General features: G+C 41.2%; 2 protein-coding genes across 6 annotated transcripts in view; both read right to left on the bottom strand.

Moving 5' to 3' along the window:
- Window positions 1–491: 491 nt before the first annotated feature.
- On the bottom strand, window positions 492–120,271 carry LOC110002721 (PDZ domain-containing RING finger protein 4-like). 2 transcript variants are annotated; one of them, XM_065957030.1, is made up of 9 exons: window positions 119,757–120,271; window positions 119,569–119,655; window positions 22,478–22,731; window positions 19,463–19,565; window positions 10,316–10,414; window positions 7,991–8,053; window positions 5,635–5,736; window positions 4,698–4,829; window positions 492–3,764 (listed from the first exon to the last, which is right to left on the bottom strand). In XM_065957030.1, the coding sequence occupies exons 1-9, from the start codon at window positions 120,141–120,143 to the stop codon at window positions 2,283–2,285; spliced, it is 2,709 nt and encodes a 902-aa protein (XP_065813102.1). In that variant the 5' UTR covers window positions 120,144–120,271; the 3' UTR covers window positions 492–2,282. The 2 variants fall into 2 exon arrangements, with proteins under 2 accessions (XP_065813102.1, XP_020514042.2); XM_020658386.2 differs by lacking the exons at window positions 119,569–119,655; window positions 119,757–120,271 and adding an exon at window positions 51,564–52,000.
- A 2,875-nt stretch (window positions 120,272–123,146) lies between these two features.
- Window positions 123,147–144,179, bottom strand: part of cntn1a (contactin 1a) — a 62,706-nt gene continuing 41,673 nt past the window's right edge. For all 4 annotated transcript variants that reach the window (XM_020658803.3, XM_065957032.1, XM_065957031.1 and 1 more), the window contains exons 4-24: window positions 143,242–143,368; window positions 142,148–142,326; window positions 141,694–141,789; window positions 140,585–140,791; window positions 139,147–139,246; window positions 138,562–138,743; window positions 138,157–138,281; window positions 137,529–137,646; window positions 137,073–137,220; window positions 136,125–136,252; window positions 135,273–135,445; window positions 134,380–134,503; window positions 131,433–131,591; window positions 130,948–131,097; window positions 130,304–130,374; window positions 128,831–129,065; window positions 127,719–127,822; window positions 127,312–127,501; window positions 127,109–127,221; window positions 126,843–127,017; window positions 123,147–125,468 (exon numbers count right to left, since the gene is read on the bottom strand). In XM_020658803.3, coding sequence (XP_020514459.1) covers window positions 125,392–125,468; window positions 126,843–127,017; window positions 127,109–127,221; window positions 127,312–127,501; window positions 127,719–127,822; window positions 128,831–129,065; window positions 130,304–130,374; window positions 130,948–131,097; window positions 131,433–131,591; window positions 134,380–134,503; window positions 135,273–135,445; window positions 136,125–136,252; window positions 137,073–137,220; window positions 137,529–137,646; window positions 138,157–138,281; window positions 138,562–138,743; window positions 139,147–139,246; window positions 140,585–140,791; window positions 141,694–141,789; window positions 142,148–142,326; window positions 143,242–143,368 — 2,981 coding nt within the window. In that variant the 3' untranslated portion in view covers window positions 123,147–125,391. The remainder of the gene's footprint in view (window positions 125,469–126,842; window positions 127,018–127,108; window positions 127,222–127,311; window positions 127,502–127,718; window positions 127,823–128,830; window positions 129,066–130,303; window positions 130,375–130,947; window positions 131,098–131,432; window positions 131,592–134,379; window positions 134,504–135,272; window positions 135,446–136,124; window positions 136,253–137,072; window positions 137,221–137,528; window positions 137,647–138,156; window positions 138,282–138,561; window positions 138,744–139,146; window positions 139,247–140,584; window positions 140,792–141,693; window positions 141,790–142,147; window positions 142,327–143,241; window positions 143,369–144,179) is intronic.

A 144,179-nucleotide genomic window follows, 5' to 3' on the forward strand; every position in this document is an offset into this window, starting at 1 on the left:
GCTAACTGACAAGTTACGATAACACAGAGTCCAAAGTATCCCACTCGCTCTCCTCTGCATATGACAAGGCCATAGCAATGAGTAAGTGGTTGGTACATTTTAATGAACAAGAAGCCATCCAAGTAGAAGGTGATTTTAATTGAAATCTTCCTCTGTTTGATCAATTAACATATCCACAGAAGGGGGTGGGGGGAGATTTCTGAGGAGAGTCCTTGTTCAACACATTTTTTTGTATAACTGACTAAACTAGTCATTGCCACAGAATGTCTTCCTATAGCTTTTGTTAATGTTCACTCCGCATTAACACAGATGACCAAATTAGTGACAATGATGACAATGACCAAATTTGCAATATGAACTATTTTGTAAAGCAACTAAGGATTTTTTTTTTTTACTCATGTAAGTCCTAGCTTGCAAAAACTGCAAGTAGCAGCAGATGTGGTCTCTTCCAGAAAAGTGAATGAAAAAAATACCAACCCATTGCAATGATGTACCAAAAAACAATAATTTATTATCATTTCTTTCACCGTTATCACACATTTCACCTGGCTACAAATGTGCCCAACTACGCATTACTCAAAAATTAGACCATGGACATCGACTCAAAAAAAATACAGGGATCAGTTTAAAATTTCGAATGTACAATATTTCACTTTAAAATGACGCATTTTGGGATGAGTGTACTGTACATATAGCTGAACTATAAATTCATTTGATGGATGGTAACCTCTCATGTCAGCAGTTTAGGTTTTCAATGATCCCATTTGCTGTGTTCTGAGTCCTGCTCAGTGGCAATCACCCAAACACAAGTTGAATGTGACTGCAAACATAATTCGGTAACAACTGTACAAGTTTTGTTGATTCTTCCTGATACTTAGAGTCATTTTTAGGTTATGTATGAATAAGGCTGACAGTACCTGCCTCTTGCACAGAGATATGCAGAAACACTTTGTGTATGGAAAAGCTGCAACACAAACACATCATTGATTGAGTTTTTGCTGTTAAGGCTATGCTGAGTAAAGGTGTATGGAAAGTCAAAAATATGTAAAAAATACCGGTATGCAAAAGATATGAGAAGGTCCATCTGTTGTCGAATATGTAGAAAAAAATTGGATTTTTAAGCAAAAATAAAACTGGATACAAAATATTTCTTTATCCAAAGCTGAAAACGATACAAAAAAGCTGCAACCCTGGCAACGAGCAATTTTATTCTGGATTCTTGAGATGTTTGTTTTCCTTTACCAAAAAATCTAGGAAAACTGTTTGGAAGAATAATTAAGTCCGTTTTTCTGTGTCTGCTGAGTCATTTTTTTTCCATGAACTTGTCAGAGTAGCAGCTTCTGAAGTGTTGTTTCGAAGTTTTTGTTGTAGCTTTGTAAAAAGAATCAGATCAGGTTAACCAATTATGGAAACGTAATATCAAGAGTTTGAATGCATCATGAGGTATTGACCTGTTCAAAGTTTTTATAAAATTGCTAATAATAAAAAATTATATTATGAAAGGTAATTTGTTGACTCATTTTTAAAATGTACAATGTTTAAGTACACAGAAACCACACTAATCCTTTGCCCTGATTAATAGATATGGCATTATCATGTGAAACATATTTTTCAATCTGTTTCAAATTAGTTTGAGGAATTGAAAACTCGTAATTCTGTTAGTATTTTAGTAGGATCAAGTTTTACAGTACTCTTGGATTAAGAGCCCCATTTTTGTAAACATACTTAGAAGCTCTTGTGATGTGTTCTTCATCGTTTTAACTGAACTTTTTTGGAAATCAATGCACAGATAATTTTAACTCCTTCTCAACAACATAGAGAAAGTAATAAATTTCAGCTTTGAAAGATAAGTACATCTGACAATGAAGGAACATTTAGAAAACAAGAGAAAGGCTGCAGACCCAACTGTTTCACTTTGTACCTGGAACGTGTTCATGACACAAGAAAAATACTACACTTTTCTTAGGATGTTCATACAACTATTTTGAGTTATATAATGGTATGGTCTTAACATAAATATGAAAATAGAATTGAAAAGATAAACATGTTTTGACTGAGTAATAAAATAATTATCATCATTTCATAGAAAAATGCTTTTCCCACAGAGTGATGTGAAAAAATGATGTTGAAAATCATGGAGAAAATGCTGTGATAAAATCTTTACAAAATGCTTTTTGGGTTACAAAGTGTGAAAAATATTCATAATGTCCTCATAAAAACGCCACATTGAACGAGGCAAGTATCACATACCGCATGGGGTAGAATGTGTGTGTTATCTTTCTTTATACAGTTGTGACTGAAAGGAAGGCGTTGTGCACCTTGGCTCCCTCGGGGGCCTTAGTACCATGAGTCATCAGTTCCTGGATGGTCATCCAGTTATCCAGAATCTTCTTGTTGCGTTTCTTCATCATCTTCTTGTGGCTGAGTTCTATGATGCTGACTTCCTTGCGACCCTCGCTGCTGCTCTGAGGGTTCTCTTTCAAGCTTTCCAGGCGACTACGCTGCATAAACTCTCGTCTTTTCCTCTGTTCTTTTGCTCTGACCAGGTGCTGCTTCCTTTCCTCTTTACTCCAGTACCTCCCCATCTTCATTTCACTCATTGCATCATCATCCGTGGTCATTCCCCCGCTACGCTCCTCTTTAATCTTGAGGGCTCGCTCCCTCAGGATCTTATCTCTTACAGGCCTCTTGGTGATGTAGCGTGTGCCGTCGCTGCGGATCTTGACCTTCCACTCCATCTTGGGCTCATTAATTGGCCTCTGAGGCTCTTTGCAGACACTGAGCAGGCTGAGCTGGCTCTGAGCGTACTCCACAGCCGAGCGCTGCTGGATCAGTTGCATATAGCTCTGGTAGTGGCGGGCGTGAGCTGGGATGTTGACCTGCCTCTGCTGGGAGCTGTGGGACGGAGAGAAGTAAGGGATCTGGGAAGCACTTGGCTTTAAAACGCCCTTGCTCTCCTCCTCAGCCTGAGGTGTGTGCTTTGCAGGGTTGCTGTGGTCCGGGCTGGTGCTCTTACCTGGGACTGGAGCATGACATGCTGGGACTGGAGCATGACATGCTGGGACTGGACTTGGGCTAAGTGAAGGGCCAGTGGCAAGGCTGCTGCAGAGGTTCCTCTGGTTGGTGAGACTCACCATCCTCTGGAGTGAGTGCTCCGGGGAGCGGTCCATTGCTAGAGGGGTGCTCCGTGAACTCTCAGCTGTGTTATAGGCACTGGAGCTGTCTTTGTCAGATTTCTCCAGCCTTTCATTAATGTCCGCCAGCTTACCCCTGGTGGGGTCACTTCGATTGAGGCTTTGGTTTTTGGTTGAGGGTGCACAGGGGCCCGTGGAAGGAGATTGCTGTCCCTTTCGAAGGTTATGGGCCTGCATGATGTTTTGACATTCAAGTTCAATGCTGCGCAGCTCTTCATTGAGCATCCGTAACTCGTGCTGCATGCCGCCCTGCTCGCCCACGCTGCACTCAATAGTGCTGCGGCGGCTGTAGAACAGGTCGTACTCCCCACTGTTGCGTATCTGACACTTCAGCTCCAAGAGCTGCTGGAAACGATCACCCTCCATCTCTTCATCTTCCTCTTCCTCTTTGTCCTCCAGTTTTGAGGAGCCGGTACGGTGTGTGTCCCCATTGTCTCTCAGGCACTTGGACAGACGTCTCTGGATGTGTGCCAGGACATTATGCTCTGAGCTCTCCATTCTGTCCTTTATTCTCTGTACATTATCCTTATGAGGCAGTGTGGAGCAGGTAGGCTCATCGTCTTCTTCTCTCTGAGAAATAACATAAACAAGACATTCCTGAAATACTCTGATATTGAACACATGCAAAACTGCTACACTTATTTTTGTTATTTATCCACTTCTATTCGATCAATGCTACTTAAAGGAAAACTGTAGTTTAAAACTGTTTTGATTTTAAGGATGTGTAGTAAGTCTGCAAATGTCTTTTAAGTTATTTTATGTAGTTGACTCATCTGTTGGGATGAACTTTAAAGGTACTCCGGTGTTTTCTGTTATACCTGCCTTTCTATGGAATGAGGACAGAGAAGAACTAAAATACATCCGAACTGCTGTATTAAGAGTTCAAAAAGTGAAACCCACTTCTTTAGTATCCTGGAGGATTACATATGCTGTTGTGCATAACTGTGTTCTACAGCTCTGCTACTTCAGGGATTGTTTCCTCTCCATCATGCCTTTGAAGTTCCGTTTATATGGATTTTTGTAGCATGCTATTCTCTCAACAAAACAGAATTTTAAATCATGATTTTTCTATGTTTGGAATTGAAATGGTTCATTGGTCCCATCCCATACATATTCATACTCATTATTTCATACTCATTTTTCAAAGGGCAAAGCTGTTTTCACTGTTTTCCCCCGGAAAGTCAATGAAAAGTTTGATTTCCTGACTGCTGCCGGCTAGAGCTGTTTAATATTGACTGTGACTAATGACCCGAAACAGTCAAAGCAATTTTTGGTCAGTCAGAACGGTATGACATTCATAACACACTGGGCTCTACACTCTGTCAGTCAGGGGGGAGGTTAACTTTGATCTATTCTTCACAAAATATCTGTTTTTAGGACCATGTTGTCATTGAACAGAGAAAAGACACGAGCTTCTACAGTTTCTTCTACCCAGATACCAAAGCTCTGCCATTGACTCATTAATCCAGTTATAGTAAAGCATGTGTTTTGCTGCTGTCTGACCTGCTCATTCTCCTGATCCTCTTCTTGTAAGGCAGCCAATTCCATCTCCTCTCTCTGCTGCTCCTCCAACATTTCCATCTTCAGCTGCTCCAGGAACTCACTGTGCTCATCGTCCAACCAGTCCTCCTCCAGCTAAGGGTGAATGAAGAGGGAAAGAAAAGGGGCAAATGTTATTTGTCAAGGCCTAAAGCTTGTGGTAACAGTGTCCCAAAACAAAGTGTTGGATGCCCAAATCGGATTTGGTGAAAAAAAAAAAAGAAAGAAAAGGTTTTGAAATAAGAAACTGAAAGAACCAGTAGGGTGTATTGTTTGACTGATATGCACCAGACTTCTTGCCCTACAAAACAACAACCCTCCTTTTTAAAACATGCGTTCTTATCTTAAAATCAAGCCAATACACTTCAATGGCTTTTCCACTGCGACCTCTGACCTATCTGCTCCACACCATCTATCATCTATTTGTCTACTTGATGCGAACCAAATGGAATCCATATCTGTAGACTTCAGATTTACTACCGAGAGACACATTTAATTACAAAGAGTCTACTATTGCTACTGGCTCATCTGCACTGCGGCAGAGTTCTTCCGCTTAGTCGCCATCGGCCTTGGGCCTGAACTCACTTCACATTAGCATGCCATTAGCTTTTATGGCTTAGCGTTGGAAGTCAATTACAGTGGCGCTACATAAAAATAAAACATGATGAGGTGTCTCAGTGGTGGCTTCCACTTGGAGAGGTTGTGGTGTAGAGGGGGAGGGCTGGCTACCCCAGACTGCTGAGGTTTACCCTACTATATACAGTATATATATATATGTACTGTAATGATAAAAGTTCAGGGCTTTACTTTGTTAGCAGTGGGCCCCATGTTATACGTTATATGTTTGCTTCAATGGTTAAACAGAGAAAAGTGTTATTTCAAGTGTGTTGTATTTCCACACCTGCAATTCAGGTCTGGCAACCAGCAGCAGGATGTTCCTGCACTCGTCGTTGGAGAGCGCAGCCATGGCTTCCTCTCTGTCTTGTACGTCTTGGCCATTAATCTGAAGATGACACGCAAACAGGATTACTACACTCCCTATTAATTCAGAAGCAAGCAAGCAAGCAAACATGTATTAGCTTCAAAGCAGCAAACATTTACTCAAATGTACATAAATACACAGAGAATAGTTTTATTCTCCCAATAAAAGCCCTTAAGAAAAACAAAGTACAACAATAAAAGTGGCACTGCACATTAATGCTGTTTTTTCCTCAGGAAATTGTAAACACTATGTGCTGCTCCCTAATACATATCTGGACCCAACGGTGATTAGGAATGGGACAGTGGCCGTGGGCCGACGGAGCTGTTGTGTACCGGGCGGCGTACATGCATCTAGCCGTACAATTAACTGGCCACTGACAGGGGGCGTCCATCTTTTTGCAGGCAGAGTAATGGCCCTGTCACTGGTGGATAATAGTGCCAGAGTACTGGTCTGCCTCACAAACACACACATACACCCTCCTCTGGTTTAAACCAGGCACAGAGCACATGATAGACTCCAGAAGACAATTAGACCAACACTGCTTATTTATCCTCCCCCTGCTTCTTACAATTGCCTTCGCAGACTAGTTACTCCTCCTTAGACTACAATTCTGTTTACCCCACTAAAAATACTGTATACAGTTGTACTGATTTATGCTCATTTTATACAAAGAATATTAATGTGTGCTTTTCAATTTATAGACCTTTAATTTAATTTTTTATTCTACATTTGACTCACAATCTTGTCAGTGTTAAAACTGTTAACATTACCCTTTTTTAGCATCAGAGATTACCCCTAAATGTGCACCGTTTAAACCTTAAAGCTGCTGATACATTCTGTAAAAAAAAAAATTGAAAAATGATTATTAGTGATCTCCTAATGATGCTAGAATACACAGGGTACTAACGCTTAACTTTTCTGATTAACACATCTCTATTGAGCTTTCGATTCTCTTTGAACCCGTTGTTTCTTGGCCTGCAGACTGGGCAGCAGTTAGTGAACATACTGAGCATACTGTCAGTGAACTATTGGCAGTACTACCACTGCAGACTGACAAAGGAAAACTTGGGTCCCAGAGAAACAAGCAGATTTTTGTTCGAGCAAAATAAATGACTCGATGGATTGCTACTGGCCCTCTTTTTAATACTGCCCTGCATTTTAGGCTATATTAAAGGAATGACAGATACTGGTATCGTTATTGGAACAACTCTAGAATAATCCCTGATACTCCCACTGTAAACTACATTTTAAACCACACCATAATTAACTCTGTAGGCAACTCGAGATCTTCAACCAAGTCCTGCTGCCTTTAGATCACACTTTAAGACACTATACACACTAAAAGATGGCAATAAGTGACAAAGTGATGAACATAGTTAACATAAATCAAACTTTAGGGCCTGATATTTCCTATAGGAGACACTAGTGATGAAAAAAATAACAACTTTAAGGAAGTCTTCAATGATATAAAATAAATATAAAGCAAATGTTACACTTAAATTAATCAGGAAGCTGCAATGCTGAAATAAATGCTACTGATGAATTCCTGAAAATGAACCTACATTTTCCAGGAGAGACGCATGTGTGAACACAACCTGGCAAAAACTGTCAAAGTATCAACATTTGTTTGCTATTTCCACCTTGTCTTTTATTCATAATGAGGGAGTCTGCTGAATGTGAAAAATGGCAACTGTTTCCCATAATGAATAAATCAAGTTATAATATGTCAGATATTGTTTTCAGCATGTTTCACTGCCCCCAAGTGGCAAAAAGAAATGTGCTAATGCTGCTTTGACTTCACAATTAGAAGCACAGTTAAACAAAGATAATAATTACCAGCCTTACCCAGAGAGGCAACACTATCCAGCCCTCAGCCCTACAACTACCTCTTCTCACAGTTGCAGAATGTCTCTGAATCTCAGGCCTGTAGATGAAGCTGGGGGGCTAATAAGAGACAATCAGAGCCTTTCAGCTACCCCACAAGAGATGTGAGCTGCAGCACAGTGCCACCCTCAACCAGAACTCTAAAGAAAACCCTGTTGGTGCTGAGTCTGTAACTAAAACAGCCAGGGGGGCACTTCTCCCCCTTTAACAGTCACAGCGGGGGGGTGTTCTGCCTTTTTAATGTGCTGCCATTAAAAATGAATGGGCTCTCGTGCTGGGAGACAGTGGTTGGGTGTGACAAAATAAAAGCAGGTTTTAATGTTGAATGAAATTAGATCTTTAGCAGAGCAGGAAACAGAGTGTGTGTGTGTGTGTGTGTGTTCTACTGTACCTGTAAGATGCGATCCCCCTCTCGGATCCGCCCGTCTCTGGCTGCGATGCTGTTTGGACTGATCTGTGTGGAGGTAGAAAAAAAACAATGTATGCCTCCATTACACTTACAGTTTTTATTTAGTGGAATCACAAATTGTCTGAACAGTTTCAACTTTTTGTGGAGACATAACCCAGAGATAGACACGTCTAGACTGTTTTAGCAATGTAAGCAACATTGGTTTGCTGTAAAGGAAAGACCTTAGAATTCAAAATGTTCTCCTGTAGCTACACGTTCACTTAATGAACTCTTTTTAGCCTGTAACAAAAGCCATAAGAAGTTAAATTACCACTCTCATCGTTTAAGTTTTATTGTGTATCCATCTTGGTTGTTATATCCAGGCTAGATTTATATATCACAAGCCTCTGCTTATAGCATCTACAGCCCATAACTCAACCTCAGTACATGATGCACCTGCCCCTTCTGTAACTAATGCCAGTGAACAAGGGGGCAGGACACTCTTTCATCGGCCAATCAATCGGTGTCTGGGGCCATTCGTTTCACTCTCTCATACAAGGCGGGACCTCTGGAGATGGTGAAGTGCTGTGGCACTCCATCTTCATGATAGTCTACTCCTACACAGAGGAGCACTCATTAAACTGGGAGGAAGGTCACTAGACAGGACTAGGGGTAGGACAGAAGGGAAGGGAGCATATTAAAGGCAATATTTGTGCCGTTATGAGCGAGCAACCCAAACCCTGAATTGAAAGCAACTGAAATTTGAAATAGCAAGCAACACAGGAAGATTCAGGGGCAGACTGCTTGAAGTTCTCAGGAGTGCATATGTGAAGACAGCCTTGTGCATTTTGCTCTCCAAATAGGTTTGAGCATTGAAATAAAATGGATGTAGAGGAAACATATAAAAGAGGAGGAAGGTGAACTACAAACTCTAAATATCCCATTAATACAGTGAAGGAGTATTTCTGTTGACTCTGTAATAGACTAGCTACAGTACCAGTCCAGACAGGACTTTGGCTTTTTGCCCTGTGGATGCTGGGACGCGCTCCAGCTCCACCTGTCCCTGAATAGAATTTAAAAAGTCTAGAAAATGGATGGGCCAGTGGATTAGAGACAATAACTTTTTCCTGCTTTTTGTTCTCCTGAATTATTTAGCCTTTATGCTGTTTGACACATTGGAAACAAAGAAAAATACACTTAATAACAACACAGAGAGAAAACAAAGTGGTCATTCATCAAGAGCGACAAACTAGTGCAATTTCTGTTTGTTTTAAAATGACCTTGGATTGTTCCTGACTCCTTACTTATGCGCGATCAGAGCACATAACACCTTTTTTTCGACCGCATCGTCTATACAGTGACATTCAGCAACCTCATCTAAATGCAGCACACAACTCTAAGCTCTACTTTTGCACAGAGCAAACACTTAAAGATGCTGCCAGAAGCCACAGACCGCACTGATTTATATTCCACTCAGCTCTCAAAGCGAACACCTTGCATGGTCCGAGTCCACTTCAAACAAATCAAAGAGAAAGTTGAGCAGTATTATTTCTCGTCTCGCAACAAGTTGGGAGAAAAATTGAAAAGTTTTGCTGCTAAAAGGTATTTCAGAGCGTGCTTGTTTATGCTGTATTAAGACGACTGGATGAACAATGAGACAAGACCTGAAAGCTTTCTTTGATTCATGTCTTGGCAGGCACTTCACGTTTGAAAACCAGCAGTGTAATCACAAAGCGAAAGCTATGCCAAACTGTTCAATAATATCATTTATGTTTGATAAGAGTTCAATTTTGAATAACTACACCCAATAGAAAAGCGGCCTTTCTCACATGAATACTTAATTAGAATTGTGAGATGAATATGAAATGTCATAATTGATTTAGCCTTGAAATTCCAGCTCTCTCAGTTTTTCACACATTTTACTGAGATATGGTTAAATAGCCATGATGATTGTCTCTTTCTATTAACAGTGCATGTGTAAATGTAGGACTTCAAAGAGCAGCATAGAAGGAAACTGTATATAGAATATGCATACCTCTTGTCCCAAGAGTATTGTTTTTTTAATCAGCTGTGTTAGCTATGGTGGAGGAAGAGCTAACTGGAGGTGGATACATGTGGCATATTTTTTAAAGTATCTCCAGGAGCAAAGCAGAGTGGGGAGAGATCAAAGAGATATGATACTCCGTTCAGAGAGTTCTGCAGTGAAAAGTATGAAGTAGCACTTCCTCAAGGTGGAGGATGCAACACTCAGTGTTACATAAAGGAAATGAATCCTTTCAACCCAAGACATTTCAAGTCTTTAATCATAAGGGTAAGATATTTACTCACCTCACTGACATAGATGGCCACATCCTCCTCTTCATCTGTCCTGTAGCACAGAGTTAGACCCAGTTTCTCTTGGCTGCTGAGTCGACACAATTCCACTTCCTGTGTTCAAAAGAGGATACATTGTAATGTCAAAACAAGACCAAAGGTCAACAGGAAATCAGTCGTAGCATTTTCTTGAGCAATTTGCGATCATCTGCATTCTAGTAATGAAAGCGCTACCATGCTGGAGTTCAGCTGGAATAAAGTTTCAACATCCACAGTTTAGCTTAGCTAGTTCACATGCTAATATTAACCAGCAGTTTAAGAAGTGTCAGGGCAGTCCATCAGACTGTCATCTGGATCACAAATGTAACCTCAGGGGTTTGGATCAGTCAAGTTACTGAGATTCATCTTGTTCTGACATGATAACAGTCAGTACTAATGAGGTGCCCTAACTAACCACTAGACATCGCCTCTCATGGAGCAAAGATTAATCAGATATTGAAGGGGTGAAGAGAAAAATTGAACATTCAGTTTTAACATTGTAAACAATAGTTGACATAACAGTGTCATCACAAGCTGCATTCAGTATGTTCTCTGAAGATTTTGGTAAATTCAGAGAAATTTGTTTGGATATGCTTTTCAAATACATTTTTTTATTTTTGTATAGCGTCAATTCATAACAAGTGTTATCTCAAGACACTTTACAAAAAGCAGGTAAAATACCTTACTCTTTGTCTGTTAACATTACGAAAGAGCAGGTAAAAAGACCTTAAAAAACTGCCTTATTAAAAGGCAGAAATCTTTGGCCGGATCCCCGGCTCATGACGAAACAGCCTTCACAGGCCTAGACTGCGCCGGGCTTGGAAAGGGATAGGGGGAGAGATGGGATAAGATGCAGGAAGAGGGATAGGGAGCAAGGGGGTAAGGGGAGGCAAATCGTCCATCGACAATCCGGTGGGGGGGGGTTGTTCTGGCAGATCATACACAGTCAGATTTACATTGATCAACACTTCAAGACAATTCCTTGGAGTTCTTAGAAGAGAAATACACTACACTATTTTCAAACACTGCTCAAACTCCCACTCCTTCAATGGTCCAAGTAATAGGAGGGAGAGCTCCAGAGCAGCCACAAAGCGAACCTTTGCTGTGATGTTGTTTTGCAGACCGAGGACCTCTGTAACCTCAAATGAGGACACAGAAAGTGATCTGAGACTGCACATAAATTACCATCAAACTCAAATCTTGATGCAGAACAATGGCAACACAAACACTGAGTTTCTGTTCCACTCAAGATCAAATACAACTCTCCAACTTTTAAGCAAAAACATCTTACTTGTTTTGAGTTGCCAACTCTCTTCTGAGGTTTCTGAGTGTGAAAGTGTTTGATCATGAAAGACATTTTCAGCCTGCACAGTTTGATCGGTGGGGCTTTGAAAAATGTCAGAGGACCTGAAGTGTTTTTTTTTTTTTTTTTTACTCTCAAGCTGTTGCCAAGTTTTAGAATATTAGACTATAAATAAACTATAATTATGCTAATGTTAGCAGATATACATATTTGCTGCGCGCTAGAGTATTCCGCATCTTCCCGGGGGGAGAGATCAACAAACTATTGACTTACAAATCAGTGGACGTCAAATTTCCCAGGAGCCTCTTGGAACATAGCAAAGTACCCTGGCGTCAACATGAATTCTGTATTTAAGTTCATAAATACAAACACACAGACAGTGAGATCTGATTAACCACAGCTGGAGCTTGTGTGAGAGGCACACTTCTCCTTCCTCTAATATTCAAAGTCTGTTCTGAATATGGAACCAACCAACACTTTCACTTTTCACTCTCAGTTTCCCACAACAGAGGTGCAGCCAAAGCCTTTGCTCCATCTCCTAATGCTGAGACGTATCAAGGGTGTTGGAGGGAATCAAGTGTGAAATGGCCTCTCCTCCCAAAGTCTTCATTAGAGCAGAAACACAGCAACTCTCAGCAGCAGAAGCGAGCTGGCTGAGTGGCGAGGAGGGGAGGGGAGGGGAGGGGGGGCAGAGGGAAATGAGGCGGGGAGGGTCTGGCGGGACTCGGAGGGGTCTCGCACGGAAACAGAGAGATTCATTTCCTCTGTGACAAGTGTGGGTTGGCTGGTTACACGTGTCAGATGTGGCAGAGCTTCTGGAAGTGGACAAGGAGGGGGGCATGAAGTCTGACCATGGTGGGATGAGATGAGGGGGGGAAAAGGCCATTAACACTGCCAGAGAGCAACCACCTGGTGCCTCTTTCCACCCCGCCTAAGCCGTTTATGACCCCTCACTTCCTCTTACACACACACACATAAACACACAAACACATCTTTAGGACCAATTCCCATCTTCCTCCCTGTCCCCTGTCACTCATTTCCCCCTACGTTTCTCTACCTCTGCCTCCTCTCACTCATTGACAGATTTGTTCAGGTGTTTTTGGATCAGGGGGTCTTCTGCTTCTAGGCTACATCCACCTCCACAGAAACAAGAAGAAGAAGAAGATCCTTCATCCCTGTGTGATCCATTTGATTTCACGCTCCAGTTCACTTCCACATTCCAGCGGGAATGCAGACATTCGTACAGACGCCGAGTAAAAGGAGCTGAAGAAAACAGACATCATCCAAGCTGTTTGGTTTTATGTTCCCCGACAGCCTCCACCTGACGGGGAGCTCAGATCTTTAATTGACTGTCTCAGAAGCGACGACAACCTGAAATCCCTGCTGATATGTTAGCAACACACGGTGAAAGAGGGGAGAAGCTTTGGTGCGGACTACCTGAACAAAAAGAGCTGCAGAAATATCCGTCATTAGCTGTATTAAAAAATGTTGCTAATGAGCTACCGCCATTATTGTTTCTGGAGACGTTATTAAAGCGGCACATCTCATGATGCAACGGAGCAGTCATGGAGGTAATGGGAGCTGCGGAGACAGTGCACACTTGCATGCTAATATGATGTGTGAAGTTGTGGGGAAAAAAAAAAAATGAAATCGCTGGCAATGTCTTGGAGACATCTGCCCTAAAAATAAATCACAAATTAATTGCTAAGGCAAAGCAGAGGTGTGAGCAGGTACTACATCAACACTTGTAGTCCCTTCAAGTGAATATCTGTCAAATTAATGGGCTGGATAAAAGGCTAGAGACCTGTGGCAAAATGATCATAGAAAAGCATATTGCATGAAAAATTGCAAGTGTGTTAACTAACTGCAGCACAAATGTAGCCCTTCTTTTTTTTTACCAGATGTTCTTGCTTTATTGTTCGAAGACAAAATTTGTGTTGAAAAACCACCCACTCAGCTCAGACGCTGCAGTGAAAGCACGTTGTCTCCTGATCCATCAAACTCGCATTCACCAATCTCTGTCTCTCGTCTTTTTCTCGCCTCTTGAATTTCTTTTTTTTTTTTTCGATTCCATTTTCCAGGCGAGCTCTCTGCCTCTCAGGCAGGAGATTGCGGCGTGGCACAGGGAAGAGGGCTGACAGTAAATTAATGACTGCAATGGCGTGATTAGGGGGAAGATTGCCGCCCACCATCGAAGCACATTGGATGCTGTCATAATAATCGCGCCTTTGATTACCAGTAATTGAAAAAGCAGTCGCAAATGCAAGGACGGTTTCTACTAGCAGGAAGAGAGTGAAGAATATCTCTTAGATTGGAGTACTTCCTCTTTTTCTAAACTTACTGAAGGTAAGAAAGTAAGTTTCTGTGTGAAACTCTGGCACGTGTACAAGCCAAACATTAAAAAGAAAAAGGACATTATAGCTTTCTATAATGTCCCAAGTTTATTCAGTTTTGACTGTAGGGCTGGCAGAGAAATTCTTCCTCTCCTCCATAAAGAAATAGTCAATTGGCTGAGCAGTAAATTCAGGAGTAAATTTTTTGCAGTGTATCTTTACAGAAAGAGGTGTCTCTCCTAGCTTGTTAAATGAAGTGTGACTTATTCTGAGCCAAACAAATTTTGAAATAGCAGATAAAGTGTGAGAGAGACACAGGTAGGGAAGTGGAGTGGGATATTAGCCTACTAAATATAAACTGTGTACACTAAAGGAATGTAGGGAAACTTGTAAAACATATGGTTAGAGAAGTAGTTCATGTATCCTGTGGTAGTTTGATCACTTCAAAACTGGTCAGTAGTTTTTCCTTATCCCATACTCCTGAACATGGTTTGAATCAAGGCTTGGCTATTTCAGCTGTGCAAGACAGTTCTTAAACTTTGCTTTCACAATGGTGTAATATTGGTGTCTTGTTGTGTGATATCACATTGTTTTATGGAGATGAGGAAGTATCTGTGGAAAAACATATCAACAAACAGCAGGAGCTCTACACACACACACACACACACACACACAGCGCTGTTACGCCTAGCAGGCTCCAACGTGCTTTGGACTTTGCCACACCATTATACTTCCGTGCAGATTAGTTATAAATACTCTGTTTTGAATTGACAATGCGTGAGGGGACTATTATTTTACAGCATTTTTTTTATTTAGTTATGCTTCAATTATGATTAAGTTACCTTCAATCAAAGTCCAGTGTTTCTTGTAATTCCTCTACGTTGAAGCCTGTGTGCAGTCTTAATTGAACATGGGCTCATGTAAAAATCCAGTTAATCCATATTGGTACAGGTGAACACACAATTCAGGGTTTCTTTACTTGATATCTAACTGCATAACATTAACTGGCTTTCTTTAAACTGTCTGCTGTCAAATGTTTGACAGGTAGGATCAAGTTGAATGAAAACTGTTTCACTGATACTGCCTGCTCTGGCTGATAGTTTGAATAAGGTGACCAAGAATAAAGCTACATTTTTTTGGTAAACAGTGTCAAATTGGTTTGTGGCTAACATTAGCAGTACCAACACTGGCAGATCTGGGTCCACCTTGCAGGTTAACACCCACAAGCCTTTGCTGAACTGGATTAAACCTGGGCAGTAGAGCTGGGAGTGAAGGCCCAGTAAGCGGGGCTACAGCTAAACTATGGCTACAGTTAGCTGTTCATTTGGCTCGTTGCGTAAATCCCTTATAGTTTTGCAACACACCCAGTGAGACCAATCATTTCTCTATTTCCATGTTACTACTTTCTGTGATCTGCATTTCCTGTTTTCCCTGTGAATGCCTCAATAAAAAAAAGTCAAGTTGTGATAACTTTTTAGAGTTAAAAAACCTTATCACAGAGTATAAAGTGTTTCTGTGTATTATCACTCAACTGGCCCTCGCAGGGCTGGATAGTGTCAGAAGGCGTTAATGGAAAAGCTAAACTAGGCTAAAATTTGCCCTTGAGCTAAGTAAGTGGGATGCTGAACTCAAAAACATCACTGTGCTCAATACTGCAAGAAGCTCCTTTCACATTATGTTTAGAATTTAGATTCAATGTCTATGTCCAAATATTGATTAAGGTAGCTTTAACTGCAAATAAACACAATATGTAACACTGTAGGTTGTAGCATTTAGGTCATACTGTATTTAGGTGTTTCTGTATATTTATGAACTCTGTAGCCATTTGTGAAAGAGTTTATTGATCTCTCCTTTTTTATGTCTCACTGAAAAACATCTTCAGAACTGATGGCTTCCATCAATATGTAGTGAATTCTGAATTCTATTAGATACTTAGTCAGGAAAATAAAATTAAAACGTAGTTGTATGTGTTTTTTTTGTTTTTTTTACATCCACCCTTACAGCTTAAAACTATACAATACACTATAAATGTGTAATTCCACTGCAGCTGGCTTCTCTCCACCTCATCACCCACTGTACTCCAGGACTCACATGTTGATTACCCTAACAGAAACATCAATGTCCTGGTGTATTTGGAAGGTGAATTAGATTCCAAATGGTTTCCCTGTGATGTGATGGCAAACTGCTCTCCCCCACTGTGCTTTTTCATCTAATCTAAAGAAATGTGTTTCCCCCATTCTCTTTCCTCTCCTTCAACGGGGAGTGAGGGATCAGGCCAACTCTGGAGGTGGCTTTTTAGCTTTCGCTTACATCCCCCTCACAGTGTTGTCAGTTGACATACAGTAAGTGGGGATGCATTAGCATGGTATCAAACTTCCCAAGCATGAAATAAAAACAGTGCAAGGCTGCAAAGCATACCAAGTATAATAGGATTTGTTAATAGCAATGAGGCATAAAGAGAGGCTTTAATATAATATATTTGCTCCGATTTGACACTGGGGCGTCTGCGATCCAACTGGGTGCACAGATCTCTTTTAGGATGTGAAGAAACAGCTCAAGCTCAGTGGGTGGAAACGTTCAGAACAAATTCAAATGAAACAAATAAGAGGAGGGAGGGGTGAGTACTCATCATACATCAGACCAGCCGGAGCCCTCGATGGCAATATGTTCGCACCTCAATGACTCGGAAATAAAGAATATTGGACCAAAGCAGGGAACGGCGACAGAAGCTGTTATCTCTTCCTGTCACAGTTGATTCATTGCGTCTATGTATATCTGTATGTGTCAGAGATCAACAGTCTTAATAGCGGCGCCTTTTCCGACTGCTCCTGTTACTTTCACCCCATCGAAGTTGAAGAAGGATAGAAATGTGTTTCCACTTTTGTGGTTTCTTTTTTTTTTTTTTTTATTGCACCTGACAAACTCACATTGCTTTAATTGGATTTTATCAAGCACAGAGTCAACGAGCGACCTCACTCTTTGTTCTAGAGCTGTGAAAACAATTAGCAGATCGCAGGAAAGTGCTTCACTGTTTGAGGATTTTCAAGCCCAAACACTGAGGCACGTCATAGTTGCCAATGGAAAAAAAGCAAATTTTTCAAGCTGTCAGCAATGTGGCTGATCATCTGTCACTACTGTCCCACTGGGATCTGCCTGTAGAGTCAATTAGTGTTTGGGCCCTTTCACCAATTGTTAAGCATCATTAAATACGGAGTGTAGGGGGAATGTTTGTTCATATGTTGGAAAGGTCAGGTGAGGATTTGTCCGTATGGTTGCAACTCTGCACAAAATGTTGTCAGCAGTTTCAGCAGTTTAGTGCTCAACTTGTTTGTTAGCAGTAAAGCTGATACTAGAACTTTGAGACCAGTCCATTAATGAATGTATACAAAAACCTTAACCATATATTGGCCAGTTTAATTTTCTTGTATAATGTAAGACTGATGAGGATTTAAGAGGATCCCTTAAAGCCTTTGCATACCCATAACGTTATCCACAAATGTGTTTTCATTTATATTGTCTGATTAGACATCTTCTTTGGCCTGTGCAGATGTTAACCAGCCATAGTTTATTTTCATGTCCCTGACGTTGCTGTTAGTTTTGATGCACCTGTAAATATGCACTGTTTCCCACAGAACTTTACAGTTAAGTCGGCTACCTTAAAAACACTCTGCGCTCCTCTTTAACTGTAGTTGTAGAAAAGAAAATTGATGTGAGATCCAACAGCATCTCTGAATGCTACAATTCACTTAGCAGATGCTTAACCAAAGCGACTTACATCAGAGAGTAAATACTACACAAGCAAGGATCTGAGGATGCTGTCTGATGCTCTGTTTGGATCAGTACCAGATGATTCGGGCTGACCCTGAAACGTGACTTTTCTCTGCTTCATCTCACCGTGTCTGTCATACAGGTATCAGCTGGTGGTTATGGGTGACAACAATCAGAAATGTATCCCAAGTAACGTAATGGCCTGCTTTAGTCTGAAGCTGCAAACTTAAACAAACAGAACTAATATCTAGTTCTATGAGTGGGCTACATACATAGCCCTCTAATGGGCTTAGCTATTGTTTTGTTAACAAATTATTGTTATTGAAATGATGCAGCTTTTCATATTACAATCAGGTGTACTCAGATTAAACAGTAATGGAAAAATCTAAAGGCTTTCTGTCATTTTGACAGTTTAGAATACTGAGGGTGATTCAGTGTACCATCTAGTAATTCTTACACAGCAATTCCCTCAAGCCTGACACTTATTATGCGGGAAAATCCTGCACAAATTTACAATGAAGTTTACAATGTCACCGTATGATACACAGTAAATATTTGCATAGTTTTGTACAAGACAGACCAGCCCGAGAAGCTGCATCTGTCTAGATCACTTGCATACCAGTTCACTCTCTCCCTCTCCCCAGCACATGTACTTGGGCAGGTGTGCAGAGAATATGGGAAGCGACTGTCTGAAAATAGATTACTGTGCCAAACTTTCTTCTCCTTCTTGTCTTTTCTTTATCCCCACAACCTTGAACATCAGTTACATTCAGTCAAACAACAGCAAGGCAGCGTGTTTGTGCGCAGCACAGATGTGTTGTCTTTTAGTCAGAGTTAAAGAAAATACTGCTATTCTTATTTAACTTCTAAGCTACATTTAACTTCATCTCAGCTGCTCAGTGACCATATGGAGTTGATGAACACACAAGCTTAAGCTAACATAGTGTTAAAGCAGCATTCCAGAGGAGTTCTGTTTGGGACACATTGGCGCCCAACGAAGGTCTCTGAGTGCAACTGCACTGTCCTCAAAACCCACATAGTGTATTGACATCGCCAGTTTGACATCAAAATTGCAACCTACTGTTTTGTCAAACTCTCACCAACGTGTAAAAGCTCGTCCAATATTAACGCTCTTACGGCTTCTTGTCCGGTAACTTCTTTTTAGCTTCATCTGTCACCATCCTCTTCTGTCTCTTAGCCTCAGACATCGTACCCAACTGTATCAAGGCGGGATAACTGGCTCCTTTTTAGCTAAAGGCTTTTGTGTGAACCATGGCTGTATCGCCATAAACACTTCTCGTTAGAGACCTGCTATCGAAGTTACATAGTGCTGAAAACAGGTGACCAGGTCGCTCTGTGGTTATGGATGCTATGCTCCCTGTTGAAAGTAATTTGGTGGAAAAAGTTACATAGAAGTTTCCACGGACTGGGGGTTAACAATAGATTTGATTTCATTGTTTGTTGAGTGACTGATCCAGTGACAGCCATCGACTGTATCTCGTTACCATTAAAAAAACTAATATTAAAATAACATATCACTTTGACAGCATTTTTAAGACCCTGCCCATCAAAATGACAGACCAGACCAGGAGAAAGTCTTACATAACCTCTTTCGCCAGAACGTACCCACAGGGATAAGCTTGAGCTAGCTGACACTGTAAGCCATGTCAGTGAATTTGTCAGGTGCTTGAAAGCAGTGATGTCAAATGTGATTCTTACCTCATACTCAAACTCCTCTGCCCTCTCTCCATCAGCTGGAACAGGCGAGAGGTAGCCTGTGCCATCATAGTATTCCTGCTCCATTGTATGAAGAGAGTGACAGCTGTCAGGGGAGACAGACAGAGAGTGGGGGAGAGAGAGGGAGGATGAGAGACAGAAGAGGTGAAGAATTAGACACAAGTATGAAAACTGCGCCACATTTTCTTTCACGTGTTGAATACCTCTAAGTGACAGGGTTTCCTCGTCTTTGTCTTTGCTGGAATCTGAAGAATAAAGGATTTGTCAAGGGCTTTCACTGCCGCTAAAGTGTGTGCGATAGATGTGCAGCCCCTTGTTAATAACAGCATAACCACATGACTTGCTTGCTGCTCCTGACAGACAAAACCCCCCACATTGTGCAGTTTAGTTCTATTCTTCTTCCCTCAGTTACTGAACAAAAAAAACACATTGTGAGGGCCTAACAAGATGAGCAGCTTCGGTGCCACACGAGATAATCGCGGTAGACAAAAACTAAACAAATAAATTGAAGATGTTGACTGATGTGTTCAGGGGCTGTCTGACTCTTCGAATTACCCAGCATTGTAATACTGTCTCAAAACAACCTTCCAGACTGGTATACATCAGAATGCTTTATGCTTTGATGCCTCAGTGCTGCACATGTAACAATTACTAATTTACCAACCTGAAAAGAAATGAGCTAAAAACATTTGTTGCATCTATAAAATCTGCTGTATATTGGATCGTGCACCTGATCTCAGATTGAGAGTAGGAAATGTGAGTTTTATGGGACACATTGATTACATTTGGGCCCGGCCAAGGGCTGTAAGTAGCCTGTGAGCACACGTTGCACAGTGTTGCCTAGTTTTTATTAGGCCATTTGCCTTAATCACCTTGTAAACCTTCTCTGAGTCAAAATGGATACTCCAATTATAGCAGGAAGGCCCCCTGGGGATTCCTACCGTGATATCGTATTGGAGACATAGATGTGGTAATGATTTTGATTGGATCATGAATAGTATTTTATACCTTGAGCGTAATACTGACAATAACGCACGTTTGCTAACGATGTTTTTTACAGTGAGCAAACAGATGGGGCAGCCGACTGAAATTCCATCTGTAAATGTCTAAACAAGTCTCTAATGGATTCAATCTAGTTATGACTTTTGGAATTGATCCTCTACTTTGACTCACTCACACAGTGCACAAAGAGTGTCCTGACTTCTGCAGCTCTGTGCCGCATTGTGGCTGCTTTATTGTTTCATTCCCGAGAGGTGAAGCCCAGATATTCCTCTCTATGTTAAACTTTTCTTGTTCACAGTTTACATGTCCTTTGAGATGAACAGAATATAAACTCAAATGCCAGGAGTGGAATTAATGAAGCCTGTTTCTTTTGTTCTTTCCAAAGAAAATCTCATGTTGATACTTCAAACTCTCAAGATCTTTCCTTGTACACATTTTTATGTGTTCCTCTTGCATGGACAATAAAACAAGTCTTTGAGGTATTGTACTACCCAGTATCCATGTGCGATGTGATTAGACTTCTTGTAGTTTTACAACACTTGTTGTTTTGGGAAGTAGCCCAATTACCCAATCATCTCTTCCCAATTTATGGAAATGTAAGCCAGAGACAGAGATATTAAATATGTTTAATCTGTTTTCACACAAAACTCTTGAAAAGTTCCTGACTTTTTTTTTGTGGTGAGCTGAATGTGTGAACTCAAACGTCCACCACGTTTTCACCATGACATTTCCTGCAAGCCCCCCAGTGAAATTCCACCATGAACCCTGTGAACACGGGTAAGATTCAAGAAAGCAAGTGAGCAGACCGGGGGGGGGGGGAGATGTTCATATCTCGCGACCGTTATTATCTTTGTGGACATACTTTGTGCTGCTTCATGCTCTTTTCCGCTCGGCAGTACGTTTCTTTTCCACTTGTTTGTTGATACTGTGAATACGTCCAATTCAGCATTTATATAAAGGCAAAAAAAAAATCACTATGTCACTATGATGTCACACTATTTCATAGTTGACACGGCTACCTCCATCTGGCTTACACTCCGCTTACCAAATAAGAGTACTGTTGGCTGTGGAAACGCAAGCAAGATTAAGGTTTACCGTACCGCGCTGAACCAAACCGGACTGCTTGGTGGAAACAGAGCTTAACAAACTGCATGTCTCGTTTATAAAAGTGACTAAATTAAATTAATTTTCTTCTGCGCCTGCATCTCCTCCACAACTATCCACCATGTGACTTTGTCTACGCTGTGTTCAAGTGATGTAGGACAATTTCTACAACTTGACAGATCCAGATGCTCGTGTATTCAAAATCACTTGCCGCTGTCACACACGGCTAAATGTTTAATGGATTTAAATTGCTTACAAAATTCAATCTTGTTGTTTTCCATATACTTACTGATTAAAAAAGCTTAACATTGAAATGCCAAGCACAATCCACACACACATTCCTTATTAATGCCAATTAGGACCACTTAGCTTGGTCTGTTTTTTTCATCTTTTTTTTTTATTTGATGTGTTCTGTTTGTAAAAAGGAGACTTGAAGGATGTTGAGAAGCTCATTCATCATCGAAATCTATATTTGTCAGAAACCACTTCGCAGCTGGTTAGCCATTTCATTTTTTATTTCACAGGCAGCTTTGCATACTTCTAATGCTAATCCTGCAAACACTGATATTTCTGCTTCATAGCTCAATAACATTTCTCACTTCTTTTTTTTCCTCTCCCGTCTTAATTACCATGAGTCCTTGCCAAAGTCAGAACAAGGACACGACGACAACAACACTTTGTGGCACTGAACTGCAACATTGTTCTATAGCGTTACAAATTGAATAAAATTATTTTCTTATCATTGACCTTCTTCAAACTGTATCCCTGTTATGAATCACTCTCTAACATGATTCACATGTATTTGGCCTAAAGAAGTGAGACTAGTGGACTGAGTGAGGGGTACAGGGGTATGAGAAGAACCTCAACATTTTGCTGTTTTATGTACAGTACCTGTCAGAGAGCAGGAAGGGACACACGTCAGGCACAGGAGGGGTTGAAGGCCGGAGCTTTGCCAGCGCCATGATGTGTTCAAAGGTGATGTCTGTCTGAGTGCACACATCCACCACACGGATTTCCTGAGGGGAGCCATGGGGCCGGCCGCTTGGGGTCCGCCTGATGACCTGCACCACGACGGGGTCCTTGGCAGCGCGAAAGGCCTCCACGGTCTCCTCATGGCTCGACTTGGACAACTCCTTACCATTCACCTAAGGGAGACAAGGAAAGATAGACTTGTGAATATATTGAGATCCACAATGCTTTATACATTTTGCCTTATTCTGTTGACTGTTGCTATGGAGACAGTCTATGGTGGCAGAGCCATTGTTGACATGGACCTAACCCTAGTGCTTCAGCTAAATCTCTGTATACGGAGCGAAAGAAGAACCTTCTGGCCATTCAACACTGAGCCAGAAGGCAAGATACAGTGAATACTGCTTTAACTATGTTTGTTACACTTTGATATAAAGGAGGAACAGGAATACAGAATCTTGTCTCGCAGGTCCATGACCTCTGTCTCCCTCTCAAAGGAAGTCCATATAAACACATAGCACTCTCTGGGTCTGAATACAACTAATCCAACCTCTTCATTCTCACTGCTACACTGTTGACTGAATATTTTTGACATTCAACCAAAATGTGAATCTTTCTTACCGCCTTCTACATAATTTAAACTGTTTTTAAGGTTTACAGCATCAAGTTTCCAACAAAACACACCCCATTTTTTTGAACATGCAACAGTCAGTATTGTGCCCAAAGGGCAATTTTCTCAGGGTTAATGTATTCACAAAGAAATTCATTTTTTCTTCCTGCATCTTTTCTTGACACATGATCAAAAAGAAACCTTCATGAACATAACACTGAAAAAACTTACACACACACATAAAAAAAAAAAAACAGTTTGATGCATCATTATGGAAATGTTAGATCAAAGCCCAAATGGCCTCTCTGTTCACTCAGTCCGTCTTCAGACTCATCTTCAGAAAATGAACTGGATTTTTCAGGCGGATTGAAAACCATTTGCACTACAGCTGGCACATATAAAGAAAATCATTGCTTCATTTAACATCAGTAATTTCTTTGGAAGAGCAACCATGGCTGTGAAATACCTCAGAGAACGTGCTTTGGTATAGACGCTGAAACCAGAGATTATAATTTAGATAACCGCTGGGAGAAATTAAAGTAGACACTCCATAATTACACTTGCAGTTGTATTTAAATATGGTTTTGGAGGGGAGCATTTCGCCCGCACAGCGGACTGAAATTAGCTTAAATGATAACTAGAAAAGTAAAAGTCGACATATAAATTCATAAGTGTCAGTGGAGGAGGAACATCGAAACACGTGGGAAAATCAGCAGCAGTGTTTCAGAATCTAAGTCCTAAAAACAACCCAGTGGTAGAAATAACAAACATCAACCAGTTCAGACTCTAACGAAATTGACCTCAATTAATGAGAGGACAGTTTTAAGTAGCTGTGTTTGTCTGTATGAGGCGCCTCTAAATGAGCATTACAGATGCAGAAGCCAAGAGGGAACTCCTTCAGAGGGAGCTTATATTTTCAACCACAAACTGGTTAACTCTATACTTTGCTTAATCACTCTTTAAAATGTCTTACTGAATTTGACAGCATACATTTTGATACATTCTGTCTGTGTGTTCTGCAGTAGCATAAAATCAATTGACACCTGGCAGCATTAATTCTCTGTGAAGTCAGGCTCAGCATGGATATTTTTATCCCACTAAATATATCTGCATCTATGTTACATTTCTTGATAAGTCCCAGTCTCAGATTTATACCAGACCAGGGTGTCAGTTTGTGTCTCGCTTCAGCAGAAAACCTAACTCATCCTTTTCGATTACAAGTATTGACGCAGTTTAACATCCATTTGTTATCTTCATGTAAAAGGAAACTGTGAAAAAAATACCAATCAAAACTTCTCAAACAACAGAGTGAGATCTTCAAATGTCTCATTTTCAGACACTCTCATTTTGTTTATTGTAGACAGAATCAGCTGCTACATTTTAGTAGCTACAGTTTCTTTTTCCTGATTGAAAAATAATACTAAATGAGTTACTTATTATTTTATTAACATAGTCTTTTAGCTCTCCCTTTTCCTGTCTACACAAGCCAACTGAAACACCTTGTAATGGATTATATATTCCTGTGCATTTGTAATTGCTATTTTACACTCAGACTGTTTTTTTTTTTTGGAAACTGTGAAGACCAAGAAGGAAACACTTTCCAGCTTTTATTTTCCAAATAGTCCCCAAAATATGTAGCTGAAATGAATACATTTATGACCCCACCGTTTGATCTTTCAAATCCTTAAGGGGGGCTAATGCATTATTTAACCATATAAAAACAAAACACTTTAATTGAAGACTGTTTTCCATTCCTATTTTGGGTCACACTCTCACAAACATGCTCTGGGTTTTTGTTATCTGGGTGTTTGTGTTGCACATTACAGTTCTAACTATCTCTACTCAAGCTACCGTAAATCTTCAAATAAAGGACCATCCCCATTTAAAGCCCAGTCCCTTATACTGGCCTGGTGTTGACATACAGTATGTTTTGACAACTAAAGACAGGTCTCAGTTAGAGGCCCTTTGCATTTAGTGTTGAAATAGTCTGTGGATCAAACACGATGAGGAAAAGCAGCAAGACACAAGAACTTCAACATCTCTCAGAGAAAGAAAGAATAATGTTGGAATGCTCTTAAAAAACTAGGTAACAATTCTGATTTTGTAATTAGGGCCCGAAGCACTGATGAGTGCGTAGGAGCCTCTTGCGATGCAAATGATTATTTCATTAGTTTTATCAATATCTTAATTTTGAATTGGTACACAGTTAAGTACATTTTCTGTTGTACATTTACAATTTTAAAGTCTTTACCATCTTTGCTGTGCACATGTTTTGTTTGAAAGTAATTAAAAGCCAATCTCAAATTGACGCCTGTCCCTAATAAAGGAAGGATAATTTCACAGACTCAAGCAAAAAAAAGCTCAGGCTATTCATTTAAGCTTTATGGTATTTCGTAATACACCTCGGTTGTTTTGGTGGACTCTAGAAGGCGTGTTTAGGACAAAAAAAGTCAAAGGGAAGGATTCCACACAGGATATAGCAGTATATGCCACACCTGTTATAATGCATTTTAAATACCTCTTGGTCACCCTCTTATGACATCATCAGGGTCAGTTTCTCCAACTTTAAAGGCTCCCTCCAGACAAATGATGCCATCAGCGGCGCACCCCTTTTATTAATTTATTTCAATTACAAAAACCCAAATGTGGAAACAGTTTAATAACAAGAATACTGAGGATCCCGGTTCATTCCCAAGTGACTTTGTGTTTGTGTCTGGTTTATTGTTTCTTCTTTCACTTCTCATTGTGTGTCTCTCTGGAGACTGAGTGATGCCCTACAAACCCCCCCCCCCCCCCCCCAAAAAAACACATTATTTTCTCAGCCTTAAATGTAGCCATTTAAAACTCCCCTAGCTCTTGTTGTGCCCTGGCCTGCTCTCCTGCCTCTAGATGTGACCTTTGTTTGTAGCGATGTTACATTAATCACCTGAGTGGGAGATAAACTGGGTCAACACCACTCCTGTGGAACCGCGGGGCAATTTAGAGGGAAAATAAACGTGCGGTCGTGCAGCTTTCCCTCATCCCTCCTTTCCCCCCCTCACAAACCTGCTTTCATTCTGGTTTTTGTCCATTCAGCAGATATTAAATACAGCAGCACTTACATTAGAGTTAAGTACTGTATTAAAAAGACATGGAGCACTATAATAATTAGCTTTGATGCATCCTGTGACTGTCTCGCTCGCTCTCTCTCTCGCTCTCTTTTCTGTCGTATTTTCCTGCTTGTGTCTCGCTCTGCGGGCTAATCCAGGAACATGGTGCTTGGTGGAAACAAAGGAGTTGGAGCAGACAAATGAGGCAGCCTATGGCGTATGACAGTCCCAGAGAAAAATGATCAAATTTCCCAGCTCTCCCTCTGGTACAGCCTGTCCAGTCAAAGCTCCTCCTCCTTCCAGCCTCGCTGCTTGCGAGCCATACTCCAGGATTGTAATGAAACAAGTAGAGAGACTTAAGGAAAAGAGCAGGGTTTTCATAAGAGCCAGATGGAACAATTAATCTCCAAATCAACACAGGAATATTAAGTAGCCTTAACTCCTGCATGCGAGGCTTAACCATCCTTGGCTGATGTACATACAGCTAAACACACTGCCTAGTTGTGTTAGTTGCTTGGGTCTGCAGTCCTATCTGACAGATGGGAAGGGTTTCTCTAAGCCTGGCTGCAGCTTCCCAGATATTCCAAGAAAAAGAGAAGATACCCCTCAGCAGAGTGCTCCAGATGTCTTTACTCTGTGCAAAGTGCAGCCCCAGCTCGCATTCCTAAACATGCTGAAGGTGACTCTAGTGCGAAACTTAAAAAAAAAAAAAAAAAGAATCTCATCAATTGGCTTTATCTGCAAACAGCTTTAAAGCTGTCAAATTAAACACATTTTCTGTCCCATATTGAATATATTCAGTGCCTACGCTCAGTAAACTGTAGCCTCTAGAAGTTTCATTGCAAATATTTTGATGTTGTTACACTCAAAGCATGCAAAGTATACAGATAAGTATTCATTCATAAACACATGCTGGTAAACAAAATGTGTTTGCAACAAATTATTTAGCAGCTGGAGTGTTTACCAAGTCTAATGCAGCTCTGAGAGTGCTCCATACGCACAAAGTCAACATGAATTATCTTACTGGTCTGAAACAAACCAATAGGGATTATTTATGAGGGATCGTTTGCTGTATAACTGGGCCAGGAAATGATCAGGTAGATGCAAAGTTGGAACAATATGAGCGCTGGGATGGAGTAACTGGACCAAGACGCATCTGCTGGCTGTTTGCAGGTGGATCTGCAGCAGCTGTAGCCAGAAGAGAAATTTGTTTTTTATTCAAAGCCTCCTGAGACGCCCAACAGCCTTTCCACAACAAAACCAGCTCAGTCGAGTGTAGCGAAAGGATGAAGCCTCTCGCTTTCTATTCTTGCATTTTCTCTGTGCCACAGTCCCATATTGACAAAGACACTGAAGAATGTTGTATTTGTGACGCAGCTGAGTGAATTAAGTCTTGGCTTCAGTAAATATCACACAACACTTTGAGCTGTTTGGAGCTGTTATGAGCAAACGGACTAAAAAAAAACCCCAAAAAAACTCCACCAAAAGTATTTCATGTGTTCTATGAAGTTCTAGTCCCCCACAGCAAAGCACAAAACTGAAGCTTCTCTCATCCGTGTCCCTTCCTGCCGCCGCTCCTTCAGGTATGATGACAAGCAACACAGAACAAACAGGTAGCAGCTCAGCTCGACTCCTCAGGCGTCTCCTCTGTCAGCGCTTTTGTCTCATCGACTGCTGCCTCACATCAATATCTCCAAAGACCAAGGGGCAGAAGGTAGTGACAGTGGTAGTAAAGAGGGGGGCCGGCGTTATCTGTTAAGATGTCAACTTCAGCCACATCTTGTGCTGCTCGGGCTGAGGGACCGTTTTCTGCGGCAGGAGGTGCAGACACTGCCGGCAGCTTGCAGGGGATTACTGATAGGAGTGATGGATGTGCTTCTTCTGCGAGGAGAAAAGACAGCTCCAGGCAGTAGACTCTAATAGTCTATTAGCTGTTTTATGCTTTCAAATTAACCGCATACATTGCTTTATGGCCTAAACGTAGCGCTTTGAATCTTAATGAAATGTTTGTGTTTTTGATTTTATAGTTTATGTCGTGAACAAGGACAGTGTTTGTACTGGTTTCTATCCTGGTTGAACTACAAGTGAGCTGAAATGAATGAGGCAAGGTCATCCTTTCTTCTTCAGCTACATTGACGGGTATATATACGAGGCTTTCAGGTGCAGTGGCAAGAGCATCAGAGACTCGTGTTTAACCAGAGCGTGTAACCTTGCATGTTGTGCTTGACATCTGTAGAGGCAGCAAGCCTCCGCAACACATGGTCTCCAACTCCTCAGTGATGTCACCTACCAGTTTGAGTGGCAGCCTGTGGGGTGTTAAGTGTATGCAGGCAGATGGAGGAGGTGTAACATGTAGGTCATACAAGCCTCAGGAGTGTAGCGTTTACAGCCGTCGATTACAGACCTGTTCTGCCTCCTCATCTTTTGGGAAAAGGCAACATGACCCCTCGAGCTTTACGGCCTCGTCAGCTGCGTTGAGCCTTCAGATAAAAAGAGTTGGAGGAGGCTGAGGAGGTGAAGATACAGTAGAGGAGTGGGGACGCACAACAGCTGTGCCTTAAGAGACAGAAGACGGGTCGCTAGTACTGCTCAACAACCACAACAGAGCACTGATAGAATTGAAAGCACAATTCTGATGTCATATAATACAAATAAGTCAACCCACGGTGCATGAAACATGACAAAAGATCATGTGGGAAGCCTTCTCACGTCGCTTTGGCAAATTCAATAAGTACATAAGGGGTTAGTAGTATTTTTTCCACATAGTAAACTCTTATTTTAAGTTGCTCTCTTCGTTAAATTGGCAATGTTTCTCAGTTTAGACTAACAGAAGTCTCCTGGGGAACAAAAAAAAACAGGCCTTGTTTTTTTTTTTTTCTTTCTCTGTTTTCGTGAAGATTAACAAAGATATGTTCATATGATAACGTGGACTTGTTTGAATTTGAACATAATCAGGCTGGTCTCCAGTCTAACTCAAGCCTCTTGACTTTTGGCTGTGGTTTCACCATTAGAGTGATAGCCATAATCTCATCGAAGCCCTTGCCACGGATTAAACACTTCTCAAAATGTTGAACTACTCCTTTCACAGGTTCCTCTTGAAGTGTCTGCAGCTTGACAGAATTTTGCATTTCATTTGGGGTTGAATTTTGTGCAGTTGTAGTAGAGAGGAGACAAAACACAGGGGGGAAAAGATACTGGAAAGAATATGCAACTGAGATTCCTGCCTGGACTTGAATAGGGGATGTTGCTCTTCATGGTCAAATGTCAAACGCCTTGGAGTGGCCCTTGGAAGTTGTATCTTGATCAAATTACTTAATCCTACAGTATTTCATCAAAAAAAAACAAAAAAAACAGATAACTTCAGATACATATTTTGTCCTAATAAATTTTGCCCATGTCCATACAACCCTCAGAAACACTCAGATACTGAATTGGACTTTTACTTCTGAAATTCAGAATGGCAAAAACAAGACCTAGCACTACTTCTGCTGTTTGTTTCCCAGCTAAACCTATGCAATAATAGAGCTGAAGACAGTGACACAGGAGTGCTTCATACTGAATGCTGCACCCCCCCCTTCTTTTGTTGCTCCAAGCACCTGAACGACTTGCTGCTCCAACAACAACATCAATGTGTTGCAATTCCATCTTTCAACATATAAAGCTCAATTTGCATTTTCATAAATAAAAACCCATATGTACATGTGAGAATGGTAGCGTTCAGAAGAGAAATGGAATTAAATAGTCCCCGAGGTGGTTCCGTATGCTGGAAGGCTGAGTTTTGATGTGAGCATGACTGTCACCTCATCGTCTCTCGGTGAGGAGACAGCTCGGTTCCCTCCTCACACCCAAATGTCTCATTTCAATAATAAGTGTCAGGATAAAATACGGGCCAGGGTCCGCTACGGTACAGGCCTTATGACTGCATAAATCACTCTGAGACAGTCAGCGCTACTGTCTCACCGACACATGCAACGCTCCAATGACATGAAACTGAGAGAAAGAGAGAGAGCATGCCACGAGGGAAATCTGACAACCCTCTCAACATCTCTACATGAACCAATGTACAGGCCTCCTTTAACCCCTCTAACCACATAAAACACACTCCACAAGGCCCCTGGGTTATTTTTCACATTAAAGGCCCTACACACGGCTGTGCAGGTTTTATGCCCGCAGAACATTTGATGAATTCTGCCAATACTCTTCTCTGAGCACCAATCTTGTGTTGACTACTCCCTTTATTGTGCAACTCGTTCAGAGTGCATCAGCTCTCTCGATCTGCTCTTAAATTCATGGTCCTCCCTTTTTTTACATAATGTTTATCATCCAATCTTGTGCCATAATCACTCAGTGCTCGGATAACTATTACACGAGGATATGAAAAGAGATCTGAGCATGAATTCTCCTGACACTCAGTGTCAAAATCTTGGAGGAGCTAGAATACTGTACCTGTTAGGGCTGTGCGGTAAACGGGTGTCACTGGTATTTGCGTTCTGCCGCTGCATTGATTTTTGCCATACGATAATCATCGGTGTAAATACAGTTTGGTTTTACAGCAGAGCACACAAGAGGCAACACCGATTGCTCAACCTAGCAGCCACAGGGACAGGTAAATAAAAGGAGCGTTAAATAGTGATTTGTGATTGACATTTGCTCAGATAGAGTCCCCCAGTCATCTGCATGATCTGACGCTCAGAGCAAAGCCAAACATGCACAAGACATGAACACTAGCAGAACACAAAACTAGAGAAGAATCGGTCGAGATGGAGGGGAGAGAGCCACGGTCCATGGCCACCACATGCAAAACCATTCCGTTTTGGAGATTATCTCACTTTTGCCTCTCCAATGCTGTCACTTCCATGTGAACCAACAGGTGAAACTCATTCACAATCACGTGTTTCCTAAACAAACAGACTGATATCCCTGAGGTTTAACTGACTTGGTGTTAGATTAAGCGATATGATGATTCATTTTATTTTTAATTAAAACCTGCAGGAAAGCATAGAAGAAACAGCAATTGTAGTCTTTGTAAGTGTTAAAGGTGGAGGTTGAGACCTCCGCAGGTAATTAAACTCACTGTGAAATACTCATTAAAGATAAACACCGAAGGAAAAAAAGGCACACACCTGACATAAAGCAGTTCTCACAATGTTGCACTTAAAAGGCTCTATGTAATACGATCCAAGCTATCCTCCTGTTCTTTTCGTGATCACTTTCCCATGAAATTAGATCAATGCAGCTTTCCATCTCCACCACTAACAGATTATTGCTGAATGCGTGATAATTCTACTATCCTATTTTGGCTGGATTATGAAATTCTGCGGCGGACTCTAGATATGATTTGGTGCTCATGTGGGAAACGGAGTGCGAGCTTAATCAGCTTGTTCAAGGTTAATGGTGCATGCAGGTTATATTTGTTAAAAAGATTTAGAGGAGCTCAGTTAATCTCTGTGCTTAACTTTTAAGATCTTGCCAGCTCGGAGTGAGTTTTAATGTAAAATCGAGTGAGAAAATCGAATTAGAGTAAAAGCCGCACTTGGGTGGATGAATAACTAATGGATGAACAGCCTTCTTCTTGGTGATAACTGGTAATTGGTTTGGAGGTAGCTGGAAGATGGGGGGTAGCTGGGTGGTGCTTTGTGCTGTGCAGATCAGCAAAACAGCCTTGCTGGCGTGAAAAGATGTTAGGAGTAATGGTGCCATCCATATGCTGACTGAAGGAAATCCAGAGGGTACTGTCATGTAACTCCTCCAAATGTGCATAGTCTGAAGGTGCACGGTAGGAGTATTTTCAACACTTAAAAGGCAAGAGGATGCACAACAGTACATCTATGACTACTCCTTATTTCTGTCTGTGGTTAACTATGGCTCAGTAGGTCAAAGTTGAACCAGTAAAACCACTAAAAAGGGTTTATTTTACACGTTTTATGTACAGTGCAATAAAACGCACAAGTTATCTTTGAGATGAAACAATAGAAGAAAAAAAAACTCCCAAGTTGTAACAAACCAGATTTTTCCTTTACTATCTTCTATTTCCATTGAAGTGCAAGGCTGCATTTGAGAAGCCAGGAAGCAGATTGTTCATGCAATGCGTTCAAATCTTCGTCGTCTTCATGGTGGTCTGGGGAGACTTTGGAAGCGGGAAAAGTGTTTCCTTCATGTTTAATATGCTTGTCCTGGCAGCAGAGGCAATTAACACCGGATAAGCACTATTTACATAATGCAGACGCACTCGTGATCACAACAAAGGCGTCTCATCTGACGTCCTTGTCTCCTCTCATCTCCAACTGGCTCTTTGTCTGTGAGGCTGTAGTACGGTCGCTGGTTTTGGGAATGAGAGTGGAGGAGGTCAGACAGTGGCACGAGGAGCTTTGACAGTGCAAATAATAAACTAGGAGGGTTTGAAAGGTCAGTCAGGACCCCTGCTGCTGGCTACTGATCTGCCTGTTAGCCATTAACCGAGAGCCAGTGCAGGTGGGATGTCTCAGAAAGGAAAGATAGAAAGAACAAAGAAAAAAAGGAACAGCACTACATTATGAATACAGAGGAAAGATTTGAAGAAGAAAGAGCAAACCCAACCCAAAACAATGTGTCCAATTCAAGTCTATCTACAGGAAAAAAAAAGGGTTGGCACTGCACAAAACAAATCATTTTTGAACATTACGTGTGTGATTGTGGGTATCCTTTGCCTCAGGCTGCTGTTTTTACAATTTACCCCTGAGTGAAAAAGAGTAATTAGTGTCCCATCACAAATGTCAACCACCACAAAGGACTTGACAAGAGAGCTGACCGCTAAAATCAAGAGTGCTTCATGGACCGACGGCAAGCAGGTTTGCTCAATTCTACCAATGTCAAAGAGAACAAAAGGACAGGAATACTGATGATAGCCTGAGGCTGCGATGGCTTCAATCTCATTCAAGCTTTTTGTGCGCCAAACTCATCTTCAAATCTTAATTCAAACACTGGAATTGGTTTCGGAGAAATTAAAGCTGGGGGGTGGCTGGCAGGTAAATGGCTGGTGTTTTCTGATGAAATGTCAGGTTTGTGGTGTCACAGGATTATCAGGCCTCCCTGGGGTCCAATGAGTAAATATGAGGTTATTGACTTCAGAGCGCTTAGCAGAGCTCAGCACCTTAGGGATCAAGCCAACATGTGCAAATACTTCTAACCCTTTGATTTTACACAAAGCAGTTTCAGAAGTACAGAGAGTTTTGTAGAGTCATTAGTCATTCATAGAAGCTAATACTTTACGCTACAGGGGTAAAGATCCTAAAAAGGAGTTCTTAAAAAGTGAACATGTTTGATTCGCCCGTGTGAAGGATTAGACCGCAGACAGACAAAAAGCAGACAGACAAAAAAAAAAGGATTTTCAAAGACATCCCATGTCAGTCGAAGGACACAGCAGTAAATAAGATCAAAACTTCCAATTAAAAACAGAGCTGTCCAATTAGGACGGCATTTACAATGAGACAGTGATGAAGTCACAGATGAAAATCTTATCCTTGTAAGGGGCAGCGGCACAATGCATGATTAAAAGGAAGGACATTATCTTAGAAAAGTGATCACAAGTGTAATCAATCTACTTCAACGCTCCCTGTCGAGAGAGAAAGTGTCAGTGAGAGGCTTGAAAAGTCAATGTCTGTGGTTTTCTCTCAGCCCGCTCGAGTCTCACTCCTCGTCAGGTCCCTGAGTCAATAAACAAAGGGAAGTGAGAGGAAATGGCATGTAATTCAGTGCTTCCAACTTTAACTCTTTAACTTATGTATCACTGATTGCACAGCTCTGGACTGCTCCTTAGATCAATACTGTCCAACTCTGTTTTTGCACATTTACATTTATCTACAGCAAAGTATGTTGTATTTAATATTTTCATATTTAAGACTAGTAATGCTAAGTTAAATCCTGGTTGTATATATTCATAATCTTAGTTTTGACATTTTTAGTGCTTATCTACTTTGTATTTAATATTATATCATGTTTAGATTTGCTAATATTGTGTGTTTGGACAACCTGCTGCTGTAACGCAACAATTTCTCAGTTTGGGATCAATAAAGTAATTCTACTCTATTCTATTAATACACAGTATGAGGAGTGGAGACAGAAATAATGCACAGAAAAACTACAGACTACTAGATCAAAACTCACTGCACTGTCATCAGATCAGAGATCGGCAGAAGGCTAAAAAAATAAGCCAGATCTTGCACATGGACACAGTACGTATTTTTCTCACAGATGATACATTTTGGTCACAAACAACTAACAATAACAATAAAAGAAAAAACAAGGTCGTTTTTTTTTTTTTTAAACAACTAAAATGTCATTATGTTCATGTCATGGTCATGTAGACCTTAAAACAATCTTCAAGCATTTTGGCATAAAACCTTCATTGCAGAGCTCTCAACTCTGTTTAAAAACAAAGTGCCTTCACGCCTTGGAGTATTTTTTCTTCGTCTTGTTTTCCTTAACATGTTCCAATCCAAAGAACCGCCCAAACCAACACTTTGATTCCATGAAGTTCTTTTATGTATTTTTTCAACTGACCATTAGTTTGTTTCCAATACCAATAGTGGCTAAATCAGCCTCCTAGTGGTGAATACAGGAACAGCAGGGTAAGGACATTATTATTAGGTTTTGATGCTACCATACGGACATATAGATTGCAGGAATTCTATCTGTTTTATTTAACAAGAATAAATCAGTTCAGTTTGACCCTCTTTGGTGCATTCCAAACCAAATTAGAATTAGAAAGAGACCTTTCCTTTTTTTAAATAACAATATACTTTCTCTTTGAAAAATAAAATATGAAAAGATATAAAGATGCATTTTATAATAATCACACAATAACCATTTGACAACCGCTCAATGTTCCCCATCCTGCTACAAACACCCACACACTATTTGGGCCTGACCTGTAATGACCTCACAAAATATAAAAATTCTTAGAGAAATTAAAAAAAAGTGAAATAAAAAGCATTTCGCCTTTTGGCAAATGCCCAAGAATTGCTTTTAATCCTCGTGCTGTATTATCATATCAACCTCATATCAAGAAAAGATCAGAGTCAGTATGATGTCATTGATACATTTTTTTACTTGTGTAGTCTTATATGCTTGGCTTACTGAAAAGCTACATTAATGCCAAGGTTGAGGATTTACAGCCTGTCCTCGTAGAGCTTTGTCAGAAGTAACTATGATCCATTAAAAGGCAAACGACCACTTCATGCCAATGGTTACTTAATATTACTGTACACTGACACAGCCGAATGCCCCATATGAAACACAATCCCTACATCACTGCCTGAACAACAGGAACAAGTCACCTCTAATACGAACTGCAACAAACAATGTCAGCTGATCTATTCTGTCTAATGTAATGAAACCCCTGTCAAAACATGTTTATATGACCTGAAGCTCTGCACACTAAATGAGCTGTAACACTACCCTGCTCTTGATGAAGAATACATGAATGAAAAAAATAGTCCACCTGGCACTTTTAATGTATGCAAAAAAAAACAAGCAAACAAAACCAATCTTGATTAAGAACACCTGGCGCTGTTGCTGTTTCAAGAGTGCATCCAGGAGCGAGTGGAATGATTTACAGGCAACACGCAGCAAACTTCCTGATTAATGATTCTGCCATCTCTTGAAGTTTCTCCAAAAAAAAAAAAAAAAAAAAGAAAACAAAAATGTGTTGATGAACATATTGAGCTCATGGAGGCTCTCCAGAGCTACACTTATTAGCCGTCGCTTCAGAAATATTTTGACGTTACAAGGAGCAGCACAGACGACTGCTCTCTGTATCCAGTGAATGTGCAAACGGATGTGAGATTGGAGAGTGGGCAATGTGGTAATAGTATGCATGTGTGGTGGTGGCAGTGATGGGGGTAGAGTGGTGGGGGGGGGGGGGCCTTCACACTGTCATGGGAACCATAAGTAGGCCACGTATGTGACGACAGGGCTGTGTGTTGGGTGTCCCCTGTTACATAGGCTGTGGATCCTTTGGTTAATGGGTGTAATAAAGGATTGTTCATGCCGGCGTCCGCTCGTTTATTCTCATTCCTGAGAGTGCGAGGGGACCGCTACAGCAATCAGCCTCCACTCACTGGTTAATTCCAAAGCAGATTTATAGTCTGACTGTGTAATGGATGCTCCGTGTGCACACGCATGTGATTACTCTTCAAACTAATCCTACCTGCGCATATTCAGTATTGTTTTATAAGGCTTTTATACCACAGAACTGCGAGGCCCATGATTAAATTTTAATCAGCTATTAAGTGCAATCATAACTTTGGTTCCGGAGCCCAATGAAGCTTATACCCAAAGCCCACACCTGGAGCATGCAGGCTGCAGCGGGCTGTCGTCTGGCCGGGCTGGCAGACAGGAACAGGTCACTTGTGGCCGCGGTGGGGAGAAGAGAGAAACTCCTGCCAGACAGAGATGACAGCTGCTCTGCCTCCCCAGCACAGAGTGTGCATATGAGGGGTAATGAAGCCAGGAGGAAGATGTGAAAACAGGAGGAGGAGAAGAGGAAAGGACAGCATGGTGTCCACATTGAAGTCTCAAACTTCAAACCCAACTTTCCACCTGCAGGGACTTTCTGCAACGTAATGAAGCTTGTTGCAATCTTAGCAGGCTCTGATCATTTTACATTGTTGTAATCCTACTTTGGGGTGAAGTTTACAGAGCTTAAACCTGGACATACTACCCTGATGACCATATTTGTTTTTGTTATTTTTTTATATCAAAACAGTCAACTGCATAATGGACAAATAATGGCAACTGATGCATTTTTGGACAAGAAAGAAGCTGGAATCAGATCTAAAACATCCTTACATACAAACAAGAGGATATTTGACTTTAATGGAGAACAGGGAGAAAAACAAAGCAGGGAAAAGATTTACCAGAATTAAACAGGATAATATAAGATGTAGACAAGATGTGCAGCACAGTTAAATTAAAGACAACAAAGCCGTTTTCTGCTACAAACAGGTACGCTTTGAAAGGCATCCAGATTGCTACATAAACTGGTAAACCGGTGTATCTCTTCTCTTCAACGACCCATCCTCCCCTCTCTCTCTATTTACCTTATTTTTCATCCACCACTAACAGATGCCTAATTGTTTCATGGCCGTGCCAAATGAAAGGCGCAAGGACACTGAAGCTATTAGTCATTGGAAGATTTTGCAGCCTCCTCTGACACCATCCCACTCATGCCTCCTCTCTGCAGACACAAGACTCCTAAACTAGACACCACAAGCTGAGGGAAGCCGAGGAGTCGGGCACCTCAGCAGGGAGTAACGGACCACTTTAGCTGAAGAGGAAGTTTTTCTTTTGTTCTTATCTGCTGGACGTTTTGTGTAAAGTTGGCGAGTGATTGGGTTCATTTATACTACGGCAGCCACTTGGCAAGGATCCACACTCCATGTGGAGCCAATGTAACACTAGAATCGGACCAAATGGCTCTCTCTATTGGAAGGCAGGGAGGAGGAGGGTGGGGGTAGTGGTGGAGGGCATCTGCTCAACATTTACCTAGTGTTTTATAATTAGATGTGCGCAACTGCTTGGGAGCAAAGCGTCTGTTGCGCTGAGATTTTCTGATAACAATTTGAATACTTTGAAGCAGGCGGAGGAGGGCCGTAGATGGGCATAATTAGTGAAGATAATAAAATATGAATCATACTCCAAGTGAAAAGAAATCTGTGCTCCAAACATACAGAGCAATGGGAGCATGGAAGTTGGTCATGACAAATGCTTAATGGTGCCAAGCAGCAGTAGGGCAACCTGTTAAAGCCTCCTCACATCTGGCACTTGTAGTCGTCTCCCTCGATCTGTTTCGCGCATTTAACTCTCTGCCAAACACCAACATTTAGCACAGGAGGATAATAGCTCAGTGGGTGCAGAAATAGAGTCCATGTGGAGACAGAGTGATACTCAACAAAGACTCTCCCCGCTGTTTAAAGGAGAAGTCACAATACATTGTTTAGATTATACACAGACCTTTCAGGCATAGTTGGATGTGGTTTCAGGAATAGCATCTGTAAACCTCATAGCATTAATGAACAATGGCTCTGTTGGGTATATTATCATAGAGCCTGCATAATACAAGGTCTGTAGAACGAGATCATTTTTCTGTGATTAATTACATCTATGGAAAACATGAAAATATCCATTTTAAATAAGGTCAGTTGCTGCAACTAGCACACATACTGTGTTAACATAGTGTCGTAAAACATTCCACAAATAAACCCAAATGGGTTCATCATGTCTCTGTAGTTAATAATATGGCTGGCTATTAATTACCTAAGAAAGGGGATGGCTCTGTCTGTAGGAAAAGCTTACTGTTGGTCAAAAGCTTGGATGTGAACTAATGATTAATCCAAATATTGTGTATATATGTCCAATCGCCTCACCAACCTTAGTGACGATTAAATGTTTAAGTGCAAAAGGCGTACATACTATAAGAGCCAAACTTTGTTACGGTGCTCTTGCTGAATCATTTTGTATGAAGGGCTTTTAAGGTGTCTAAGGGAAGTTCAACAATTTGGGATATATTCGTATTTGCTTGGAGGTTGTCAAAGGATTATTATTTGCTGCCTAGTCATTATAAGATAGGCTATAAGTTACTGACGGATAATAGTATGAAGCTAGAGCTAGCGAATGGTTAGCTTAGCTTTAAGCTAGTCCGGCTCTGTTCCAAGTTACATTAGTAACTGTTGTTCTCCTAGTTCAACTTATTGCCTACTCACCAAGGATCCTATCAAATTAGCCCCATAAACTTTTGTTTCACTTTTTTATAGACTGAACAATCAACATATGTGTTGTTAGGCAGATTTGATGAATAACTTTGGACAAATCAAATTAGGGGATTCCTTCTGCTACTATTCTGTATGCTAAGCTATTTTCTATGGCGCTCCATGAAACTGACCTGTTGCTAGAATTAAATCTAGTGTATTGTTTAAAGTTGAACTGTTACTTTAATATGTAAACAGTGAAGCTGATTCACTGGACAGGGTAATTCAATTCAATATACAACTCTTATCTCTTATGCCCTGTCTTCTGGCGAGCCTAATGTTCCTGAGAGCACGGGAGATAAAACAGGAGAGCTGTTTGAAATTGACTTTCAAATGAACCCACCTGGTTCAGCTGGCAGACACAGCATTCATTTGAAATTTGGATAACACGAGGATCATGCAGGATTATTCACTCCGGCGATGATCAGTCCTCTACTCTCACCCTCCCTCTGTCTTAATTTGTAGTCACCTAAAGTTTTACACATGCAGGGGACAGTTCACGCATTATCAGTTATCATACAGATGGATTTGATTGAACTTTACAAATAATATATCTTTTTCCCTCCCGAGTGGGGTTTTATTTATTATCAATGGGGGCATAAATCCCAGCTTTATCCTCGCTGCCATTGTGTATAAATAAAGCCTGCTTGTGTGATTTTTCCTTTTTGATCAGTTTTAGTACTTCATGGCTAAAAAGTGACACCTGTATTTATTAATGCTACATATTTTAGACGAATGCCTTCTCCAGGCTTCCAACCTAGAGTGGCCGTATTCTGGCTTAAGAAAGCCTATATATCTTTGATCCACCTGGGGCCATCTATGAGGTGTTGGCTGCAGTGTGGACTTGTCAGACAAAGACAGAGTGGGAAGCGGAACTCCCTCAGTTATGAGACTGCCAAATTCATTCCTGTACCAAGAACAGGCAAGAGTGATAGATTTTCCCCCAAGCAACAGGGATATTTCCAGACTCCCTAGTTCCTGAAATACAACTTTCTCCCTGGAGCAGAGGAGAATCTAGTGGAGAACTGAAAAAGCATGATGTGATGTTTTGGTGTGCACATTGACACACTTGCATAAACCCACCTTTTAGACTAAACAGACGCGGGAGTGTCAAGTTGGAGATATCTGCCTGCTCCTTGTCCTTTTTTTTGTTATTTCACAGCATTCTGTCAGTTCCCTGATGAATAGCAGCCCTGAGGTGGAGGAAGAAGCCCATCCTCATCCCACCCCCTGTCTCTCTATCCCCAAACATATTCTGCTATTGATTCATTTACAAGAAGTCAAAATGCACTCAGTGTCTAAAAACAGACATTCCTGTATTGATTACCTCGGCGTTATTCCCTCAGGCGAACCTCTGAGGAAAACACTGTTTCCAAATCAGATTCACTTTAAATGCTATTATTATAAACCGTCTGCAATTTCAAGTCAATATCAGACCTTTTGTGCAACTATATCTGATGTATGTAGAACTTGCATGAATCACAGACCTTGTTACGGTCACATAAAGTCTGTTTTTGTTCTTCTTGCATCCGTCAGTCACTGTCTGATGTTTTTTTTTTTTTTGTTGGGAAGCTCTCAGCGTGTCTGTGCGATGACAACAGCCACTCCTACTCAGCGTTTGACAAGCGGAGGAGAGAAACTGACATGGACCGATGACACTCACAGTTACTGACATGCCGATGACACTAATGGACTACCACTCAGCGCTCCCCTGACATTATCCAGTCACTTCTTTCTTGATCTGTTTACCTCTGACTTGCACAATCCGCCCCACAATTCAAATGGGCATGTCCTCTGAGACTGCGGTAAACACTTTGTTTACAGTTGATCTACTTCTTAACACAGTAACGGATCTAATCCGTCGAATATGTCTTGAAGTTCAAGTCGCCTACTTGTAAGTCTGGTTGTTCTCTGCAGCCCCATTCACTTCCCAACAATATGCAGGCAACGATAAAGTTGACATAAAATGAAGTAAGGTTTAGATGTAATAATAAAAAAGTATATTATGTGTTCTACAATTCTAAAATTAACTTAGCAGACGCTTTTATCCAAAGCGACGTACATCAGAGAGTATACTGCACTTATACAGTATAGCTTCCATAACCAGCAATCTAAATTTCTGTTAAAATAATTTACTTGAGAGTCTATATATGTAATTAAAGATTATGCTGGTGCATTAAAAGGCTGATAGAATAACATTCCTATATTTTTTTTTAAGTTTTTACAACTCAATCCTTGAATACAACTTCACTTTGCAACAGAATAAGGCAGGAGGTCCCCCCTCCTCCTCCTCCTCCTCCTCAGTGTGCCAGTCTGCCTGCAAGTGTTGTAGCTGTGAGAGAAGTGAGGAAGAAGGCCTGACTGTGAGAGGATCTGCATTGTGTAGGAGGTGCTGGGCTGACTGCAGTGCTGCGGGGGAGAAAACACGGTCGCCACTCCAACCCTCGTAAGATACAATCCACTTTCTGCTGTGAACTTCTGCTAGCTGCTGTTTCAACAACAATGTGCTGTGTTGTAAAAAATAATCTTCTATCTCACTCACGTACATAGAAAATGAAGTGCGCCTCGGTTTCACTGCCGCGTTCAAACGGCACGTTCTTTTCTCCTTTCTTCTGCAACAAACTATCATAATGAGGAGGTTTGATTAACGCTTCCTAATGAAACATTTCTTCCAAATCAATTCACCTGCAGACCCTGCTTACTTCACATTCTAATGGTATTGGACTTTAAAATGGATTTTGCGATCCAGTTGAATTTCATTTACACTGAGGTGTCCACTCAAACTCTGCCCACATTGATGAGGCATTGATTTTATTCGAGCAAGGTTGGAGTTTAAAAAAGCTATTGTGACGCTCTCATTGCTAAGGCAGCTCATTAAACGGGGAGGCCTCTGGAACTGTGTCAGCGTGTCACTGACAGCAGCAGCAGCAGCAACAAAGACGCCACATCTCTGCTCGCCACTGTGGACTTAAAAGGGACAGTTGTTTATTTGTGCGTATGACGTACTTAGTCATTATTAGTCATATTACTTACTTACTTAAGAGTATATTTGTTTTTGGAGAGGCAGGCAAATGTACCAACAATGGACTGCTGTGGATGAGGTCTGCAGAAAAGTTTGAGCCTTAAAAAGACAACAAAGACAATCCAAAATCTGTTCATGTTGACCCTACAGTTTTTTAAGATTTTCACTACTTCACCTTGGTTTAAAAAAAAATCCTTTCCTATAGTTCATTTATTCATTTGTATTTTCTTGAATTGGCTGTCTCTTCAAGAAACCCCTGACCTGTACAGCTGATCTGGGGGGGAATACATTGTCTCGCAAGTGTAGGAATAACATACTTCTGTGGTCCAGAAAAGGAAAGCCAAGTAGGGCTGTCTGGGCCCTGAGGACAAATATAAGCGATCCACATTTCAAAAGATAGCACAAATGTATACAAATATTGATCTATTTGTTGGGACTCTGGCAAGCTTCTCTAAAAAAGTGCCGTACTAACTGAAGATAATACACCCTTTATTAAGAAGTAATCCATACAACCACACTTCAAAACATCCAGAGCATCCTTTTAAACACCCCACATTGCTATCTGAAAACAGGCACCCTGAAGACACATTTGAAAAACAAGGCTAAGGGCTTGTTGCTTTGCTTTTGTGCTCTGGCTAATAATTCCTGATAAACTGGCTCCTCATGTGAGATAGCTAATGTCACTGCAGCGCCACATTCATGGAGCATCTTATCGCCTTTCTCCCCGAAGGCCTGGCCATGCAAGGAGAAGGCAGGGGGGTGTGAGTCTGTGCCGCCCTTCTCATCAAACGGCTGACAGGCCGGGCTTATCGCGGGCGCTGCAGGGGGTGCCCGCTGACCTGTGGAGTGACACCCAGCACGACTGCCTAACCCAGGGGGCTTTTTGTCACCCAGGCGCCCCCCCCCCCCCACCGCCCCAAATGTCTCCCCTCCTCCTCCTTCAACCCCAGCACACACAGCCTGATCTCCTGACCTACTGCAGCATCAGTCATCCTCTCACGCAGACGGCAGTGAGTGTGTGCACGGACACACACCTGTCACAGACGTGCCGCTCCTCCCGAGGCACCGCACTCATGCAGAGGTGAAAGTATGAAAGTCAGAAAAGCAGAAAAGGTGGAGTGAAAACAGACAAAGAGGGAAATAAAGGTCCACCGCGAAAAAACTGGAAGCTTTGTCACCTCTTCTAACCGACTATAGATCACACTTGCAGCCTCGGCCCTGACACCATCCTATTTCTCCAAATGTCAGCGGAGATGTTGGAGCTGATATCTTGCGGCTGGGGGGGGGGGGGAGACTGGACGCTGAACACATTGTATCACACTGATAAGAGAAGCTTCTGTGTTCTGCCAGGTCCTCTTTTCATTTCACCAGCAGAGAAAATGTATTACTTAGTTTTGGCAACAGACAGCACCCACAAGTTGCTGCTTGTCTTAAGCATTCAAGCTAATTTAAAAAGAATGCAGAGGCTTTTTAAATCGGGTAGAATGATTTATATCTGAACCAATTCACTTGCCCACTTTGATTGCTGCAGCACCTGCTGGTTTGGTTTGTCGTCCGCCTGGCAAACCAAGAGGCATCCAAATCAGCCGTGAGGGGTGCTTTAAAACCGCCTACCTTCTTTTGGTAAAAAACGAAAACAAAACCATTCCGCACCAGAATCAAAACTTACAAGGAGGACATACTGGCTGCTTCACTGTTGACACAGAAGTCAGCACTTCAACATGCTTTCCTAAATGTCCGTTCATTATGGTGAATTCGTTTATCAAGTGAATAGGCCAGTGGATAGAGAAGGAATTGGGGAGAGGGAGTGGGGGATAATTCCGGGGCCACTTGAGGACGACAGCCTCTGTTCATGGGGCGCAGGACCTAACTGCTAGGACAACCGGCGCTCTATGGTCAACAGAAACTTTGATAAGTTGGACTTATCAGCATTAAGGCATCACCTCATTCTCTGCTGTGTTGAATGGCAACAAAAGCGCACTGAGGACAGTTTATTGCATTACTCTGATTGGTGCCAAAAAAGAAAAAGCACACATTTTTCACTTTCCTAAGAGGAGCCTGCTGAGAGAACAATGAGTAGAGCACAGATACATAAACATCTCATGGAAAGTAACCCGACAGATTGGTCGAAAACAAAGAAAGTGCTCTCAGTTTCAGGAGATTAACGTTTCTTATTCATTATGGTTGTCGTATTGCATTTCTTGCAGAAAAGTCCTTCTTTCCCGGCACAGAATCCGCTCTAATTGGAAGGAGAAGGGATGATGTGTTATTGTGAATGGCGATAAATTAATGAGGGCCCTTCTGTCTGCTTAAACTCCGATAATCAGCTAAGAGGCACCCTGGATGCAGATGCACAGCCCCCTGTGTGCGTCCCATAGCTCTTTGTTTTCAATGTTTGTAGTGAAAAAGCACAAGCTGTCAGGTCTGCTCTCACTCTGCACATGATAAACACACACATTCACGCAAACAAATGAACAGAAGTCGAGAGCAGAATTCAACCGTCTGAAGACTTCCCGGGTATAAAAGCGACCACATACACACAGACACACACACATGCGAACGAACTTGCAGCAATCAAGCATGGACGCAAAGCAGTGTTGACACAGACGCACATTATTCTGACTCTACACTTGCATTTTCTATGCACAAATGCACGCTCATATTACCATAAACAGTCATGCTCATGGTAAAAAAAAAAAAGCTGCATAATGTTGAGTTATTCTGAGGGCAACAAGTCATGGCTAATAATAACGGGGGTAGAAAAAGATGCATCCTTTGTGCTTTATAGATATGTAAAGATATTTTAACAAACAAAAAGACCAGGACAGAATGTCTTTTATATCCTCCACGTCACAATAGAGTGCTGTCAACCATCTCTTTACACACACACACACACACACACACACACACACACACACACACATAACATCTGAGTCATCTGACGCCCGGTTCATTTCATTAAACAGACGCTCTGGTTCACTGGGGATTGGCCCTGAGATACTTAAGGCATGTAGTTCATTTTCTCCGTCTCTCCTCCAGTCTGATTGAAGCTGACGCCCTTTGATCCTGAGAATGTGAAAGTGCAACATCCACTAAGACGAGGCTGGATGTGACTCACAGATGACGCCACGCTGATGTCATCCGCTGAATGCCGTACACACCGTAAGTGAAATTACTTCCGTCCCTATGAATTAATGAGACGATTGAAGTATAAAAAAAAACAAGGAGAGCGAATGAGTATAATGACCTCCACGACTTTGTTTGCTTCTATAATTGGTTTCCTTGTTGTTTCCGGGCACGTCCACGAGACAATAACCTCCTACCACAGCCCCTCTCTGAACAGCAAACAGCCAAAACAAGTACTTTCCACTTTCACCTCGGCATTGATATGGAGAGAAATGCGTTCTCTTGCTAAACAGCCTCGGCTCCCTAAGGGAAATGGCATGTCGTCGTTTGTTTTGTGCAGCTTTTCCTCGGCAGTGGCTGTGATTGAGATGAGATCAGGGCAGATAGACCGAGGCACATACAGGAGATAAAACTCATTTTGGAGAGCTATGTTCACGTTGGGTTGGAGAGGCACGTGGAGACGAGTGGGACCACAGACTTGACGTGTGGCTGGAAAGGTCAGCGGGGTTCTTATTGAGATAAGAAACAGATGAAAAGGTCAATTCATCAGCTCTCTCTTAAATCCCTCCTCCTCCTGCACTTTGAGATTTAGCGGACTGACTGATAAAAAAAAAACGTTGACTTCAAGCCTTGTGGCAAATGTGGCATCATCTGTTTCCGAGGTCTCTTACATAGAACAACATTGTGTTTGAAAAGAGCTGTCCATTCTTCCTAAACAAGCGATCCATGTGAGGTAATACGTCTGTTAGATGATGAGGCTGTGGTTCTGCAATTATCTGCAGCATCTTCAAGCTGATAAGTATGAGAACAGCATCAGAGGCTGAGAATGGAGCTAAGCAGGTGAATACTGCTCCTGCGTAAACATCCTAAGTGGAAAAAGATCACATCGGTAGATTTAGATCTCAATTCCAGCTGCGGGGAAACCCGGAGACAGACAGTGTCGAGGCTCACAGACATCCATTTATGTTGTAATCAAACAGTGATGACTGACAGATCAGTACTTCATTGTAAGAGGCCGTCGAATGAAGCACAGAAAGAGCGCAATAGACGTAATGGGAATCGTTCTTTTAATGTATAATAAGGGCTTTAAAACATGGACATTTGTATTATTGTGTATTTGGAGTTCTATATTTTAAAGCCCAGCATATATTTCAGGCTAATCTATTCTGTGCGGACACAAGATCAATCAAGCAGCATGTTTCTATCTCTCCTCCCCCTCTATCTTCACTTCTATCAATTTTAATGGTTGAGGGACATCCTCAAAAAAAAAAGAAAAAAAAAGAAAAGGAAAACAAAGATAATGGGACAAGAAGATGGATGAGAACATTTGTAGCTAACTGTCTGGAGATAGCGCTGAAGATGTGGTGGGGGTTGAGAGCAAGGTCCGAAAGCCTTAATGTACCGTCAAAGCCATTACAGGCACATGCATACTCAGGGAAGTGATGTGGAATGGAATGCTTGGTTCAGATTTCCCCCCCCTCCCCCCTCCAAGGTGGATACCCATTTGTTATTGGACCCGGTTTAATCAATTCAGTGATCGTTTCCTCAATCAGTTGAGTCATTCATTTTTTATATAATGTCAGACAAATCTAGAAATTCTGAGCGTGATTTGGTTCATCATTGGATGAATTCTGACATATCCTGTTTGCAATCATTTGAAACAAAGAAAAAAAAAAGGGCTACGTGACAATTAAGAAGATTTTTTTTTTTTTGGTAGTAACACATCAAGCAGTAGTTTCTGAATTTGTCTCAAATTGATGTAAAATGTCAAATAAATGGATTTTGACTGTGACGTTTATGAGTTTTCTCCTCACATCATCAGTTGTAATTCCAAGCCAATAAAATTGTATTTTTGAACCAATTTCAATCATCCTCAGCTGTCATTTTTATGCACACAAACCTGCACCTTTTAACCTTGATAGTAATGTATCTCTTCTGGACTGTTATGAGTGACACCAGTCAGACATTACAATTATCAATTTTTCCCAGGGAAAGTCTCTTTGAGTAATCAGTTTTGCAAGTGCTAAAGCTACATGTCAACTATCATTTAAATAGACTTTTACTTTCAGAGCCAGAGAAACTTTAAGATTGCCCCCTCCCAATTTGCAACACTAAATACAAAAAGCCAAACTAACGTCCCTGCTTACTTAGAATCTGCTGCAGGCTTTCATTGTAGTGATCCATGCAGCTCAGCGCAGCTTGCCAAACCCTTTTTCTCAGGAAGCCTGGCTGCTGTGATAGTTGCTCAACCTTTTATGAATTCATATCCATTACACACATGGCCAGTGTTGTTGCACAGGCAGCAACAAGTCAGCTGTGTCCTCCTCAGACCTTTCTCGAGCCACAGGTTTGACATCTGGGGCTACAAAGCAGAACTTAACATCAACCTCGCTGCAGGACCATGCTCATGGGGATCTGCCTTAGCCCCAGTAACAAATGAATTCCGGATCTGCTTCATTTCACGTCTGCCTGTCCGTCCTGTCCTGACAACCTGGTGTCAGTGCTCAACAGGACATCGCTAAACTCTGAGATTCCGTTACAGTCGTCTCCTGAGCGCTTGTCACACTCGAAAATTCATGAGCATGGCTTTCTGTTTTTTTTAGTTAGAATATTCTCTAAGACTGTTTTTGTTTCCCGTAGACAGTTATCTGTGTGTGTGTGTGTGCTTGTGAGTGTCTTCAGTGTGTGTGTGTATGCGTGTGTGTGTGTGTATACAAGTGTGTGCGTGTGTGTGTGCCTCATTCTCATTCATATGCACCAGCAAGTTATCAGGGACTGCTGTGCCTCATTGAGCTGAGAAGCTGCTTTCCATTTATTTCTGAAATGCAGCAAGAGTTATTCTGCACTCGTCTAATAAAACTTATAGAACTGGATCTTCTACTTTAAAAACATTTGACGCAAAAAGAAATCCAGGCTCATTGGCAAATTACAAAAAAAAAGGAAATGGATAAGGAGGAGGTTTTTATAGTGTGTCCTGCTCAAGTTGAAATGAATTAGAGAGATTTATGAGCATTAGCAGTCTGCTACTGTAGCCTAGCTGTGGCCTAACAGTTGAGTTAAGAACCCTAAAAAGTACTTGTTGGTCCTTTCATTTTGTTTGTTCACAAAAGGCTTTTTGTTGTAAGAAAAATAAAATCATTAATGCATCGACACTCTTGCAGTCTGCAAAAATCTAATTCTACCCACATAACTCTGGGCTACGCTGTGTTGCTCTTCCCATCAACATCTGCTATTCTGCTAATTAGCCCCAAAAAAAGCCACACATCGCTGGGCTTCAGCGGTGCACAGACAATATGTGACACTCACGAGGGGAGCTTATGGACACAATGGGACTCACATAGCTCTGCCAGATCACAGAGCGAATACAACTACAGTATGTTATTGTTTGCAAAAATTGCCTGAGCAACAGCTTTGTGGAGAATGCAGGCGGTAAGACTCTGGATGACCGTAGCATGGGAGCTGATGATCCTCAAATCAATAGGTTCAACAAGGATCCATCCAATTTAAGAATGGACTTCCTACTCCCTCTCCTCTGCACAGGGGACAATCATTGGGAGGTTAACAGAAGTGGAATCCAGCAGAGAGCAGGCTAGAGCAAAGGTTGAAACAAATGTGACCAAGGTAGATGAGAGATCAGAGGAAGAGAAGAGAAGAGAGTGAAAGACAGAAAAAAAAAGAACAATGCATGAGGGACGATCAGCAGGCGTCATAAATATAAAACAAAGTTGGAGCATGGAGAGCCAGGAAAAGAGTAAGGCCATGTGTCTTTTTGTGCAGGCAAGAAAGCTGATACAATAAATAAAGAATGTCAGCACTGTGAGATAGCTTTGCAGGCCAGCTGCGAAAGGTGAGCACATTTCCATGCAGAACACCCGCAGCCGTGAGAACAGGGAGAAGGTGGGGGGGGGGGGGGAATGGAGAGAGTGAGGGAGCTGGCTAGTCATAAATCTCCCACAGCTACTGGGGTCAGGCAGACAGAGAGGGTGTCAAAATTGTTTCTAGGTGCGAAGGGAAGGGGAGGAAGGTGGCTAACCAACCGCTGTGACTGACTCCTGCTCCCGAATCAACCCGCTGCAAGGCCGGTCAGTCACGCTGTGACACCAGGAAACCACTTCTATCTCATTTGCATACACATATGACAAACTCTGAGTAAAGAAGCCTGTGTGTGTGTGTGTGTGTGTGTGTGTGTGTGTGTGTGTCCGTGCGTGCACGCGTGGTATGAATGTATATGTCTGGGTGTGTGGGTGTGTGGGTGTTTCTGAACAGCAGACAGACAGCATAAAAAGGAAGAATAAAGAACTGAGCGAGGAGTAGTGAGAATGGAAAACATGGGGCGAAGGGTGAGAGCTGTGCCAGCTACAGCTAGACAGATGAGACAATAAGTAAGAAACAGGATTAGGTATCTGGATGTGCAAGCAGCATGCGAAGCTTCCCCGCTGTCACAACACAACTCCTGACCACAAAGACACAGTGACACACTTCTGTAGCTGCAGGGAGAGCTCTGCTACATGAAGCAGACTCCACTCTCTGTCTGAACCTTTATTTCTGTCATTGTGCTGCTGCTTTTTATGTTTATGTGGAGGATGTACTGCTTGTTTCGTAGTCCCTGAGGACATGTGTGAGCACGTGAGAAAATGTCTTTGAGAGGGAGGATATGAGATGTATCCCTGTAATAACTTGTCCTTCTCATCTTTTTTTGACCTCTTAAGTCTTTTACCCGCATTAGCAAGGTGTCAGCTAATTCCTTCTTTTCCTTTTTGTATCCTTTCCCCCCCCCCTCCCTTACTTTGTCTCTAGCAACGGCATCTTTAACGGCTTACTCTCTATTCCCATCCCAGTCTTTATCCTCCATGCACTACATCCTTCCCGCCTCTCCTCCCACAGTGGTGATCAGAAAGTAGCTGCTGATGTAGCAGCTCCCGCCTGAGCCGGCTCCGTATATCAGTGGGTGGACAGACATGCCACAGAGCCCCTGTCAACAGTGAGTGTGCCCTGGAGACTGGCCCACTTGGTGGATACTGATCCCCTCTGCTAAACCACAAGAAAAGGAGTTGACGCAATTTTTTTTAAGAGAGGCACAAAAAGCCAAGATAAGCACAGAGACAGCACTATTTTTATGTTCCTCCCGAGGAGAGGAGAGGCAGGCACTGTGCTGGCTACCTACTCATCCTTCATGCTCCCTGGACTATTCTTTCTGTTTGCTCATATTAAGCAGACCATTAGCGGATGCATCCTTCTTTATTGCTGGTCTAGAGGCTTGCTGCACAGCTTTCACCTGTCATTCATGCAGCTCTAAATTTTGACGGACAATTTCCACCACCAGACTTCTGGAGCGTCTTAGGTTCGAACACAAACTGATTGCTACAGGCAGTGGTTGAGTCAAGATAGTTTACCTTTCTTGCTCCCTCTCACCCTGTCTCTTCACAAAGATAAGAAGACATTTCACGTCTAATTAATGTATAAAACGGCTAATGAGGCTGTGATCACAGTGGCGTGAAGGCAGACAATACTGGAGAGGGAGGGGGAACACTCCACTTCCAGAAACATGGAGCTTCACAGTTAGTATCCTGTCGAAGGATGCTGATGAGGAGAGCGGAGGTGGTTTGGTGCATGCTTGTTTATCTGTTAAGCTTAACGACATTTTGAGACATTGTCCTCTGCCTATAAGTCTTTGAAACACCCAGAAATAAAAAAAAAGCTCTGGTGTCATTTCTTTTAAGCAATTATTCTGCTGTTTCATCAGAAGTCTAACAAAAAAAAACTAAGCTGAAACTGTAATAATTGTACGTGCATGTACTGAGATGAAGACCATTCGTAGAAAGTATTCTCAAACAAGTAAAAAAAAAAAAAACTGAACTGTCTAAGGGCAGCACCAAAAATGCCAAACGAAAACTTTAAATGCAGAGTGAGAATTCAGTCTTTGACACATTCTGAGTCACTTTCAAGGACTCTGGAATTGGCCCAATATTTTCTCTATGTACTCAGCTGCTACTATTTTAATAAAAATAGCCCATTCATGCTGCAAAATGAATGGGCTCCACACTGTCTGCTCTCTAAACAACTGCTCATTACTCAAAACACATCTGCTGGTACGTAAGAAGCGCTCTCTCTCTCTCTCTCTCTCTCTCTCTCTCTCTCTCTCTCTCTCTCTCTCTCTCTACATTATACTGCCTCACTTTCATTTTGTGTAGCAATCCCTCATTCATGCCTATTCAATCTTCCCCCTAAAACACTCCCAACAAGGCTCACGTCTCTGCTTTTTGAACCAGTAGCCTGGAACTGCTCTCTGCAAGGCACGCATAATTAATCATATACAACGACACACACACACACACACGCACAAATCGATGCTGGAGTCAGCCGTGCCTCTGCTCACCTGGGCAATCTCATACAGCAGCTTGTAGTGTTCCTCTCGCTTCTGTAAAGTGCACAGATTGCAGCCCATTATAGTCGTCGTGAAAACGCCAGGCGTCCAATTCTCCCCGAGTAGTGGTGCTACGGACACAGGGGGTCACCCTCCACACTGGAGCGCTGGTTCTCATCAGTCACTCCTTGGCTGGCATCTCTCTCAGGCGTCCCATTCACACACAGACGTCACAAACAAGCACCGCTCAGAAGAGGAACTGCAAAGCTCCTGCTGAGTCTTACAGATGAGGGTTCAGATGTGATCAGCAGCTTCAGCTTCAGTGGTACAAGTAGCAGCAGCCGTGTCAGCATCAGCCCGTGTGTCTCCTCTCTCCTCTCTCCCGCTCCCTCTATTTCACACACATGAACACACTCGCATGCCTGAGTTGTGACTCTAGCTCACTCAGACACTCCCCCCCCCTTTTTTTTTTTTTGTCCTCCGTGGTGTCAGCGCACATGACTACGCTGATACCAGCTCATGAATAATGAGGGAGGATGCTGTGATATACATGAGGAAGGTGGGGTCAGGGGAGGGGACTGACGGAGAGGGAGGAGCGAGCGCAGGAGAGCAGGAGAGCAGGAGAGTGGGTTCATTAAAACTGAGGCACAACTACACAATGAGCTCCTTTGTGTGAACAGCTCTTGTGAGGAGGCTGAGCAGGGCTGACTGTGGGAAGACGACACACACGGTGGAGAATAGGAGGTGTACTAAAGCTTGATGGTAACCAGTTTGTGTTTGAGGCTATTCGTTAACTGTTTGTTTGCATCATAATTGGAGGAGGTTGTATGTGTTGTTGATACCTGGAGGAATCAATTAATTACTGTGGTAAACGAAAACTAAGGCAGTAAATATAACTACATCATTAAATGGTATAATGTCAAGAGCAAAATTCTTTGATGAATCAAATTAAATGAATAAGTTTAAAGCTAAGTTGTGCTTCTTTTGTTTGCTCTGTAACAGTTTTTTAGGGTGTATTGTTTTGATTTGGACATTTAGTATTCACTTTTTGGTATTGTTGTGTTTTACTAGTCCAAAATTAATTTGAAAGAAATTGTCAAAATTTGTCAAGTCATGAGGAAGACTTTCAATGTGTAGCCATATAAAGTGTCTACTCATTTCTTATTCAGCTCCTACAGTTGGAGCTTGAAAGTATTCTCTATTTATTCAATATATTAATTTCTCTATCCACAGAAACACAATATAAAATTATTTTTAATCTTTATTGTCCAATAAATCATATATTTCATCGTCTTATGAAAGATTTCTTGTGATGGAAGCATTTTTGTTTTTACAACCAGCAGAAGTTATTAATCAATTAATTGAAAAAAATGACTCCATATTTTTACTGCAAAAAAAAATCTAAGTTGCAGTCATTCTTCTAATGAGCAGACAAGAGACTCTACAGTGTCTACTTACATTATCTCATTCTGAGAACAGAATTTAACATACATCGGTGCTGAACTGTCTTCAAAGTGTAATCTGGATTGACACAGGCTGCTGGGGATGAAAAATGGCACAGGAGGAAAAAAGGAATGATTGCATACTTATAACTCAGTAGGCACAACAGGTGTCATTGATAACAGGGGTCTTCATAGCAAATTGGCAATCAGGAAAGCAAGCGACTTCAGACACTCTCTATCAGCCGCAGCCTTCTCTCAAACTGCGATAATTACGAGACAATAGACCTTGGCTATTGTCTCCACCATGGAATCCCCCTTTGCTAGCAGGAAGCTACACTAACGAGCAATAATTGTTAACAAATTGGCCTCCCAGCAAACAGCAGGGCTCGCTGTGCAGGAGACAGCTAAGAGTAGAAGAGCGCTCATCAGCCGGCTACTGGGCATCCCACCCCCAGGGGCCCTTCATAATCCGATTTTCTGGGCTTTAATTTTGCTGCACTGCCTGGAGGCCAGCCAAACAGAAACCTACATCATACAGCACCATTATGGCTAATACAATCCACCATCCTTCCTCTCCATCTCCACCACCTAAACCATCCATCCTACCATCCACTCCTCATCCTGAAGATGCCATGAGGGTTGTTGTTGTTTTTTTTTTTTTTTACTGTTGCCAGGCAATATCAAAACCATGAAGAGCTGTTCACTAAAGAGTCAATTTGACATCAAAGGGTCTTGTTGAGAGCGGGGATATAATATTGCTTTTGATGAACAGGGGGGCTATTTGCTTTGGGTACAATGGACTGTGGAAAAAAAAAATCTGAGTTGGAGGCAGACTGAAATAGAGGACCAAAGCTTTGGATTGCTTTTGAGTCAGAAGAACTTCCTGTCTGGATACCAGTATCTGTACCAGTTGACCAGTATCGGTATCAAGTCTCTGGAGCTGTGTAAAACGCAACAATGGGTATCAGCTGCTTCAAACACCAGCAGGCTCTTACAGTACATTACTAACAATGAGTTTCTGTGATGCTGTGCAGCCACCACCTGATACCTGCATGATAAATACAGACATGATGAGATTAAACGGAGAAAAGTGAAGCAGCGTTTGATACAGTCACCATACATATTAAAGTATCAACACTACACTTCCTGTTTGTACAGCAGATCGATTTGCGGATCACATTCAGCCCAAACTATTGGGGATGATTCCAACGGACCCGGTATCAGCTGTGATCCGTTTAACCACTGGATATTAGACTGAAGAAGAGCTGACGGCATCCAACATAATTCCAAAAGAAGAAATTTAGTCAGGGTTTAAATCTGGATGACCATCACTCTCTGATGTTGCACTCACTGACCCCTAAAGGTTAAGAAGCTCATCGGTCACGCAAATGCTCTTTCTCATCATCTGTGCAGCGAGGCTGATACTGTAGCCTCTGCCTGCGGTCAAGCAGCACCACTGGATGGGACACGCAGAGTGAAGGATGCTCTTTGAAGAGTGCATTAAGACTGATAAAAGCACTCCTGAGGTGCTTTATGGCTGCGGGTTTTACTACGTGACGGCTTGAATTTACCTGAGACTGCATTTCCGATGTGACCTGAGGGTGAGATTGGCACATTAAAGATACATTTAGTAAAAGCATTCACTCTCTGACAGGGTGAAGCTTTACTGGATGTATAATCTGTCTCTTAGCCTGTCCCTGGTCGGGCTTTAATGTGGACGTAATGATCGATGTTAACAAAATGTAAGTAACTTGGTTAATCAATTTCACTGTTTAACATTTGTAAGGGAAATGAAAGTAGCTATCTTATGTCTTACACATTCTGTATTTCATCTTGATGGCCACAGAGTCCGTCTCCTTCTCATGTCCTTTCCTACTGTCCAGCGGTCGTTTATCATCCGTCCTGCCCTTTGCCAGCTCGAGTAGAAACAGGCCCTCAATCGTGTTCATTCTCTCAGTTAATGGGCCTCACATCGCTGGACATGGAGAAGCGATTTGTCCTCGCTGTGATGGGTGTATTTCGAGGTTTCTTCAATTGCATTTTTGACAAACTGATATTTGAGCTCACCTCAAACCTGGAGGTATAACCTTCAGCCAAGTGTGTAATGTAGGTATATGGCCAAGTTGTAAACCCTGGTGGCCTCAGACATGCCTGCCAAGCACTCATTCTGCAACAGTCTCTTTCCTTGGTTGGTCTGTTGGTCTACTCTTACTATACACATTCAACAACTAAATTAGCAACAACATCACAAATGATCAGCATGCTTCCAGGTTGGAGTACATACCATAAAGAAGGCAACAAACTGTATTTGTATAGACTTCTTGTACTCGGATAAATACCTCAAACTGCGATCAATTCAATATTAAACTACAGTATGTCTTGTTCAAACAGCCTTAGGCACTTCTAACCTGAATGTCTTTTAAAGTAGGTAAAACATGGAGTGTATTTTCATTTCCATTTTGGCAGAAACTTTTCATGACAGTTGCGTCTGCCAGATACCGTTGCTGTTAGGGAAGCTTCTGGCAGCTGCTTAAGGTGAAATGAGATGGTTGTCAACTGGAACTGAAGTGTCACCAATTGGGAATATAAGTTGCTTATTCTGTAACTGTGAATAAACTAAGTGAAGGAAATTCAGTCTTTCCCTCTTTCTTCTTCTTGCTTTGTTCCTCACATACCTTCAGAATAGTTCACCTAAAATACTTTACAATGGAGTTTGTTTTGCTGATTAATTTGGTGCAAACATTTGAACTTTAACTTTCAATACTATTTTCTTTCTTTTCTGGATTTGCATTGTAACCACCTGCCAGTAGCCAGTGCTGTAGCCATTAACTGGCTGTAGCTCCAGTTAATGGGCCTTTTGTCCACCGCTCTTTAACCCAGATGTAAACAAGCTCAGAGAATGGATACCATCTTGTAGGAGCAGTGTGGCTTGGCAGTATTTTCATCTAGCCAATTTAGAAATGCATGTAGGCTGTGTCAGGTTAAACTGGCATATCTACTAGAGCAATGCATTACCACATTTTAGCACACACATGTGGATTCTAACTAGCAGCGAGGACAGAAGGCTGGCGATGCTTGCAGTGTTAGCGTAAGCCACACTCTGCAAACCAAATTGAATCGTTTACATGCATACAGTTTTTAATGAATTGTGCTTAATTTTAACAGTTTTCTTGGGGATGTCTTACCTTTAGACTAGTCAGTTAGTCTGGACTGTATTTCAGTTTAACCAACAAGCAAATTAGCCGCCTAGGAACATCCCTAGTAAGCACACTAAAAAAGTTATTGAATTCTATAATTCTTTGTGTCTGACCTTTGCATGTCTCTGTGAACTTTTCATATGATTAACCTCAGACTTAGTGACTGTGTTGGTAATGACTCGAGGGTGTGCCAGTTGTATGACTTTGTAAAGCGTCTCGAGATAACACTTATTATGAATTGGCGCTTTGCTAAAGAATGATTGATTGATTGGTAACTGATCAGATGATTGTTCTTGAGCGCGCTGATAGAAACCACCCAACCCATCCAACAATACAAGCAGCAGGTCTGTGGCCCAACGCTGTACTAGTTAGGTCTAATAAACACAAAGCTAAGCTTTGGGACGTTATGATGAGGATGACCCACGGCTAATTTAAAAGATGTCTGTATTCCAACACTTGCTTAGGCTTAATGTTACCTTGACAACAAACAAAAAGTGCATATTAAAAAGAGCTTGGAAAAAAGAGGCGGTTATTGCTGTGATTACTTGTCTATGGCAATGTCTGTCAGGAATATCAAGCATCCCCACAGTGTTCAATACATAAACAGGTTTATTAGAGCGGCTCTGAAACTCCAGGTGGGTAGAAATCTCTTCTGTGTGACTACTGAAGATTGAAATCCTGTTCATGTGAGCGGAGAGCCCTGGGGATCTGAGAGCCGGTTTGTGACGGGATGGGCGACACAGATCTGATCGCCCACTGCTGCTGTACAGCAGCCGCTCCTCCTGGGTATCCATGTGACCTGATCTGGGAGTAATTAAATGAGGCCCCTTTTATGAATGAATCATCGTGGCAGCCATCTCCACTGATGACAGCTTTGATGATGGCTGACGGGAGTTGGTCCAGCGTACACACACGAAAAGCACAGGTGGGAGTTTCAAAGCGACGCTGTGGGAAGCCAACCAAAACATCTTTCTCAATGACAATAAATTATTAAAAAGGCTTGAATCTTTAATTCATGTGGGAACATGACCATGGATAAAAATAGCACACAGGAGGCTTCCTGTGGCTTCCTGGCATGTTAACATTTTCAAAGTAATCAACACTATGACTATCTAATTCATAGGCTGAAAAGCAATTTAAATATCTCTGCCATATCTCAGTGTCTATGGCTTAATTTTCACACAAATTTTACCAATTAATTATGAATTACAGTATTATCAGACTTATGATTAGCATGTTTGTTAACAATATGACAGTATTTAGTATCTACCCTAATATTTATATATAATTATTACGAGTTACCGTGACATTTTTATAGGCAAAGCACAAAATCCTGTTGCTGTTTATTGTAAATTTAATGTGTAGATAAATACAAAAACATTGCTTGCTTGTCATTTTTATGAAATTCTCATTTATTTTGCTGCTAATGAGCATCTTCACAGAGGCATCTCTCTCTCTGAGGAGTTTCCTCCACTTGAACACAAAGAAGCATATGACAGGCTGTTCATGCTCCAGACAACACAGACATGAAATAGACATAAAATTAGGATTAACCTTGATACGCCCCACACACCCACTCTTGTCTGCATGAAGATGAAACAAAGTGCGCATCAAACAGGAAGCTTCGTCTTTTCACTCTCCAACTGTGAAACTGCTGAGAAAGTGACACATGTCAAACATACCGTGTAGTCAGGTGAAAAAAGCAAATCACCAAAGTGAAAAAGTCAGTGAGATCAAGTTTCTGAGTGGTGCCGCTGTGATCGCTGCCTTCACCTGCAGTGTGAACTGAGTTAGGTTTGAGCCCCATGACAGTACTTTATACAGAACGTTGTAAACAGTGAAGGGTTTCCCAATTCAGTTTATTTCTCCATCATGGCTTGTTTAACTTATCTGATGGTTTGACACCACTTTAGGTAATGCCACAAATCCATGAGGAAGACTTATAATGACAACACACAATCTGATCTGTGCACCTTATACATCCACAAAAAGAGAATTTCAGTTTTTTATTTCTACATTTCTATAAAGTTCTATAAAGTTCAAAACTGATCGGATAAAAGAATGTCCAAAAAAAATTATTAAAGGCAAAAACACTAACTTCTGGGTCCAAATGATCTTTAAGCACTTCCATATCAAAAAACATCAATAGAAATACGATCTGCTGTGAATCACCTGAATACACTAATGCAGTTACTTAAATGTAATTCATAAAGAATGCTATAAATGAACTGTAAGACGTTTTTCATGGATCTTTTTACAACAAAACGCATCATCTCTCTCCATTGGCAATTAACAACTAAAACATTGGTACACCTGGGTTTTTCCTCAAGCTGTAACCTCCAGTTATGGTAACTTCAGGCTCCAATAGCGCAGATTCATATCAATACCACCCCATCCCCCCCTTACATTTCAGCTGTGCAATGATCTTGGCAGCCATACTGTGACTTTCCCTCAGCGTGTCAGAAAGTCTGTAAATGAGCAGTAAACACTACACTAGTTGTTAGTACGTATTTTCATGGATTCATTCATCTTAATAATTTTGTGGACATATCTTTAAATTGTGTCAACCATCTCACAGTAATTCTACTTTTGGGTCTGTGAAGCTGTAACCTTATATGGGTGAAGCACCTAAGTAGTAGCAGATCTATAAATGGATAGGAGCCAACTATATGTTGTCAGCAACCGTTTGCTAGACAGAGAGTCTACATCTGATACGTATACAAATCAGTGTCATGTCATTATTATTGTTCTATAGTGATGTACCCAAATGGAAAGGAATTTGTGGGCTGTACCTTCTAGCAGAATATAAGCAACACTGTGTGATGAAGACTTTGCCATTGATTGTCAATGATTGTGTGATCTTGGTCAGCATGGGTCAGCGATGGTCTGCACTTTGTCAGCCATGTGTGTTGTGTTTCTGTGTTGTCTGACCACGGCTGAATAAATCTAAGATGGTCCACAGTCTGTTTCACGATTTCATAATTGCCCATCTCATACAGAAATAACCCCCACCTAACACTAGTGCAACACATGTAAGAGTAGTGACCTTTTCAGAGATGACACATTCAGTTTGATGCTTTAAGCTGCAGGAGGAGAGGGGGATCACAGTAGTGGTGAGTGAAAGACAAGACGTTTCCCGCTCTGCTCTCTGCTGGACGTCTCTGTCTGCTACCATATTCATTCATCTCCGGGCTGTGGAGTGTTTGGCCTGAACAATCTGCTGCCATGAAAACACTCGCAACCACATGACACCATGACCCCGATGCCACCTGTGTAGGAGGACACCCTCGGGACATCCTGCACTGCTGCTGCACCTGCCTCCCATCAGTTCTTGGGAAACAGAGGTAAAAATGTTCCTCTCATTTTATTCAGCTATGATGGGTGTTAATGTTCCCCCAGCCACCCTGTGATGAATAGTAATGATTTCAGATGCATAAAGCACTGAAGCATAAACAAGCTACAGCAGGTAAGCATGCGTCATATATCTGTAGATCTAACAGAGACACATTACAGGTCCATAGGTCGGCCTGCTCCTGTAGCCTGAGGTGTTTAATGATATTTGTGGCCAGATACGGTCCCTCTGGGTGCTGGGCTCCACCCTTTATATTATATTATCTGACATACAGTAACAAGAGGAGAGAGATCCCCAGCTAATAAACCTCCACTGGGACGGAATATAAAAAAATATAATACAAAGCCACAGGACTGTGAGAAAGGCCTTAAAGTACAAATACTATGAACAAAGGCATATAGTCAGTACATTTACAACAGTTAAGTTGAGCTATGGTTATAGCTCAATGAGGCCTTTTCATTGGACTACTGTCCTTGTCCCAGTATCCCAGCACTATAGGACCTTATTCCAGTTGACCATGCTAGCAAGTTCCAAAAATCCAACTATTTTAGTTGGACTACCTTTTTTACATGCATTATTAAAGTCCAGTATTAGTCGCACTAACACAATAACTGACTTTTCCTTACTGCATGTAAACATACTGAATGATATATTTCTCCTAGGTGTGCCTCTGATTAAACCAGGCCAACAAAATAAAATGTCTAAGCTTGTGTTTTCATAGTCAAGGAAATCAGAGGTTGTTGTTCTAATCAAGCAACCTTCCTTATAAATTAAAGCCAAAACCAGTTGAAGATTAACACAGAAAATAGACAGTTTTTTGTCCATGCATAATTGTAGACAGTCATTTTTTTAAAGAATAATTTAACACAGTGACAGCCCAACTTTTCCATATCAATACATTTCAGTAACTGGTGGTCCAATAATTTAAACTGAAGCTGTTGGTTTAAGAGCAAATCAAGAAGGTTAATCTACTTGTGTATTGTCACAGAAGCTCAAGGTGGCAATTCTCAGTGACAACAAGCATCAGACATGTACAACAGGCATGTCATTGATTTGAGACTCTGCCCACTGCTGGCTGAGCACTCGTCAATACACAGTCAATACACCTTTGATTGTGGGTGAGAGTTTTGTGCTTGTGAAGAGACAACGTGGATCTATAGAGACAATCAGCACAGAGGGCAAACAGGTTAGACTCCATACCAACCTGTTCTGCCCCCCTTCTATACAACAAGCTTTATGCTGACTGGAGCAGACATAGAAAACCTGCGGTCTCTTATTGTGTCCTCTTTGAGGCCTTTTCAGGCAGTGTCCCCTACAGGTCATCTCATTTCAGCAACACAATGACAGTGTCCTCATGTTCTTTCCCAATGTCATGCTGAGACAAAGTGACTTAAAGCACATTGAGCAGCAGGTTCATGTTTTCCTGATGCTACATCAATAAACTATTGTGACATGGTACAAAGGACGAGGCAACAGTTCTCAAGCATGTTTGTGCAACCTTCAAGTTCCACCTATAAATAACAACGATGAATAATATGTTAAGGACAAACTAATGAACACCTGACTTTGCATCTCTATGTAGCCGTCCACTTTTTTGTGCCCGTTAGCTTGTTGCTTTAGGTTTTTCATTTGGCAAACTGTAGATAAAGTTGTGATAAACCTTTTGCTTTGTACAAGCCAATCACCAACCAAACAAACAGGGTAACTACAGAGAAATGTAAAGCCGATTTCACATATGCACTCCGGATAATATCTAGATATTTACAGGAGGACTTCTCCGGAGATTCTCCCGAACTAGCCGTTCACATATGCTCCTCACAGCGGGGGACTTTCCCTGTCAGAGGGGAGGGGGGTTCGGGGGATTTCCTGAGGTAAGACGTGACGTAAATAAACAACGCGGAAGTAGCGGCCGAAGCAACAGAGTCCGCTACACGACGTTATAATGAGAATATTTGCCTTTATATCAATGCTATGTGTAATCCAATGGAATGACAACATCCACAAAAGAGCGGAGAACAACATACTGACGAACAGAAAACATAATGCAGATGTTTAATTACGTGCATGGAGATCGTAGTGGTCGCGTGCTGACACTTTAGGCAGTCACTATACTATACATTGACTCGAATTGAAAATCTCTGGAGTATATTCGGCCGCGTTCAGACATCAGCTCACTCGGATATTCTGCGAATAAAATACTAGGGTTCTGGCCGGATAAACTCTGGGTAAAGTCTGCGCAAAAAAATGCGGCTGTTTGCGTTCACACATAGCCTAAAGAACCTCCGGGTAGCCAAATCTCCAGAGTTTTTCAGGAGATTTCCCTATGTGTGAAAGGGGTTTAAGATTTAGTAGATCTTTCTCAGGAGGTGGTGGAGACAAAGACAGAACTAAAACACAGCAAACATAGACGTAGAATATGTTAGGTGTCCAAAAACACAACTCAAAATGAAAGATGATGATGATATTTGTGTGATGGGTGACAGAAAAGGCAAATATTTGTTGAATATTGTGGTAATATGCCAGGTGTTATTTTTGATTGTTCTACTGCTCTTAAGTGGCCAAAAGAAAACTTGCAGCCCAAATATATATCTAATCAGCCTAATGACAGGTGTGTAAACTGGTTTCATGTTCAGATAACTTTCAATGACGTCTGAATTTCTGCCCACATTTTTAATGTGACAGTCAAAGTAAAAAAAGAGTGTTGCTCAAGCTTTTGGTTTTAAGATTGAAACAATAACATTACATTTTGATTGGAAATCAAAAAATTGCTGCAGACAAAGAATACAATTTTTTTATTTTATTTTCCAATCTGTGCTTCCAAAATGATGTAACGAAATATGAGAACTGTGGTTGTATGACATTGGCGTCAGGGTTTCCTAAATCTGTTGATGTAATTTCCCCAAATGTTTGAACGCAGTGAGGGATTAATAAGATAAAGAAAAGTTGAAAAACAAATTCCATCTCAATCTCATCAAACTTTGTCTGCGGCGCAGTCATTTATGTTTGCTCTACATCAATGCAGCAGTGCGTCTCCGCCGACACCCTTCATGTACTCTGTTATTTGTGTTGTGATGATCTTGTTCATTGTGCTCCTCGGAGCGCTTCAGCTGGCCTGCTGGGTGCACAAACACACCTCCATTTCCTCTATTCTGTTTTCTTACGGTGACTTTCTTTTCTTTTTCTGTGCCGGGTGGGAGAAAGTCATCAGTTCGCCTCAGGATCAGCCAAAAAACCTTCACCTAAACTGCAATGCTCCAGAATGAGAATAGCTACAGATCAGGTGGTAATACCAAACCTGCAGATGGATCGCACTCTTGTTTTTTCTTTTTTTTTTTTATCCAGCACATAGATTAGTCTGGAATTATGATGAGACCCAGGGGGCAGGAATCTTATTTTCTGTCCTCCTGATAAGAAAACAAGAGCAGACGAGCAGCAGAAGGACGCAGAGGGATGTGTATGTGGTTGAACATGCTGTGCTGCATGCTGGTGTGTCGGCGCTCCAATTTAGGGGAACTGGATCAGATTGTGTGGGATGGGTAATACGGCTTCATGTCCTACAGCACAATTAAGTCTGCTGTGTTTGGATCCATTTACAACTTCATAAAACCATGTTTAATTACATCTGCTGTTGTCTGAAAAGCTTCTTTCATACATTAAACATCTGGATGAAGTGAGTGTGTACTGATTACCAGAGGTGATCAAATAAGGGAGTGAGGCAAAGAGTTAAGAGTCTAGTTTGCTGCTTAACATGTTCATGGTTGTAAAAACGTATAAACCTTTTATGCCAATTTTCTGAAATAAATTGTAAGTTACTATTTTTCCCTTCAACAGACCCAGCCCAGGCATGTTTAATAGCTAGCTCGTGACAACATCATCACTTTTTTTTTGACAATATAGTACAAATGTAGAAGCTTCTTCTAGAAGAGTAGAGTTAGGTAGAGTTGTTGTCTTGAATTGCAGGTTGTCATGGTGTCATGGCTGATCTGTGTACTCCACATATTCAACCCTCCTTTTCTGTGGCCTGTTTTAGGTGAATGCCAATGAGATCAAAGGTGATGCATTTTCATAAGAGAATGTCGTAAATGATGAAGAAAAACAATTTCACAAACCACTGAAATGATTGTTCCCCCCTCTGTTATCTCTAAGAGCTGGTCTGTAAATGCAGGTCTACGCAGATTGTATCTTCATCAAAGAAAAACCAAGTCAAATGTCTTCAATATTTCACCAGGTTAAAGAATTCACAATCAGAATATCAAATTCAGACCTGACAGTTCCTTTTTTCTTTTTTTTTTAATCTCAAGAGTTATTTATTTAAAACTTCCTCAGTGTTGCATGTTAGGGTCCTCAGATGCACCTCATCATGGGTTTAATCAAGTAGGACATAAATGTTGCTGTTGATTTACCGTTTAGAGTGCAGAACACAGAAACGACTCCTCACTGTCGCTGCCTGTCTCTGCAGAGCTCGAGTTTTCCAATAGATAAGCATCGATTTTTCAGTTATAATCAACACAAAATTATTGAATGTCAGATGATAAAGCATCGCGGACCGCAGGCATTTCTACACAATGGGGTTTCTGATCCTGGTCTTGTCACCATGGCAACCCAGGCTGTTTGACAGAGCTTATGACAAAGAACTCTTCAGCACAGATTCATCTTAAAAATCCCTTTTCAGCTGGAAGCACAGCCAGGTTACAACCCCCCCAAGCCCCCCCCCCCCCCCCCCACACACACACACATTACTGATCCTTTCAGTGAGATTTTCAATAGAAGACTATTTGTTAAATGACATCTTAAGTTGTACCTTTATTTGTGAGCCAAGAAAAAGTTTCATATCAAACAAATTGGAAATCCTTGAAAAAAAAGAAAAAAAAAGTAATAACTCATTTGGAGCAAAAGCTGAAACATCAAAATGTTTCTCTGACACGAAAGCATTGATCAGGACAGACAAACCACAGTCAACAAGCAATAAAACCTGTGCTCTAAATCTACAGCGCAGACAAAAGCTTCTGCATAATCATAAAAAAGCCGTATTTCTTTGTAGCGGCCATCTAATGAGATTATACATCTTGGACGTGGTGTTTTATTGATTTGTCTGTTGTTCCGCCTGATGGATCTCGAAAGGCTGCAGGGCATCTTCCTCTCTCACGTGGGACAACAAATCTGCTGTGACCCTGAACTGAAATATCACAGGAACAAACACCCTCATGCAGATTTCTTTTGATCTGATGGCCAAGCCTGGAGTAATCTGCCCAGATGTTTAGATATACTGCTTCAAACTAAAAAAAGGGTGACCCCATGGGTGCAGGCCTGTAGCAGCACAAAAGGAGAAAAGTGAAAGTCTATCCTGGGATACATCTCTGTCAGGACTGGAGAAATGCGAGGGAGGATCACGGGAAAAAAAAAAAAAAAAACCTCAAACGTGCCCTCAGATCACGCGGCTCATCGTTTAATAGAGTGCGTCTCAAGGTTTTGGGTCGACACAGGTCAACCTTTCCCTGCATTACTTTGGTGAAGAGAAGGTCGGAGGGGGGACTCTGCTGCCAACACACTGTTAATACACAGGAGATAAATGAACACACACCCCCCCCCCCCCCCCCCCTTCTGAAGCCCTCCGGGAATAGTTTCCACCTCACAGCACACGGAAGATTTCACCAAACAATATTCACAAATCAGACAATGGTTACGAGGGGAGAGCCAACAGTATCTCCCACCCCTCAATAAGCTCACAGCAGACCCTCTCGTCCTAAAGAAAACCACCAACATCTAGATATTTCCTTCTAGCTTCTTTCAGAGGTCATTACGCTTTTTTTCCATCATGACCGGAAAGTTAGGAATGTGTGGTACCAAATCCCAGTATGGCATAAAACTGTACATGCAGCCTCTGCTCACTGTTGCATCATTTGAATTTCAGATGAATGTTTGTTCTTTTTACCCATAAATATAAGAAAATACTTTATTTTTCTAAATTGCGTCAGAGCATCGGGCTGTAGTTTATTTTAAGACGATATATATATATATATATACACTCTCCAAAGGTCAGAAGTCTTCTGTGAATGAATTGCTTCCAATATTTATGGAACAAAGTCAGTCTTTCCTGTTAGGAGTTTTTCTTCTTCTGTTCAGCTAACCTGTCTCTGTTCATGTTAGGCCTGCTGGCTCATCGTCTGTTTTGCTGCTACAATAGAACAACATGACGAGTGCTCCCACAGAAAGAGGTAGAAGTAGAACAGGAACAGGCACACAGAGATGAATCCGTCAAGTGAAATTCTCTATTAGAAAGTGATGAGTTCAATAAGAGTGTGAAAAATGGTACCAGTAAGAGGAAAGCTTTCTGAAAACCTCTTGTCACATACTCAATCTCTTGTGTGAGATTGAACGGCGTTACCATGTGACTCAAGAGAGAACGCAATTACTCCTCTTGCATCCAACTTTTTGATAGCCAGGTCATTATTGAAGCCATTATATTAATAGCTCTGTCTCAAACCTTTGGATTGCTACTGTTTTTTTTTTTTGGTTTCTGGCACGTTGTGGATTTTATATCTTAGGGTTTTTGACTGTCAGGAAAAAAATCTATTTAAAGACATCTAAATATATTAAATATTTTCATTGTTTAAATATTATAGTTTGATATACTTATGAATGAATAGAGGAAATGATCATCATTAGTTGATAGTGGAGTGTATGAAGAAATGATTCAATGGTAGCATGTCAACTGAAGATTGTCAGGATGTGAAAATCGTAATCAATGATGGTTAGCGTCTTAAACTACCAGCATGCTAACAGCTATTTGACACTAAAATGGAAAAACAAAAAGATAGTTCATGTTGTGTTCAACTTTACAACATGGCTCTGCAAACAAATCAAGTTAAGTGTTGCTTTGTAATGAGCACCGTATTTTATTATTTTTTTTACAAGATTTATTTTGAGCTTTTTATGCACTCTTTCTTTATCGCGAGGGGTGACCAGCGCCCCTAATGAGCCTCATTTAATGGTGTTTTTTTTTTTAGGGGCGCTCCAAACAACAGCAGTGCAAACACAACTCCCTGATGATCCTGTAAAAAGAGCATCCTTGCCCCCTTCCCTCACCCCGCTCTGCTCCTCACATCATAAAACTGCTGTTAGCTAATACTGTGTGTTTAATTCCTCGTTGTGGAACTCACCTCAGGGTGCCCCTGCCAAATCCTTCCCGTAGGAGATTTACGGTCAGCCATTTTGTGGACTAATTGCCCGATGCTGGTGCAGGGAGGTCAGCCATAGCTAACAAAAGGAAGCTGGCTCACACTCACTCACACACACACACCTGCTACAAGTCGAGCTACAGTAGGTAGAGGGCAAAGTCCTCAAACAGCAGGACACATCGCACACACCACACCAGGAGTCTCCTTGACTTTCTTGAATAAGGTCTGGCAGATGTGATCTTTGCTCTGGGCTCTTTTGTTTGGCGATAAACAAGTGCCAAATCATTTTTCCCTCCCAACAGACTGTATGTTGCAGAAACATAAATCAAAGTCAGATAAGAGGAGGATGTGTGATAGTGGAGATAGTTCTGATACATGCTCGACTTGATATGGATCTAATCTCTCTTCTCCGGATCATATATATGATTCATCTTCTTCTTCTCCTCCGCCAATGTCATCAGCCTCCCGTCTTACTCCATAACCCTACTGCCAATCGGCTCTTTGATTGGAAGGATTAGACTCATGCTCCTAACCAGGAAATCCTGAATGACCAAGCCTGTTTTAGTTAATCGTAAAATCATTCAACGCTGCCTCTTCACCCTCCTCTCACATTAACATTTCCAGTTATAATGACCTCTAATTACGCAGCGGTGTTGAATATTCAATCGGATTGGTCGATTATGGTACTCTAAGGTCTGCTCTTTGTGATAGCAGACCGTTGATTTTGGACCATTGCTAAGGAAGCAGCTCTGATCCAACCTGACCTCAGGACAACATCGCATCATATTATTCCACAGAAAGAAGTCTGGTTCGTTGATCATTGATCACTGTAGTATGACAATAAATAGAGAAAGAAGAGAAAGAAAAGAAGACAGAAGTAGAACAGTGAAAAGACATGACAGAAATAATGAACATTATGAAGCCATAAATTGAACACTTTATGGACTAAGGCAGTTTGTAAGATACGTTAATGGGAAGGAAATGTAAAAAAAAAACTTGAACAGTTGAGTGACAGAAGACTTTAACCAGGTGAGCCGCTCACCAGTGCCATTGTTTCACTCAATCATAAAACAGAAATGTTCTGTTTTTTCTTAGTCATCCAGTAGACTAATTTGAAGGAGGCCGTGGTTAGCCTCGGTGCCAAAGCAGTCCAAATGAAAGAGGTTCTTAAATTCTCTCTCCCCTTCCTGACACAAATTCCTAAACCTCAAGTGTGGTCCAATCCTGAGAATTCTCAAGATACCAGGATGAAAAAAAAGATGATATTAGTGGAAAACGCTATGGCACTGCACAGTGTTGGGGGATACTTTCCTTAAGATTGTTTTTGGGGTGTCTTTTTAATGGTACTATTGGGCCATTGACTTGAGTACTCAACAATAACTGAAACTGCACTTCAGGGCAATGAGAATAATGGTATTTTAGTATCAATTGTACTTCCAATTTCAAAGTCTGAAATACTTTATTTTCATTAGTTTATTTTTATTTCAATCAGAAACCGTGTCCAAATCAAGATTTAACATCCAAATTATGATGTATTTAATTATTAAACAGCCCTGTAATAGGCATGAGTATATTGAGATGATAATCTTACAGCAGAATGAAAACCCCCTCAGATATGAAAATACCTTTTATTATTCTGTTGTGGTACCAGCTCATTGTGCATTATACCTTCCAATTCATCTACCTCATTGACTTCTCCTATTGGTGCTGAAGAGTTAATAGATCAGTCCACTCCTCTCCATTTAGCTACACAGGCTGAAGTGTTTCTGAGGATTATCTGACAGCTAAGTACAGTTTTGCCTTTGTCTGGTCATTTTTAATAGCTCTTAATGACTCTCTATTAAAGCCTTCCACACACTCCATGCTATTCTGAGCTCTCGCCCTATTATTATGAGCATCAGCTGACACCCCCATCATTCAGCTGGTCCCTTGACTTCAACACTGCCGGTGACCCTGCCATCTATCTAATTAACCACTATACACTAATCACATAGGCCACTTTCCCAGAGCTGGTGCACTCCACCAGTGAGCAGGGACAAAGGCTCGTTAACGGGGCCTCCCCACCACTACCCCGACAGGGATTCCTCAGCTCAATTTGGAATCAAGAGCCATAAGATATGCAGAGGTTCTGCCAATGTGAAATCCAGGCAGGTATAATGGAGCCTTGCCAAGAGGTGCAACAAAATATAAACAAGAGAGTGTGTGAAAAAGAGATCGTCCTGCTCCCCAGAGGCTCCAAAACCAGAAGAATTATATAAATAACAGGCAGCAAGGTTTGTCAAGAGGCACAACCTGCAAAGTGAGAATAGGAAGGGAGGAGGGGGGGGGGGGCAATTTCAGGTTTCATTTTACACGAGGAGGTGGTGGAAATCAATACGCTGAATGTTGGCTCATTGCCAACTTGCTGAGGGAGAAATGAGAAGATAACCAAAAGCAGCGGGTTGTTTTTTTCTTGCCTTACACTACACTCACAGCCCAGGATATTACATCACAAAAACAACAACAGGGTGCAGCTGAGCAGCACTCTAACACACACACACAAACACAGACACACATTAATAGCTGCTGGAGAGAGAGGCTCATATCATAAATGGCAAATTTCCTATTATAGAGAATTATTTTTATCCCTGATACAGCATAGTATCGCGATATTTTGTGTGGCGATATTCTATCGATTCATTTCGATCGATATTTTTATCATATTAATAGCAATTGTGCTTTTCAAATTTGTAATTGCCAAAGGGGTTACACAATTAATTTTGCATTGTTTAAAATGACAGCAGTCGTACAGTCGTCCACACGTTTGTGTTCAGTTAAGTTTGATTAGACTGATATACCAACAGATCAGATTGTGAGGTGCATGCAGTCTTTTACAGGGTTTGACTTTTATCACAGTGTTGGTCAGTCTGTGAGTTTGACTCCCATTGTGTAGAAATAAAAAAAGACTGAAGGGACATGAATAGACTGGGAATTGTTTTACATTTGACAAAGCAGTTCTTGATTTAGTTTAATTTTGTGGACATTATATGCAGTTAAAAAAAAAGTTAAATCACAATATATTATATGGCAATTCTCAGCATATCGCAAAATGTTTAAAATCACAATAATATCGTATCGTTGGGCCTCTGGGAATTCCCACCCCTAATGGTGGGGTAAAGAAACGCTGATGCTAATGTTTGTTCATTTCCAAGTGTGAATGTAACGCATGCATTGTTTATTTCCACTTCATACCAAATTCTGCAGCGCTGTAATGCAGTGTCATCATACAATGGGACACCAATATTATACTGTTGCTGATTCAAAATTAGATTGCAAAGTATGATAAGGTTTTATAACGTTCATTTTGCCTAGTTGTTATTTCAAGATTCCAACATTAAAACAAAACTTTTATATGAACCATCTCCATTTAGATATTTTGATTTGGGGGTTTTGGTTTACAATTTTTATATTTAAAAAAAATAATTTAAAGAAAATATAGTATTATATATATACATTTCGCACAGTCATTTCTCTCAAGGTACAACTCTTAAAAGTCTAAAAAGTCATTAAAGCAAAAAGTAACAAAACAAATGTTGACAGATTAAATGTAATCAGCTTTGACCACTGAAACATTGGTGCTATTACTGTCCCCAAGAATAATGATGTATTTCTGAATTCAAAAAAGAACATCATTAAATGTTTCCTCCATTCCCAAAGCCTTTAGCGACCCTAATCAATGAGTCACACAGGATGTGTTCTGTTGTTTTCCTTTTTAATGTGTGTTTCCATAGACGAGTGACTCTGACACTGTGGTGCTCACATTAGGGATGGAGACCGTAACTCTGTGCAGCTGCTCATGTCAGTGATGGGCATCCATAACCGGCGCCGGGCCTGTGCTTTGTAATTGTGTTGGAGGGGTCAGTGTGGGGTCAACAGGGCATTCCCCCGGCCTGTCTAATGAAGGGAACACAACTCGGCCTCACACCAATACTCCACACAGCCATCTCCAATCCCCCGCCCCATTGCACGTGTCAATCACAGCATCAGTAATAGATCTGCAGTCCAGCTGAACGCTGCCAGGAGACCTACGAGCTGTCAAAATATACAGTACTTTCCCCAGAGAAATCATGGCAACAGCTAATGCACTGGGTCATGTTTGTTTACATGAATGTCAGACTGCATTAACTAGTCTCAATATCACAAATTAGGCTCGGACATCAAACTGAGGACATGAAGTGGACCTCGACATATGTTTACTCTAATTATAAGTATTAATTTAATCAGTATACCAATGAAATGAGAACAGCTTGGGTAGACAAATAATGTTAGAAGCACTTTACCTTTTAACTGTTGTCTATGAATATAGTAAACATTTTTGGACAAATGAAAGAAAAATCCAGTATCTGTGGCTTTTCCAGGCCTCTAGTAGACCAGTAATAGGAACCAACGGCCTGGCTACCCATCTACTTTCCACCTGCCTGGACTTCCCCCGTGGACTCTTTCCAAAAGCTAAAGCTAGCAAACTTCCAATTGCTGACAATTGCAAAAAAAAAGTATACAGTATTGATACTGTTGCATTGACAACAATGGACAACCCTGCTCTCCACAACACTCTCTCTTCAACTCATCCTGCCCTAGAAGTTCAGCAGCCACATCATTAGTATTTGAGGGAGGGGCCTTAGTTATTACCTCCATTGGATTTTTCTTTTTCTTAAAAAATGAGGGTAATGTTGCAGGCTTCTATACATAATGGGCAATAGTGTTTAAGCACGGTAAGGGACAACTCTGCTAATGTGAGTGCACCCTTAGACTGACAACCGCAAGTCAAAAGTTAAATTAATGTTGCTCAGCATTGATATCTTGTCATGCTGTATTAAGTTATATTTTATCAATACTGGAAAAAACAAACAAAAAAAAACCAATGAATCAGTAAAATATATTTACTGTTATAATCGCAAACTAAGTATTTTTATAAGGAGATCAAAAAATAAACTGTTCCACAAAAGTTGGTCATGTGATGGTCAATCACAAGATATGCAGAATAATCACTCCTTGATATTTACCAAACTCTTTTATTTCAATAAGAATCGATAGTGCTTCTTTAGGCCAGCTTGCATCTTGTACTTTGTTCCAGTGCATTCATGAACGAGGCATTTGGATTGTAATGCTTAAGTAGTCATGCTGTAATAAATCCTGACGAAATCACTGAAAGTAAAACAACACAAGACAGGACGTGAACAGATGCATTAAAATGTACCATTGCACTACTTGTCAATTGTTGATCACAAACCATTGTGACCACACTTTTCCTTTTGTTTCTTCTATTTCTTTATCATGTGTTTGAATGTCCTTCCCTCACAAGAGTAAAGCATGCCCTTCAGCGTGTACAGAGCAGTAAGTGGTATCCTTGGGTTGATGCATCAGGAATGAGCTCATTTCTTTAAAACTCCAATTACTTATGGAAAGGCCAATACTTTAGAAGAGTCCTGACAATCAGGTCCTCCACCCACTTGCCTAGCTGCAGTTCACTGATATATTACAGGTCATTCGTCACCATCGGCTGGTGTGAGTCAGGGGAGGACCCGATACACCCCTGTGTCAGATACTCGCCAAGGGCAGGCGAGGTTTCGTCTTTGAACTCTGAAGTGGAGGTAACAGAGCTGCCTTGATTGGATTGGACTCGGAATGCCTTCAGGAGTTTGTGCACATGGGAAATGAAGTTAAAAAGCTTATTTTGTTGAAAGCACATCTGAGTCTGTCTTATCAAAAACCTGAGCGATAACGAGACGAAGAAAAACAACAGAAATTTAATTTAATGATTCCCTGTGATGATGAATTAATCGCAAGACTAGTAAACAAGAAATCTACAAAAAACAAAGGACGCATTATCACCAGGTCCAGATTCAATTTTCTTTTGCCTCCAACTGAAGCACCGGTAGATGAGGATGGGAGTCTGGCTGGAATTGAATTATCACAAAGTGAATGTCTTTGGTTACATGGAGAACAAGCCGCATCCAATCAGTGTCTATTTTCAGAGTAAGATGCTCCAAAACATCAGTCAATTACACTTTGATTGACTGAAAAATGCTGCAGAGAAAAAGAACAATAGACGAGAACGAACCCGGGGAAAGATGGAGGGAGTGGAAGACAGAAGGAAAGAGAGCGAAAGTGAGGATGAATGAGAGTAGGGCAGGAGATGGAGATTGAGGGAGGGCAGAGTGCAGACGAGGAAAGAAGATGAAGGTGGCATGGAGAGACAGCGTAAGAGACTTAGAGGGAATATTTGAGAGAAATATGGCTACACATGTCAGCAAGCAGCCCAAGACGTCAGCATTGTGTAAAAATAACCTGTCCAATTATGAAGAGAGACGGCTCGCCTTCCTATCTAGGATGCTTTACTATAGACTGATCCCCCCCCTCTCTCTCCTTATATATATATATGCCTCCTGTATATATTTAGATGCAGTCATATATTGCCTCTGATAATGTGATCCCAGAAAACAGATTGGAATTATTCGCTGTCTTTTATAAAGATGGATGGTTCTGTCAATATCCTATGGTTGGCTAGGGTTAGCTCGCCGCGCAGCATATGACTTTACATTGCCCACAAAAAGTGGTGTTCAATGCTTCCCTGAGAATGAATGGCTGCTGCTGTTTCCATTATCCATTTAACAGCCTCTAAAAGGAGGATTTATTCCTGTAAATTAGCTCCTGTATAACATGATTGTATCATGGATCATAAACTTTAAGTCAATACAGCATGGGGATACCGTGGTTAGAGGGGGGAAATACCTAACTGTCACTCTCTCCAGTATCAGGGCGTCGGCAGCTGTTCCTGGTAGAACTTTATCTTCTCCGTCCTCCCTCTACGAGGCTCCCCGACGTCCCACAGTAGCCATTTGCTCATCAGCCTATTACTTTCAATAGGCGATGGAGTAATTGGCTATTTCACACATGTAAGGGTTGAGCTGGCAGAGGGTAAAGGCCAGGCAACCAGGCTGTCAATGTCCTGCACCACAGTCATCCATCAATTATTATCAGGCACCAGGAAAGCCACTGTGGCCCTGAGCCGCCACTTTGTCAGACCTCATCCAGCGCTCCCTGGTTAATCCATTAACATGTGTGAGCTTAAGGGCGGCTGTTGGACTGTGTATTGTGTACCTGAATGGGTTTGTGTGAAATTGAAGCTTTAACAATACATACCACATATAATATAAAATATAAAAAATGTTTGTATAGATTAAAGCCTTCTCATCATCCCAAAAGTGAACTCTTGTCGATAACTTGTAAAGGACTTTCTGTCATTCTGATCCCATCTGAAATCCTCTCATTTACATTTTCCTATTGTTTAGTTTTAAATTGCCGGATTGTTATGAACTGAATTATAGCTTAAGATGAGATTGTTATTCCTAGATGTTGATCCGATTATCTGATCTGTTTGCTTGGATGAAAGGGGCAGCTCAAGGGATAGTTACTTAGTATAAAGTATAACATTTCTACGTTTGTGTTCTGAACCTTGAAGTGTCCGACACACTTCGATATCTTTTTCAGTGCCCCTACCATTCAAACTGTGGTAATGTCGGTACCCCTCTTGTGTCATTTCCGAAGTGATGTGGTGTAAGAAGAGCGAGAAAAGTGAGAAGGTGGATAGGTTAAACATAGAACCCCTGTTAGGCCCATCCAGGGATCATGTGCATAACTGTCATACTTCTTTTAACACAGAACATGACCCTTTTCTCATCCTTACTTAGTATTTTAAGCATTGGAACCTAACTGTTTCAGAATTTCTACCATATGATTGTTTTAGGTACCATTTTTTTATTATTGTTTATGAAGACAGAGGTCAACTGAACATTATTTCCAAGACAACAAAGGTAACTTAAATTGTGGACAAAGTTTTCAGCAAACTGTGTTTGGAAAGTCATCGCATATACTTAATCGTTTACATTGTTCTTAATGCCATTGTTCATTCAACAGTTGGCTCATTCAAACAGGTCATTAATAGCTGGAATTATAGTTATGCATCACAGTGCAAAGCAATCCCACCATATGTACTTCCAAAGTATAAACTTTTTTAGAGTTGAGCGTTGATTCACTTGCTGACAGCAGTTATACAACACCAGATAAATGTGTCATACATTATGAGGTTGTGCCATGCTTTTATTACATACCCAAAAGTGATTGTGTTTACATTCTATCATTCAGAGCAGTGAAAGAAAGGCTGCTTCATCTCCCAACTGAACACTAGACTTTTGCTGTGCAATCATTAAAGGTGAAGTAATGGTGTTTACATTCTGTTATTCACTATGACAGAGAGCTGCAATCACCAGCAAGCCAAAGGTTTGCAGAGAAGATTGCTTATGTGGGATAAGAAAAGGACATGGTTACTCAGCCTTCTTTCAGCTTGACTTTTAATAATCTACAACAGATCTGAAAACTTTCACAGAGCGGCAAATGTTTGGCTCCGATTGGTATCTCTGTAGCCGCTTTTGCCAAAACATGTAGTTCAGAATTTGTAAGAACTACACTTCAGCTTTAGTGGCTCCATCTTTACCCTAAACACTTCCCCATAAATCCAGCATTACCAAGTAAAGTTCACACTTTAAAAAGGGTTACAGGGCAACAAATGACATCAACTAGAGGTTAATGATGACACAAGGCAGTCTTACTCGTTGCCTGCACAACAAGCATCGCTGAAATGGCAGAGTGAAGAAATAAAAGAGGGATTTGAAAAAGGAGATTAAGCGAGGAGAACAGTGTAACAGATGGGTTCTAATTGTTGTCTCAGCCTACAGGATCAGGAGAGAAGCTGCTTGGCACGTCTTCTCACTGTGCTAAAACACAGCCTGTTCCTGGACACCAATGAAACAGCTCATCTGGAGAAGGAAGAATGTTCCTTTGCTGGATTTTTCATTCACATTCACTGTGATGTTGATTTGCATGAAACAGCTTCAGAAAGCATCCAAACTGCTGGATGCACTGCTTAAAAGTACAATCTAAACAGTGAATAAGATAGGGCATTTCCTGCTTTTATGCAACTTTATGCATCAGTTCAGCCATATAATCATCCAATGACCTCCTGCTTGAGAAACAAGGTACATTTTCTGTATAATAGTTGGGTCTTAATGCTGCATACTAGCCAAACGCATCATGCATCTTTATATTCATAAAAAAGCAATGAGTCACTCTCGTTGCTCCCGCCATCTCTCTTTGCAGTAAAAAAAAAAAAAAACTGGGGCTGAAGATAAAGGAGGGCAGGCTGCTGGTTGGTTGGCTACTTTGCAGGCTGGGTCCCTGCTGACAGGTTGTGATAGGTGTCATCTATCACCTATGAAAAGGCCTGAGGGCTCACCACACCAATCACACTAGTGCCAGATGTTAGAGCTGAGGCATTGTACACTGCAAACAGCTCAACACATACTAACACACAAAAATTATAAATCACACACATGCAAATGAGGTCATGGAAATTAACGATGAATCTTTACATATACTCCTTTGCATGAATAGTCATTTGCAATATGATTTTTTTTTTCCTGGCACATACTTTGAGGACTAGGGATAGGACAAAATATCGATGCCGATAAATGTTTGTCGTAATATCTGTTACGATTATCAAATCACTGGTGCCAAATATTGATATTTTAATTATAAAAACAATACATTGCTCTAAACAGATTCCCCTTGCCAATGTGACTCACCGTGTCACTTTTTCATGACTCCTCACGGTGGTGCTTATGACATGAATAAGGCTAACATGAACAGAACTTTATTGACCAAAGAAGAAGGGGCATTTTGTGTTCTTCAGGGCATCATGTTTTGATTCATCATAAATTATAGTTCTCTCGCAATTAATCGATTATAACAGAATCGCTGTATCATTATATTTACATGAACAAGGCCCACGTTTTGCACGTCATGTATTGTTTGTTTCCTGCAATTTGCATCCCTACTGAGGACACTACTGAGGATTTTGAAGCTTTACAGTCAAATTGAAGATGTATTATTCTATTTTAGGTCCAATCAAAACAGAAGGACCACTTTTGAATGCTGCAGGCAGGAAGATATAGGCAGCGAAAACAAAGCACAATGACTTCACCATCAAGTTATAATCGCAGACAAAGAAAGGAAACCCCCTGCTGCCTGTGACGGACCTGTGCAGACAAAAGGGAAGGCCACCTCACTGCATGAGCAATTACAGCAACAACTTCACATGTCTCCCTGTCCCCCCAGGGGCCAGACATTATGAGCCCACCTGTCAAGTACCCCACATGCTTTTCCACAGTTTCACTGGATGCACACAGGAGCAGTAACTCTCAATTAGTCCGAAGAAAAAAAGAGCACTTTGAGCCACCGCTGTCTTCCAACCCTGAAAGAAAAGCTCTAATTAAAAGGGAAGGGGGTGAAAAGGAAATCGGAAATTTAAATCGTTATGTGCTGTTGTGAGGTTAACAAGGTCCGACCAATTTTAATAAGCTGGATGATACATATTCTCAGACTGTCAAATCTATACACACGCAAATAAGATTGCTTTTATAAGTCCTCTCCCTCATGCTAACGAAGTCATCCAATTACTGATTGGAAATAGCCACATTAGAAGATGTAATAATAACCTTACTGAAAGGCGTCTCCCCTTTAATTTGATGGATCACTTTTGCTTAACCACAGCAAGCCCAGAATAAGATTCATTGACTTTTTAATCTTCAGCATTATTCAAACGCGGTCCTGCGAGTCTGGGTTTGGTTCCAGCATGGGTTGAACGCTCTTTGGGTTTTCCGTGTTATTTCTGCTGGTGTGTTTCTGAGGCTGTGTGTAGGACTGTATGGAGGAGGGCGAGGAGGGCGAGGAGGGGGAGGAGGGGACGGTGTAGAGGTAATGGACCTCTTCGTGCTGTGCGTTCGTAGCATGGCTGAGAGGTATGAAGGGCGATCCTATGGCTGCCTCTACATCACACTCCGGGATCCGTAGAGAATAAGGCAGCTGAAGAAATGTTAATATTGATTTATCCAGAATGGACCGTGATGGTTGCATTAGACTGGAATTTAAACACTGAGTGCAAATGGATGCTGATAAAAGAAATTGGAAAACTCAACAGTTTAAAAAATATATATACTGTATATCTTTGATATGAAATTACATTTTAAAACAAGAAGAATGTTTGTATTAGAGCTGCTTGTAGTTTAAAATACTGTCCGGATCTACATTATTCATCTGCAGTTTTTGGGTGGGGGGCAAAAAAACTACCTTTTTTGATTTTTCAATTATTAACTCAAGTTACAGCTTCAGCATCACAGAGGTGTGAGGCACATCCCCAGGCACAGGAAAGACAGAGCTCAATAAATGATGTCGACTCGCAATTGTGGTGACAAAATAAATTTCAATTACGGCGATGTGAAATTGGATTTCCTTGGAGCATTAGGGGATTGAGAATCGTTGAAAGGTTTCACGCTTGCGCTCAGGCCCTTTTCTTTCAGACGACGGCTGGTCTCGGTGACGGAACCTGAAGCTTGTTCTTGTCGAGCTTTGACGCTGGCTTTACAGGCAGTCTCATGAAATCAATAAGTCACTTTGGACAGATGTGTTTTCTTTGGTAACAGCTCACACAGAATTAGTACAGATGATTACAGGCTACAGCCATTCTGGGTCATTTTCCTCCACCTGGTGACCTCTCAATGTGAATGTGTCCTCCTGACGGCTACTTGGTGTCCATTCTGTCTCACTTTTCTGATGAACATTTGGAGCTGTAAATACAATTTGTGACATCATATTGAAACATTGTAGATTTGATATTTTGTACACTGTGGTGTACTGCCCAACAACTCAGGTGTTTGAATTTCACCAATTTAGCTGACAATATTACAACAGATATGCATTTATTTTCAACTAGGTTCAAAAACCTAAATTTGCACGTGTCAAACAGTAATGTCAATAAACCCTCCAAACACCCAACATCATTGATGGACTTCAACGCTGCTTATAAGTTAATAGTGTATCTGAACAACAGTATGAGAGGATGACCTTTCCTGTTTGACACATTTCCATGGTTTAAACAAAAGCTCCAAGCCTCAATCATTTCAACACTCACAAAATCTATCCTCTTATCTTTCTTCTTGTACTTAAACAATCTATTGTTTGCTGTTCAAAGAATGTCTTGATATTTTGCCAAATTCTTGAAAACAACATTAAAGTCTGATGACAATAGTGAAATACACATTCAACTCAAGGACAGCAGCTCTGGGGAATGTTCTTTTAGTTAAATGCCGATTGCCTTCTTCAGTTTGACCTGGAACATCAGCAACGTTGTGTTGTGTCAGGAAACTGCACATTCAGAAGTGAAGCCACACCTGTAATAACTGTCATTACTTGGCAGACATTCGTCACTACAGAACTGAAAACTACTTGATGCTTTACAGAAAAAGAAAAGCCAGTCATCCACTTGTTCCAGCTTTAAGGATACTTTTTTTTTCATATCATTGTTAAAGAAATATCTTGGATTTCTAGAATTGGTTGGACCAAACAAGCAATTTAGCTTTAGGAAATATGTCAAGTGTGTAGGTTTGTAGAGCAGGAGTCTGGACTCAGTAATTGTGGGCAGAAACTCTGTAAAGACTCCACCAGACGTGTCTTAAGGGTGCTCACTGAAGTGTTAATGCCAGATAATTGATACACAAAAGGAAGAGAGAATTTTGGGGGAGTCCATCTGGACCATTTCCCCTCAGGGTTAACGTCAACTACACATGACCCTCTTATCTAGTGATGCACGACCCTGGCCTTTGGGTCCTCGGAACACTGAGCGATTCAAGCACCTCCGAAAGTGCATTTAGTGTTCAAACAAAACCTCTGTATACCTTTCTCTTTCAGTCTTTCCCTCTATCTCCCATTTTCTTCTGGAGAGACGATTCTCATGTATTTCAAGTGACATTTCCGTCCAAAGTGTCTCATTCTTCAGTCTGCTGCACACTTTCACTGTCGAATGGTTTCCCTGAATGCACCAGGCTTCGGTGAGAGACTCATTTTCACAACAGGCAATAATGATAAGAAATTCACATTTTGAGTCCTTCTAAAACCCGATGGTATGTACCTCGCATGCTCGAAAACACATCATGAAACTGGTTATTGCTTTCAGTAAAGACACTCTTATTGCGGTTGAAAAATAAATCTGTGTTACTGGTGCACTTTTTGGGTGAATGTTAACAAGGAATCTGAACATCCAGGACTCATAGTGCTTCTGCTTCAGATTTCAACTTCACCATGAAGCCAAAAGCAGAAAAGGAGACTCGACTCTACAACTCACTTTTTGATTACAAGTCTAGAAGCCAAGCAGTGTGCAGTCATGTCCCTGCAAGCCCAGGGCAAAGTGAAGATTGGGATTCTGATATTGAGGTCCTCTGTAATGCTGGCATGCAGAGTATCACACTCAAGAATTAACAAGTCATATCTACTGGACATGTCGGGGCCAAACAGAGAAGGCAGAGGATCCCAAGTGCAGAGAAAAGAGTTGTCAAAATGGTATTCTATATACTGCTTACAGCCAACCAATCCAATACTTCAATCTTGACAATAGAATGTCTTGTACAAGAAGTCAACGTTGTTTTTTTTTCAGAGTGTCTTTGGATGGGATCAGGATGTTTTGAGGAGAATAGTCTTGTAAATATAATTTGAATAAAATAGCTGCCTATGCGAGGAATTGTTCCATAAGACAAGATAAGAGATCTCCGAGCTTTTTATGGGACTTTTTTAAAAGTCAGGTATTGTTTTATTTAAATGAACTTATAAGAGAATAATCGGAATCAACTTTATTGGCCAGGTATGCTCACACAATGAATTTGACCTTGAAATTATGTAACAGATGGGGTAATTTATAGGTAGTTATTTTTCCATTATTTACATTAAGGCAGTGTCCATAGGTTAATATCAGATGAAGTGCGGTACTGAGGCATCCATCCACAGCACCATCCTGGTAACTCAGATCATTACATCTGCCCTTACTATACTCTACCTAGCTTGTTGTTAATTAGCTTGTTATCAAATTAGGTGGCATAAACTGTGTAACTCTGATAACTCAAGGTTGTGTTATCCTCGCACATTCCCAGATCCAGCCTCAGATCCAAATATTAGGGCTGGGAATCTTTGGATGTCTCACTATTCGATTCAATTTCGATTCTTTGGGTCACGGTTCGATTGAGAATCTATTTTCGATTCAAAACGATTAGCCTTAGTACTCAGCAGGGAGTGACAGATTAGCCAAAAACAAAATTGATTTTTGGAAGTTATGTATCTATTTTAAAGATTTTTACATAAATCAATTTATTTTTCCACCTCTACCAAATATGGCCACTACTTTTTCAAAAAAAAAGTAAGATGACAATCAAAAATGCAGAACTCAAGGCTTCAGAATAGCAGGACACAAACTAATGGGTGACATCAGGGTGGCGATGTTAGCGTGTCTTGAGCCAAAGTGATGAATGGTCAAACCTCCCACACTCTTTTCTCATTGCCAACACCTCCTTTCATCAGGGATTGGCAAACTGTGCACTGATGAGAATGTAAACCAAGTTTGAACTTCTCTAAATAATCTGTCACAATGAGAACAACCCTATAAACATTTTCAGGAAAACACTGAGTTTGAAGCTATTTGTATACCAAAGAATATCTTGTTTAGCCTCTCAGGTTGGCAGCAGGTTTCAGAGTGCACACATAGTTTTGTCTCATGCATAGCTAAGCCTCAAGGTGCTAAACTGTCGCAGAAGTCATGTGCTGAAACAGATAATCCCATCCAATTTATCATATTTTCAGTAAACAGGACAGGGTAGAGATTGGATTCATTTACTTCATTATGGTATATTTCCACTATGCCTACATGCTTTAAAGGAAAAGCAAGCAGTGACATTTCAATATTTATGTCACCAGCACACTCAGCATCGGCATATTATTACGTTTGATCAAATATTCCTAATCATCCGCTCCCCCATGTGTTCACACGCTGCAAGATTCTGCTGGATATCAGCGAGTGTGTGTGATACGTCAGCCTGGTTATGAATTCCTGTCAAGGACTAGACCTCATTTCCATATTACGCTCAGGCTGCTTTGATTTGAATATCACTCTTCCCAGTTCACCACTCCAGACTTTAGAAGCAGGACAGGAGGTTGAGAGCTCTCAGTGGGGGGTACTCACAACGTGGAGATGGGAATATTAGCGTGTGGATTTTTTTGAACACTCAGGGAACTGACAGATGCCGCCATGAAAACAGTTTTCTTTGTTATTTGACAAAAACATGTACTTGGATGAGTTTATTGAAATACAACATTTCAGTCATGAATGTGGAATGTAAGGAGAGTGAGGTGTGTGCGGGTTGAATGTTTGGTAAAGATGCAGGTAACCTTAGCAGCAGCCAATCAAAGCAAACCAGCATCTAATTTACCCATGTCTGGTCTCTCTATCAGGTACAACCAAGGTAATAACAGGTAGGACCACCTAATTGCTCTCAGGCTTGAACTCTCCCAACGATACATTCAATACCGCATATTAAAACCTTACACGTATAGACTTCATAATTCCTGAGATTTCCTCAAAGTTCTCCTCGTGGTACATTCACGGTGCTTCCTTTACCATCTCATCTAAGAAGAGTCCTGTAGGGTTTGTCCTTTATGAAAGAACTCAATATTTAAAAAAAATATTATAATGACTTTGATTGTTGCTAGATCTTGCAGTGAAAACATAGTACAAAGGCGGGATGTCCTCTCACACTTCTATGAATTATCCTCTTTGTTTTTAGGATTGTTTGGAACTGGGGCTGACATGGGGGTAAATAAATGGCAGAGGGTGGGATTACTGCTTCGAGGGCTATAGAATCTGTAGGACATATGATTAACAACTGCACTAAACCAGAGCTCTGAAAAGGATCCTCTGATTTGAAAATGCCTAATGATACCATATTTAATTCATTATGTTTCCTCATATCTATCATTTAATCTCTTTACTAGGGGCTGTCCTGGATTTAAGATTTTCTATAGTCACTTGATGGATTGAACAAACCACAACTTACTGTATCTGTGTCTGTGTGTATGGCCACATAAGAGGGGGGGGGGGGGGGAACATAAATACCAGCCTCAGGAATTGATATTTTCAGAAGAATGAATGGAGGAGCCTGTTAGAGGCATTTCTAATGGCAAAGCAGTGATCATTTTGAAAGTGTCCAAAAAAAAAAAAAAAACAGCAACATTTTTTTTGGTCGTATACCCTCTGGACCTTTTTTCTTTACCTTTCAAGATTTGCCAATTGATAGGTAGATGGAAAAACCTCCTAAGGCTGATTCAATTAGCTTTAGCCATGCCTGTAGCTGCTAACAAGCTAATTGACAAGCTAATGTACTTACTTGTGAGGAATATTGTTTATTATCTATTAGTCGTGAACAGGCGTAAGATATCTTTGATCCTTTTTCATTACACACAGACTCTACTCATCAACAGTTGTTAGACGACAAACTTTGAGGCAGTCCTACTCTTGACTGAATCTTGACTCTGTTTAAATCGTCTGCGAGTGAATGTTTGAAGGGATATCAATGTGTGTTTATTCTGATTTCTGCACATTATGCGCTCGACATAAAGTGAATGTGCAAGTGCCACGCATATCTGCACATCTCAGTGTGCATCAACACAGTGTCTAGGTTTTGGCCCATGTATTATGCATACCTCAGCCCTCACAGCTGGCTCTGATAACACCCTCCAACTGCTTCATCTATCAGAGGTCGGGTAATGGCAGTGTTAGCCTGCAATGACAGTCAGTCTCTATTACTATTCACACTTTCTGCCTGTCAGGTGAGGGCTGTAGGGCTCCAAACACACAGACAGAGGGGAATAAAAGGAGGGACGAGTTATGTGACATTAATCTGCTAAACTTTCTATTCCACCCTTCAAGCTAACGGAAAACAAAAGCTGGGAAACATAATAGAGTACATAACTTCTTAAATGTCGACAGCTGAAGGTGGTTAATGAACAACCCCTCATGGAAACTACATCTAGAATCAAGAGTTTTATTCCACTACAGCTCTATTTTAATGATTGTATGTGGCATAGGAGAGACCAGAGGAGGCTCATTAGCATATGAACGCTCAGCTTTAATATGGCTGGGTTAATTAGAACACATTATCATAGCATTAAACATCTGATGTTTAAGAGACTAGATTATGCAAAAATAAAGCTACTAACAACAACACTGGAGGACATCATATGCCTCCATGTCTTCTAATGAGGATCACCTTGATAATGAGTACAATTAAGCCAACATCAAACTTTGGGATCATTCATTTGAGCTCAAACGAGGGTAAAGAAAGGACATAGACATTTTACGAGACAGTTTTGTAAACAAATCTGCGTACTGGTCCTTTAAGAGTAAGACAAGAGATTAGAAAGGTGAACTTCTCTTAGTTTACAGCCTATGAAATGATTCACGGTCTCTTCCTGAATGTTTGAAGGTCCCTCCAGCCACAAGGGAAATTTAAAAAGTGTCTGTTCAGACATCAACAAAGTCTTTAAACAGAATGCCCTCTCTTGAATGTCTCAACAGCCGGCACGCTGCAAAGATAACAAAATAATAATTCCTCACCAGGTGTTTGTTTTACGTTTTCCTTTATCATCTCTGAATCCTATCACACTAGAACTTCCTCTGAATAATGAGCGGGTTTTAAATTCCCAGAGATGAAAAAAAAACAAATCCACACAAAGTCATCCACCAGGATAACTGCTTCTTATCTCTTCATAAGACTTGTCCCAGTTTAACCACAGGACCAACAGTACATATAATTTGCAGGGGAAGGGCAATGCCGCAAACTTACATTTTAAACTTCATGCACATGTCTTATTACACAAAGAAAGTTTTTAAGAATGAAAGATGGAAAAAAAAAATATTTCTGAACAAACACCTGCTAGGGCTGGAGAAAACAAACGATATAGTCAACACATCGGGTTTGTTAAATTACTCCGCTGCTCCCTTGGGTTGCCGTAGTTCACATTCTCCCCCATCGTTTACTTCCTACTGGCTGGGTGGCCCCAGGTATGTGGTAACTAAAAGTTTTTTTTGTATTTTACTAAAGTTGATCGGCCTCATCTGTACTTTTGCTTTACACTGAAACTGCATAGTGCACTTTTAAAGGCAAGTTTACAGCTTGCACTTTAACCAAGAAAATCAGGTTACTTTATCAATCATCAGTGAAAAATTTGGTTTGCAAATCTTGTTTTAGACATTTCTTTGTCATTTATTGTTTTTTTTGTTTGTTTAAAGAAAAATGGATTCAAATTGTAAATTAATGAGATTTTATTTTTCAGGCCATATCGCCCAGGCATAACAGTCAGTTACCCTTTCAAATGACTGAGCTCCGATTTGTAACTCAAACTTTAAACCTCTGTGTTCCAGCTGAGATAGACCCGGTGACATCATCATGACATCATCAGGGTTTATTGTCTGAGACAAAGCCCTGAACACACAAGGATCTTAGAATATCCTTGACAAGGAAACAGAAACTTCCTACAGTATGTTGATACACTAAAGGTTTTTTGTAACAACACATAATGTTTCTGATCTCTGTGTTCAAAGTCAAAGCAAATTCAAGAACATCTCTGCCATTCTCTTTTTCAAATAAGTGTTTTGATATCGTCTTCAAAGATTTTTCATTTGACTTACAAAGAATAACTCTGAATGTTTTCATCTATACTCTTGAATGCTAACTTACATGGCTATTAAATAGTGGGAAGTGTCTTCCTACTGACATATATTCGGAAGTTATCTACTGCATCGACACAGCAGCTGCATTACTGGAGAATCCATCAGAGCTTTTCAGAAACCCAATGTGTCATTACAATGTCTGCTTGAGTAAAAGCTATAACACAAATCAAAGCTAGGACACTGAGTGACGGCCTCTATCTGCCCCCCTCCATCCCCCTCCCCATCAGAATGCATTGATAAAGGGCATGGGCGGCATAAATTTAATGCTAAATGGCCGACTGTCATGTAGAAGGTGAAGGATCACATCACGTCGCAGGCATGAGCAGATGCCTGTGAAGGTCTAATGACGGTGACCGTGTCACCTCTGTGTGTGTGTGTGTGTGTGTGTGTGTGTGTGTGTGTGTGTCTTTGTGCACGTCTGTTGTGTGCATGTGCCGCTAACATCTCAGACAGGCAGCCCACACAAGCGCCCACACAAACCGCAGAGCAGACCATGAAAGAACGCCCACAGGATCAAACCTTCAGTATTAAAACAGAGTCATCGTGTCAATTGATCTCACAGACCACAAAATTAGTCATTCTTAAGTAGAAAAGAGGAGGACAAAGGAGGAATACGGAGACACAATTTGGGATTGAGAGTCTGATTTGTCATTGAGGAGAAATGTGACGGGCTGGTGATGTAAGCCAGATGTGATGATGTGATGCATCTGTAGATCCATGTGAGTTAATTTAATGGAACTTAGCTCACCATCAAGGTAACCACAAGGTAAAACACACGTACACACACACAAACACATCAAGCCTATTAGCAGGATTAGCAAAGGCAGAGCAACATGGTGTGGGGGAAAATGTGAACGTGTGTGTGTGGGAGGTGGGTGGAGTGGATGGAGGGAGGGAGGGGTTTGGGTATTTGTTTGCACTAATTTGAGTAATGCACAAGGACAATAAAAAGGGACTGAGTGCATTAATACACCATCCATCACGGAAATAACTGGTCACTGGTTCTGACCTCAGAAGGGGAAGACCTGCTACCTGATGTGAAGCAGACCTGGTGCATGAGAGCATTCAGCAGCAGTGTATTGTCCAAATAAGTGTTTGATTAATGGTGGGAAAAGGAGTTTTCTTAGAGGCTTTTATCCCAATCAAATAGAGTTCATCAACCATGAGATTTTATTTGTCTTTGGGGTACGACTAGAAATCTAGTGAAAAGTGCTGACTGTCTGCTAGTTGTGAAGTGACAAAGATTTTTTTAGGTTGCAAAGTGTCTTTTTTTTAGGTCTATTTTGGGGCTTTTTATGCCTTTATTTAAGAGATGGGACAGTGGATAGAGTTTGAAATCAGGGAGAGAGAGAGTGAGGACTGACATGCGGGAGAGGAGCTAAATGTCGGATTTGAACCTGGGCCGTCCGCTTGGAGGACTATGGCCTACGTACATTGGGGGGCACACTACCGGCAGCCCTAGGTTTAAAACTTTAACAAAGCGTAAATTCCATTAATCGATTAAACCAATCATTATCAGAATTTGAATATGTCTTGAGTATGTTGGGGATTTTTCCACTGTTTGTCTGACAAAGAATTTTAAACTATCACATTGGTGAATAAATCAACAGATTAATCAACAATGAAAATAATATCCATATATCCATATCCATAATATTTCTCATTAGGCATTTCTTTTTAGTTCTAATTTATATTTTTCAGGTGTCCATTTTCAAATCCTTTCACCACCAGAGAGACTGGCAAGTTTTTAAACACAACAAACACCATTTTATTTTGCGAGTGTGTACAACTGAGAAAAACTCATTATTCACCTGTCCCAGCTCTTATGCTCCTTGTTGTAAAAGCTGTGGAAACATATTTCTCAATGAGAAAATACCTTCAATCCAATAAATCAGTAAGCAGACAAAAGCCGGCAGAGGAGGCAACGGCATTGTGCAAATCACGTCTCCAGGCTTCAGCTTATGAGATCATCTGATACAAGTTTGTGCATAAACAGAGCAGCAGCTTCGGCAAAACAAACTGTTTAACCTTGCTGTGAATAGATTTGCATCCATTACAGTCAGACACAGTATTGTGTGAGGAGGACAAAGAAGAAGAGCCTCTTTTTTTTTTTCTTCTTCTTCTTCTTCTTCTTTTCCCACGCGGAGGGAAGTCACATCGGTATCTCGGAGGATAAGCAAATTCATTAACGGCTTCTGGCAGCACAGGAGACAGGATTAACAATCCCTTTATGCTGAAATGTAATTGAAAATATGGCCCGTCTCATTTTTCACACAAATGTGATTGGATATGCTCCTGTTGTGTTGAGGTTAGCTGCAGTTAAGCAATAATTCAATTTTTAAACGACCACATACATGGACCGTCACAGTCATCCGGTTAAGATAATGTCAAGTGATGTCATTAGGATAAACTGGTGAAAGATTCCTCTGTAGGAAAACTATTCTTTTTTTTCCTGACGAAAAGACAAGCTGATGGCTTTTCAATATCGCAGATTAAATCTACAGCTTGACTGTTTGTATTGTAGCGTACAGCAGGACCAATAAAACAAGAATTATTGCATGACTTAAACATTGCTTTTGTATAATACACCATGCTTATAGGGTAGCTTAACGTGATCAACTGCAATGGACAAGGTGATTTTGACAACACCACAAAAAGGCACAAAAAACTGCAACAAAAACTTCCATATCGCATATAAAGGAAACAAATGATTTGATGGAAGGCACAAATTGAAAAGAGACACCTGTGATGTCTCTCACTCAGCTGACCCAACAGGTAACTGTATAAATGTCCACATATTTTAGCTTAGAGTGCTCTCCTCCATTTGTGATGAAACTAAGAACACTAACAATGACAGATGGCTGTCCCTGTCAGTGAATGCACCTTATTTTATCAGTAAGAGGGTAAAAGATGCTAAGCAACAGCATCCCATCATAATCAATGTGACATTCAGGTACAGCTTTCCTCAGCTATCGAGTTAGCAAAAAAGGTCACGGTAAGGACATGTTAGATGTAATGTACAACACGGCGAAACCTTATTTTATTATTTGATGAAGAATAAACTAGAAATCAATAGTGTATGTGGGACCGCAGTGTTATTAAAGCGCCCTGAAACTCCAGCTGGCATTTCAGAAAGAGATTGTATGCTAACCAGCAAACTGCACGCCCAAAGGCACATTTCATGGAGGAATCCAATTTTACATCTTTCTGCTTGGTAATATGGAATCTGGACTGTAAATTGAAGGAGATATTTCCAAACCAAGATTTATGGTATTTAAAAAAAAGATGTACTGTATGGCAAAAACCTTGTCCCAATCAAAGTTCATTTGTCAAAAATAGCTATGCACTTTAAATTTGATTTTCCTGCATGACTGATCAGGTGGATCTGTATCGGTTGCCTGAGTAATGGTATACATGTTCATACATGCAGTCAACGGGAGAAGAGGTGGGACCAAACTGAACAACACAAGCCCAAATATTGTACTTTTGCAGACGAGTCACATGTGGTTCTGTTTTGCTCCAGACAGCATCAGAAGAATGGATCGCACTGACAGTTGATGATACAACTTGTGAACTTAAGAAAGAATTGAAATGCCATTCTGTTATTAAACAATAGCTGCAAATATAAAAGTTTAAATGCAACACAGTCATGTGATTTATGGGACTAGTGTTCTGGAAAATGATAAAAGACAGAGCAGAAATGAATAAATGATCAATCGATTGACAAAAAAAAGAATACACTAATTGGTTGTTCCATTGATTTCAGTCATTATTTTAGAAGCATTAGTGATTTCTCCTCCAAAAATGACTTTCCTTGTTATATATGATTGCACACAGCATCATTTGTGTATTTGTAGCAAACAAAAAGTCATTTAAAGAGGTCACCTTTAAATCCGCTGGGTTAGTTTTTTTCCCCAACTTGACCTTCAACCAAAATGACCAATAATCTGATATACAATCCATAATGTTAATATTCTTACTTCCAACATGAATATGGACTTCATTGATTATCACAAGTGAGTTAGCATTCTTCAAGAAACACATTATCTAGATCTTGGGCAGTTTGCAGCACTTCGGGGGGAAAAACATATACTATGGTGTTTTACGATTTTTGGTATTACAAAGTATCTAAAGTATGTAATTTTATGACTATGATTAAAGGGAGTAATGGCTCAGTGGAGAAGTTGCTGGTCTAGGGCTTGAGTGGAGATTGGTGGTTCAATTCCAGCTCCTGCAGTCTACATTTTGAAATGCCCTTGGGCAAGACATTGAACCTCAAATTGCTCCAAAGCGGCATAGCCAGCAGTGTGTTTGAATGTGATGGGCAAATAGCATCCCTTGCCATCAGTGTATGAATGTGTGTGAATGGCTGAATGAAACATGTAATGTTGTGTGGGCATCCAACTAGAAAAACTCAGGTCCATTTCCAAATGAATCCTTCATTCTACACTTGATATATGTTTGTTTACAAATAAAAAAAATAAAAAAACTGAAAGAACCAAATGAAAGTCATTTTGTGGCCAAATAAAAGTTAACTTTTGACCTTTGGAACAGTCTTCTTTGTATTATCTGCACTACTTTCTAATTAACAGATTGTTGGGTTATGAGTCACGACATTACACTGATTGAAACTGTTATAAATACTAGAGATATATACTATTATACTATATAATACTTATTGATGACCCAAAAAAAATAATATCAAGTCCTTGTGCTACTAGTATCACTTTGTAAGTATCAATATCATGGGGGGGGGGGCTCAAACTGATGATAGTTTCAGCTGGAATTTATATATCAACAACTTTGGAGCTGAAATCAATGAGACTTTAATGTAAAAGAAGAACCTGCAGGTAAAACAGCAATTTCTTTCCTTCATTGTGACTTATGACTCTAATATAAATTTGCCACAAGTGGTCATCCAACACACTGGAGAGGCAGCATGAACCTCTTTATGACACATGGGGAAAATAATAACTCCATTTTCAGGATTCGTATAATCGATATTTAATACGTTGAGCAGAGGGAGCCTTCAGGATGAAGAAGGAGGCGGGTCGTCTAGTTATCTCTGAAACACAAGGACGAAGCCATTCTTTCTGCAGGTGGCCTAAGAGACGTTTGATTGGCAGCCACACTGATAAGAACCCCCTGCATCAGTGGCTGGTGCACCACCTCCCACTGACCCTCCACTGTCTCAGCCATCAAGCCTGGCACAAAGCTGATCCTTTGATAAGGAAAGAAACTTTACAGCTGTTTTTCTCACTCGGCAAACGAATGGAGTAAAAAAAAAAAAAAAAGGAGAAGAAGCATCCAAATAGAGGGGGAGGAGTAGCCGAGGCACCAGCTTGTGTCTGTATTTATTGGCTCATGAATCAATACAGCTTTTCTTATACAAAAAGGGTCGGCTGTCAGGGAAAGAGAGTATCTATCACTTCCACCTGGAGCCGGGGTGCAGTGGCAAGGTCGCCGCTGATAGCCTCGCTACGGTTTGTGAGGGGGTTGCCTGAATGAAGGGGATGACAGCCCAGCGATATGAGGAGCATAACTCATTCAACTCATCTTATACACGACCAATGGCAATGGCCCTGATTATAAGAGGTGATTTACTGTATCTCTATCTCAGCGCTCATAAACATCCCGGCGCAGGACACTGCATATGCTCCCTGTTTTATGTTGAATTTTTGCACCATTAGGTCTATTTGCTGACCTGCAGTTCCAACCGTGCCAATATAACATGGCGTCCAGGGTTTATTAAGCATACAATGCAGTTTTTAACAACATGCACTGAATAAACTGTTTGCCAGGGTTAGTCAAGTATTTCCTACTCAATTGTAGCTGATTTCTTACACAGAAATGAAAGACACAACCAAGTATGAGTCTGTGTTTATTCTTTTAGAAAGTAATTTCTCCTAATAATAGGGCTGTATTACCTGAGAAAAGTGTCATTCAAGTCTCAAATCAACCTCTTTTTTATCTTAGTCTTTTTTGGTCTCAGGCAAAAGTTAGGTTGTATTTGAAAAACTGCAGGAACATCAAAAATACCATAGAGAATAATCTTAAACCTGTTTTCTATTGGTGTTTTTATGTAAATATATTTTTTTTCTGATTAATGTGATGTTGAGTACCAATGGTTTGCATGTTCCCATGTTTAATTGGTGTAAGGGAATATAAACTTGTCTGGTCTTTGTCTAACCTGGTCCTTGTCCCTTAAATCCTTGGCCATGTCTGTCTTGGTGCACTCAGGTTTTGGTCAAGACCTGATTAGGGGGACTTCCAATCAACAATACTAACTAGTGTCAAAGTCTATAAAACTTGAGTCTGTACTCTTGCCCGAGTTAAAATTTGAGCTTTTTCCTGCTTTTTGTTGATGTCAGAAAAGTCTTGAAGTAAAAGGAATGTCCTGCGAGATCGAGCTTCTCATTGTTAACACATCACGAGTAAAGTCACTGTTTCAAACAATAAGCCACTGGACTGTTTTCACCAGCAAACAAATCCTTCAACATTGGGAGGAAATGAATCATTTAAACAGCTGAAAATACAGAAAATGTTGTAGTCTAAAAAAACAACTTAAGTGTGAGAACAATATATATATGGCCTTGAGGTTGTTCGCATAGTATAGTGCAAAGATATGTGTTTGCATTATGTCTCTACCTATACAATGAATCACCTGCTCTTTCCTGACTTCTGTAAATAACCTATTTTAAACCCCTGACTTCTGCTTGCTGGAATAGACCTCAGGGAATCCTGTATCATCTGGGAAAATTCCACCGGGAACCCTCTTCAGCTGCAAAGAATTGTGGGAGAAGATGCATAAAAGAGCAGTGAACAAGAAAGAAGAGCTTCTCCTGCAAGATTTTTATCTGTAGCTGGGTTATTGTGGGGATTCATCTGCAGCAATGACTTCAACACAGAGATTCATCTTTCTGAAGAATATTCCTTAGTTCTTACCAACGCAGTCGTCGAACTAAAATTAATAAGAAGAAAAACTGTTTACCAAAGACAATAAAACTGCAAGAGACTGTATGTGTGTATACAGGTTTTAACTCACATCACATGAAGAGATCTGTGTGAAATAATGTCTGTATGACATCAGATTGTAAAGCGACTTAAAAAGGTACAATATGTAGAATTCTATTATAATTTTACACTTAAATTGAACCTATGTTATTTTTAGTTGAGTACTTAAATTACCTGAAATAATTGCAACAGCTATCAAAGCCTGAGAAATCCAAAATTTTACAGTTGTAACAGGACTTGTCTTGTTGTGTCGGCCGCCATGGCTGAGCCTTCACGACAGACATGACTTGTTCATAGTTGCCGTGAATACACCGGATGTTCAAAAACCGCTACATAAAGAAGCAGGAACTGCTACTGAAAGCTGCCTTACTGTTGCTGTATGTGCTGCTGTGACAAAAACGTCATGCAAATGATACTTGGATGCATTAGCTCACTGTTAAACATATTCTCTTCATGTCTGTTTCACCTGTTCGTCTTGACTACAGTCAACTTGGGAGTCCGTGGTCATCTAGGATGGAGAATCACTCCTATGATTCCCTGCCAGCCTCAACATCATTTTTTGTTAGTGTGACGATGAATCTGTGAGTTTTCAATGCAAGAAAGCTGAACGAGACGTGCCTGAAATCTAAATGATAACCACATTTTTGATAATTCAGGACAGGGCTGAAATAAATTGTAGTCATCAGAAAGCTATCGGTTGATCTGCAGAAAAAAAAAATCTAAATTGAGACCATCCAGAAAAAGAAGAGGTAGTGAGGTGTGCTGTTCTCATATTCTGCTACTAAGACTTCACGGGAGTTCATCAAAGAGGCGAGAGAACAAACAACACGCCCTGCTCCTGTATTTTCATCCTCTTGGAGGTTATCAGATGGGGTCAGTGCCAGCACGGTGCCTCCACCTCACACACACACTCATCTCCCTCGGACTGTAATTAACTGTCAGGGCTGATCTGCGGGAGAGGTCCCATGTCAGAGTGTCAGGATGGTTAATTAAGAACCTTAGAGGTGAGTGAAGGGAACAAAGAGCAATCCACCCTGGCAACAACTCAGACACGCGGAAACACTGCCTCTGATTAACTTCAATTAACGAAGCTGTGGAAGATAACCCTGTGATTTTTTTTTTTTTTTTTTTTGTATGTTAATGCGCTCCCCAGGCTGATGGGTAATAAAGAGCTCCATCTCGACCTTTTCTTCTGCCATGGGACTGCAGTCGATCAGGAGGAGGAGAGGAAATCAAAGCCATGGCTGATGTTTGTGTATCTTTGGGGAAATGAAGCCTCAGCCTTTGATGGCATCAGTATTATTATTTTTATTATATACATATCTCTCAATGATATCGCTTAATTACACATCTGTGGACATGAGACGTTATCTTCTATGTTTTGTTGCCTGCCTGCCTGTTATTATCTCACTGGACATCAATGAGGTAGGATATTATTCAAAAGGCAGCAAATATCTCATATGTCTGCCTTCCATGCTCTCTGTTTCCTTTTATGTTTCCAGTTCTCAGCTATTTTCTTTTTCCTTTTTTGTCAGACTGTGTTTTCTTGAAGCTATTATGTTCTATTAAAGTGCTTGTTTACGATTTCTCCTCTGACTCTTGTCACTCCTTGTCTCTCTTTCTACCTCAATCCCACTCTCCTGTGTTCGCAGTAATGAAAAAGAGAGGGTGTGTGAGTAATTGAGTGGTTGACTGAGTTTGTGGGTTCTTTACAGTGGTAAGAAAGAGTGCTCCGTCCCATCCTGTGTGTCTGATTGCCGACTGCTGTGACACAGTGAGATGGGACGGCTCAGTGCCGGCTCCCCCCCCTGACTTCACCTTGAGGACCGACTTCCACCAATCAACTTGCTCATCAACTGCCGGGAGAGACAATCAGAGAGAACAGCTCCACAGGTAAACATAAAGAGGTAGAGGGAGGGAGGGAAACAGTGTGAGATTAAGTATTGGTAGAAGAGTGGAGCTCTGAGAGGTAATCAAAAAGAGGAGAAAATTAGCGTCTGGGAGAGAGTCTCATTCAGCCAAATAGATTATTGTCCAAATATGCACCTAACTAGGAGGTCAATTGAAAATCAAGGAGGAAAGCGAAACAAAACAGACAGAAAGCTGACTTGTTAGACTGCCATCACGTGCTAGCAGATGGCTGTGCACTGTTGGAAAATGAAATCAATCTAGTCCTCATTTTAACATCCTGGTCACCCGAACATTCATGGAGATCTGCAGCCAAGGAAAACCAGCTGGATTTTGCTGTATTAGTCTCCTCCGCCATGGCAACCCAAAGTAATCAACTTCATATCTTCTAACCTTCCTGCTTATCCACCCACTCCTCCCACCCGGCACCATCACACACTGCGGCCCCTGTCTGGTAACCCCACAGACAGGCCTGCTCCATGGCAACCAGTGGCAACTCACGGCAATCTCATTTATATCTAATGATACCCGCCCTCAAAGCCCGCCTACCCACTCATGAAAATGAGAGTGGAGATTAAATAAATAACATGGCAGGTGGACTGTTTATGCAGATTCTTCAATTTTGAGAGCAGAGATTTAAGAAATTAGTTTTGACCAAAACAACTATAACTCAATATAAACGAATATTGGGAGTAAAGGCCATTTTTTTTTTTAGGGCTTCCAGTTTAGCAAGGACTTGTTCAGTTCAGGCTTTCTTTTCCATGTGCTCATTGTTTTTGTTTATACTTCTCCCAACTTATGAAGGATGATTTGAGTTGGAGTTGAGAGAGCCGGTCTACGACAGGATAGTGATCTGCACTAATATGTACATGTCTGTCTATAGAGGTTAATAAATATCTCAATTGTCGGTAGGCGTTTGCCTTACTCCCCATGAAATCCAGTTAATTTGCTGTCCAGGCAGACATGACACCTCTGACATGACTCAAGTCAGCTTTAACAGCTGGAGCAGCTAATAATAAGTCCCACAAGGATTGAAGAGTTTTTTTTTTAATTAATTGGTGTTCCAATAAGAAAGCATATCTGGTTTTAATCATCTTAACAGTTCTCAGAAAAAAAATGAACAAGAAAACCATTTAATGCTTCCAATATTTGGTAACAGCTGGATGTTATAAGCAACTTTACCATATCCTATTAATGAGGTGATAATAGGTCAACAAAAGTATATGATGCCGAAAAATGCCTTAATAGGTCAAAGCCAATAGGTCATAGCTAGCAGATTATCTTATGAGCTCATCTAATGAACATTCAGTTATTTTAAAAAGAAACTTCAAAACATCAGCCGCCATCTACAAAACGTTGACTGTGGTAATTGGATCCATGGAACTCTTGGTATTTCTTTCAGGTTAGTGAATTTATTAATGTTAGCCAGCAAAATCGTAATAAACATAACAGTGCTGTAATGGCATGGACAAAAACTATATGTAAAGTGCACAATTGTGCCTGACCTGAATTCACAGCACCAACAGTGCCCCCAGTGGAGGGGGGGTGTAATTACAATGAAAAAAAGACGATCTCAGGATTTCGCTGAATCCATATTGAATTGGGAAAATAATAATTACAATGCATTGATGAATTGATTCTTTTAACCAGCTCTGTAAGTTAGTATGTTTATCTTTTTGCAAATCTGTCCCCAATGCAGAGTGAAAAAAGCAGCGCGTGGTCAACCTCTGTACGCAGTGTTTTCTGAGCGTTCACACAGTTTGTTTAGTGTTTTGGCCTGACTACTGAAACATCTCGGACTCAGCTGTTCAGCAATGGGCTGATGTCGCTGCTCTAGTCCAGGCAATCGCTCAGAAACTAGATGGGGCGAGACTGCTTGCCCAGGTAACAAAGAAAACTGACTCTTGTCAGGTGGTGACAGAGAACGTGAATTTCTTGGAACGGGTTGCGAAGATGTTGCTATTAGTGTGTGATAGATGGTAAGAAAAACAATGAGATGATTCAAAAAAAGACTCACTGACTGACATGTGATGAGCATTATTAAAAATATTACACATGATATTCTACTTTGTCTCTTATTGCATGATTCCACTTTAATTTCAGTTTAAAAAGTAAAAGAAAATTGCAATTATTGACAGTAATGAATAGCAAAACTGTATCGCAATATTCAGAAATGCAATGTCGAATTGGCACAATATTGTGATACAATCGGTACAAAAGCATATCGTCCCAGCCCTATTCGACAGATTTTCTTTTCCAACAAAATAGTACCATTGACTGAAGAGGCTTCGGATTCTCCTGTGGCACCTTTTGCTTTCTATATCTGAACTTATCATCTTCTTTGGGGCAGTTGTGGCTCGCTGGTAGACAGAGTCGTCCACTAAGCAAAAGATTGGAAGTTTGAGTTCCTGCTCATGCAGTCCAAAGTAATCTCAAATTGTTCAAACTTATTTCCATCACTTGAAAACAATAGTTAAAATTACTTCTAAAGAACCTTTCAAAAGAAATAATAGCTCACATTTGCTGTATACCCTCCAGAGGACAGTGAACTCGTTATTTGAAGTCTCTTACATCTAATAACTCCAAGTGACATGTCCCTGTTATAGACCTTCACAACATGGCGTCCCATCCATAAACATAAAGGGCAAGCCAATGACATATCCATTGTAGACAAGTGTTATTTCTCCAAGGACTTCTAAACAATATGATCCCCTCTTAAATTAAATCCAACATTTCTTTCTGACACGTCTGTCAGAGCAGAGAGAGGGAAGGGGTTGTCCTGCAACGCAGTAACTGTTAAAATCATAGTCAAGCTTTGTCTGCAGGTTAAGCCCCAGACTCCTGAAAACGGAGCTAATTGAAGGCTTTTTTTTTTTTTTTTAGAGTAGAGAAAGATCTGATGGCTCGGAAATGAAGTGACAGGATATGTGCATCTATAATGAGGCTAAGGTGAAATGTTTTGCAGGAAAATTGGTCATTATAAAAAATGGCAATGTGAAATGGTTTTCTTTTTCCTCACATGGAAGGAGATGAAGAGAGGTTGACAGAATCATTCTTTACATTGATTTCTGAGGACATGGAAAAGGAATGCCTTCCATCATTGGCACTGAGGGCGCACAAAGACTTTTCAGCTGTGGTGCCTAAACCAGAGATAAATGTTTGACTAAAGGCTATTCTCCCAGCTGTGGCATCCTAATGATCTGCAGCCGTCACACTGCCATATCTTTTGTGGTACATGAGGCCCTGTGACACACTCCACCCTCTGAATCATCGGTCAGAGAGCAGCCATATGTTGATGGTCCACCATTTCTCTGCAGGTCACAATTATGGCATCCAAAAAACACCCCCTTTTTGTGGTATTTCTGCAAGCAGCTATGCACAACATATTGATCTGACTCAGTAATGCCGCAGATTGTTGGAGCCTCAGACTGGGTGAGATACCATCAACATTAATATTGCAATTTATTGAACCAAAGAGGATTAATTATGTTTATCTTTTAATCCTCAAATGAAGCCGTGTGCATGCCCCCAAATAGGCAGAAGCAATACTCCTGGGCTTACAGCTCTGTCAATAACAAGAAGGGTTTGCTCTCTGTCACAGCATACAGTAAAATTACCTACTGATGTCATGGCTTTCTAACTATAAGCACCCTTGCCCTCCCTTAGCTCTATAAATGAGCAGCAAGCCAAGCCTGCAGCCGAGCTAACTAGCGAGAGAGTGAGCCTCCATTAGACTCGCAATTACTGCTACCCCCATTAAAAAGGAGAAAAAAATGCTCCCTGACTCAGCCGCAGAAATCAAATGAAATACAAATATGAGCTTTAACGGTAACCTTTGGCCACAGCATCCTTATTAGCTGCATGCTTTGCTTCTCTCTCTCTCTCTCTCTCTCTCCCTCTGTCTGCATAATATCAATTGAGCTGGTGAGCAAACGAGGCCAGTCATTAAAATCATATCCATCTCACTTAGGCAGTGCATTAAGACTATCCCACATGAGGAATTCGGCACGGGGACGTCTCTATACAGACTTATGACAAAACCTGGCACGGTAAGGTAATGATCCACACACTTCACAGATGGTGAACTGGCACGCACTACCACTGATAGCCTAATTAAAAGGAATTCTAACATAGCAAGCTTATTATTTTCCATTATTTGTATCCTCCATCAAGCTAAGCATGCACAACAACATCTATCCAAACTAAATCAACTGACCTGATTCTGGTAGAGTTGTTCGCATACCGATACCCAAATACATACAATACAATACAATACAATACAATACAATACAATAGGTACAGTATATACCGTCACAGCCTGGAATGCTGTATTTGGTATTAAGTATCCAATTATGCCAATCAATGCACTGATCTCATATCAAGGCTAATGTGGCAATAATGAACAACAACAACAACAACAGTGTGATGCTCGTGAAAATTACAGTCAAAGCTAGCAACATTTCAGCCATCAGTATTTTTCCACCAACATCTGGTATAAGGGCTGTACTTATAATGGCAAATGTTCAATTCCAGGTAACCAACTCTGTATCAGAAGGAAGAGATTGTAAAATATAGGAAAGATGTGTTTCACAACATGTATAGATTCAGTAGCAGTGTAAAGAAACGTCTCAAGAGGACAGTCTTGTTTGGTCTGCGTTGCTGCTTAGAAATGTATTGTAGTAAAACTGTTAAAAGACAACTCCATGCACAAACTTTAAAATAACTCCCTGCCATATCAAGGTTAACTTCAGTGCCCGTCTCTGAGACTAACCCGCTCCCATTGATTTTGATCAGCCACCGTCCCCCCTGTTGGCTACAGGGGAGCGTTGGTAATGACAGCCCCTCAGATGTCTTCATGTCAGCGGCAGAGCCATCAGTCAGCCCGCGGTTCTGTGCAAAAGTGGCTGACGTGCCACCACTGTGTCTGATGGATGGAGCCTGTCTCTGTATCGCCAACCTCTTTTATCTGCTGAGGCAGGCCAATCCCTCTGGATCCGCCTATAATCAGCTAGACCTCTTCTGATCTGCGGCGAGAGCCCCAACCCCACATCTATTCATGCTTAACGTCAGATAAGAAATTGTTTGTGTAATATATAGCCTGTGGATGTGGAGCTCTTTTGAAAAATTACAGGTCTTCAACCAGATTGGACGTATTTTCTCCCATTTCTGATAGCTTTCTGATTGATTTGATTGCTTATTTAACCTTGATAGAGACGGCACAGCAGTAGTGAGCTAGAAGAGAGGGAAAAAAATACACATCTTGCTACTGTTGGTGACCTGTTTGACTTATAGTAGCTCCGGGAGGAGGTGCAGGGATTTGGGAGATAAGAGATTGTGGGTGCTTCTGTCAAAATCCTCTAAAGGAGCAACATGACCTCAGAATCATTTTATTTGATCAAAAATGTGCACTTTGCTTAGAATAATCCACTATCTACTCCAGAGCATTTTTGCTGCTGCCTCCCTCTTCTGTTTCTGATTAGCTTTGCTTGATTTTCCTGTGATAACCTGTTGTGGTCATGCATCTGGGAACATCAAAGCTGTTGAAGTTGAAATGTAGAGCGCACTGCATGCACCGCCCTGCAGGACCTTATCTCATTTCATATCCAGCGGGTCTTTGCTCAGCTGATCTGTTTGGTCTTTCCTCATCTTAACCTCTAGTGCTTTGAAGAAAGGCAGGAGGCTTCTGCTTGCAGCAACTTCCCGGAGTTTAGGCTGAAATAGGCTGTAAATACCACTGACGACACTGGAAGTGAAAAACTACATATTAATCAAGTAGTAGGTGGTACACACCAACTGGAATTCAAAATTCTTTGTCTCTCTTCTTGTATCTAGACCAAAGGAGGTCAAAGTCACTTTTACCCATACATCGATTGAAATATCTCAGTCTATAGGATGTACGGCAATGAAAGTTGAACGACAGTCATAATTATTGCATTGCATTGAGCTGGCTTCATATACAAACAGGAAGCAGCAACAACTGATTGGTTTTCAAATTAAATGTTTTAAACTGAAGTGTCAGAACTGTACTTTTGATCGTATAAAAAGGAGCTGTTCCATCTCGTCTGAACGCCCGTCATGGGGACTATTTGTGGAAACCTAATATCATGACAACAGTTACATACACATCCACATACTCCACATGCAAACAACTGGCTGAAGACCCAAGCACAGTCATATTTGGGGAAATTCCAGTAATCTTGCTGAACCTCGTCAGTCGACATGGTTGTCGTATGGAATGTCTTTCCGGCTTCGTACCATCTCTTTGTAAACGAAGGCACGTTGTCTAAGAGTGGTAGGCATAACAGCACTTTGTGTGTCTTGTGACAATGCAGTTGCAATCAGTAACCTTTAGTCGGCGCCAAAGCACACCAAACCAAATTCATATTGTTGCTTTAAAGCCACATGAAAATCCTTCAATATACAGGAAGTTACACTTCATACACAGCATTACAGTGAACCCATTTAAAATGTGTTTATCTCACTGAACTATCTGCAGACTGACGCTTCCAGCTAAACTCTGTTGGGCCACACATAGTAGCACTGCCAACTATACGTCAAGAATGAGGTCTGGCACACCAGAAAGTGTGATGTTTCAGTGGGAATCTGAGCTCTTCTTCTCAGAAAACGCTCTAATTTATCCCCTTGATAGCTCTTGAACTCTTAATGACTTTTCCACAGCTCCAGTTCACGGCCCTTCGTGGCTGTGTGAGCCGGTCGGTGGCTTTCTGTAGTCTAATAAAACCTTAAGTGAGCAAAATGTCTTTCATAAAATGTGTCGGTTCAACAGCTTTATCATCTTGGCTGAAGCAAATGTCAAATGGGAGCGTTTCATTGGCACTCTATCAACGTCTCTCGTAAAATGGCCAATAAAACTTTAGATGGTCCATGAAATCATCTGTTTATTACGAATGTAGTTCTGCTAGTCAAATGTGTGTTGATTTCCTAAAGCCTTTGTGAATTACTGAGGACTGCAGAGTTTGCAGAAATTATTTCAGAGACTACTCGGGAAGTGACTCTCATCATCTGAATTGGATCAGTGGAGTTGTTGGAGGTCAGGCAAACTGTAAAGACCTTTTCAAAAACCTAAATAAACATCAGCCAGTCGAAATGTTCCCATTAGAGCCTCCAGCTTGTTAGAGTCGCTTTTTAAAAAGGCCAAAAAGAACGTTTTTCTCCATTTTTCTGCCTAGATCTTTATTTCTCAGATCAGATCACCAAAAGGACTTGTTAATTAGCTCTGCAACAGTTCAGACAGCTGTTAACCCGGGCAATCTCAGCAACCAGGCCTCATGACATGAAAAATAAAAACCCACACTGCTGCAGCCATGGACAATAGATCATAAGAGGCATCAATAAATAATTACATTCAAATGTCTCTTAATGAGAGGAGTTTGCTGACTGGGCCGATGTTTATGGCCTCTGATGAAACTGCACGCACAAGGCATCCATAATACAGAATGTCATAAAAGACTGGCCTGTTAATGGCTCTCAGCGCTCTGACTGCCACGATAACAGCATCCTCAATTACACACTGACGACATTCTACAACTCGATATGCAAACACACTGAGATTTCCACTGAAATGTTTGCTGTCTCAGCATGGCAGCGTTGCATTTATTACTTTTTTTAATTATGCTTTTTATGGTATGGGATTTGGGGAAGCAGCTATTTGTTTTCATTAAAATGTAAAAGTTAAAAGGGCCGGTTCACCTAAAGCTAAACGTATTTCCTCTCTGGTATCCAACCGTGCAGATAGATTGTGCTCATATGTCAGGATTTTGTCATATTCTTTTCCTTCCTTCCTTACAACATCCTGACACACCTTTTTTTGTTTCATGTGCTAGCAGATTTGGAAAATTTGACTTTTTATACGTTAACAAGTTTTCCATAAAAGAAAGTAGTTCCAACAAAAACAGCTAACAGTCATTCTATTTAAATGCACAGTTACAGAAAGTTGAGCTTTGGTTATAGCTCCATTAGCCCATTTAATTGGACTACAGTCATGGTCCCAGTATACAAGCAGCAGGAGAGAATCGATTTATTGAGGTAAGTTTGTCCAACTCCTAAATGACTGGAGGTGATCTGCCCCCTTTCAGCTGGTTACTACTGGACCTTTATCTGGTTGGCCTATTTCTTCACAAACAAAGCAACTGACAAACAAGTTAGCAACTGGCAAAATGTTTTCCTTCCACCCACGTACTACAACATGTTTTACTCCTTCAGCTGAGGGTCTTAACTGAAGGAGTAAGTCTGTCTAGTAAGTCGTGGTCCTCATTCAAGCACTCTCCGAGTTCACACCTTTGTTTTGTTTTCTTCTCGACTTTCTTCTTTGTATTCATGCTGTTCAACACCTGTGTCAAAGCCCGGCATGGCAACTGTGAGCATGTGCACAACATCTAGACGTGTTTGGGTCCGGTTGAGGTTGAAACCCAAAGGCTAGAAGAAGAAATCTCAGAGATTGATATCTCCTGTGTGAATATGAACAAAACTATAATGGACAATAAAACTTTCAGCTCATTTACTAACTTTCAGTTGTCTCCCCAGTTTGTTAAAAAGACCACAACTCTGTTCTTCCAAGCATGGCTGTAGCCCAACTCCTGTCACCGGCTTTTGATAAATACAATTGTTTGTTTTAATCTTGATAATTGCCAGCTTTTATTATTGTTATTTGGTGTTGTTGTTTTACTTTCAGTTATGAAATTGAACTAACAGCTTAAATAGTGCTGCCTTTTCCTAATATGACTGCTTGGTGAAAACTGTTGTCATAACAGGATACAGCATGTGTGTGTGTGCGGTGTTTGGGTTTGTTCGTGTGTGTGTGTGTGTGTGTGTGTGTGTGTGTGTGTGTGTGTGTGGGCGGGGGGGGCATATCTGGCAGACCTGAAGTCGAACGTGTGACTGAGGAAACAAAGAGCGTTTAATCCGAGTGTGTTCGACATGAAGGCTGTGGGTGAGACGCTCCTAGGTACTCTGGTCTTTTATCTACATGGCTGCCTCTTTTATTATTCATTAAGATGTGTGTGTGTGTGTGTGTGTGTGTGTGTGTGTGTGTGTGTGTGTGTGTGTGTGTGTGTGTGTGTGTGTGTGTGTGTGTGTGTGTGTGTGTGTGTGTGTGTGTGTGTGTGTGTGTGTTTATAATGGGGCACTGGGACCTATGAGGTTTCGTAAAATGATGAGCACGTTAAGACACATGAAACAGGTGCTGCGGCGCCACAGCACAGCATGTGGCCACACACAGTGACACAATCAGACACTGACACACACCCGGGTAAACGCATACACATGCATGTGTCACTGGTAGACTGTGTCACAAAGCACAGGGGAGAGTATCAGTGTGAAGATGTCACGCGGAGAAGGGGTGTGAGGAAATAAGAAGACAATAGATTTATTGCTGTGGCCTCATTTTTACATTATTGTACACAAACGCACACATACACAAACACACTAAGACATTTATGACAACCTGTAGAACAACGCGTTGTCTGTCTGCTGTCTGATCTGTGGCATCAGCCGGGGGTCTCCAGTGATTGCAGTCGATCAACTCTAACCCATCGCCCACCAAACAGACACACACAGATCTACACAAACACACTCACCAAGGCAGCACCACCTTTTTTTTCAGATTTTGTTCACAGCTACAGTCTACAACAGGCTGTAACGTTACTAATGTTGTCATACCCAGCCACTCGCTGAAACCATACAAAATGAAATATCACCGCATTCTGCTTTCAAATTCACAAAAAGAAAACGTACACAAAAATATTTTCATGCTGGCTGATTTTTAAAAACTGACCACATATTAATAATCTAAAATGTGTTATTATTGCAGTAAGTGTCCAAAATGTAATTAGGGACATACTGACGGTTACTACATTATTTAACCTTAGTTGCTGGTAAGCAGGTTCACTCGTCCACATAAGTGACCTCCTAAAGCAGGGGTGTCCAAAGTGCGGCCCGAGGGCCATTTGCGGCCCTTGAGGGGATTTTTTGCGGCCCGTTTTGTAAACTATGAAAAAAAACCTATGCAAAGTTTTTGCAAACAAGCCTGTTGTTTAACCATTTAATGACCTGAGCTAAATGCAGAAAGCTTTTCCAAAAAAATGAACCATGTTACAGGCTTGATTCTGAGTAAAAAACAAAAAAAGTAGAACAAAGAAATCTAAATATTTGATTTCCTTTTATTAAAGTTTCTTTAGTGAGCCTTTTGATTCTGATCTACAAAGCCTTACTATTTTTTCAGCTATATTTTATAAAACAAAACCTGTGGCCCGCGAGCGATTCTAACACGACAATTTTGGCCCGCACGAAAAAAAGTTTGGACACCACTGTCCTAAAGCATCCCAGATAAAATAAGTGATGCAAAAAAACTTCCGGACATTAGAGCCAATCTTTGCTGAATGGAGACTTTTTGCAAACCATTGAAAACAGAATCAGAAAGTAAGTATTTGAATCAGTTCTCAGAGCAATCTTTTCAGCCTTTTTGCCCTTTTCTCATCACAGGATGGTTCTTATCCAGCTACTGTTTTAACAGTCCGAACACTCTCACCATCACTAGCATCCTTTAAGACCCACTGTTGGCCCTTTTTCTTTCATTTACTCTGGCTGAAATCTGATTAGTTGTGGTGCGTGACTGGCCGTGGACTCTTGTGCTTCATCCCGCACCGGAACACTCTTACTGACAGTGCGACAGGAGATTAAAAGGAAATTTGAGATAATAACTTGGCTTACTTCGAAAGACTCATCGCTCTATTTCCTGCGTTTAAAGATGAGCTCTTATCACATCATCACACTAACATACATCAAACATGAACACAAACGTGGAGACAGAGCTAATTCTGCCACGGCTCGTTGGGTTGAAAGATGCAAAGCAATTTTCTCCTCAGACGCAGATTAGGGTTAATGTTTTTTTTGGGGTTTTTTTTCATCTGATGATGATGTTCCAACACGCATCAGGTCAACATTTAGCAAGCTCATGAATTATTACAACACCAAGACGTTTGTAATGTGTGTGTATGTCATTGTGGCTTGTAAGAGCTTTGCATTGTGACAGAAACATGTTGCGGGGAGGATGAACTACACGCTTTGCTGGTAACAGACAAGAAAAGAGCTTACTTACACTTCACTCGCTCTATGAGGGTGTTTTACTCAAAGGCAGTGTGAACACCCTTCCCCCCACCTGCTACCTCTGTATGGAAATGTATGAAAAATAGCCCTGGATTGGCCCAGACAGCAGCCATCCATCAACGTAGTGACAGAGGCGAGTCTCCCACTCTATTGTCCCCCACTCGGAGCGTGTGAATGAAGATGGTCAGATTTGGACTTGAGATAACTCCAACCACCCTGGGCTCTGGCCTTAAGCACATCAATCAGTAGGCGATACAGTATCTGATCATTAGACACCCTCCCCCCTCCCCACCCCCCCCCCCCCCCCCCCCCCACCACGCACACCCAAACTGAAAGTATATCACCCTGCCACCGTAGCGGCCTCTTAGGAGAACCTCGCATCTCAGAGACAAGTACTCCTTCCAGAGTAAATAGACTCGTAAAATCCACATAGAAGAGCCAATTATGCCCGGAACCTGACATCTCCCTGTCGTAAAAGCTACAGGAGGCTGTAACTATCGGACAGCTTGTGAAATACAACAAGTTGTTATCGCCGCCCATTTGTGGCGATTAAAAGCCACCCCCGAGACCTGTGGTTCTGGGGAAGGAGGGCATTCAGAATGCCTCGCCTCGCCGTATGGCACAGCTCCGGGAGGCCTCCAAAGGGAGCTCCCTGTGCCAAAACAACCCTCTCTGTGACTGCCTGATTTATCACCAGCCATCCACAGCTAATGTACCCAGCTCTCCTGGTTTGGCCCACGTTGATAGAAGCCTGCTTTATTATTATTATCTGCACTGGCATCAACACAAAGCAGCCTGTATTATTCATAAGATCACCCACATTTCCTCATCCCAACACCAGATACATTATGCAGAGTGCAAATGCAGCCCTGATTTATGGCCTTTTGTTGTGTACAAACATACACATTGATAAGATGGAGAGATCTTTTGAATAACATAGCTCTGTAACGCAGAAAAATAAAAGATAAAGCATGGAACTGGAATAAAAATAATAAAATGAGTTTGCGTCTGAAATGATGAATCACGATGCCTCTCTGCCTCGCAAGTTCTCCATCCATAGGCAGCTGAGTCAAAACAAAGAGAATAGCAAATTATAGAATCGCTCAATATCGTGCGCTGAATGACGCTCAGGATTAAAGTCTCATTCTCTCGATTGACAATCTCGTCCCTTTACCAGCCTGGTGAATGTAATGCTTCACACAAAAAAAAAACAGAAAAAAAACATTGAATTATGGACAAAAAGCATTGTCTCACTATTCTTTGCAGCGTGTATCAGCTCAAGCCAATTACCCAGCCCCTCGAAAAAAAAATAAGGAGCAAAGCTGCCGTCTGGAACAAGGGGCCGACTACTCACTTTGATTAGCCACCGAGTGTTAGCAGACATCGATTTCAGCCTGCCCTCTGTTGGGAAGAGGAAATTTCCGACATTTGTTTAGAAAGAGATTTGCTAAGACAAGTGAAAGCATTAACTTGGGAGAAACAAAAAAAAAAAAAAACACTGAAAAAATGCTTGCAATCATAGTTTCTTTTCTTTTTCTCCTTCTTTTGTTCCAGCTCTTTCATTTACACGCACAATCATTATCTTTGTCTTCCTTCATTTCCCTGTCTTTCATTCTCACACACGCGCTCATCTAAACACCTCAAATCCCTCTAATCAGTAATGTGCAAGTGTTTCGGGGCTCTGATAGTCCGAGGCTATTGATTTTAGCGTGCAGCAGCACTCAGCGGTCATTTGCAGTGATGAGAGAAGACAATCGCGGCCAAATCATCCCTGGCATTTATTAGGAGGCTAAGCGGAGGAAGCCAACAAGTGAGAGTCTATTGAAACTTAATCAACAACTGGTGGAGGCTAATGGGGAGAACAACATGCAAGTTTGTTTTGGCTCCCTCGAAGGATCAATCTGGCCTGCAGAAGCTGTTAAACGACTCAAAATCAACACTCTAATGTTCTCTATCAATAACCTTTACTTTGGATTTGTGCAGAGTTTCTTCTTCCAATAGTTATTAGTGTTGATCCAAACCATACACACACTTTTAAAAAAAAAATGGGACATGTATAGGCCTGCCTCACTGTTATATGAGCTCTATATGATCCTCTTCACACACATGCACAGAGCAACAGAGTGCATAGCTTTGATGAGTCACCGTGAGAGAGAAGACGGGAGACGAGGGAGAAAGGGCTGCACATCAACACTAAATCCTTTTCAAGTATACGGGAGATGGTGCTCCTGTATGCGCTTTTCTTCAAGATGTTCCTATAGAAAGGAAACCAAGAGCAAAGACACACAACGCCGCATGTCAGTAGAAGTAGGTTTCATTCAATTCAATGTTTTACTAACTCTTACATGATACATGGATCCAACTACAAAGAAAGGGTCGGTTCATTATAGTTTTAAGAGACATTTTAAGGCCTACATGTTGTCCCCTGCTGCATGTAGTCCATGCTCAGGTTCAGAGTAACTAAGGAAGTCTTACAACTTAGGTCAGAAAATTGAAAATAGAAAAATCTAACTAAAACGCGCAAGAGGTTCTTGCTAGCCACCTTTTTTTTTTTTTTAAGTCATGAGGTTTGACAGTTTCTTCTCGACCTGTAGATGAACAGCTTTAGATTTAACAGTCTCACCTCAAGGTAGAAGTTAGTGCTAACTGTTGCTATCACCTGTACCATAGGATCGTACAGGAAGCAGGTGTGACATTGTCAAAACGTGCAGAACAATCCAGTCTGTGAACCATGGGTTGAAACCATTTTTCAAAAGAAATTAAATGATAAAGAACACATTGGGCGTCGGTTGCCTAGTGGTTAGTGCACACACTCCATGCTATAGTCATCCAAGAAAACAGCCCGGGTTTGAATCCGACCTGTGGCTCCTTCTCCCGCATGTCATTCCCCAATCTCTCTCTCCCCCTGACTTCTGACTCTACCCACTATCCTACTGTATTTTTAGATAAAGGGATAAAAAGCCCCAAAATTAACCTTTAAAAAACAACAGTCATCTGTGCAAATAGTAGTATATCTTTTTTTTTTGTTGCTGAATTTCATCTATTTATAATGTTCCATATCAAATTAAAATCTAAAGGACTATACATATGTTGTTACTCAGGACAGTTAAAGATAAAACACACCTATTAGAATTCATGGCACACATGTGTAAGATGCAGCAAAACATCTAAAGCTTTCATTAAGCAATCTTTTTTTATGATATCCCAATGCGCTTAATACCTAAAAACAGTCAACATTCACTGCAGGCGGCTAGTAAATGTTGGAGTACACATGTGTGCTTTCTGCCATCTGCTGGTGAGATGTTGCCATTACGCGTCAAAGATGCATTAAGCTCAGGATAGAATCGGGGGAGTGTATACTGTTTCCAGGTCACTGTTTAGGAGAAATAACCACCGCCACACAAGCAGAACACTCTACAGAACAAACGTCATTCAGTGGAAAAACACACATGACGTGCAGAAACAATGTGCTCTGAATGTGGGGGAGGCTGCAGCAAAGCCAAATCCAGTGTTCAGCGCTGAGATACAATCAGATGGAGCGAGAGATTGGCGTTGCTCTTGGTTGGCACAACCAGATGGAGGGCTGCTAACAACACCAGTGCTGTGACCTCAACATGCTGACTCAACACCAGCTGCACTGTGGCCCAGCAGATCTGGCTCACTGTTGGAGGTGGAGGGACGACCACACATTTAGATTTCTATCAGCCTCCTGCTCTGCATGATGGAGATCAATTCGCAATGAAATGAAGCACAGAAACACACATGACGCGTGTGCAATGCCCTGTGAAAATGCACTAAAACTCTAATTCATACACAATTATCCACAGCCCCACAAATGCACTTGCTCCATTAGTGCAACTAATCCTTTGCACCTTGGCGTAACCAGTGGCCAAAAGTAAGTAATGTTTTTTTACAAGTAGCCCTCACATTGTTTGTACATCCTTGCAGTTGCACAAGTCGTACACACAAAGCACTTTCCTGTTGAAGATTTTATTCTATTCAATTATTGACATTTGCAATAGATTTCAGCAAAATGAGAGGAAGAGGAGAACTGCAAGCATTGATTCCAATCAGGCTTTGTCATTTTCTATGCAGAAGGAAATGCAATAAACATGTTAGTTGAACTGATTTTCTACTAAGTGATATATTATTGTAACGCAGAAAGTGACTCAATTGAGACCTGCCACGACTTTATGGCAAATAAAAAAGCAAACCTCAAATGTAAAAATCTATTTTGTTGTATAAATATGGCAGCCTAGTGACAAAACAATTTAAACTCAAGGCTATCTCAGAGATTTCTGACTCTTAAAAGGAACTTTTTGTCTTGCCGCTGTAACTTTGCTAAATGTTCCTTAGTGCTGTGCTTATGAAAGATGAATGTTGGGTCTTTGTAGATAATAAAGCAATGAGTTAGGTCTTTTACCTGCTTTTTGTAAAGTGTCTTGAGATAACATTTGTTATGAATTGGCGCTATACAAATAAAGATTGATTGATTGATTGATTGATCGTTCTCTAGAATAGAGCTCTAAATGACATAAAGCTCAGCAGATTGGCGTTCGATGCCATTGATTTTCTGATGTTCATGGTGTGCCATAATTTCCAAGAAGGTTGACTTTAAGGGCATTTAATCCCAGTGACCTTCACTCATGTAAATTCACTTCAAATGCACATGTTCAAGTCTTTAATGTATACTGAAGAGTACTGATTTGTTACCTTAATGTAAACTAAATAAACACCTCTTCCATTCATGTTAACAGAGCTATCAATGAGCCCAGATGATGATCTTTAAGACTATAACACCCACAGTATGATGATGTAGTCGGGGGCTGTAAAATAACTGCTTAGTACTTAAGATTTCAATTATCTGCATTGCCGGAAAAAACCCAATTTAATAAGTGTACTTGAAACAATTACTTCAGCTTGAAGATGTGGAAACTATTATGATTAAAACTCAGCTCCTTCTGTGTGACAACAGCATACCAATGAATATTCATACACAATTCCTCTTCAGAGTCCATTAAGCTAATTAAAAACACATCCGTCAGAGCTTCCCCTCGTAATTCAAGCAATAACACGAAGGCGATGATTGGAATGAAATTAGGCTTCTCAATCAGACTGCAGAAGTAATGCAGAGTGTGTCACTAACTCACTCCTAAGAGGTCACACTACACCGAGCAAACGGAGCTCTCTGGGTATTACAGAACAGAGCCCACTCATTCACAGGGAGGAGGAAGGTTTCAGACCTGTTGCTCGCAGAATTTTCTAGAAATACAAAAAACAAAACCTTATTATTATTTACATGCAGCTACAAGCTAACTAAAGGCCTGCTAACACAACAATGCAGCTTGAGACAAGGACAATTTTGTCCGCCGCTTACTCTTAGCGCTTAATTATGGTGCGTTTCAATTTGAGAACTCCTTTGTTCAAACTCGAGTGGAGAGTGGTTGGAGGAGAGCGGAGGATTCAGTGTGGCGGAGGTAGCACTTTGTTTTGGTTTCATGCTGGTGCTCAAAGGCATCTACATCTACGGGATCCAAAAGTTGCACATTCTTCCTTTAAGGAAGAAATCCTGAGGATATCTCAAAAAGCAGACAAAGGAAACACAATCCATCTGCAGGGTGAGACCTGCATTTCCCTGTTTGTCAATGTGGATGTATTGTGTCTTTGTTTGGGCCTTTAAGGACAAGCCTAAAAGTTGTACTGTTGGCCTGAAGATGAAATAAGAGCGAGGACTTTAAAGGGTGGGCTTGTTTTGATCCCTCGTGTTGGCAGGCGCACAGTGGCGTGCCAGTGTTTGCTAATACCCTGGACACACCTGGCATATTACACAAGCTTATCCCTCTCCTCAACACCTCCCTAATGTACCGGGGCACTACAGTTGTTTCTCTGACTATACAGCAGCTGCTGCCCAGATGTAATTAAGCCCTAATCCTGCTGTCAACAAAAAGCAGAGGCGGCCTTAATACAGTGTGCAGATGAATGTGCAGTAAATACAGTCTGCAGACTCGCTGCTTTGATGATGCTCAAAGGTCAAAGGTAATGTCACGGTCTCCTCTGACAAAGGCCAGGACCTGAAGCCCAACATAATCCACATGCAGAGGCATTTTAAACTCTCCAGATTACCTGTAATGGATTCAACAGTGCGAGGACACGTTTTATGGGTTCAGGCTTTACTGACGATAAACATCTGGATGGTCGGAGCGGCTTCTACTGTAAAGTGTTCGATGTACTACTGGCCAAGTTAAATTACTCAAAAGATGTCCTACATTCAGAATTTTCATTTTAATTCTTCTCCGTACTTTAAAAACCACTACATGGGAAGGGAAATACTTTTACTCCACTTCACGTTCGTCTGACTCCTTTAGTGTGTTAGTGCTAGTTACTTTCAGGTTGAGATAAAATCATAATACAAAAAATAAGACCCTCCTTACAGGGGCCACTATAACTAACTAGCACACATTTGTAATATCACAAGTTCATATAAACTTGATTGTGAATTGGGACAATCTCCCACTATCCCACCTTAAAGATATGACTATTTTACACTGTAGGTATTGTTGCTTTAACTCCTTGTAATAATTCTGAGTACCTCCATCTATGAAGTGACGACAACCTTGTGCATATATTTACCTGATCTTTGAGATATGGAAGCCTTAATGGGACTTCAGGTCAAATGTCAAATTCTCTCTGGTTCTTATAATACTTGACCAACGCTCATCATTGAAATTACTACATTAAAAATGGACTCGATAAATGGACCTGAGCTTCTGTATCACTATTCGAGTCTTCTGACTTATCAAAGCACTCCAACTCTGCATGTCACTCCTCGCCATACACACATCATTCAAAAACTGATAACAAAGGCTGCTTTATAAAGTGCCCATCAGTATTAACTAAACCCTTTCAGACAAACTGAAACGCGGATGGAAGCAATTTGAGGTTCATTGTGCTCCTGCAGGAGCTGGGGATCGAACCCCCTGACCTTGTGGTTAAAGAGATGACCGACTCTACCACTGACCCACAGCCGCCCCAAAACAAGAACTCTATACAATCGTTAATTAGTGAAACGACCCTACTTGATAACAGTCCATGATGCTTGCACTGAAAAACAATGCTTTGACTTTTACTTTGAAAGGTCTGTAGCCACAACTTTGCCTCATTACACACTCATTACAGGCTGCGAGGAGAGAGCTGATGATAGAGTGGCCACTGCTGTGCGTTGTGTGTGTAGTTATGCACACATGCAGCTGGTTGTATACTTGTAGGCACATGCTGACTCAAGGCTTTCACTGTAATCTCTCTGTAACAGCTGTAGGTTTATCCAAATGTTTTTCAGGACATGAGAAAACCAATTGGTCTTTGTGAGTTCAAAAGCCACCAGGTTTCTGACTAACCAAACCCCCCCAGTGCTGCTAAAGATGGGAACAGAGGGGGCGACGGGTTTTAGATAAACCACAGATTACCACAGATATTTAGTTGGTGATTCAACATTACAACAAACCATTTTCTCATCACACTGAGAGACAGAAGAAAGGGTCGGTTGCACGAGAGCTCTTGGTTAAAGTGGACTTTTCTATGACATCAGTTATTAATGCAGTAGAGGGTATGAATCCATGTCTGTGTATGTGCAAGGGCAAGGGCATGGGCAAAAAAAAAAAAGGGGGGGGGGGGAAATGTACACAGTGTGATACCTGAAGAAAATCACACCTGGAAGTGACCTGGAATGTTCATCAGTTTCTCCACAACCTCCTAGTTTGCGGCCTCTTTGACCCTAAACACTCCTTTTCCAGATGTTGGCTGATGAATCTGGAACACGAGGCTCAGAGGCCTGCGGGCTGCAGGCATTAAGGTGAGAATAGAGCGGAGATGTCCTCCTGGGTTACTGAAATGATGAATCACTGCAGTCACATAGTGCTTCCCGCAGATCACCTGAGAGCACAGCTACAGTGTAAGGAATGAGCCGCAATACATGAGCATCTGCTAGAAACTTATCCCTGGAAATATGCAGGAAACAAAGTGTTGGTGGATGGAGCACAGGACACGGCACCTGGAGAAAAAGTTGTAAAACAGACGGAGAGAGAAAGCTAAATATAAATCGAGGCGAGGCAGAGATATGGAGTATGTAAGGTGTCCATCTCCCCAAGTACTGGTGAATCTGCTGATAAAATTAAACAATGTTTGGTCTATGAAATATCAAAAAAACAAGCAAAACATGGAAAAGGTCATGTAAATGATGCTCTTTTCTGTGTTTAATGGCTCCAATTTGTAGACCCATACGTTGCATTACTTGTATATTTTAAAGCGATCAAAACGACCTCTCGTGCTGTGATGAATGAAGGGCTGTACTTGAGAACTAAAGAGCAAAAATAACTACAACCTGACATTATTATAACCTCCATAAAAGGAGTATTTAAGTATTTAACATGGCTGCTTTACTAAACTGCAGGCTCTATATTTCAACTTCCAGATGTTTTCAATGAGTAGCAACATAAATTTTCATCAAAGCTTTAATATCCTAACAGTTCATCTGAGTTCAGGTCACCCTGATTTACTCTCAAGCGTCCCTCAGACCAAACTAACCGCCATGCTGTGGACGCTTAGAAAGGGGCCTTTCAGCAGGTAGGGACGCATTTACCCAGAGTGCTCCGCTTTACGAGCGTGGTGGTCTTTCGCGGAACAGTTTTCTTTTTCACACCACCTGCCTAAAACATCAGACCACGGGGCTGCTTAAGTAAATACATTCAGACGCGCACAAACAGAGGTACATGATTTATTCCACAGCATCGACTCTTGCTTGGTCTGAATCCACCGCCTTGGAATCTGGATTATCTTTATCTCAATATCTGCCTTGTAAAAAAAAAAAAGCGCAGGCTCTTGCCAAGAGCGCTGGAAAAACATCTCGCATGCCAAACCACCAATATTGCAAATTCCTCCAACCAATGAAATTCCTTTAAATATGCATGGAGATAAGCACAAATAAGACATTAAGACGTCTAACTGCTGCTAAGGAGCCATGGAATAATCATGCACTTATCTAAATCAAATTTATCTTAATTGATTTATCCAAATGAATGCAAGCTGAAGTTTGTTTTAGCAGCTTGCTGTGAGTAAGGGTCTGTCAGTTTGGAGAGGAAATAGGAAATGACGAGCAGGGCGGCCCCTTTTGCACGCAGGCGAAGGATAAACAGCTGCCATGTAAATTCTGTGTAAATGACGTCCCAAACAGAGCAGAACAGGTAGAGAAAACACCTCCCGAGAGCTAAAGCACACAGAAATATGACAACCCAATATTTACACCCAGCAAGCACAAGTTGAAAAGGTTTTTTTTCCATATCAACCAATCCCTTCTTTTTTCCAAGTCCATTTCCATCTGCAAGCCTTGAAGGAAGCAGATAGAAGCTGTAAACCAATGACTTTATACCATTTTCTCTGAATACAAGCATTCTCCTCTATTTTCAACAAAGTGCTTTGGGGAATTGGAGGACAAAGAGACAATAAAACAGTCTAGACAGGCAGTAAAAAGATGTATACGACTGTGTTTCCAACTGATGCCACCATTAGACGTCTGTCTTTGTTTGCACCGACATATAAACATGTTTTTTTCCCCATATTTTCTCAGGTAGTAAAATCTGATTCTTTCTTTGCTTCAACCAGGCCTACACCCAACACGCATGGGAAAAAGATATTTTCGGGGTTTTATTTGGGGCGGGAAATCAAATCAACAAACATAAAAGCAGAGGTCATAAATTTATATTTCTTCTTGACATGAAGCAATCTTTTCTTATCATCTTTTCTGTTATGGAAGCAAACAAACCGGCCTGCTTTCGTCCCCGCCTGTCACGCAAGATTGGATTTTGATGACACTGATACTCCAGTTGTGTACTCCACATTCTCTCGCCTTTCACTCCCTCTGCCCTTCCCATTTCTTTCTCTTGGTCTGAACAACAGAAAGCGAAGAGGACTGAAGTCTTACTCTCGGAAAGGTGAAAAGGTCTCAGTTTCTACCAATGGCTCTTTGATGAAGTATCAAAAGCAAACTGGGTCAAAAAACAGATATGACTCTGGCTGTGCAGTAGAAACCTTCAACATCTTTGACTTTAAAAGGATGAAAGGAGCTATTCATTGTGAACTACATAATAACATTTGCTAAGTTTCCAAACTTTTTAGCTGACTCTGTGCTTCAGTGTGTATTTGGGGATCTTGGCTGCAGACAAGAGGACGACTGGGACTCTTTTTTACCTCAGCTGTGGTTTCATGTGTATATCCATCTGGTTTTAAACAAACATACGAGCAAATTACATGGGTAAATAAGGATGACGGTGTGTTTTGATAATGCTGACTAATCCATTTACCCTTTCAATGCTGTGTCCTGCTCCCATTATACCCTTTTTTCAACACATCAGAACAGATTGACTCACCCACAGCCACCTACTGCATTCACTGTCAGGCCTGTGACGAGACAATCAGCTGGATCTAGATCAGTACATCTATGAGGTAACCAGGAAAATATGTTGTGGACTGCAGTAAGAAAAGCACATACTACTTACTATATAGTGCACTATATAGTAGGGCCCGAGTTGCCCGACCGATGTGGGACTTTGGGGGCCGATACCAATATCAATATTGGGGAGACAAAAAAATCTGATACCGATATATCAGCAGATGTCAGAGCCATCTTTGATCTGTGAAGATAGACAGATATAGATATACACATTTAATGTGTCGATCGCTCAATAGCAGTTATCAAATCACTTGTGGAAAAGATAAACAGTGTGACGGAGACAAGATGGTCAATCAACTGGAGAGTAACTGTGCATGTATGTTCATCAACGCTTGATGCTCTGGAGAGTGTACTCTCCTGTATAGTGTGCAAGAGAAAGCTCTGTTCAGGACTGCTAAAGTTTTACTGTATTAGAATATGTGGTAGATAGATAGATGGATGGATGGATAGACTTTATTTGGCATGGACATCACAGATACATTGGACGAACCAGATGCATTGTTTAAGTGTTTTAGCATACACGCTAGTTCTCAACACCTGTCCACAGGGGGGCTTTCTCAAGAACCACCATTAAAGATAGGAAGAAAAGCAATAAGACATTGGGAAACAATAAAGAGACATGCTAGTCTTTCAGAGTTTTAGCTAACAATAGCAGCTTTGTTCTTCCCTTTCTTTAGCAAAACCTGCCACACATATTAGCATAGTTAGCTTTGGCCTACAATTAATTTGAACATCTACCAAAAGCCATTTGGTCTGAGAAAAGTTAAGACATCCTATCTAAAATTAGAAACAATTCCTTTGTCATTTCAGATACCATGTATTCTTGAAGGGATCCTGTTTTTAAACAGTATGCTGGAGCTCATTAGGTTAGGTTGCTGAGTTATGCTGGATAGAAATGGATCTGATCTACTGCTACGTGATGTGAGGTAAACAGGAGAAACTAAAACCACATCAACAGTCAGGGATCAGAACAAGCATTTGCTAATAAGATAAAGATCCTGAACAAAGACTTTTCATGAAAGTCAGTCTATAAAAAGGTGTTTTAAGAAGCAGATTGAAAGAGAATACTATGTAGCTATGTAGCCAATCAGACGATGATCCTCAGATAGTAATTGTTGATTTTGTTGGCAGCTGCGATTTTAGCCACGATGGCTAAGAAAGGAAAGAAGAGGGAGGAAAATGGTGAAGAGCGCGTCTATTTTTCGTAATAAATTTAGATTCGAGAACACAGTGTGCAAACCATAGACTGTAAATATAAATGGACGAAGTCTGAGTGACGTCACCCATCTGCTTCTGCTGGAGGCTCATCGGCAGCAGCAGCCATGCTGGAAATCCTGTCTCAGCCTAAGTTTCAGTCAACCTAACAACAGGCTAAGAGCTGGAGCTGAGGCGGGTTTTAAGCCTCCTGACGAACCGTTACAACATGCCCACCTGTCAATCAGGTCAGCTGCGCACTTAACTATGTCTAAAACGTATCAGTTATAGAATCAAAAGGGAGCAGTTTATTAAACAATTCACCCTCCGTACAGTGTGTGCCCATGAGGACGATAACTTATCAAACTGATATTGGAGGGATTAATGTCTTTTTTTTGTACCAGGCTGTAAACATGTCAATTACTGCTGTAAAAACAGTTATTTTGAATGGGGTGTGTATGTGACTTTGGGGGCTCTTGGAGCCAGTATCAAGCAGACCCTCAAAAAACTGTCCTCATTGTCTTCATTTCATCATCTCTCAACATTTGAGGTTGCCGCTTGGTACAAACATGCCCAACAGCAAGAGACACATCAACTGTAATATCACAGAGACATTAGCTAAACTTATATCATTTTTTATATAGTGACCATATCATGACAGAAATCCGTCCTTAGACCCTCCAGGTATCTTTTGACCACTTTCTGTCTTAAAACAGTTAATCCTTGTTTTAAAAATGACGTCTCCATTTCAGCACTGCGAGGGTGCCGTGCCAGACCAGAAAGCTTCACAGTCTTAACAGTAACTAAACGGGCTTAGCACCGGGTCATTTAGCCATGTTTTCCAACCACACAAAAGGGACCTCGAATCCGGTGTTCTACCCCGTCAGTGGGATGTGTTTGCTGGTCATCTGACTCTATTGTCAACACAGACAGACAGACCCTCACATTTCCCACAAAGTGGATTTCCACTCAATTGTAAAACTTTGCTTGATGAACTGCCTCACGGCTCCCTCAAGTGCTGAAAAAAAAAAAAAAAAAACATTTGGGAATCAAACGAAGAAAACCCAGAGTGAGAAAAGCATTAAAACACCCATTAGAGAGGAGCTGTTAGACGAGATGAAAAAGAGAGCTGGAAATAGACGCTGAGTTGCTGCCCAGCACTGGCACAGGACTCTGAACAGTTTTCCACATTCATCAAAAGTGAGTCTGTTGTACTCACAGCATGCTGTAGGCAATTAGAGAGATACTTGTGTGTGACCATTGCCACGATTAAACCCATCCACCCTTGACAGAGGCCCAAACACAACACAGAGTCTCTCCTGCAGGGGGAATGACAAAAAAACTTTTCGGCTACCCTGTGAGCTTATTCAAACAAGAGCTAGATTTGGCAGCATCATGAGGAGGTTTAATAAATTGTTCCCGGCAACAACAAAGACTCAGGAACAGTTAGAAATGTGTCCAAATAGTTTATCCCATTAGGCCCACATTATTCTAAAGCCAAGAAGCAAACAGGCAGTGATTAATATTTATTACTTGCTTTTGTGTCCAAAGGGGACAGTATCTTTTTTTCCTGTGGTATTTTTTTTTTAATTAAAGCCCCTCTATAGCTGATGTGCAAATTACAATTTAAAAGCCATGGCATTGCATTGAGCCCCTCTAGAAGATGAGCACTCGTATACTGTTGGTGTAAACTCATTTTATATAAAGGAACAACAGAGTTTGTTGCTGCTGACGAAGGCTACAGTGAGGATGCAGTGAACCATAGTTGAAATATGATCACTTGCTCTCACCCAAAACTTTCCAAAAAGGCAGGACGGTAACCGGACTCATGACATCTGATCAGCTGAGACACTACAACAGACCGGTTTAGAAGGATTAGAAGTCCACCGAATGGACAAGGCACTATGAAATATTACACCAAAAAAAAAAAAAATCCTGCACAGATGTCAGAAAGTTGCTCAAACTCAGAAAATCTCGAGACCACAACAAACCAAATGATGAACAACAGTGTCGAGGAGAGAATACCTTCTATAAGCGGTCTCTACTCACAGACTGCTAACATACCCTGCGATCCCCAAAAGTCAACATTTACACACCGATTTATCTGGTTGAGCCTGAGCTGAGGCAGCCAGCAGGTGAAACAGAGTTAGAAGAAGAAAAAACAGAAGCTTCAGTTTTCTTTACAGCACTCACAAACAAACCCTTGTATCAACATCACGAGAAAGCTTCTCCTGGTGTGTACTCACAGTGCTGCCTCTGGGCATGTTGAGGAAACAACAAACATGTTTATGTTCTGGAGTTTTTTTTGTTTTTTTTTTCCATGAATGAGCCATGAACGCCAGAGAGCTTCCACCTTGGTATTAAAATGGGAAATAAAAGTTGTAAGCAGTGTGAGTGCTGCTCTTACCTCAGGTGCTTTGAGTTGCTCTTCTTCTTTAAATGATGCTGTATCTGCAATTTTGCTCTGCTTGTCACAAGTTGCTCTCAAATCTCCCTAATTCAGGCAACAAACACAGAAGTATGCCAAGTTTATCAGGTGCTCAAGAAACGTACTTTTGCACTACATGCACACATGCAATACACCACATCGCTCACCTTGCAGTAGCCCGTGACCTGCTCTGCTATGCTGTTGATGTGCAGCATGTACTGGTGCAGTCTCCGCTGGTACTGGAGAGCAGCGAGCTGGGCCTCGTTCTGTAGGTTTGACACCTGGGCTAGCAGGTACTGCTCCCTGCGGTTCCACCTCAGCCTCGCCATCCGGGCTTCGTGCTCCAAAGTGGCGCTTCTTTCCTCCAGGGTGTCGGTGGCTGTGCGCAGAGCGTCCACACAGCAGTGCTCCTCCCCGGTCAGCCGAAGCCCGCATCCTCCCCGACAAACACCTCCACCGCCGTGACCCAGCTCCGGCTTTGTTTGCGACTCCATCCCGCCTGGCTCTGAGTTCGACTTTTTATCTTTGCCCGAAGTTGGGCAGTCAGCGCGCATAACTTCCAGCTTCCCGACGCAGTAGCCCACGATGAGTTAGGACAAAGTTATTGTACAAGTCTGGACACATGAGAGAGTGTGAGCGAAAGTTTGACCGGTCTGCGCAGCTCCTGCTGAGCAGAGGGGCTGCACCGAATCTCGCTCCGCATGAGATGAGGTGTAGCTCTGTGTCTCAGCAGAAAACTTGACCCTGCTGACTCCCTTTGAGCTTCGTCAGCTCCGAGTCAACGTATTTCTTCAGATTGGAGAAAAAAAAACACAATTTGTTTTTTTATTAAAATGAAAGGTAAAGTGTTCCCATTGTCACAGTCTGGTTGCCTTTTTTGGAGCGCTTCTATTGAGTTTGGAGCAGATTTAGTTGCCGTTAACCTAACGTGTGTGATTCTTCCTCAGCAGCAGAGGGCGCTTGTCATCTCACACTTTGAGATAGTTGACTGGAAACAAAACTCCTGAAGAGGTCAAAAGGTTCCAGCAGCACTCCCAAGTATGAATATTGATTTTATTAACTTTATTAGACCGACATGTTTCGATTTGTGGCCTTCATCAGGGTCATGAGACTCCCCCAATGAAGATGAAAAGAGCTGAATTAAGGAGTTTGGACTGTTGTTATTCTTTTAGCCTACTCCGAATCTGTTTCGATTAATTGGGACTTATTGTGTTTTAATTAAGTAAATTGTATTAGTGTAAAGAATTTGTGCATGGAAAAGTGTGTGTGTATATATCTTTTTTTCATATTTAGTTTAATGTAGATTTATGGTCCATAAAGTTGTTTTTAATGACAGCACATATTAAGACCAATATGTACAAGAGTGGAAAATGGAACTTTTATGCCCAATATTGAAACAATATTAAAATCATCGTCCATATACTTTTTTTTTTTTTTTTAAATGTATAAATGATTTAATTCCATTTAGTCCACCTTTGGTTCAGGTTCTGCAGTAGATACATGTCAGTGCGACCTGTCTCAAAGGCCCGATGGTCCTTCAGCTCCTAAACCCCAGCTTGTAACATAATATCTGCATTGAGACGTTCACTAATAAAGCTTTCCTGCTTGAGTCCAGACTGGGTTCAGTGCCTGACACAGCATGACATATTGCAGGCACTCAGTGCAGGGTGTTATGTTTCAGTTCTTCAAGCAGAGCGGTCTGGTTCTAGTCTGCCCTGCACCACTTACAACTGCGTTTTGTGTTGTCTGAGCTGTCAGAGAACAGGTGTAGGTTTACAAAGACAATAGCACAATCTGTCCTGGGACAGCACACCTGTCTGCAAAAACACATTCACGAGGAGGTACGGAGAATGTTTTTTCAACGTCCTGTCAATCTCTGTAAATAAAATAGTAGCGATTCGATTACTTTATAATGTGATCTTATATTAAATGTTTTAGATGAGCTGTCACAATGAGTGTGTGTTTTGGAAGAGTGTTGCAGTCACCTGAGCTAGGATCAGACCTATCAGGCGAGCCATGTGTGTGGACGGATAAGCGCCTGAAAAAAAGTTATCTCTGTCTTTTATTCTCCCCGTGAGCTGATTTCCATGAGCCATTAAGGCCCTCGATAAAAACGAAGAGACGGCCTGCAGCTCTCTAAGAAATCTAAAGTCTGATTGATTTGGTCTGACCTAATCCATGAAGAGAGGCGATATCAATCTGCTTTTCATCTGCAGGATACCTGATAGGAGACTTAAATCCAACAGCTGTTTGTGCTTGAAAAACTAGACAATGACACAGTTGGCCTTATCTGTAATGGAGTACAGATTGAAACACTATCACTGATATATCTGGTGCTGGTAAAGAATGGCTTTCACCTGAAGACAGACATGATTAAAAAGGGGAGGGGGATACACACACACACATTAAAGCTTTGTTGCACAAACTCAATTGATAATATGATTCAATCTCACTGCGGTTCTTCTTCATGGCAAAGATACAGTCTTGTATAAAATAGGTTATTACCAAGGCAGGAATGATCAAGGGGTTTTTCTCCCAAACAGAGCTTATAAATTCTCTGAACTTTTATTTAAATCCACATCAGGAGTGTCGGTGCTTTGACACATCTAACAGCAAGGTTTGAAATCACTGGGGACCTCCAGTATGACAAACCCTGGTAAAGATCCTGTCATCTTTCTTTCTTGTGTGTGTGTGTGTTTAAATTGTGGGCATTAACTTTCATGGATGGACTTCCACTCCTGCCACAGCGTCAGTATTTCAGACTGGCAGTCCAGTCAGCATCAGTTCATGATTTATTTAGCAGTGACCTCAGGCTGACTTCAAGTGTGATTTAACTTTAGAATGAGACGTTGTCTGGCATAGATCCTTTTCTTGAAACACATACATCCACAGCCCTTATTCAGTTTCTAATAAAACATAGTGTTACTATGAAAAAGATTTTCGATCTCCTGATAGAGGTCATGTGTTCCTTTTGAATGTCTATATCTAAGGTGATTTTATCCTAATGCCATAGCAAAGGGTACCATCTTGTGTTGCATACTTTATTTGAAACGTTATGGAATTGTCGACTGGTAAGATCTTAGGCGTCAACCCCCTCAGATTTTTAAAAATCTGACAGGATTTTTCTCATATTTTAGTATAAAAAAAACAATTATTTTTGTATAATATTTAGTAATGATAAATCATATGACAAGTTTAGAAGAGATCACTAGTTTTGTTATAGATTTTAAGAAATCAGAACTGTGAGACCTTGTATAGTGGTAGTATAGTCGTATTAGTGCAGAATTATATTTTTTATTTCAGCTCAAAAGTTCACTTTATCTAGTGACCAGTCGTTAATTTGTAAAATCCCAGAGACCTGCCTACTTTTTATTTCATGTTAAACCATTTTTTCTAAGAAGTTTGCAGTTTGATTGCCTGACCCTGACTGACCCCAGAACTCTGCCTTTACTTTTCTTAGATGAAGAGTCAGTTCATAGAGGCACTTACACTTAGCGTAGTGTTGGGTATTCCTAAAGATGCGTAGTCAATGCAAAACAACAGAAACACCAGCTCACTTTAATAGTTAACTACACTTTTATTGTTCCTTGTCCAGCCAATGAGAGTTTCAAGTTTCATCCCTCACAAAATGCCGTTCAAGTCCAGCGTAGCACTGAACTTCAGTTAACAGCCAAACATGCCGCCTCTGCCACCAGTGATGCTATCATATCCAAAAACCATCATGTGAGAGGACCGCAGGACCATTTCTGAACTTCTATGAGTGAGATTCCTTTTTGTCAGTTTGAGGTTTTCTCTCTAGAAAAACATCACCTCCCCCGAGGCTCCACATGACATGACTGGCTAAATGAAGCTTAGCAGCTAATGCACATATTAGGCTTACATCTACATACTCTCTGACGTAAAGGGATGTCACTCAGGAATGGAATGTATTTCACGTGAAGCTGAGAGAGGTTGCTATGATGTTGATTTGTTGCAAAGTAATGTACCATTTCATCTCCGATGTCATGCATGTTAAATGTAGAGCTGCTGCGTCGTCCAAAATGTCAAGGTTCAAGGCATTCATGCATTTGGCAACTCTTTTTCTTTTATGATTCATCGCATGAAGGATAACGGGGGGAAAGCACTTTGTGGTAGATGTTGATATAGTCACAATGTAGAAGCATGGCAAGCATCACATGAGAAATGAACGGGAGGAGATCAAAACACAGCAACGGTTCCTCCATATGAGAGAAATCAACTTTAAACTGTCCAGCTAGAGAAGGGACATGACATACAAATATAATAAAAATGAAGAAAAAAAAAAGAACAACAACAGTTGAAAATGTTTATATAATATCTCTGATCAAATGTTAATAAAAAGACAAAAAGAACAAAGTGGAGCTCTTGAAAAAGCTCTCACCACTGACATGGATGGCTTCATTTATGCTTCTGTTTATATAAGAAAAAATTAAAAAAATTAAAAACAGACTAGATCACTGTTAAAGGAGCTAGACAAGTTGTCTTATTAGAAAATATGAAGTAGCAACAGATGAGTCAAACATTGCACAATTATTGGAGGGCATGAGCGTCACTACCGTTCACTGAGACTGTTAATAGTGACTCTCACACAAAGCCATAATGAAGAAATTAAAAGGTTTTGTTTTTTTACACAAAATAAAATGTCAACATTCTTTACAAAGCACCAGCTGGTACCACAGAGGTCCTAATGATACAGTCAAAACAAAAGTTATCTTTTTTTTAGTCAAAGTTTACGTTCAGGTTTCACGCTCGATATCGACCAGAGGTTTGAGGCGAATACTTGATCACTGCACAGTGCACGATTATAACAAAGCAATCCAAAGAACCATTATTCCACTGTTTTTTTTTTGCAGCAGTTTTGCATTTGAAAACTGCACGTTTGATATGTTGTTCCGTTTACCTCCCTTTACATTCAGCTTTGCAGACGTGGATCCATGTACCTTTACCTTTTTGAACCATTTCTAACTTTTCTTCCTCGTTACAAAGTCAACATGCACACACTTCTGGAAGTGGTATTCTATGAAAAGCGCTCATGTTTTGATTTTGAAATAAGCATTGATTGCAGGTCTTAACATTTTCTTCAAATAACATCCATAATATATATATTAGATAGGAAACCGTATCAGTTATTTCATATATTATTTCAGCATGACATAATTTTCCCCCTCCCTCTTTTACGTGTTGTTAAAATCAAGGACTAGATTTGCTTTGACTGTATCTCTGTAACAAAGGTTGTGCTTCATTTTAAAAAGAAAAGAGAAGAAAAATGCCACTGAACTGCAAGTAAAGAAAGACAAAGACGTTTTTATAAACGAGTACACTTATCCTTTACAGCTACTTGTTCACCTTGTACTCTGGAATACACTGAAATATCACGGGTCAAATGAAGCCCACATTTCCAGAGGGAAAATAGTCGGCTTCATGGTGTGAAAAGACTCAAATCGATGCAAAGTGTAATACTTTCAGTCATGATCCATTTTCAGACAAGTTATTGTTAAAGATAAGTGCAGTCATTTATATAAGGCATATTTAAAAAGTTGACAGAACTCCTTTGACACTCCTCCAAAGAGGCTTTTTTTTGTGGATAAATAAGGGATGTCTTTGTCCATTTCAAATTTTTTCCATTTCCACAAAAATATTCCAGACGAGGGGGAAATAGTTGGAATATGACGTCCCGGGTTTATAGGGCGGAACCAGAAATTTGTGGAAAGAGTCCCAAAGTCCTCATAGGCGTCAACCATAGAGTTTCCTTCACTGTATGTGAAGACGAAGATGGCACTACATTCAGAGGTTCAGGCAGAGGAGAGCTACCAGGAGCAGGGAGAGTACGCTGTGAGACCAGGCGACCATGACACCTCCACCTGAGAGAGACAGAAACAAAGGCTGTGTCAAATTTGCCTCAAAATGAACTGACGTGACGGACACATTTGCTGCTGAAAATCAAAAAAGTCGCTTGAGTGTCCAGCTCCCATCCATCAAACTGTAGACCGTATTTGCTGAAGTGTGATATTATACCCCATCTGTGTGGAGATCACCTTAAATGCCTCTTCATTTGTCACTGCCCTGCATTTCAAATCCCTCTCGGCTTAAATTTCCGGGCTCTGTGAAATCAAGCTGTCAGGTGGACCTGGACTGAGTGATAAGGGATAACGAAATCCACAGGAGGGGTTTCCTCAACTCATCAAGATCAATTACAGAGGATTAAGGTTCCCTCTACCCAGGCAGTCGACCTGTCAGTCCATCAGCCGGTGAGAGGATTGAGTCAGCAGGCCATCGAGGCTTTAGTCACAAAGCGCACAGTTTCTCATCTTAGCTCTCCAATGTAAGATATGAAACCTGAAGTGACAGCTCTGCTGGGCCAATGGGAACCCTCTTACTGTGACAAATGATAACCTACTGCCAACTCTGAACCTGCTATAATCTCACTAACAAAAAGGCAGCTGGGAATGAACAGTCACAGCTTGTCACTTCAACACTATGGATTTCAAATGTGATTAGATATCACATTTCCTGAGGGGTTTCTTAGATTTTCTTTGACTTTATTTACCCTGACCGTGAATCTTAGACTGGCAGAATGTGTAATAATATATTAGCAGATTTCTCAGTTGCTAAAATCTAGTTTCACTGACATTTACTGATATCATTTCTGTACACTTTACATGAACTTTAACCCCTCTGAGCACCGCATCTACACATTAACAGCTCTCTACTGAAACTTCATATTACAACTCTGAATTGTGAATATGTATTGCACATTCACACTTTAAGTTTCAGATAAAGTTTAGTCCATCCAAGCATCCATCCATCCACCTGTCCATACGTCATCCATCTATCCAAACAATCCATCCACCTGTCCATTCATCATCCATCCATCCAAACAATCCATCCCTGTCCATTCATCATCCATCCATCATTTCTTCTATCCAAATAATCCATACATCCATCTATCCAAGCATCAATCCATCCATCCATTAATCCATTAAAATCCATCTATCAATCCAAACATCCAAACGTCTATTTATCTAATAATAGAAAAATACCTTTTTTGTTACGAAACAGTCAATCGCCTCAATTAGTACCCCTACCATGAAATGTTAGCTTCCTTTTCTGAATCTTACTTTAACACTCCTTATGAACAATGATACAGCTTTACTAAAATGCCATTTTTTAAGCAGTCATGACCCCACACAAGAGACCTAGGACGTGTATTTGTACGTAATAAAATGTCTTCTTACTTCTGTATCCTTGGGTTCCCATGATGTCGATTTTTGCCACCGCCCCGTCTCCTCCCTCTGTGTGCACCCGGACCTCCACAACATATTTCTTGTATGGATTAAGTTTAAGGTCTATGTACTGTCGACTGGTGGTGTACAAGGTGGCTGGTGAGACGCCCTCCTCCGTGCACAGAACCTACACACACAAAAGGTAAAAGAAATGTTACTGTGTCACTTCAGAGAGATGATAATCTGGGTAAAAAGAAAAAAAGTAGAAGCAATCTCACTTTGTAACCATCTACGGGCGACTCGCTAGGCAGTGATTCCACTTGCTCCCAGGCAATATTTACTGACGTGCCCTTGAGCTTTTGACCAATTATTTTTGGGGCTTGACTTGGAGCTGGAAAAAGACACATTAAATGTTTTGAATAACAGTCATTTTAAAATTTTAAAAAACAATTCTGAGTAACTGCTTTAAAGTACAACATACGCGGCTTCTTGGTCAGGATCTGTAGGCGTTCGCTGGGCGGACCGTATCCAGCATAGTTGTAGCCCCGGACCACAATAAGATAGTAGGTGCTGTGCTTCATACCCTCCAATCTAGTGTGATTGTCTTTGCTGGAGACCTGCACCGACTGTGCGTCTCCCTCACTCTCATCCGCAGCTCTCCAGAACTTCACCTGGGACACACAGGGACATGGGTGAGACGGAGGAGATAAAAAATGGGGCTTGTCTCTTAAAAACTGATTGATAGGGTAAGAAATGGTAAATGGCAATTCAATTTGTTCAAACTTAGTGAAAAAGCAAACTTGTAATTCGCTTTTACGTGACCCAAGCCAAAGTCTGTCACACACAGGTATGTTTTTCTTTACCAGCATGCCTCATGTGTCCGCTCACCTGGTATCCATCTATATTGCTCTGTGGGAGAGGCAGCCACCACACGAAGGCTTCTGTGGCAGAGAGAGCTCTGCCTTCAACACTGACAGGAGCTTCAGAAGGAGCTGAGGGCAAACAGATCAGTGCAGCTTAGTAAACAGGTATCCAGTAAGTGGAAGTGTTGAAAGTTTGCAACATACATGCTTATGGAACCATTACGCTGACTATTTACTTACTCAGCCTTTGCTGTCTGTGTCTGACGGCCTTACTGATGCTACTTTTTTCTCTGAGAAGTGCTGAGCCTCATTTCAGTAATATGAATGAATCACTGTAAGAAAGCAGTGAAGTGACAGAAATCTTTCTTGGCCCACATTCCTTCACCAGGCCATCGGACACCTTCCAAGACTAATGAGACAGTTAAACACTGTGTGTACACTGTTCCTGCCAGGAAACTGTCCTTCAATGTTTAACTGTCATGCTGGGCCTCGGACCAACACCCCATAACACACTGTCACTGTTTTAAACACATATACAAAACGCACACACAAAGAAACTGCCCAGCCTGCATGTTCACAAATACACATGTCCACACCCCTTAAATCAGAGTGCTTCTCAGGCTTAGTTATAAACTCAAAGACAATCAAACTGCCAGAGTTCCCAAAGTGGGTTACCATGGCAACGGGACATCTCCGTAACCCATCATGTCTGGATTGCCAGTGGTTATCTCAACTGTCTGTCAGTGGAAGTTAATAACTAGGCTAAATGCTTTGCATCCTTGGGCAAATTATCAGCTTTCTGGTTCATGCTACATAGATCATGATAATCCCCCTGCAGGAAAGTGAGAGAGTGGGGTGGGGGTTGGGGGGGGGGGTTCACTTTCAAGGGGTATTAAAATTCCACATGACTATACATGAGAACTCTTATTAAATAGATCCTACTCCATTTAAAAGCAAGGCAGTGCTAAGTAGCAGACACTGACAGATTGACATGGCAGAGTGTTGGCATATTGAAAAGTTCCTCGTTCTCACTGGGATGGCGAGTAAACAGAACCAGGTTAATCTGAGTCGCTATGTTGAGACATGTTTCATTGTTGTTCTTCAGCATTGAGTGTCGCGAATCTCTTCAGTTCTTACCATCCTGTGCAGAAAAAATGAAAGCCGACTGGCTGAACGGTCCCTCTCCTTTGCTGTTGTATGCTTTGATTTTGACTTGATACTCTGTTGATGGCGGGATGTTAGAGTCTTTGTGGACGTAGCGCTTTGCCTGGGGGTCGGCTACCGTCACCTTCATCCACTCGTTTTCGCCTTCTGGTTTAAAGGCTACAATGTATCCAAAATTAGGGCCGTAGTAGTACTGGGGCTGTACAGGCTGCGAACAGAAATATCAAGCAATCCTGTTAATGTGGCAACTGTTTTATACATGACACATCTCAAGCCTGCATGGATCTAGTCTTGCCAGGTTATACTTTGCATATCATGCATCATCCACTTTGTACGACTAGGATTAACGGCACAACTCAAAAAGGCCCAATTCCACTAAACAAAAATGGTAACATACTCTCAGTTAATTGACAGCCTTCTTAAACAAAGATTTCACACACTTTTCTATTCTGTCCTTGAGCTCAGTCCTGCAGCCTAAGTCCTTGGTCTGCACTTTATTAACACAACATATGTCCAGTCAGACATGCCTGCATCAGGCAAAGCTAACCGTTCCCATGCTTCAGCCAAACAAAGGTAAGAGCTGATTTATCAACAACTGCACCAGGGATATGAAGGACTTCATTAATGATTCAGCTCAAGCATTGACTTTCGTTGCTATTGATTGTTTTGTTTGGTAGAAAGCTTTATTATGTCAAACACTATTCAAAGATGTGCTTTTCCCAAGTTTGACAGTTTTCTCACAAATACATTTTACTACATTGTTGTCTTTCAGAATCTTGAAACTTCCTTTAAGTGCCCTTAGTGCTTATATATTCATTTATTGGCCTCATTTTGATCCATTATAGCATTTTGATCCACTCTTATGTTCTATATTCTTTCATTCAGATTTGACAGTTAAAGGAGTCGAAAAATGAGAAGAGAGAGAGAGAGAGAGAGAGAGAGAGAGAGAGAGAGAGAGAGAGGCAGAGATAGATAGAGAAAGAGGGGAATAACATGCAGAAAGGGAGCCACAGGTCGGACTCAAACCCAGGGCGCCCACTTCGAGGACAACTGCCTCTGCACGAGGGGTGTGCGAACTAACCACTAGGCCACTGGCACCCCATCCACAGCTTTTTTACTGGGACTGTCAAAGTTGTAGCCCTGAAAATGTTAGCTTTGCTGAAATGTTGATCTTGAATGAATTAGGAGTCACGAGCATTTTGAGTTTGCTATCGAGCAAGCTCCTGGAATTGGTGTGCAGTGTTTTCCTAAAATTGTCTTTGTGTATCATTTTAACAACGGTTTTGAAAAATGCTGTACAATCCAGGTCAGTATCACTTCATACATTAATAGACTGCTCTTACTCAAAATGATTCCAAGGTGAAACAGCATGTCTTATTTTTGTGAACTGTAACATGGGTGTATGACCCCTTTCCCCCCTGTGCACAGTGGAAAGTCCAGACCTACCGTCCACGTGATGGTCAGCTCTCTGCTGGTCCCGCCGCCCCCGCTGACGTCCGAGGGCGCCACCACAGGAACTATAACAATGAGACAGCAACAGCAAAACTCTGAACCCACATGCTAAGAATCCACACAAACAACGCCAACCCACACAGGCTGTAACCTATCCCTGGCAGCCGAACTGAAACATCCTTCCTCAGCAAATACTATATCAATGTCTACTTCTGTGCCAAATGCAACACCTTAATGTCAGTATGGGAATGCTGCCACTGAAGGAGACAGAGAGGCAAAAGTTGTCCTGTTTTGCCTTGACTCTCGTAGCTCACGCTCAAACGATGATTATTTTTTTAAGAGGGGTTACTGCAGGTCTGTGATTTCCATTTTATAATTGAATTTCAGTATACAGTTTCAGCAAAGTGCTCATTTGTAGAGGTTTGTGTGGTTAGTTTGGCAGCATGTTCTGCTGTAGGAAGTACAGACTGATGGGATTTCTGCTGACTCATTTCTACAGGGATACTTAGCATATGTAAACAGTGCTATAACGGAATTATGAAGAATAAAAGCAGAGCAGAAAGCTGGACTGTTTGGATTGAACTCCTTGACCTTTCAAGTTACACTGTCTTTTAACCAAAGTTAGAACATGGCCGTACGTGCTTCCTGTGTTTTTTCTTTCGGTGACGGGCTGCTAGGCTCCCCCGTGCCCAGAGTGTTGGTGGCGATCACCCTGAACTCATATTCCACCCAGGGGAAAAGCTCCACCACGGTGGCCATCTCTGTGTTCCCCTCTATATTTGCAGGAGCTAGAGAGAGAAATGCACATTTTATTTGACAATGCCAACATTTTAGGATATATGCATGGTATGTTACAACATTAAACAGCTCAGCTTGTGCTGTCCCATAATCTCACAGAAATATCCCTAAAACAATAATGAAGTTCCATTTTCAGAATCCAGTGCTGTATTTTAAGTCTGTGAGGTGGACTTATTACAATGTAGCCATTTTTAAGAGACATGAACCACCATGTAGACCATACAGTATCACTATGTGGTGAGACCTAAATAATTATAAGATCAGAGCCAGCTCAGCTTTAAGCTAGAAGTGTTTATTTGACCAAGTCGTGCCCAGGAGTTCTCACATGTAGTGGCAGTCTTCCAGACATCAGAGAAGGAGTCCCTGTACTGGATGGTGTATTTGGAGATGGGGCTGTGGTTGTCCGCCCCACGGCTCCACTGCAACGTCACACTCTTGTCAGCTTTGTTCATCACTCGCACCCCACCTGGGGCACCGGGGGGACCTGGGGTAAAGACAAGAACAAGAGAGACAAGTTACAAGTGTTGTTTGATGGGTGACGAAAACAAGTACAGCCCCACAGTGACACTTTTCCTCAGCCTCAAGTCCACAAGTTTAAAATCACACAAGTGCCCACTTTGACTTGTCCCTCAGGCAGATAGTGAGCGCCCTACTTGCTCACAAACTGTAGGCAGGGCCAGAGTAAGAGCTTTATCTTTATTCAAGCTCATGGGGAAATTCTTGGCAAAAGTCCTGAGCCCTTTAATAACTTTATCCGCAACGGCAGAATGCAAAGAGACCACAGTTTGACTCGCATGTAACCCAGGAGAGCACATAACATGCCCTTACATTTCTTCTTTTTTTAGTCTCCTCTTTAAAAGGCTGATGGATTAACACATTAAAGCTAAGCAACCATTGACATACATGACCTACAGCTCAGGCAAAAGCTTTGAATCCAATGTTTCTCTTGGTACTCCTGCTCCTTTTGATTCCTCCTTTGGAACATAAAAATGCCCTAATAGAAAACCCAGACCATGTGAGGGTTAGCCTCCCAACCCACAGCCTCAGAAATCAGCCAGGATTTATTCTTTCCAAGTCATGAATATGGGCCAAGACATGTAAGGCGATTAAACAGCCAAAAGTGGACAGGCCTTAAGCTTCTACTTTCCTCTTAGAGTCAGGAGAGAAAGCTAAGAATGAAAAAAAAAAACCATCTGTGTTTTTTCTGTCAATGTGAAGGGTGAAATGATTACATTTTATGTTTGAACAACACAGTGTCAAATTCATTCTCTTACATCAATGTTTTTAAACTGATAAGACTTTACCCACTGACGTACTGTCTCACACGACTTTATATTTAATAACGTTTATGAATGTTTCCACTCATTCACAGACGCTCACATTAACAAAGAAATGTTTCAACGCGATCCAGGAAGAACTGTAACATAATGCTACAATAATACACTGCCGTCGAATATAATCAGCTCCCCTTCCTATCTCAAAGCCCGCTAATAACAAAATACAGGTGCAGAGCTGAGTTTTTAGCGCGCGCAATCTCCTACAGAAGATCTGCTTCCTCATCTGACGTGATTAATGACCGTCTTTCATCCCTCCCTTGCTGCACCTCCTGGACTGTTGGCATTTGGCACGCCATTAGGGCCTGTGTTTTGGTTTCACTGTGGGAAACGTAACAGTCAGCTGCTGCGCGTTCAACCTGGCTATCTGTCAGCGCCTGCTAAGAGAGAAGAAGTGATGGCGGCACACCCAGGGCAAAACAAGGATCACTGGCATCCAGATCACTGCTCCACTTTCTTGGGTTCTCATCTGAAGAGACCCTTTGTGCAACAACGCAGAGCAGGGCTGCACAGCGAGCTCTCACTCATCCAGGTGAAAACAAAACCTGATGAATCATCCAGGAGGTGAAATACTCTAAAAAACAGGGAGAGTACTGCGGAAGTTCGGCTCTGGTTTATTTAGCGAGTGTTGATATCTGTATGGAAGGAGGAACAGTCACTGAAATCAGCAGCCCTCCGTATCAAAACACTGTGGTGAAAGATGAAAGATCTATCATGTTCTGCCACTTCAGTCATCAAATACTCATCCAGGGTATTACACAACTCCTAACCGTGAGTTCTGTGATGCCAAGAGCTCGCCGCGAAAAAGTGCTTCTTTATTCAGCTATACTGAAGACAAGTGGGAGCTGACACTTTGTTTAACACAGTTCTTAATGACAGTGAAGCAATGCTTTTTCCATCCTCTTTATGTAAGTCACACACTTATTCTGATACTGCAGACACATAGGCTGCTTGTTACCGAGATGTAGGAAGACAACTTTTCAACTAAAACTTTGTCACTCTACCTCGCTGCACATGGCAGATTTTTTTTGGGAGAGGTATAACTAAGTTCGCAATGTACCAACATATTGTACCGACATTGCAAAAATGATATCCAGAGGCAAGGCTCCTAATAGAACGCCTGTAGCCAGTTATTGGTATAAATGCGTCATATTTGAGTGGACAGCATGAGAGGTTAGAGTGATCTTTCCAGGGTGAGAGACAGTATCTGCTGCATGTGGACACAAGGCCCCATATTCCATTTTTAGCCGTTCAGTCTCTTTCTTTCCCTTTTTCTCGTATGGAGTCTCAGTTTTGACAGATAATTTGACAACTCAGGAGAGATTCTGTTCTCCCTATGCACTCATCGTGGAACACTGTGTGTTATCTCTCTTACTGTCTCTTCTCTCACACACTCACTATCAGCTGTGAATTAACGGTCTGACCAAACTGGCAGGGTTAAAACCTGCAGAACTTAGTTCATATTTAAAAGTCTTGTAATCAATTTAATAGACTCTTAGAATAATACACCCTGAATACTTGGCTTTGAAAGTATTTTTGTGACATGAATTATTCATACGTTAATAACTATCAAAGTCTAAGTCTCTCTAGTACACTCCGGGCTGTGCAAGTGTGTTTGATGAGATTTAACTGAGAGTTGCCAAACATTTCTCTAATTCTTCTCACATTTTAGATGCAAATGTTACCGTATCCTTTAAAGTGCATAGACGTTAGTGATATAAGTCCTATCCACTTCAAACCAACGTGGTAGGAATGAACAGAACACACACACTCTCATGTTAAATAACCTACATGGATAGAAAATGAACACAGAACAGTGTGTTCATGTAACAGCCCATCTCTCATAGTAATTAGCTCATTGCAAAAATATGTTTCCATCTGACAAGTTCTGTATCCATGACTGTGTGCATGAGTGTGCTATCACCACATATGACTCACCCCTCACCACCAGGTGGGCGGAGGCGGTAATGTTGTCAATTGGAGTCTGTGCAGTGCAGGTGTAGCGTCCAGAATGCTTTAGCTGAGCGTTCTTGATCATCAGCTCTCCGTTTGAGCTTCCGTTCTGCACAAAACGACACAGCACACAACAGTCAACAAAAGAAGGAGTCAAATATCATCTCAGTCCTTCCCAATGCTTGTGAGGAAAAATCATCTCGTGAAATGTTTTCTCACTGAACCTGCAGTGATTTTTTAAAAAGGGGAAGAAATATGATAAGTTCACAAACGCAATCCTGCCGGACTCGAGGGAGAGCGATATCCAATTAGGTGAACTGGACATGGGCCTCAGCTGCAGGGGTATCGCCTCCTTTTCTTGAAAGAAATGTCAAGCTTCACACAGTGCCTGGTCTAGTCAGCCCCCTCACAGTACAAAGGTAAACCTTTAACAGAAATGTACCTTAGAAGCACATGACTGCATCAAACTCCTTGTTTGAGAGAACCACAGAAACCATATTTAGTGAATCTGGAGCCTTATTTTTTACGAGGGGAAAATCCTCCTTGTGTACAAAAAGTGGGGGAACATCAATCATTATCATAATTTGATGTTTGCCGAGTGGGAAGAGAGACGAATGGGAAATGCTAACCGCTAACTTATGGTTAGAGCTGCTTTAGGGAGAGTAGGTCAAGTCAACTGTAATGGATGGATAGCTGGAATAACGATTAAACTCCACACAGAGACTGAATGTGAAAAGGCTTTTACAGTCAGTTTAATTTGAAGCAGGCTGAACTTTTCTGTTTCAGGTATTCTAATAAAAAGCAACAGGCCTTGACGTCAGGACTTTTATTTGTGTTAATTCCTTTTTGAAATAAGCACTACTTGTAAGATGTCTCACCGGGGTGCGTTCATAATGTTGGCTGTCCTTGTGTAAGTCGATGACCCGGCCATCCAGAGACCATATGAAGGTGATGTCAAGAGAGGAGTCATGTGATGCGGCGCACTGCATCCAGGCGTTGTCACCCACTTTAACGTCAGCGTTAGACGGCGCCAAGGTGATCTTTGTGGACTCTAGGGACAAAAAACAAGAGCGTGAGTAGAGCTGTGATGTGAAGAAAGAGGTCAGTGAAGCCGCAGAAACTACATTTATGTTATGAAATCTTCATCCTAATAGAAGGAAAGATAAAGAAAATTACTTTAATGACGAAGCAGTTGCACAGTGTGAGGAAACATAGGTCAATGATATTCTGTTTGTATGAAGTGGCTTGAATTGTGCAACATTCACAGTTGTCCAGGAGAGGGCAGAAAAGAGCTATACATTGAGCACTACTGGAGCTCAAATACAAGAAAAAGATGTTGACAGCTGAGAATGCATGTGAAGAGAAAAGAAATGACAAAGCATAAAAACACTAATCTATATACTTATTTGTTATTCAATCAAACTATCTCAACAAGTTCACAACTGAAGTCCTCTTTTTTCTTGAACAGTTTCTTCTAGTCTCTTGTTTCATCACATCTGATCTAAAGCCGCCCCCCTCTCGCCTCTGCCCTAGAGAAATGACTGAATATCCATCCAGACGGCCTTAATCCAACAAGAGACATTTGGAGGAGGAGACTGACTGGTGGGACAGACATCGACAGGAGCGAATGACAGGGAAGGCAAAACAGCTGAAACAGTCCTGGACACATTATGAAGTAAGACAGTACAGGTGAGTGATGAGTGAAGAATCTTCCAATGGCTGAAACGTACCTGTAACCAGCAGAGTGCCCGTGCTGTTGGCCTTCCCTCTGTCATTCTCCGCAAAGCAGGTGTACTTTCCTTCATCTGCTTGGGTCACGTTAAGGATCTCCAGACTCCCATCATCCCAGATGAACACCCTGAGGAGAAAGCGGAATACATTTGTCACACTCTGATGAGAAGGAGCTATACGTTATAAAACAAACAGCACAATATGACGGTCAAACGTCCAGAGTATGTTTCGCTATGCTGATGATGAAATGCAATGAAGGTACTTTGAATGTTTTAAAGATCATTTGTTTTCAAGGAAGTGACTGGAAAAAGAAAAGAGTCATTAGTTTCTGTAAATGTCTTTTTCATGCATGACAAACAGCATCGTACCAGCTGCCCCGACACTCTCTACTCTACGACACCCTCTCTAACGCAGAGAGCCGCCATAGAAGGTATTAGGAGGCATATGCAGCATGGTAATTTTTCTGCAGCTCCTCCTCTGTGTGAGTTCCTCCATAGTGCATGTAGGGGGGGGTATGAAGAGTGGGGGTCTTAGAGCTCAAAGATTAGGCTTGTTTAGTCGGTGAGGAGCACAAGACGGGGGTTTACACATCCACTCTGTAAAAGCTGACGAGCTTCAGAATGAGCTTAATGTCAACCCCGCACAGACAGCAAATCACATGACTTAAGACTTCTCTGGCACATAGAGTAGATTTTGGAGATCTAGGGCTTATTTAGATCCCCAATATCACTAAACTGTTTTTAGCTACTGTGGAGGCCCTCTCAGACATTTGTCCTTGAGTGATTATGACCCAGATGTGTCGAACAGTCACAGAAAATAGGTGGATGAATAGTCACATGAATACCACGGTGGTACAATTTGCCATGATAAACCTCTAAATGAATGAATATCCACACGATATTTCCACAAATACCATCTGTGCCATCTTTTTTTTAAAAAGCGCTGACCTGGTAGAGTTATGAAGCAGCTCGGTGTCTTTGCTCCAGTAGAAGCTCGGCTTTGGAGCCGCTTTGGGTCGACATTGAATCACCACCCGGCCGTTTCTCGCAGCCAGGACTCTCTTCACTGGGTTGTGTTTGAATGTGGGAGCACAGGCTGGGTGAGGAGGGACAACATGGATTACTCAACACAAACTTAGTAGAATAGCAATCAACTGCAGGCATGCCTACATTTATGACACGTTTTCCATTCATTAAAAAAAGGGTTGTGTAAATATTGTACATGCCAGTGCTACTTTACATGACGGGGGAGAAAATCCTTTGGGAAGTTGTTTTTCCTAACTAAATCTGACAATGCACTCCACAAGTCCTAATGAGCTCCAATTAGTCAGCTAGAAACGTGACCTTTAAATCTCCAATGTAGCCATTTGTGCTGCGGCTAGCTGTAGCCAGAGCGTGACTCACCGAACACACGCAGCTCCGCATTGGCGTATATGACTCCGTGGCGATTCTCCGCGATGCACTGATACATCCCTGAATCTTCAAACATCAATCTGCTGAACTTCATTTCTTTCCTGTCAGTCTGGAGGAAATAACAGGAGTGAAGAATTAAAATGCCTTGTCACATTTCAATGTTTTAAATAAAACTCGATTACTAAGCAAAACATCAACGATTTGAATCAAACCAGAGATTGTTGACATCCACTGAGGTACAGAAGACAGCAATTAATTCACAGAGGCAAGAGGTTTCATTAATACATCATGATGTGTTCAGTCACCTTATTTCAAACAACCTCTCCCACTCTGATGAAACTACCTGCTTCCTCTCTGGGGGATTTTTCCAGCCTGATGACAGTTGTTTCTATGTAGAGTGACACAACCCACGCTGGCATCGGTTCAATAACAACAGCTACTTTTCCCTGACACCGTGTGCACCCGCAGTGCCAGATTCCTGTCACTGCTGTGCTACTGTAACAACCCCGGGCTGCACATTGAGCAGTTTCTAAGAGGCTGTGCAGACCTTTTAAGAGGGCTCCGTGTATATTCCAGAAAAATGATTAACATAATAAATGTTTATGAGTTTGAATATTACCAGTTCTCCATTTTTCAGCCAGCGGATATGTGGTTTAGGTTTGCCACTGGCAATGCAGGGCATGGTGTAATCACTGCTGAGGTCTTTTTCTGTGCTGCTGATGTGCTCCACCCACTCAGGATAAGCTGCATATAAGAAGTAAGAGTGTGAAAAACACTATAAAGCTACTAAATAATAGATATGTGTCAGTACTTGAGGCATTGCAGCTGTAAAAAAAACAGAAGCCTGAGAAAATGTGCTAGATACAGACATGAACAAAGGGCTTGTGAGTTTGCCCCGTACATTGTTGTAAGCGTATAAATAATACAGTTACTGAAGAGTTTACATAACTTTAATCCAATGAATGTGAGAATACCCAGCTCCTCAGTTTTAACAGAAGGCTGACATACACAACGTCCTTCCTACCTTCGACAGACACACGTGCAGCATGGTAGTCCTTCCCTCTCGAGTTCACAGCCTCACACTGGTAGTTGCCGCCGTCTTCGAACTGCACGTTGAACAGGTGCAGGTGAGCCCCCGCCATCCGCACCTCGTGATTGGCTGGAAGCTGCCCGTCTAACTTCTTCCAGAGGATGTCAGGGACGGGGCTGAGGAGTGCAGAGAGAGAGAGAGAGAGAGAGAGAGAGAGAGAGAGAGAGAGAGAGAGAAAATAAGGCTGACTTTAGGTTGTAAAGCATATGCATCAGTGAACCCTGCTGCATGAATCATTTAGTCAAGAGGAGTAAATTCAAGACAGTGGGGCAAGTTGTCTGTCGTTAATATCTGTGTTAACGAGACGGAATGTGCTCTTCTCTGATCATTTAGATAGACTTTATTTACATTTATTCAAAATTATACTTTAAGATCCTCAAAAACACTTGACAGTTAGATGCAGAAATAAATATGAAGTATAACTACACTAGGTGATCATAAAACCACTCAGTCTGAACCGTGCACATTTCAAACTCTGCAAACAAACAGAATTAAGCAGTTTTTTTCTCTCACACTTACTTTCCCAAAGCGAAGCACTCTAAGGTGATATTCTGCCCCACCAGCGCAGTGGTGTCTGGGAACTTGACTTTTAGGTCGGCTGGGTATTTCCTGATGGGACCTGAGAGGAACAACACAGACCAGAATCATGATTCTGAATTAAAAAACCTTTTTCAAGCTGCTATGCCTGAAAAAAAGAAAAAGTTAGCGCCAGATGATTCCGTGTTTGTTTCAAGTTTTCTATCAAAAACTAAAGAAGTGGGTCAAAATAAGCAAAAGATGCTACATTATGAATGCTGTTTGACTCAGACGTCCTACTAAAACATAAAACAAAGCAGCCTATGACAAGGCTTTTAAGGTTAGCAACACAATGAATACATTTACATGTGCACTAGTATCAGGGTTACTTATGTCTCTGTACGCATTTATGCGCGATCCAAAAAGTATTTAGGTTTCTCAAAATAGGAGTTGTCAATTATTCTTGTCCTTGAAAGCTTCAGCCAGAAAAAGTCTGGGGTTTGTCGAGTCCAGACACAATGTCTGTTCCACCTGAGTCACCTCAGCAGTTGAGGATTAACCCAGATTTGTCATTTATAGAAACAGAATATTTACAAATGTGATGGACTGAATTAACCAGTCATTACAAGGAGAACAAGCTACAATAAAATGTCGTCTTCATGTTATTGGTTTCATTCTCTCAGTTTTATCAAAGCTTATTTCATTAAACATAAAGAACATAAAAACCATGGAGAGACGAGTGGTGCAACGGATCGCAGTTCAGATTGGGTCACAGATTTAGTCACAGATCGGATATTTGTTTGGAATGTTTCATTTAGCTGCTGTTTGTGTCCGTGCACTGGCTGCAGCTGCAGCATGCAATGAATGAGTGGGAGTGTGTGCATTTAGAGACTATATCTTCAGTGTTTTGGACCTAACACGCTCTTGTTCAGATTTGGTTTGGCAGCTACAGACTGCAACAAGCTTTAATGTTACCAATGTTAAGATTATAATCGATGTTATCGGAGGCCACCAGCTGATACCTGCATGATAAATGCAGACATGACCGGCCCCTCCACGAAGGAGGAGAGACAAAAATCTATGAAGTGTATGCTAAAACAGGTCAGAGTTCTGCTGTGCTCAGTACTTCTTACTAATGCTAAAACTTCAGGATTTATGACTGTGATTTACTCTTGTATTAAGCTCTATACTATATAATAGCTGGTGACGCTAGCATACTGGAGTTAGAGGCAGTGATGGACCGTATTGAAAATGTTTCTGCAGCCCAAATATCAAACTGTCATCATTCTCGTCAGGGATAGTTTTCAATAAGCTAGATGCTGACTTGGGCTTTAATGTGGGTCATTTAACACCACTGGCTTACTTAAGGAAAAGGCGCTACCTGAACGCAATCATATAAGCAACTTGAAAAATGATTGGTAGTAGAAAGTTGTGTACTTACGTTCAGCCAGAGGCACGAGGGGGATGTAGTTGGAGAAAACACTCTTAGAAATGGATGGGCTGGATGCGATGCAGGAATAGTTGCCGCTGTCTGAAGAATCCACTTTGGAGATATAGAGGTTGCCCGTTATCTGGGAGACAAAACGCCGTTTGTCCAGTGGGATGAAGGTGGGGAATTCATTGAGTATCCATCGGAATGAAAGCTCTTCTGCACAGAGAGAGACGCAACAAAACACAATCTGTCAGTCTAGACCTTGGACACACAGAAGAGACTTTAAAGTAGCTGAGGGGATTCAGTTTGAGGCTGGCTTCTTTGAATAATCTGAGAAAAATGGTAAATGAAAATAGCTGAATTCTTTGGTGGCGAGGGTGGTATAATATTTGAGCATCTATTGACCTTTCAGATAAAATCTCACAATTCTTCTAGCTGAGAGGCATAATAGACGGATAACATTGGCTTTTAGAGGCTTTTGAAAGAAAGTTAACAAAGCTTTCAGACTGTTAGTTAACGGATTTGAATGAGCATGAATAAGAACCTACGTGCACAGTTTTATGTGGTGGATGACGGCTGTATTTCAGCGATGTCAAGAAATACTTCATGGGCTTAGAGCACATGAAATGCGGAGGCAGGAGAAAAAATGAATTGGGCCATGAAGAACCAGAATAATAGGAGCAAATAATCCACAACCCTTGTCGTGAATTATTCGCTTAAAAATAAAAGTTTAACTAATTTTAAAAAAGGCTTCCTTTTACAATCATATTGGAGAAGATGTAAACGAGCCGAGGGGTTTACTTAGGAAAAAAAAGATTTAAAGCAGATAAGAGAGAGTGACGGAGTCTGTGGTGTCATTATTTGTATACCTCAGAGGACATTTAGAAGAGCAACTCCCAAGCCAACAATATCTTTGGGTTTTCCATGAAAGTGATGAACCAAATATATGACATGAACCAAATGAGGGTTTAAAGATATAAAAGAATCAGTACAGTATCTTTTATGACAACTATAGGAGTCATACTTTCATTTTGAGTGTGTAGAAAAATCCACACAATCAAGGAGAGAACATTTCAAATCCAAAGAGAAAGGACCAAAAATCTAAATCTGTGCTGTACCTGGATAATGTGGTGGGGGAGCACAGAGCAGCACTGCGCCCTGCCCCTCTTTGACATACACCGACTCTCTCTCCTCCGACGAGAAGAGATCGAGATCTGAGAGACAAAGAAACTAAATTCAGTTTTATACTCAGAGACTTCCTCAGAATCTCCGAAACTTTTTTCCATTAAAAAATTACACCAAACTTGTAAGCAATACACGAAGTTCACCAACTTGAATTGAGCTGTAGAATGAATTAAAATATATTAGTGTTGGTGGCAAAATGAAGTAAGACCATTCACAAATTGCACTTTACACACCACTTATAATTTGTCCCAGCTGCCCTTGCAAAGTCAGTTTGCCTAATATGCATGAAAGTACAGCTCCAGGGCATTTCGCTGTTAAATCTGCATGGTTCTCTAAATCATCATTGCCGTTTCAATGGGGGGGGGGTTCCACATCTGTGTCACTTACATCCGAACTGGACCGAGGCCACTTGGCTGATGACTGTGCCGTACATGTTGGAGGCCAAACAGAAGTATTTTCCTACATGTTGTGTTTTAACCGGGTTGCTGATGACCAAGTTTCCTCCGACTAAACTGTAGTGGCTGCCCTCTGCATCAAAGTCTACTTCTGTGTCCCCCAGCATCCACCTGCAGAAACGACAAGAAGGGCCAATGGTTTCAATATGTGCAATATGAAAGAAATCAGTCATGTTTTGGTTGAATACTATTTAACAGTTTTCTTCTGGTATTGTTCCTTCTTGCTAAAAGAAAATCCCCCCGCATTCTGTAAAAAAAAAAGGTACTGATTTTTTGTATCAAAGAATTCACAAATGTCATATTTGGAATTGCACAGTGCAGTGTCCTGACGATGAACCCTCTTAAAACACTTAATACCAGCCATGGTCGAGGCTAATTCTTTCCCCTCTGACATCTAATTCTGGGCTCTCTGACTGTGAAACCGATTTGGGGAATACCACAGCTATAAAAATTTACATACATTTACATCTAAATTTAAATGGCTCAGGAAAAAGGCTCTATATTCTTGAGCTGTAAAATGAGTTTGTGACATGATGCCAGTGCAGGAACAAAATCTTATTTGTTACCATATTTTTCTTTTTTGGCATGAAATTGGAGAAATTAGGAGAAATCAAATATCAAAAACAAACGATGCAGATTTTTTTGACTGCAAACTTTTTTTCTTCTTGGCCCGGGCGTGAAAATGTATCACACAATTATGCACTGCTGAATGGCCACACACACACACACACACACAAACAGTAGTTGACCTTGAAGCTGCAGCCAGATAAAGATATTTATGTTTATGTGTGTATTTTGTGCTTGACTGTCTGTATCACACTGTACTGTTGTGTTTTTGTTTTTGTGTTGGACCCCGTTGAAAACGAGATGGTTCATCTCAAGGGGCAATCCATCAAATAAACAGAATTTCTCACATATTTGTGACCTTGGCATTAACAGGCAGATCCTAAAATAGTCTGAAAACAGGCTGAGAGATGGCGTGCAGCGTGCAGTGATGACACACGCTTTATAGAGAACATATGTTACTTGTATGTAGCAGGTGGACTGGCCCGGGCCTGGCAGCTCATGGTGATTTTTGCCTCGGGCGACTCCTCTGGGTAGATGGTATCCACCGGCTGCTCCTCAAACACCGGCCCGTAACCTGTGGCTTCGTCTGTACACAACAAACAAACGACACCAGGGTAAACAACAATAAGCTGGGTCAGACTTACAAACGGGTAACATAAAGCTGTCAGAGCTCTGTGTTTGTCTGGCAGTTCCAGGGCAGATCCGTCAAAACAAGACAGCAGGGTTCAGATGTAACACAGAAAAAATAACATACCCAGTCGACTGTGAGTCTGCCCTGTGAGTACCTTTGGTTATTACCTCTATTGCTAAATCACAGATTTTAGAAAAATCCAGGGTGAAGCTTATACTGTCGTTAAAATCACACACTTCTCCCTGTTCTTTTTCAAGCCTGATGCTGAGTAATAAGCCTCTGCTTTTTTATTACAAATCACAACTTCACACTAATTATGACAAAGATGAGCTCACTCAGGTGCCAAACCACAGTGACACACTCATCCGTTCCCAATGAATACGATATTGTTAGAAGCTAATACAAATCCTGGACCTGGAAATGCTCACTTGATTTAGTATAATCCCGTTATTCATGCACAGGCAAATCCAGGGAGAGGAGTCTTGTTGATGAAAATGTCTCTCTTGGTTCAATGTTTCTTTTACACTATCGTCATGCACTTACAATTAGCCCCAATTACTCATTAAAACAGACAGACATCACAAGCAGGCAATAAGAGGCATGAATAAGACATAAAAAACAATGCCTGGCTATGAATAAGCAATGAGGTGAAATGTTCTCAAACGCTGATTATTCTCTCAGATCAAGAGTGTCTGTAGGTGACTGCAGGAATACAAATGTGTGAGAATGAGTGTGCGCACACGTGTGTGTTATTCCCCCGCGTGTC

Source organism: Labrus bergylta, chromosome 7, assembly GCF_963930695.1.
Source record: "Labrus bergylta chromosome 7, fLabBer1.1, whole genome shotgun sequence".
NCBI lineage: Eukaryota > Metazoa > Chordata > Actinopteri > Labriformes > Labridae > Labrus > Labrus bergylta.

Coding starts and splice junctions, on each gene's coding strand:
- LOC110002721 (XM_065957030.1), bottom strand. CDS start 120,143: ATGCGCGCTGACTGCCCAACTTCGGGCAAAGATAAAAAGTCGAACTCA. Junction 22,732..119,568: donor AGCAACTCAAAGCACCTGAG/GTAAGAGCAGCA, acceptor TGTCTCCCTTAG/GTGAATGGTAAGGAGTTGTC. Junction 10,415..19,462: donor CAGAGGAGTTTGAGTATGAG/GTAAGAATCACA, acceptor TTTTGAACACAG/GAAGTGGAATTGTGTCGACT.